The sequence below is a fragment of the Hypanus sabinus genome, chromosome 1 (assembly GCF_030144855.1).
Source record: "Hypanus sabinus isolate sHypSab1 chromosome 1, sHypSab1.hap1, whole genome shotgun sequence".
In the NCBI taxonomy this organism is placed as follows: domain Eukaryota; kingdom Metazoa; phylum Chordata; class Chondrichthyes; order Myliobatiformes; family Dasyatidae; genus Hypanus; species Hypanus sabinus.
Window position 1 is genome coordinate 39104094 of NC_082706.1, and position 144179 is coordinate 39248272.

Genomic DNA, 144179 nt, shown 5'->3' on the forward strand with positions numbered 1-144179 from the left:
CCCTCAGTGTGTATCCCCTGATTAAAACACACCTTCAGTGTGAAACTCCTCTCAGCAAAACACACGTTCAATGTGAATCCACTCCTTAAAACTCACCTTCAGTGTGAACCCCCTCTCCGTAAAACACACCATCCGTGTCAATTCCCTCACCGCAAAACGCACCTTCAGTATTAATCCCCTCTCGGTAAAACTAACCTTCAGTGTGAATCCCCTCTCGGTAAAACACACCTTCAGTGTGAATCCTGTCTCTGCAAAACGCAACTTCAGTGCGAATCCCTTCTCGGTAAAACGCATGTTCAGTGTAAATCCCCTCTCGGCAAAAGGCAACTTCTGTGAGAATTCCCGTTCCGCAAAACGCAGCTTCAGTGTGAATCCCCTCTCAGTAAAAAATTCCATCTGTGTGAGTCCCCTCAGTGTGTATCCCCTGATTAAAACACACCTTCAGTGTGAAACTCCTCTCAGTAAAACAAACCTTCAATGTGAATTCCCTCTCCGAAAAACATACCTTCAGTGTGAACCACCTCTCCGTAAAAAACACCTTCCGTGTCAATTCCTTCACCGCAAAACGCACCTTCAGTGTTAATCCCCTCTCGGTAAAACTAAGCTTCAGTGTGAAACCTCTCTCAGCAAAACAGACCTTCAGTGTGAATCCCCTCTCGGTAAAACGAACCTTCAGTGTGAAACCTCTCTCAGTAAAACACACCTTCAGTGTGAATCCCCCTCGGTAAACAAACCATCAGTGTGAATCCGCTTTCAATAAGACACACCTAGAGTGTGAATCCGCTCACGTGAAAACACACAATCTGTGTGAATCCCCTCTCGGTAAAACACACCTTCAGTGTGAATCCCCTCTCGGTAAAACGAACCTTCAGTGTGAAACCTCTCTCAGCAAAACACACCTTCAATTTGAATCTCCTCATTGAAACACACCTTCAGTGTGAACCCCCTCTCCGTAAAACACACCTTCCGTGTCAATTCCTTCTCCGCAAAACGCACCTTCAGTGTTAATCCCCTCTCTGTAAAACTAACCTTCAGTGTGAAACATCTCTTAGTAAAACACACCTTCAGCGTGAATCCCCTCTCGGTAAAACAAACATTCAGTGTGAATCTCCTCATTAAAACACCCTTCGGGGTGAATCCTCTCTTTAAAGCAAACCTTCAATGTGAATCCCCTCTGGGCAAAATTTACCTTCAGTTTGAATCCACTCTCGGTAAAACAAACCTTCAGCGTGAAACCTCTCTCAGTAAAACACACCTTCAGTGTGAATCCCCCTCGGTAAACAAACCATCAGTGTGAATCCGCTTTCAATAAGACACACCTTCAGTGTGAATCCGCTCACGTGAAAACACACCATCAGTGTGAATCCCCACTCGGTAAAACACACCTTCAGTGTGAATCCCTCTCTCAGTAAAACACGCCTTCAATTTGAATCTCCTCATTGAAACTCACCTTCAGTGTGAATCCTCTGTCGGGAAAAAACACCTTCAGTGTGAATCCCTTCTCGGTAAAACACACCTTCAGTGTGAATCCCCTCTCGGTAAAACGAACCTTCAGTGTGTAACCTCTCTCAGTAAAACACGCCTTCAATTTGAATCTCCTCATTGAAACTCACCTTCAGTGTGAATCCTCTGTCGGGAAAAAACACCTTCAGTGTGAATCCCTTCTCGGTAAAACACACCTTCAGTGTGAATCCCCTCTCGGTAAAACACACATTCAGCGTGAATCCCCCTCGATAAACAAAGCTTCAGTGTGAATCCTCTTTCAGTAAAACAAACCTTCAGCGAGAATCTCCTCATTAATACGCACCTTCACAGTGAATTCCCTCCCTGTAAAACCCACATTCTGTGTGAATCCCGTAATTAAAACACACCTTCAGCGTGAATCCCCTCATTAAAACAAACCTTCAGTGAAAATCCCCTCTCGGTAAAACACACCTTCAGTGTGAATTACCTCTCCGCAAAATGCAACTTCAGTGTGAATACCCTCATTAAAACACACCTTCAGTGTGAATCCAGTCTCGGTAAAACTCACCTTCAGTGTGAATTCCCTCTCGGTAAAACACACCTTCAGTGTGAATCCCCTCATTAAAACACACCTTCAGTGTGAATTCCCTCTCGGTAAAACACACCTTCAGTGCGAATGCCCTCGTTAAAGCACCCTTCGGGGTGAATCCTCTCTTTAAAGCAAACCTTCACTGTGAATTCCCTCTGGGCAAAATTTACCTTCAGTTTGAATGCACTCTCGGTAAAACACACCTTAAGTTTGAATCCAATCATTAAAACACACCTTCAGTGTGAACCCCCTCATTAAAACAAAACTTCAGTGTGAATCCCCTCTACGCAAAACGCACGTTCAGTGTGATTCCCATCTCAGTAAAACACAGCTTCAGTATTAATCTCCTCACTAAAGAGCACCTTCACAATGAATTACCTTTCAGTAATACACACCTTTAGTGTGCATTCTCTGATTAAAACACAGCTTCAGTGTGAATCCCGTCTCAGTAAAACTCACCTTCAGTGTGAATCCCCTCTGACGTCAACACACCTTCAGTGTGAATCCCCTCTCGCGAAAACACACCTTCAGTGTGAATCCCCTCTCGGTAAAACTCACTTTCCGTGTGAATCCCCTCATTAAAATGTACCTTCGGTGTGAATCTGCCCACGGTATAACGCACGTTCAGTGTGTATCCCCTCATTGAAACCCACGTTACGTGTGAATCCCCTTATTAAAACACACCTTCAGTCTGAAACCCCTCATTAAAACACACCTTCTGTGTGAACCCCTCTCGGTAAAACACACCTTCAGTGTGAATCCCCTCTCGGTAAAACGACACTTCAGTGTGAAACCACTCTCAGCAAAACACACCTTCAATTTGAATCTTCTCATTAAAACACACCATCAGTGTGAATCCCCTCATTAAAACACACCCTCAGTGTGAATCCCCTCATTAAAACACACCTTCAGTGTGAATCCCCTCTCGGCAAAACGAACCTTCAGTGTGAAACCTCTCTCAGTAAAACACACCTTCAGTTTGAATCCCCTCTCGGTAAACACACCATCAGTGTGAATTCCCTCTCGGTAAAACACACCATCAGTGTGAATCCCCTCTCGGTAAAACAAACATTCAGTGTGAATCTCCACATTAAAACACCCTTCGGGGTGAATCCTCTCTTTAAAGCAAACCTTCAGTGTGTATCCCCTCTGGGCAAAACGCACGTTCAGTGTGATTCCCATCTCAGTAAAACACAGCTTCAGTATGAATCTCCTCACTAAAGAGCACCTTCACAATGAATTCCCTTTCAGTAATACACACCTTTAGTGTGCATTCTCTGTTTAAAACACAGCTTCAGTGTGAATCCCCTCTTAGTAAAACACACCTTCAGTGTGAATCCCCTCTGACGAAAACACACCTTCAGTGTGAATCCCCTCTCCGTAAAACACACCTTCAGTGTGAATCCCCTCTCGCGAAAATACACCTTCAGTGTTAATCCCCTCTCCGTAAAACACACCTTCAGTGTGAATCCCCTCTCGCGAAAACATTCCTTCAGTGTGAATCCCCTCTCGGTAAAACTCACTTTTCTTGTGAATCCCCTCATTAAAATATACCTTCCGTATGAATCTGCTCACGGTATAACGCACCTTCAGTGTGAATCCCCTCATTGAAACCAACGTTCCGTGTGAATCCTCTCATTAAAACACACCATTAGTGTGAATCCTCTCATTAAAACGCACCTTCAGTGTGAATCCCCTCTCGGTAAAACACACATTCAGTGTGAATTCCCTCAGTAAAACACACCTTCAGTGTGGATCCACTCTCCGCAATACGCACGTTCAGTGTGAATCCCCTCTCGGTAAAACTAACCTTCAGTGTGAAATCTCTCTCTGTAAAACACACCTTCAGTGTGAATCCGCTCTCGGTAAATCTAACCTTCAGTGTGAAACCTCTCTCAGTAAAACACACCTTCACTGTGAAACCCCCTCGGTAAACAAGCCTTCAGTGTGAATCCCCTTTCAATAAGACACACCTAGAGTGTGAATCCGCTCACGTGAAAACACACCATCAGTGTGAATCCCCACTCGGTAAAACACACCTTCAGTGTAAATAAGCTCTCGGTAAAACGAACCTTCAGTGCGAAACCTCTCTCAGTAAAACACAGCTTCAATTTGAATCTCCTCATTGAAACACACCTTCAGTGTGAATCCCCTCATTAAAACACTCCTTCAGTGTCAATCCCCTCTCGGTAAAACACACCTACAGCGTGAATCCCCTCGCGGTAAAACACAACTGCAGCGTGAATCCCCTCTCGGTAAAACACACCTTCAGCGTGAATCCCCCTCGATAAACAAACCTTCAGTGTGAATCCCCTTTCAGTAAAACACACCTACAGTGTGAATATGCTCACGTGAAATCACACCATTACTGTGAATTCCCTCATTAAAACAGACCTTCAGTGTGGATCCACTCTCAGTAAAACACACCTTCATTGTGAATCCCCTGACAGTAAAATACACCTTCAGTGTGAATCGCCTTATTAATACGCCACTTCACAGTGAATTCCCTCACTGTAAAACACACATTCCGTGAGAATCCCGTAATTAAAACACACCTTCAGTGTGAGTCGCCTCTCCGCAAAACGCACGTTCAGTGTCAATCCCATCTCAGTAAAACACAGTTTCAGAGTGAAACTCCTCATTTAATGAGCAGCTTCACAATGTATTCCCTTCTAGTAATACACACCTTTAGTGTGCATACTCTGCTTAAAACACAGCCTCAGTGTGAATCCCCTCTCAGTAAAACACACCTTCAGTGTGAATCCCCTCTCGCGAAAACACACCTTCTGTGTGAATCCCCTCTCGGTAAAACTCACTTTCAGTGTGAATCCCCTCATTAAAACACACTTTCCGTGTGAATCCCACTGAGTAAAACACACCTACAGTGTGAATCCCCTCATTGAAACCCACGTTCCGTGTGAATCCCCTTATTAAAACACACCTTCAGTCCGAATCCCCTCATTAAAACCAACGTTCCGAGTGAATCCCCTTATTAAAACAGGCCTTCTGTGTGAATCCCGTCTTTTAAACACACCTTCAGTGTGAATTCCCTCTCCGCAAAACAGACCTTCAGTGTTAATCCTTTCTCGGTAAAACTAACCTTCAGTGTGAATCCCCTCTCGGTAAAAGGCACCTTCTGTGTGAATTCCCTCTCCACAAAACGCAGCTTCAATGTGAATCCCCTCTCAGTAAAAAATTCCATCTGTGTGAGTCCCCTCAGTGTGTATGCCCTGATTAAAACACACCTTCAGTGTGATACTCCACTCAGCAAAACACACGTTCAATGTGAATTCCCTCTCCGAAAAACGCACCTTCAGTGTGAACCTTCTCTCCGTAAAACACACCTTCCGTGTCAATTCCCTCACCGCAAAACACACCTTCAGTGTGAATCCCCTCTCGGTAAAACACACCTTCACTGTGAATCCTTTCTCCGCAAAACGCAACTTCAGTGTGAATCCCCTCTCGGTAAAACACACCTTCAGTATGAATCCCCTCTCGGTAAAAAGCACCTTCAGTGTGAATTCCCTCCCCACAAAACACACCTTCAGTGTGAATCCCCTCTCAGTAAAACACACCTTCCGTGTCAATTCCTTCTCCCTAAAACGCACCTTCAGTGTTACTCCCCTCTCGGCAAAACTAACCTTCAGTGTGAAACCTCTCTCAGTAAAACTCACCTTCAGTGTGAATCCCCCTCGGTAAACAAACCTTCAGTGTGAATCGGCTTTCAATAAGACACACCTAGAGTGTGAATCCGCTCACGTGAAAACACACAATCTGTGTGAATCCCCTCTCGGTAAAACGAAACTTCAGTGTGAAACCTCTCTCAGTAAAACACACCGTCAATTTGAATCTCCTCATTGAAACACAGCTTCAGTGTGAATCCTCTGTCGGGAAAAAACAACTTCAGTGTGAATCCCTTCTCGGTAAATCACACCTTCAGTGTGAATCCCTTCTCGGTAAAACACACCTTCAGTGTGAATCACCTCTCGGTAAAACACACATTCAGCGTGAATCCCCCTCGATAAACAAAGCTTCAGTGTGAATCCTCTTTCAGTAAAACAAACCTTCAGCGAGAATCTCCTCATTAATACGCACCTTCACAGTGAATTCACTCTCTGTAAAACCCAGATTCTGTGTGAATCCCGTAATTAAAACACAACTTCAGCATGAATCCCCTCATTAAAACACACCTTCAGTGTGAATCCCCTCTCGGTAAAACACACCTTCAGTGTGAATTACCTCTCCGCAAAATGCACCTTCAGTGTGAATACCCTCTCCGCAATGTACTCCTTCAGTATGAATCTCCTCTCCACAAAACGCACCTTCAGTATTAATCCCCTCATTAAAACACACCTTCAGTGTGAATTCCCACTCGGTAAAACACACTTTCAGCGTGAATCCCCTCTCGGTAAAACAAACATTCAGTGTGAATCCCCTCATTAAAAAACCCATCGGGGTGAATCCTCTCTTTGAAGCAAACCTTCACTGTGAATTCCCTCTGGGGAAAATTTACCTTCAGTTTGAATCCACTCTCGGTAAAACATACCTTAAGTTTGAATCCAATCATTAAAACACACCTTCAGTGTGAATCGCCTCTCCGCAAAACGCACGTTCAGTATGATTCCCATCTCAGTAAAACACAGTTTCAGTGTGAATCTCCTCACTAAAGAGCACCTTCGCAATGAATTCCCCTTCAGTAATACACACCTTTAGTGTGCATCCTCTGATTAAAACACAGCTTCAGTGTGAATCCCCTCTCCGTAAAACACACCTTCAGTGTGAATCCCCTCTCGCGAAAACACACCTTCAGTGTGAATCCCCTCTCGGTAAAACACAGCTTCAGTGTGAATCCCCTCATTAAAACACACCTTCAGTGTGAATCCCCACTCGGTAAAAAAAACCTTCAGCGTGAATCCCCTCTCGGTAAAACAAACCTTCAGTGTGAATCTCCTCATTAAAACACCCTTCGGGGTGAATCCTCTCTGTAAAGCAAACCTTCAGTGTGAATCCCCTCTGGGTAAAATTTACCTTCGGTTTGAATCCACTCTCGGTAAAACACACCTTCAGTGTGAATCCCCTCTCGGTAAAACACACCTTCAGCGTGAATCCCCTCTCGGTAAAAGAAACCTTCAGTGTGAATCTCCTCATTAAAACACCCTTCGGGGTGAATCCTCTCTTTAAAGCAAACCTTCAGTGTGAATCCCCTCTGGGTAAAATTTACCTTCAGTTTGAATCCACTCTCGGTAAAACACACCTTCAGTGTGAATCCCCTCTCGGTAAAATTCACCTTCAGTTTGAATTCCCTCTCCTTAAAACACATCTTCAGTGTCAAACCTCTCTCAGTGAAACACACCTTCAGTGTGAACCCCCTCTCGGTAAAACTCACATTCAGTGTTAATCGCCTCTCGGTAAAACGAACCTTCAGTGTGAAACCTCTCTCAGCAAAACACACCTTCAGTGTTAATCCCCTCATTAATACATACCTTCAGTGTGAATCCCGTCTCTGTAAAACTCACCTTCAGTGTGAATTCCCTCTCGGTAAAACACACCTTCAGTGTGAATCCCCTCATTAAAACACACCTTCAGTGTGAATCCCCTCTCGGTAAAACACACCTTCAGTGTGAATTACCTCTCCGCAAAATGCACCTTCAGTGTGAATACCCTCTCCGCAATGTACTCCTTCAGTATGAATCTCCTCTCCACAAAACGCACCTTCAGTATTAATCCCCTCATTAAAACACACCTTCAGTGTGAATTCCCACTCGGTAAAACACACTTTCAGCGTGAATCCCCTCTCGGTAAAACAAACATTCAGTGTGAATCCCCTCATTAAAAAACCCATCGGGGTGAATCCTCTCTTTGAAGCAAACCTTCACTGTGAATTCCCTCTGGGGAAAATTTACCTTCAGTTTGAATCCACTCTCGGTAAAACATACCTTAAGTTTGAATCCAATCATTAAAACACACCTTCAGTGTGAATCGCCTCTCCGCAAAACGCACGTTCAGTATGATTCCCATCTCAGTAAAACACAGTTTCAGTGTGAATCTCCTCACTAAAGAGCACCTTCGCAATGAATTCCCCTTCAGTAATACACACCTTTAGTGTGCATCCTCTGATTAAAACACAGCTTCAGTGTGAATCCCCTCTCCGTAAAACACACCTTCAGTGTGAATCCCCTCTCGCGAAAACACACCTTCAGTGTGAATCCCCTCTCGGTAAAACACAGCTTCAGTGTGAATCCCCTCATTAAAACACACCTTCAGTGTGAATCCCCACTCGGTAAAAAAAACCTTCAGCGTGAATCCCCTCTCGGTAAAACAAACCTTCAGTGTGAATCTCCTCATTAAAACACCCTTCGGGGTGAATCCTCTCTGTAAAGCAAACCTTCAGTGTGAATCCCCTCTGGGTAAAATTTACCTTCAGTTTGAATCCCCTCTCGGTAAAACACACCTTCAGTGTGAATCCCCTCTCGGTAAAACACACCTTCAGTTTGAATCCACTCTCGGTAAAACACACCTTCAGTGTGAATCCCCTCTCGGTAAAATTCACCTTCAGTTTGAATCCCCTCTCCTTAAAACACATCTTCAGTGTCAAACCTCTCTCAGTGAAACACACCTTCAGTGTGAACCCCCTCTCGGTAAAACTCACATTCAGTGTTAATCGCCTCTCGGTAAAACGAACCTTCAGTGTGAAACCTCTCTCAGCAAAACACACCTTCAGTGTTAATCCCCTCATTAATACATACCTTCAGTGTGAATCCCGTCTCTGTAAAACTCACCTTCAGTGTGAATTCCCTCTCGGTAAAACACACCTTCAGTGTGAATCCCCTCATTAAAACACACCTTCAGTGTGAATCCCCTCTCGGTAAAACACACCTTCAGTGTGAATCCCCTCTCCGTAAAACAGACCTTCAGCGTGAATCCCCTCTCGGTAAAACACACCTTCAGCGTGAATCCCCTCTCGGTAAAACAAACCTTCAGTGTGAATCTCCTCTTTAAAACACCCTTCGGGGTGAATCCTCTCTTTAAAGCAAACCTTCAGTGTGAATCCCCTCTGGGTAAAATTTACCTTCAGTTTGAATCCTCTCTCGGTAAAACACACCATCAGTGTTAATCCCCTCATTAATAGATACCTTCAGTGTGAATCCCGTCTCTGTAAAACTCACCTTCAGTGTGAATTCCCTCTCGGTAAAACACACCTTCAGTGTGAATCCCCTCATTAAAACACACCTTCAGTGTGAATTCCCTCTCGGTAAAACACACCTTCAGTGTGAACCCCTCATTAAAACACACCTTCAGTGTGAATCCCCTCTCGGTAAAACCCACCTTCAGTGTGAATCCACTCTCGGTAAAACACACCTTCAGTGTTAATCCCCTCATTAAAACACACCTTCAGCGTGAATCCCCTCTCGGTAAAACAAACCTTCAGTGTGAATCTCCTCATTAAAACACCCTTCGGCGTGAATCCTCTCTTTAAAGCAAACCTTCAGTGTGAATCCCCTCTGGGTAAAATTTACCTTCAATTTGAATCCCCTCTCTTTAAAACACATCTTCAGTGTCAAACCTCTCTCAGTGAAACGCACCTTCAGTGTGAATCCCCACTCGGTAAAACACACTTTCAGTGGGAATTCCTTTTCAGTAAAACACACCTTCAATGTGAAACCTCTCTCAGTACAACACACCTTAAGTGTAAATCTCCTCATTAAAATGCACCTTCACAGTGAATCCCCTCTCGGTAAAACACACCTTCAGTGTGAATCCCCTCATTAAAGCACACCTTCAGTGTGAATCCCCTCCCGGTAAAATTCACCTTCAGTGTGAATCCCCTCTCCGTTATACACACCTTCAGCGTGAATCCCCTCTCGGTAAAACACACCTTCAGCGTGAATCTCCTCATTAAAACACCCTTCGGGGTGAATCCTCTCGGTAAAACACACCTTCAGTGTGAATCCCCTCTCGGTAAAACACACCTTCAGCGTGAATCCCCTCTCGGTAAAACAAACCTTCAGTGTGAATCCCCTCTGGGTAAAATTTACCTTCGGTTTGAATCCACTCTCGGTAAAACACACCTTCAGTGTGAATCCCCTCTTGGTAAAATTCACCTTCAGTTTGAATCCCCTCTCTTTAAAACACATCTTCAGTGTCAAACCTCTCTCAGTGAAACACACCTTCAGTGTGAACCCCCTCTCGGTAAAACTCACATTCAGTGTGAATCCCCACTCGGTAAAACACACTTTCAGTGGGAATTCCTTTTCAGTAAAACACACCTTCAATGTGAAACCTCTCTCAGTACAACACATCTTAAGTGTAAATCTACTCATTAAAATGCACCTTCACAGTGAATCCCCTCTCGGTAAAACACACCTTCAGTGTGAATCCCCTCATTAAAGCACACCTTCAGTGTGAATCCCCTCTCGGTAAAATTCACCTTCAGTGTGAATCCCCTCTCCGTTAAACACACCTTCAGCGTGAATCCCCTCTCGGTAAAACACACCTTCAGCGTGAATCCCCTCTCGGTAAAATTCACCTTCAGTGTGAATCCCCTCTCTTTAAAACACATCTTCAGTGTCAAACCTCTCTCAGTGAAACACACCTTCAGTGTGAACCCCCTCTCGGTAAAACTCACATTCAGTGTGAATCCCCACTCGGTAAAACACACTTTCAGTGGGAATTCCTTTTCAGTACAACACACCTTAAGTGTAAATCTCCTCATTAAAATGCACCTTCACAGTGAATCCCCTCTCGGTAAAACACACCTTCAGAGTGAACCCCCTCATTAAAACACACCTTCAGTGTGAATCTCCTCGTTAAAACTCACCTAAAGTGTGAATCCCCTCATTAAAACACAACTTGAGTGTGAAACGCCTCTCCGCAAAACCCACGTTCAGTGTGAATCCCATCTCAGTAAAACCCATTTTCAGTGTGAATCTCCTCATTAAAGAACACCTTCACAATGAATTCCCTTTCAGTAATACACACCTTTAGTGTGCATCCTCTGATTAAAACACAGCTTCAGTGTGAATCCCCTCTCAGTAAAATACACCTTCAGTGTGAATCCCCTCTCAGTAAAACACACCTTCAGTCTGAATCCCCTCTCGCGAAAACACACCTTCAGTGTGAATCCCCTCTCGGTAAAACACACCTTCAGTGTGAATCCCCTCTCGGTAAAAGGCACCTTTTGTGTGAATTCCCTCTCCACAAAACGCAGCTTCAGTGTGAATACCCTCTCAGTAAAAAATTCCATCTGTGTGAGTCCCCTCAGTGTGTATCCCCTGATTAAAACACACCTTCCGTGTGAAACTCCTCTCAGTAAAATACATCTTCAATGTGAATTCCCTCTCCGAAAAACACACCTTCAGTGTGAATCTGCTCTCGGTAAAACACACCTTCAGTGTGAATCACCTCTCGGTAAAACACACCTTCAGCGTGAATCCCCTCTCGGTAAAACACACATTCAGCGTGAATCCCCCTCGATAAACAAAGCTTCAGTGTGAATCCTCTTTCAGTAAAACAAACCTTCAGCGAGAATCTCCTCATTAATACGCACCTTCACAGTGAATTCCCTCTCTGTAAAACCCACATTCTGTGTGAATCCCGTAATTAAAACACAACTTCAGCATGAATCCCCTCATTAAAACACACCTTCAGTGTGAATCCCCTCTCGGTAAAACACACCTTCAGTGTGAATTACCTCTCCGCAATGTACTCCTTCAGTATGAATCTCCTCTCCACAAAACGCACCTTCAGTATTAATCCCCTCATTAAAACACACCTTCAGTGTGAATTCCCACTCGGTAAAACACACTTTCAGCGTGAATCCCCTCTCGGTAAAACAAACATTCAGTGTGAATCCCCTCATTAAAAAACCCATCGGGGTGAATCCTCTCTTTAAAGCAAACCTTCACTGTGAATTCCCTCTGGGCAAAATTTACCTTCAGTTTGAATCCACTCTCGGTAAAACATACCTTAAGTTTGAATCCAATCATTAAAACACACCTTCAGTGTGAATCGCCTCTCCGCAAAACGCACGTTCAGTCTGATTCCCATCTCAGTAAAACACAGTTTCAGTGTGAATCTCCTCACTAAAGAGCACCTTCACAATGAATTCCCCTTCAGTAATACACACCTTTAGTGTGCATCCTCTGATTAAAACACAGCTTCAGTGTGAATCCCCTCTCCGTAAAACACACCTTCAGTGTGAATCCCCTCTCGCGAAAACACACCTTCAGTGTGAATCCCCTCTCGGTAAAACACACCTTCAGTGTAAATCAGCTCTCGGTAAAACGAACCTTCAGTGCGAAACCTCTCTCAGTAAAACACAGCTTCAGTGTGAATCCACTCATTAAAACACACCTCCAGTGTGATTCCCGTCTCGGTAAAACTCACCTTCAGTGCGAATCCTCTCTCAGTAAAACACAGCTTCAATTTGAATCTCCTCATTGAAACATACCTTCAGTGTGAATCCCCTCTCGGTAAAACACACCTGCAGCGTGAATCCCCTCTCGGTAAAACACACCTACAGTGTGAATCTGCTCACGTGAAATCACACCATTACTGTGAATTCCCTCATTAAAACAGACCTTCAGTGTGAATCCACTCTCAGTAAAACACACCTTCAGTGTGAAACCCCTGACAGTAAAACACACCTTCAGTGTGATTCTCCTCATTAATATGGCACTTCACAGTGAATTCCCTCTCTTTAAAACCCACATTCCGTGTGAATCCCGTAATTAAAACACACCTTCAGTGTGAATCCCCTATCGGTAAATCACACCTTCAGTGTGAATTACCTCTCCACAAAATGCACCTTCAGTTTGAATACCCTCTCCGCAATGCGCTCCTTCAGTGTGAATCCCCTCTCGGTAAAACTCACCTTCAGTGTGAATCCCCTCATTAAAACACACCTTCAGTGTGAATCCCCTCTCGGTAAAACACACCTTCAGTGTGAATCCCCTCATTAAAACACACCTTCAGTGTGAATCCCCTCTCGGTAAAACTCACCTTCAGTGTGAATCCCCTCTCCGTAAAACAGACCTTCAGCGTGAATCCCCTCTCGGTAAAACAAACCTTCAGTGTGAATCTCCTCATTAAAACACCCTTCGGCGTGAATCCTCTCTTTAAAGCAAACCTTCAGTGTGAATCCCCTCTGGGTAAAATTTACCTTCAATTTGAATCCCCTCTCGGTAAAACACACCTTCAGTGTGAATCCCCTCTTGGTAAAATTCACCTTCAGTTTGAATCCCCTCTCTTTAAAACACATCTTCAGTGTCAAACCTCTCTCAGTGAAACGCACCTTCAGTGTGAATCCCCACTCGGTAAAACACACTTTCAGTGGGAATTCCTTTTCAGTAAAACACACCTTCAATGTGAAACCTCTCTCAGTACAACACACCTTAAGTGTAAATCTCCTCATTAAAATGCACCTTCACAGTGAATCCCCTCTCGGTAAAACACACTTTCAGTGTGAATCCCCTCATTAAAGCACACCTTCAGTGTGAATCCCCACTCGGTAAAACACACCTTCAGCGTGAATCCCCTCTGGGTAAAACAAACCTTCAGTGTGAATCTCCTCATTAAAACACCCTTCGGGGTGAATCCTCTCTGTAAAGCAAACCTTCAGTGTGAATCCCCTCTGGGTAAAATTTACCTTCAGTTTGAATCCCCTCTCGGTAAAACACACCTTCAGTGTGAATCCCCTCTCGGTAAAACACACCTTCAGCGTGAATCCCCTCTCGGTAAAAGAAACCTTCAGTGTGAATCTCCTCATTAAAACACCCTTCGGGGTGAATCCTCTCTTTAAAGCAAACCTTCAGTGTGAATCCTCTCTTTAAAGCAAACCTTCAGTGTGAATCCCCTCTGGGTAAAATTTACCTTCAGTTTGAATCCACTCTCGGTAAAACACACCTTCAGTGTGAATCCCCTCTGGGTAAAATTTACCTTCAGTTTGAATCCCCTCTCGGTAAAACACACCTTCAGTGTGAATCCCCTCTCGGTAAAACACACCTTCAGCGTGAATCCCCTCTCGGTAAAAGAAACCTTCAGTGTGAATCTCCTCATTAAAACACCCTTCGGGGTGAATCCTCTCTTTAAAGCAAACCTTCAGTGTGAATCCCCTCTGGGTAAAATTTACCTTCAGTTTGAATCCACTCTCGGTAAAACACACCTTCAGTGTGAATCCCCTCACGGTAAAATTCACCTTCAGTTTGAATCCCCTCTCTTTAAAACACATCTTCAGTGTCAAACCTCTCTCAGTGAAACACACCTTCAGTGTGAACCCCCTCTCGGTAAAACTCACATTCAGTGTGAATCCCCACTCGGTAAAACACACTTTCAGTGGGAATTCCTTTTCAGTAAAACACACCTTCAATGTGAAACCTCTCTCAGTACAACACACCTTAAGTGTAAATCTCCTCATTAAAATGCACCTTCACAGTGAATCCCCTCTCGGTAAAACACAGCTTCAGAGTGAATCTCCTCATTAAAACTCACCTAAAGTGTGAATCCCCTCATTAAAACACAACTTCAGTGTGAATCGCCTCTCCGCAAAACCCACGTTCGGTGTTAATCCCATCTCAGTAAAACCCATTTTCAGTGTGAATCTCCTCATTAAAGAGCACCTTCACAATGAATTCCCTTTCAGTAATACACACCTTTAGTGTGCATCCTCTGATTAAAACACAGCTTCAGTGTGAATCCCCTCTCGCGAAAACACACCTTCAGTGTAAATCCCCTCTCGGTAAAACACACCTTCAGTGTGAATCCCCTCTCGGTAAAACACACCTTCAGTGTGAATCCCCACTCGGTAAAACACACTTTCAGTGGGAATTACTTTTCAGTAAAACACACCTTCAGTGTGAATCCCCTCTCGCGAAAACACACCTTCAGTGTGAATCCCCTCTCGGTAAAACACACCTTCAGTGTGAATCCCCTCTCGGTAAAAGGCACCTTTTGTGTGAATTCCCTCTCCACAAAACGCAGCTTCAGTGTGAATCCCCTCTCAGTATTCCATCTGTGTGTGTCCCCTCAGTGTGTATCCCCTGATTAAAACACACCTTCCGTGTGAAACTCCTCTCTGTAAAACACACCTTCAATGTGAATTCCCTCTCCGAAAAACACACCTTCAGTGTGAATCTGCTCTCGGTAAAACACAACTTCTGTGTGAATTCCCTTTCCGCAAAACGCAGTTTCAGTGTGAATCCCCTCGTTAAAACAGACCTTCAGTGTGAATCCACTGTCAGTAAAACACACCTTCAGTGTGAATCCCCTGATAGTAAAACACACCTTCAGTGTGAATCTCCTCATTAATACGCCACTTCACAGTGAATTCCCTCTCTTTAAAACCCACATTCCGTGTGAATCCCGTAATTAAAACACACCTTCAGTGTGAATCCCCTCTCGGTAAAACACACCTTCAGCGTGAATCCCCCTCGATAAACAAACCTTCAGTGTGAATCCCCTTTCAGTAAAACACACCTACAGTGTGAATCTGCTCACGTGAAATCACACCATTACTGTGAATTCCCTCATTAAAACAGACCTTCAGTGTGAATCCACTCTCAGTAAAACACACCTTCAGTGTGAAACCCCTGACAGTAAAACACACCTTCAGTGTGATTCTCCTCATTAATATGGCACTTCACAGTGAATTCCCTCTCTTTAAAACCCACATTCCGTGTGAATCCCGTAATTAAAACACACCTTCAGTGTGAATCCCCTATCGGTAAATCACACCTTCAGTGTGAATTACCTCTCCACAAAATGCACCTTCAGTTTGAATACCCTCTCCGCAATGCGCTCCTTCAGTGTGAATCCCCTCTCGGTAAAACTCACCTTCAGTGTGAATCCCCTCATTAAAACACACCTTCAGTGTGAATCCCCTCTCGGTAAAACACACCTTCAGTGTGAATCCCCTCATTAAAACACACCTTCAGTGTGAATCCCCTCTCGGTAAAACTCACCTTCAGTGTGAATCCCCTCTCCGTAAAACAGACCTTCAGCGTGAATCCCCTCTCGGTAAAACAAACCTTCAGTGTGAATCTCCTCATTAAAACACCCTTCGGCGTGAATCCTCTCTTTAAAGCAAACCTTCAGTGTGAATCCCCTCTGGGTAAAATTTACCTTCAATTTGAATCCCCTCTCGGTAAAACACACCTTCAGTGTGAATCCCCTCTCGGTAAAATTCACCTTCAGTTTGAATCCCCTCTCTTTAAAACACATCTTCAGTGTCAAACCTCTCTCAGTGAAACGCACCTTCAGTGTGAATCCCCACTCGGTAAAACACACTTTCAGTGGGAATTCCTTTTCAGTAAAACACACCTTCAATGTGAAACCTCTCTCAGTACAACACACCTTAAGTGTAAATCTCCTCATTAAAATGCACCTTCACAGTGAATCCCCTCTCGGTAAAACACACCTTCAGAGTGAACCCCCTCATTAAAACACACCTTCAGTGTGAATCTCCTCGTTAAAACTCACCTAAAGTGTGAATCCCCTCATTAAAACACAACTTGAGTGTGAAACGCCTCTCCGCAAAACCCACGTTCAGTGTGAATCCCATCTCAGTAAAACCCATTTTCAGTGTGAATCTCCTCATTAAAGAACACCTTCACAATGAATTCCCTTTCAGTAATACACACCTTTAGTGTGCATCCTCTGATTAAAACACAGCTTCAGTGTGAATCCCCTCTCAGTAAAATACACCTTCAGTGTGAATCCCCTCTCAGTAAAACACACCTTCAGTCTGAATCCCCTCTCGCGAAAACACACCTTCAGTGTGAATCCCCTCTCGGTAAAACACACCTTCAGTGTGAATCCCCTCTCGGTAAAAGGCACCTTTTGTGTGAATTCCCTCTCCACAAAACGCAGCTTCAGTGTGAATCCCCTCTCAGTAAAAAATTCCATCTGTGTGAGTCCCCTCAGTGTGTATCCCCTGATTAAAACACACCTTCCGTGTGAAACTCCTCTCAGTAAAATACATCTTCAATGTGAATTCCCTCTCCGAAAAACACACCTTCAGTGTGAATCTGCTCTCGGTAAAACACACCTTCAGTGTGAATCACCTCTCGGTAAAACACACCTTCAGCGTGAATCCCCTCTCGGTAAAACACACATTCAGCGTGAATCCCCCTCGATAAACAAAGCTTCAGTGTGAATCCTCTTTCAGTAAAACAAACCTTCAGCGAGAATCTCCTCATTAATACGCACCTTCACAGTGAATTCCCTCTCTGTAAAACCCACATTCTGTGTGAATCCCGTAATTAAAACACAACTTCAGCATGAATCCCCTCATTAAAACACACCTTCAGTGTGAATCCCCTCTCGGTAAAACACACCTTCAGTGTGAATTACCTCTCCGCAATGTACTCCTTCAGTATGAATCTCCTCTCAACAAAACGCACCTTCAGTATTAATCCCCTCATTAAAACACACCTTCAGTGTGAATTCCCACTCGGTAAAACACACTTTCAGCGTGAATCCCCTCTCGGTAAAACAAACATTCAGTGTGAATCCCCTCATTAAAAAACCCATCGGGGTGAATCCTCTCTTTAAAGCAAACCTTCACTGTGAATTCCCTCTGGGCAAAATTTACCTTCAGTTTGAATCCACTCTCGGTAAAACATACCTTAAGTTTGAATCCAATCATTAAAACACACCTTCAGTGTGAATCGCCTCTCCGCAAAACGCACGTTCAGTCTGATTCCCATCTCAGTAAAACACAGTTTCAGTGTGAATCTCCTCACTAAAGAGCACCTTCACAATGAATTCCCCTTCAGTAATACACACCTTTAGTGTGCATCCTCTGATTAAAACACAGCTTCAGTGTGAATCCCCTCTCCGTAAAACACACCTTCAGTGTGAATCCCCTCTCGCGAAAACACACCTTCAGTGTGAATCCCCTCTCGGTAAAACACACCTTCAGTGTAAATCAGCTCTCGGTAAAACGAACCTTCAGTGCGAAACCTCTCTCAGTAAAACACAGCTTCAGTGTGAATCCACTCATTAAAACACACCTCCAGTGTGATTCCCGTCTCGGTAAAACTCACCTTCAGTGCGAATCCTCTCTCAGTAAAACACAGCTTCAATTTGAATCTCCTCATTGAAACATACCTTCAGTGTGAATCCCCTCTCGGTAAAACACACCTGCAGCGTGAATCCCCTCTCGGTAAAACACACCTACAGTGTGAATCTGCTCACGTGAAATCACACCATTACTGTGAATTCCCTCATTAAAACAGACCTTCAGTGTGAATCCACTCTCAGTAAAACACACCTTCAGTGTGAAACCCCTGACAGTAAAACACACCTTCAGTGTGATTCTCCTCATTAATATGGCACTTCACAGTGAATTCCCTCTCTTTAAAACCCACATTCCGTGTGAATCCCGTAATTAAAACACACCTTCAGTGTGAATCCCCTATCGGTAAATCACACCTTCAGTGTGAATTACCTCTCCACAAAATGCACCTTCAGTTTGAATACCCTCTCCGCAATGCGCTCCTTCAGTGTGAATCCCCTCTCGGTAAAACTCACCTTCAGTGTGAATCCCCTCATTAAAACACACCTTCAGTGTGAATCCCCTCTCGGTAAAACACACCTTCAGTGTGAATCCCCTCATTAAAACACACCTTCAGTGTGAATCCCCTCTCGGTAAAACTCACCTTCAGTGTGAATCCCCTCTCCGTAAAACAGACCTTCAGCGTGAATCCCCTCTCGGTAAAACAAACCTTCAGTGTGAATCTCCTCATTAAAACACCCTTCGGCGTGAATCCTCTCTTTAAAGCAAACCTTCAGTGTGAATCCCCTCTGGGTAAAATTTACCTTCAATTTGAATCCCCTCTCGGTAAAACACACCTTCAGTGTGAATCCCCTCTCGGTAAAATTCACCTTCAGTTTGAATCCCCTCTCTTTAAAACACATCTTCAGTGTCAAACCTCTCTCAGTGAAACGCACCTTCAGTGTGAATCCCCACTCGGTAAAACACACTTTCAGTGGGAATTCCTTTTCAGTAAAACACACCTTCAATGTGAAACCTCTCTCAGTACAACACACCTTAAGTGTAAATCTCCTCATTAAAATGCACCTTCACAGTGAATCCCCTCTCGGTAAAACACACTTTCAGTGTGAATCCCCTCATTAAAGCACACCTTCAGTGTGAATCCCCACTCGGTAAAACACACCTTCAGCGTGAATCCCCTCTCGGTAAAACAAACCTTCAGTGTGAATCTCCTCATTAAAACACCCTTCGGGGTGAATCCTCTCTGTAAAGCAAACCTTCAGTGTGAATCCCCTCTGGGTAAAATTTACCTTCAGTTTGAATCCCCTCTCGGTAAAACACACCTTCAGTGTGAATCCCCTCTCGGTAAAACACACCTTCAGCGTGAATCCCCTCTCGGTAAAAGAAACCTTCAGTGTGAATCTCCTCATTAAAACACCCTTCGGGGTGAATCCTCTCTTTAAAGCAAACCTTCAGTGTGAATCCTCTCTTTAAAGCAAACCTTCAGTGTGAATCCCCTCTGGGTAAAATTTACCTTCAGTTTGAATCCACTCTCGGTAAAACACACCTTCAGTGTGAATCCCCTCTGGGTAAAATTTACCTTCAGTTTGAATCCCCTCTCGGTAAAACACACCTTCAGTGTGAATCCCCTCTCGGTAAAACACACCTTCAGCGTGAATCCCCTCTCGGTAAAAGAAACCTTCAGTGTGAATCTCCTCATTAAAACACCCTTCGGGGTGAATCCTCTCTTTAAAGCAAACCTTCAGTGTGAATCCCCTCTGGGTAAAATTTACCTTCAGTTTGAATCCACTCTCGGTAAAACACACCTTCAGTGTGAATCCCCTCTCGGTAAAATTCACCTTCAGTTTGAATCCCCTCTCTTTAAAACACATCTTCAGTGTCAAACCTCTCTCAGTGAAACACACCTTCAGTGTGAACCCCCTCTCGGTAAAACTCACATTCAGTGTGAATCCCCACTCGGTAAAACACACTTTCAGTGGGAATTCCTTTTCAGTAAAACACACCTTCAATGTGAAACCTCTCTCAGTACAACACACCTTAAGTGTAAATCTCCTCATTAAAATGCACCTTCACAGTGAATCCCCTCTCGGTAAAACACAGCTTCAGAGTGAATCTCCTCATTAAAACTCACCTAAAGTGTGAATCCCCTCATTAAAACACAACTTCAGTGTGAATCGCCTCTCCGCAAAACCCACGTTCGGTGTTAATCCCATCTCAGTAAAACCCATTTTCAGTGTGAATCTCCTCATTAAAGAGCACCTTCACAATGAATTCCCTTTCAGTAATACACACCTTTAGTGTGCATCCTCTGATTAAAACACAGCTTCAGTGTGAATCCCCTCTCGCGAAAACACACCTTCAGTGTAAATCCCCTCTCGGTAAAACACACCTTCAGTGTGAATCCCCTCTCGGTAAAACACACCTTCAGTGTGAATCCCCACTCGGTAAAACACACTTTCAGTGGGAATTACTTTTCAGTAAAACACACCTTCAGTGTGAATCCCCTCTCGCGAAAACACACCTTCAGTGTGAATCCCCTCTCGGTAAAACACACCTTCAGTGTGAATCCCCTCTCGGTAAAAGGCACCTTTTGTGTGAATTCCCTCTCCACAAAACGCAGCTTCAGTGTGAATCCCCTCTCAGTATTCCATCTGTGTGTGTCCCCTCAGTGTGTATCCCCTGATTAAAACACACCTTCCGTGTGAAACTCCTCTCTGTAAAACACACCTTCAATGTGAATTCCCTCTCCGAAAAACACACCTTCAGTGTGAATCTGCTCTCGGTAAAACACAACTTCTGTGTGAATTCCCTTTCCGCAAAACGCAGTTTCAGTGTGAATCCCCTCGTTAAAACAGACCTTCAGTGTGAATCCACTGTCAGTAAAACACACCTTCAGTGTGAATCCCCTGATAGTAAAACACACCTTCAGTGTGAATCTCCTCATTAATACGCCACTTCACAGTGAATTCCCTCTCTTTAAAACCCACATTCCGTGTGAATCCCGTAATTAAAACACACCTTCAGTGTGAATCCCCTCTCGGTAAAACACACCTTCAGCGTGAATCCCCCTCGATAAACAAACCTTCAGTGTGAATCCCCTTTCAGTAAAACACACCTACAGTGTGAATCTGCTCACGTGAAATCACACCATTACTGTGAATTCCCTCATTAAAACAGACCTTCAGTGTGAATCCACTCTCAGTAAAACACACCTTCAGTGTGAAACCCCTGACAGTAAAACACACCTTCAGTGTGATTCTCCTCATTAATATGGCACTTCACAGTGAATTCCCTCTCTTTAAAACCCACATTCCGTGTGAATCCCGTAATTAAAACACACCTTCAGTGTGAATCCCCTATCGGTAAATCACACCTTCAGTGTGAATTACCTCTCCACAAAATGCACCTTCAGTTTGAATACCCTCTCCGCAATGCGCTCCTTCAGTGTGAATCCCCTCTCGGTAAAACTCACCTTCAGTGTGAATCCCCTCATTAAAACACACCTTCAGTGTGAATCCCCTCTCGGTAAAACACACCTTCAGTGTGAATCCCCTCATTAAAACACACCTTCAGTGTGAATCCCCTCTCGGTAAAACTCACCTTCAGTGTGAATCCCCTCTCCGTAAAACAGACCTTCAGCGTGAATCCCCTCTCGGTAAAACAAACCTTCAGTGTGAATCTCCTCATTAAAACACCCTTCGGCGTGAATCCTCTCTTTAAAGCAAACCTTCAGTGTGAATCCCCTCTGGGTAAAATTCACCTTCAATTTGAATCCCCTCTCGGTAAAACACACCTTCAGTGTGAATCCCCTCTCGGTAAAATTCACCTTCAGTTTGAATCCCCTCTCTTTAAAACACATCTTCAGTGTCAAACCTCTCTCAGTGAAACGCACCTTCAGTGTGAATCCCCACTCGGTAAAACACACTTTCAGTGGGAATTCCTTTTCAGTAAAACACACCTTCAATGTGAAACCTCTCTCAGTACAACACACCTTAAGTGTAAATCTCCTCATTAAAATGCACCTTCACAGTGAATCCCCTCTCGGTAAAACACACTTTCAGTGTGAATCCCCTCATTAAAGCACACCTTCAGTGTGAATCCCCACTCGGTAAAACACACCTTCAGCGTGAATCCCCTCTGGGTAAAACAAACCTTCAGTGTGAATCTCCTCATTAAAACACCCTTCGGGGTGAATCCTCTCTGTAAAGCAAACCTTCAGTGTGAATCCCCTCTGGGTAAAATTTACCTTCAGTTTGAATCCCCTCTCGGTAAAACACACCTTCAGTGTGAATCCCCTCTCGGTAAAACACACCTTCAGCGTGAATCCCCTCTCGGTAAAAGAAACCTTCAGTGTGAATCTCCTCATTAAAACACCCTTCGGGGTGAATCCTCTCTTTAAAGCAAACCTTCAGTGTGAATCCTCTCTTTAAAGCAAACCTTCAGTGTGAATCCCCTCTGGGTAAAATTTACCTTCAGTTTGAATCCACTCTCGGTAAAACACACCTTCAGTGTGAATCCCCTCTGGGTAAAATTTACCTTCAGTTTGAATCCCCTCTCGGTAAAACATACCTTCAGTGTGAATCCCCTCTCGGTAAAACACACCTTCAGCGTGAATCCCCTCTCGGTAAAACACACCTTCAGTGTGAATCCCCTCTCGGTAAAATTCACCTTCAGTTTGAATCCCCTCTCTTTAAAACACATCTTCAGTGTCAAACCTCTCTCAGTGAAACGCACCTTCAGTGTGAATCCCCACTCGGTAAAACACACTTTCAGTGGGAATTCCTTTTCAGTAAAACACACCTTCAATGTGAAACCTCTCTCAGTACAACACACCTTAAGTGTAAATCTCCTCATTAAAATGCACCTTCACAGTGAATCCCCTCTCGGTAAAACACACTTTCAGTGTGAATCCCCTCATTAAAGCACACCTTCAGTGTGAATCCCCACTCGGTAAAACACACCTTCAGCGTGAATCCCCTCTGGGTAAAACAAACCTTCAGTGTGAATCTCCTCATTAAAACACCCTTCGGGGTGAATCCTCTCTGTAAAGCAAACCTTCAGTGTGAATCCCCTCTGGGTAAAATTTACCTTCAGTTTGAATCCCCTCTCGGTAAAACACACCTTCAGTGTGAATCCCCTCTCGGTAAAACACACCTTCAGCGTGAATCCCCTCTCGGTAAAAGAAACCTTCAGTGTGAATCTCCTCATTAAAACACCCTTCGGGGTGAATCCTCTCTTTAAAGCAAACCTTCAGTGTGAATCCTCTCTTTAAAGCAAACCTTCAGTGTGAATCCCCTCTGGGTAAAATTTACCTTCAGTTTGAATCCACTCTCGGTAAAACACACCTTCAGTGTGAATCCCCTCTGGGTAAAATTTACCTTCAGTTTGAATCCCCTCTCGGTAAAACACACCTTCAGTGTGAATCCCCTCTCGGTAAAACACACCTTCAGCGTGAATCCCCTCTCGGTAAAAGAAACCTTCAGTGTGAATCTCCTCATTAAAACACCCTTCGGGGTGAATCCTCTCTTTAAAGCAAACCTTCAGTGTGAATCCCCTCTGGGTAAAATTTACCTTCAGTTTGAATCCACTCTCGGTAAAACACACCTTCAGTGTGAATCCCCTCTCGGTAAAATTCACCTTCAGTTTGAATCCCCTCTCTTTAAAACACATCTTCAGTGTCAAACCTCTCTCAGTGAAACACACCTTCAGTGTGAACCCCCTCTCGGTAAAACTCACATTCAGTGTGAATCCCCACTCGGTAAAACACACTTTCAGTGGGAATTCCTTTTCAGTAAAACACACCTTCAATGTGAAACCTCTCTCAGTACAACACACCTTAAGTGTAAATCTCCTCATTAAAATGCACCTTCACAGTGAATCCCCTCTCGGTAAAACACAGCTTCAGAGTGAATCTCCTCATTAAAACTCACCTAAAGTGTGAATCCCCTCATTAAAACACAACTTCAGTGTGAATCGCCTCTCCGCAAAACCCACGTTCGGTGTTAATCCCATCTCAGTAAAACCCATTTTCAGTGTGAATCTCCTCATTAAAGAGCACCTTCACAATGAATTCCCTTTCAGTAATACACACCTTTAGTGTGCATCCTCTGATTAAAACACAGCTTCAGTGTGAATCCCCTCTCGCGAAAACACACCTTCAGTGTAAATCCCCTCTCGGTAAAACACACCTTCAGTGTGAATCCCCTCTCGGTAAAACACACCTTCAGTGTGAATCCCCACTCGGTAAAACACACTTTCAGTGGGAATTACTTTTCAGTAAAACACACCTTCAGTGTGAATCCCCTCTCGCGAAAACACACCTTCAGTGTGAATCCCCTCTCGGTAAAACACACCTTCAGTGTGAATCCCCTCTCGGTAAAAGGCACCTTTTGTGTGAATTCCCTCTCCACAAAACGCAGCTTCAGTGTGAATCCCCTCTCAGTATTCCATCTGTGTGTGTCCCCTCAGTGTGTATCCCCTGATTAAAACACACCTTCCGTGTGAAACTCCTCTCTGTAAAACACACCTTCAATGTGAATTCCCTCTCCGAAAAACACACCTTCAGTGTGAATCTGCTCTCGGTAAAACACAACTTCTGTGTGAATTCCCTTTCCGCAAAACGCAGTTTCAGTGTGAATCCCCTCGTTAAAACAGACCTTCAGTGTGAATCCACTGTCAGTAAAACACACCTTCAGTGTGAATCTCCTGATAGTAAAACACACCTTCAGTGTGAATCTCCTCATTAATACGCCACTTCACAGTGAATTCCCTCTCTTTAAAACCCACATTCCGTGTGAATCCCGTAATTAAAACACACCTTCAGTGTGAATCCCCTCTCGGTAAAACACACCTTCAGCGTGAATCCCCCTCGATAAACAAACCTTCAGTGTGAATCCCCTTTCAGTAAAACACACCTACAGTGTGAATCTGCTCACGTGAAATCACACCATTACTGTGAATTCCCTCATTAAAACAGACCTTCAGTGTGAATCCACTCTCAGTAAAACACACCTTCAGTGTGAAACCCCTGACAGTAAAACACACCTTCAGTGTGATTCTCCTCATTAATATGGCACTTCACAGTGAATTCCCTCTCTTTAAAACCCACATTCCGTGTGAATCCCGTAATTAAAACACACCTTCAGTGTGAATCCCCTATCGGTAAATCACACCTTCAGTGTGAATTACCTCTCCACAAAATGCACCTTCAGTTTGAATACCCTCTCCGCAATGCGCTCCTTCAGTGTGAATCCCCTCTCGGTAAAACTCACCTTCAGTGTGAATCCCCTCATTAAAACACACCTTCAGTGTGAATCCCCTCTCGGTAAAACACACCTTCAGTGTGAATCCCCTCATTAAAACACACCTTCAGTGTGAATCCCCTCTCGGTAAAACTCACCTTCAGTGTGAATCCCCTCTCCGTAAAACAGACCTTCAGCGTGAATCCCCTCTCGGTAAAGCAAACCTTCAGTGTGAATCCCCTCTGGGTAAAATTTACCTTCAATTTGAATCCCCTCTCGGTAAAACACACCTTCAGTGTGAATCCCCTCTCGGTAAAATTCACCTTCAGTTTGAATCCCCTCTCTTTAAAACACATCTTCAGTGTCAAACATCTCTCAGTGAAACGCACCTTCAGTGTGAATCCCCACTCGGTAAAACACACTTTCAGTGGGAATTCCTTTTCAGTAAAACACACCTTCAATGTGAAACCTCTCTCAGTACAACACACCTTAAGTGTAAATCTCCTCATTAAAATGCACCTTCACAGTGAATCCCCTCTCGGTAAAACACACTTTCAGTGTGAATCCCCTCATTAAAGCACACCTTCAGTGTGAATCCCCACTCGGTAAAACACACCTTCAGCGTGAATCCCCTCTGGGTAAAACAAACCTTCAGTGTGAATCTCCTCATTAAAACACCCTTCGGGGTGAATCCTCTCTGTAAAGCAAACCTTCAGTGTGAATCCCCTCTGGGTAAAATTTACCTTCAGTTTGAATCCCCTCTCGGTAAAACACACCTTCAGTGTGAATCCCCTCTCGGTAAAACACACCTTCAGCGTGAATCCCCTCTCGGTAAAAGAAACCTTCAGTGTGAATCTCCTCATTAAAACACCCTTCGGGGTGAATCCTCTCTTTAAAACAAACCTTCAGTGTGAATCCCCTCTGGGTAAAATTTACCTTCAGTTTGAATCCACTCTCGGTAAAACACACCTTCAGTGTGAATCCCCTCTCGGTAAAATTCACCTTCAGTTTGAATCCCCTCTCTTTAAAACACATCTTCAGTGTCAAACCTCTCTCAGTGAAACACACCTTCAGTGTGAACCCCCTCTCGGTAAAACTCACATTCAGTGTGAATCCCCACTCGGTAAAACACACTTTCAGTGGGAATTCCTTTTCAGTAAAACACACCTTCAATGTGAAACCTCTCTCAGTACAACACACCTTAAGTGTAAATCTCCTCATTAAAATGCACCTTCACAGTGAATCCCCTCTCGGTAAAACACAGCTTCAGAGTGAATCTCCTCATTAAAACTCACCTAAAGTGTGAATCCCCTCATTAAAACACAACTTCAGTGTGAATCGCCTCTCCGCAAAACCCACGTTCGGTGTTAATCCCATCTCAGTAAAACCCATTTTCAGTGTGAATCTCCTCATTAAAGAGCACCTTCACAATGAATTCCCTTTCAGTAATACACACCTTTAGTGTGCATCCTCTGATTAAAACACAGCTTCAGTGTGAATCCCCTCTCGCGAAAACACACCTTCAGTGTAAATCCCCTCTCGGTAAAACACACCTTCAGTGTGAATCCCCTCTCGGTAAAACACACCTTCAGTGTGAATCCCCACTCGGTAAAACACACTTTCAGTGGGAATTACTTTTCAGTAAAACACACCTTCAGTGTGAATCCCCTCTCGCGAAAACACACCTTCAGTGTGAATCCCCTCTCGGTAAAACACACCTTCAGTGTGAATCCCCTCTCGGTAAAAGGCACCTTTTGTGTGAATTCCCTCTCCACAAAACGCAGCTTCAGTGTGAATCCCCTCTCAGTATTCCATCTGTGTGTGTCCCCTCAGTGTGTATCCCCTGATTAAAACACACCTTCCGTGTGAAACTCCTCTCTGTAAAACACACCTTCAATGTGAATTCCCTCTCCGAAAAACACACCTTCAGTGTGAATCTGCTCTCGGTAAAACACAACTTCTGTGTGAATTCCCTTTCCGCAAAACGCAGTTTCAGTGTGAATCCCCTCGTTAAAACACACCTTCAGTGTGAATCCCCTCTCAGTAAAACACGCTTTCAGAGTGAATCCCCTCTTAGTAAAACTCACCTTCAGTGTGAATCCCCTCTCAGTAAAACACGCTTTCAGAGTGAATCCACTCATTAAAACACACCTTCAGTGTGAATCCCCTCATTAAAACACACCTTCAGTGTGAATCCCCTCATTAAAACACACCTTCAGTGTGAATCCCCTCATTAAAACACACCTTCAGTGTGAATCCCCTCATTAAAACACACCTTCAGTGCATATTCCCTTTCCGCAGAACGCACCTTCAGTGTAAATCCCCTCTCGGGAAAAGGCACCTTCTGTGTGAAAGACTCCTCTCTCGGTAAAAAATTCCATCTGTGTGAATCCCCTGATTAAAACACACCTTCAGTGTGAATCGCCTCTCAGTAAAACACACCATCATGAGAATCACATCTCGTTAAAACACACATACACTGTGAATCCTCTCGTTAAAACACACCTTCAGTGTGAAGCCCCTCGTTAAAACACATCTTCAATGTGAATCCCCTCTCAGTAAAACACACCTTCAGAGTGAATCACCTCTCGGTAAAACACACCTTCAGTGTGAATCCCCTCATTAAATCACAGCTTCTATGTGAATCCCGTGTCGGTAAAACACACCTTCAGTGTGAATCCCCTCTCAGTGAAACACACCTTCAGTGTGAATCTCCTCTCAGTAAAACGCACCTTCAGAGTGAATTCCCTCTCCGAAAAACGGATCTTCAGTGTGAATCATCTCCTTAAGACACACCTTCAGTGTGAATCCCCTCTAAAACACACCTTCAGCGTGAATCCCCTCTCGGTAAAACAAACCTTCAGTGTGAATCCCCTCTGGGTAAAATTTACCTTCAGTTTGAATCCACTCTCGGTAAAACACACCTTCAGTGTGAATCCCCTCTCGGTAAAATTCACCTTCAGTTTGAATCCCCTCTCTTTAAAACACGTCTTCAGTGTCAAACCTCTCTCAGTGAAACACACCTTCAGTGTGAACCCCCTCTCGGTAAAACTCACATTCAGTGTGAATCCCCACTCGGTAAAACACACTTTCAGTGGGAATTCCTTTTCAGTAAAACACACCTTCAATGTGAAACCTCTCTCAGTACAACACACCTTAAGTGTAAATCTACTCATTAAAATGCACCTTCACAGTGAATCCCCTCTCGGTAAAACACACCTTCAGTGTGAATCCCCTCATTAAAGCACACCTTCAGTGTGAATCCCCTCTCGGTAAAATTCACCTTCAGTGTGAATCCCCTCTCCGTTAAACACACCTTCAGCGTGAATCCCCTCTCGGTAAAACACACCTTCAGCGTGAATCCCCTCTCGGTAAAACAAACCTTCAGTGTGAATCTCCTCATTAAAACACCCTTCGGGGTGAATCCTCTCTGTAAAGCAAACCTTCAGTGAGAATCCCCTCTGGGTAAAATTTACCTTCAGTTTGAATCCACTCTCGGTAAAACACACCTTCAGTGTGAATCTCCTCTCGGTAAAATTCACCTTCAGTTTGAATCCCCACTCTTTAAAACACATCTTCAGTGTCAAACCTCTCTCAGTGAAACACACCTTCAGTGTGAACCCCCTCTCGGTAAAACTCACATTCAGTGTGAATCCCCACTCGGTAAAACAAACTTTCAGTGGGAATTCCTTTTCAGTAAAACACACCTTCAATGTGAAACCTCTCTCAGTACAACACACCTTAAGTGTAAATCTCCTCATTAAAATGCACCTTCACAGTGAATCCCCTCTCGGTAAAACACACCTTCAGTGTGAACCCCCTCATTAAAACACACCTTCAGTGTGAATCTCCTCGTTAAAACTCACCTAAAGTGTGAATCCCCTCATTAAAACACAACTTGAGTGTGAATCGCCTCTCCGCAAAACCCACGTTCAGTGTGAATCCCATCTCAGTAAAACCCATTTTCAGTGTGAATCTCCTCATTAAAGAGCACCTTCACAATGAATTCCCTTTCAGTAATACATACCTTTAGTGTGCATCCTCTGATTAAAACACAGCTTCAGTGTGAATCCCCTCTCGCGAAAACACACCTTCAGTGTGAAATCTCTCTCGGTAAAACACACCTTCAGTGTGAATCTCCTCATTAAAAAACACCTTCAGTGTGAATCCGCTCTTGGTAAATCTAACCTTCAGTGTGAACCCTCTCTCAGTAAAACACACCTTCACTGTGAATCCCCCTCGGTAAACAAAACTTCAGTGTGAATCCCCTTTCAATAAGACACACCTAGAGTGTGAATCCGCTCACGTGAAAACACACCATCAGTGTGAATCCACTCTCGGTAAAACACACCTTCAGTGTAAATCAGCTCTCGGTAAAACGAAACTTCAGTGCGAAACCTCTCTCAGTAAAACACACCTTCAATTTGAATCTTCTCATTGAAACACACCTTCAGTGTGAATCCCCTCATTAAAACACTCCTTCAGTGTGAATACCCTCTCGGTAAAACACACCTTCAGCGTGAATCCCCTCTCGGTAAAACACACCTGCAGCGTGAATCCCCTCTCGGTAAAACACACCTTCAGCGTGAATCCCCCTCGATAAACAAACCTTCAGTGTGAATCCCCTTTCAGTAAAACACACCTACAGTGTGAATCTGCTCACGTGAAATCACACCATTACTGTGAATTCCCTCATTAAAACAGACCTTCAGTGTGAATCCACTCTCAGTAAAACACACCTTCAGTGTGAATCCCCTGACAGTAAAACACACCTTCAGTGTGAATCTCCTCATTAATACGCCACTTCACAGTGAATTCCCTCTCTTTCAAACCCACATTCCGTTTGAATCCCGTAATTAAAACTCACCTTCAGTGTGAATCCCCTATCGGTAAATCACACCTTCAGTGTGAATTACCTCTCCACAAAATGCACCTTCAGTGTGAATACCCTCTCCGCAATGCACTCCTTCAGTATGAATCCCCTCGCCACAAAACGCACCTTCAGTGTTAATCGCCTCTCAGTAAAACGAACCTTCAGTGTGAAACCTCTCTCAGCAAAACACACCTTCAGTGTTAATCCCCTCATTAATACATACCTTCAGTGTGAATCCCGTCTCTGTAAAACTCACCTTCAGTGTGAATTCCCTCTCGGTAAAACACACCTTCAGTGTGAATCCCCTCATTAAAACACACCTTCAGTGTGAATCCCCTCTCGGTAAAACACACCTTCAGTGTGAATCCCCTCTCCGTAAAACAGACCTTCAGCGTGAATCCCCTCTCGGTAAAACACACCTTCAGCGTGAATCCCCTCTCGGTAAAACAAACCTTCAGTGTGAATCTCCTCATTAAAACACCCTTCAGGGTGAATCCTCTCTTTAAAGCAAACCTTCAGTGTGAATCCCCTCTGGGTAAAATTTACCTTCAGTTTGAATCCCCTCTCGGTAAAACACACCTTCAGTGTTAATCCCCTCAATAATACATACCTTCAGTGTGAATCCCGTCTCTGTAAAACTCACCTTCAGTGTGAATTCCCTCTCGGTAAAACACACCTTCAGTGTGAATCCCCTCATTAAAACACACCTTCAGTGTGAATCCCCTCTCGGTAAAACTCACCTTCAGTGTGAATCCCCTCTCGGTAAAACAAACCTTCAGTGTGAATCTCCTCATTAAAACACCCTTCGGGGTGAATCCTCTCTTTAAAGCAAACCTTCAGTGTGAATCCCCTCTGGGTAAAATTTACCTTCAGTTTGAATCCCCTCTCTTTAAAACACATCTTCAGTGTCAAACCTCTCTCAGTGAAACACACCTTCAGTGTGAATCCCCTCTCGGTAAAATTAACCTTCAGTTTGAATCCCCTCTCTTTAAAACACATCTTCAGTGTCAAACCTCTCTCAGTGAAACACACCTTCAGTGTGAACCCCCTCTCGGTAAAACTCACATTCAGTGTGAATCCTCACTCGGTAAAACACACTTTCAGTGGGAATTCCTTTTCAGTAAAACACACCTTCAATATGAAACCTCTCTCAGTACAACACACCTTAAGTGTAAATCTCCTCATTAAGATGCACCTTCACAGTGAATCCCCTCTCGGTAAAACACACCTTCAGTGTGAATCCCCTCATTAAAGCACACCTTCAGTGTGAATCCCCTCCCGGTAAACACACCTTCAGCGTGAATCCCCTCTCGGTAAAACACACCTTCAGCGTGAATCTCCTCATTAAAACACCCTTCGGGGTGAATCCTCTCGGTAAAACACACCTTCAGTGTGAATCCCCTCTCGGTAAAACACACCTTCAGCGTGAATCCCCTCTCGGTAAAACAAACCTTCAGTGTGAATCCCCTCTGGGTAAAATTTACCTTCAGTTTGAATCCACTCTCGGTAAAACACACCTTCAGTGTGAATCCCCTCTCGGTAAAATTCACCTTCAGTTTGAATCCCCTCTCTTTAAAACACATCTTCAGTGTCAAACCTCTCTCAGTGAAACACACCTTCAGTGTGAACCCCCTCTCGGTAAAACTCACATTCAGTGTGAATCCCCACTCGGTAAAACACACTTTCAGTGGGAATTCCTTTTCAGTAGAACACACCTTCAGTGTGAATCCCCTCTCGCGAAAACACACCTTCAGTGTGAATCCCCTCTCGGTAAAACACACCTTCAGTGTGAATCCCCTCTCGGTAAAAGGCACCTTTTGTGTGAATTCCCTCTCCACAAAACGCAGCTTCAGTGTGAATCCCCTCTCAGTAAAAAATTCCATCTGTGTGAGTCCCCTCAGTGTGTACCCCTGATTAAAACACACCTTCCGTGTGAAACTCCACTCAGTAAAACACACCTTCAATGTGAATTCCCTCTCCGAAAAACACACCTTCAGTGTGAATCTGCTCTCGGTAAAACACAACTTCAGTGTGAATTCCCTTTCCGCAAAACGCAGTTTCAGTGTGAATCCCCTCGTTAAAACAGACCTTCACTGTGAATCCCGTTTCGGTAAAACACACCTTCAGTGTGAATCCCCTCATTGGAACACACCTTCAGTGTGAATCCCCTCTCAGTAAAACACGCTTTCAGAGTGAATCCCCTCTTAGTCAAACACACCTTCAGTGTGAATCCCCTCTCAGTAAAACACGCTTTCAGAGTGAATCCCCTCATTAAAACACACCTTCAGTGTGAATCCCCTCATTAAAACACACCTTCAGTGCATATTCCCTTTCCGCAGAACGCACCTTCAGTGTAAATCCCCTCTCGGGAAAAGGCACCTTCTGTGTGACTCCTCTCTCGGTAAAAAATTCCATCTGTGTGAATCCCCTGATTAAAACACACCTTCAGTGTGAATCACATCTCGTTAAAACACACATTCACTGTGAATCCTCTCGTTAAAACACACCTTCAGTGTGAAGCCCCTCGTTAAAACACATCTTCAATGTGAATACCCTCTCAGTAAAACACATCTTCAATGTGAATCCCCTCTCAGTAAAACACACCTTCAGTGTGAATCACCTTTCGGTAAAACACACCTTCAGTGTGAATCCCCTCATTATATCACAGCTTCTATGTGAATCCCGTGTCGGTAAAACACACCTTCAGTGTGAATCCCCTCTCAGTGAAACACACCTTCAGTGTGAATCTCCTCTCAGTAAAACGCACCTTCAGAGTGAATTCCCTCTCCGAAAAACGGATCTTCAGTGTGAATCATCTCCTTAAGACACACCTTCAGTGTGAATCCCCTCTAAAACACACCTTCAGTGTGAAATCTATCTCAGTAAAACACACCTTCTGCATGAATCCCCCCTCGGTAAAACACACCTTCAGTGTGAATCCCCACTCGGTAAAACACACCTTCAGTGTGAATCACCTCTTGGTAAAACACACCTTCAGTGTGAAGCCCCTCAGTAAAACACACCTTCAGTGTGAATCCCCTCTCGTTAAAACACACCTTCAGTGTGAATCCCCACTCGGTAAAACACACCTTCAGTGTGAATCACCTCTTGGTAAAACACACCTTCAGTGTGAATCACCTCTTGGTAAAACACACCTTCAGTGTGAAGCCCCTCAGTAAAACACACCTTCAGTGTGAATCCCCTCTCGTTAAAACACACCTTCCGTGTGAATCACCTCTTGGTAAAACACACCTTCAGTGTGAAGCCCCTCAGTAAAACACACCTTCAGTGTGAATCCCCTCTGTAAAACACACCTTCAGTGTGAATCCCCTCTCGGTAGAACACACCTTAAATTTAGATCCCCTCTCATTAAAACCTTTATTTATTTTGTGCTACAGTGCAGTGTCGGCCCTGCCATCCATTTAAGCTATGCCACCCCAGCAGCTCTTGACAACCCCAATTTATTCCTAACTTAATCAGAGGACAATTTTGTGGGTAAACCATGTATATCTGTCTGGACACGCACCTCTGCCGACTGCTCCTGTGGCTCCTCCCACAGACCCCTGGATAAAGGTGATTGTGTCAGTGCGTCTCCCACAGTCCAGGGCAGTCAGCCGGCATGGACGTGCTCCATTTTTCTGCTAATAAAAGCGTTCAGTATTTACTCTACTTCCAGTCTTTGGAGTTATTGATAGTGCTTCAAATCTGCAATGACCAATGAACCTACCCGACAGGTCTTTGAATCGTGTGAGGAAATCGCGGAGCATCCGGGGTACACCCACACAATCCACAGGGAGGGTGTATAGAAATTCTTTACAGACGGCACTGGAATTGAACTTTGAACTCCAATGCCTCAGGCTATATTTTCATTGCGCTAATCACTAAGTTATTGTGGTGCCCCGTTAATGTAAATGCCCTTTAACAATAACATGAGATCCCGCTTGCAAAATAATTCAGGTGTCAGTGTCACTGAACTCCTTAATTGTGTTGTTTTGCTCCACACCTAGAAAGTCCTCTGGCTGTATAAATCGACACTGTAAACTCCCCTATATAACTGCTCTCTACATCCTCCTCTTGTGCAAACTGTAAAAGAACTCTACAAACCTCTCTTCATCAAAAACTCCCCTCTCTGTAACCAACCACCAGTATAACACCCTTCACTTTAAACCCCTCGATAAAATTCACTATTACTGTAAAACCTCGCTCTTCAAGAGATCACTAAAGCGTACAAACATAGAAAGCCCTCTCCTCACGTATGAAACCCTCCTCACCGTAAGATCTGCCTCTGTAAACTCTCTGTAAAATCCCCCATTGCAAAACCTCTCCCTCTAATGCCCCCCAGTCTAAAACTTTCCACGTAAAATCTAACTGTAAACCTTCCCTGCCGGAGGGTTTCGGCCCAAAACGTCAACTGTACTTTTTTTCCACAGATGCTGCCTGTCCTGCTGAGTTCCATCAGCATTTTGTGTGTGTATTGCTCAGATTTCCAGCATCTGGGGATTTGCACTTGTTTGTAAATCTTCTCTGTAAACTCTGCACTAAGAACTTTATGCAAAATCTCCCCCACTGTAGAACACACCACAGGTAAACCACTCAATGTAAAATGCCCCTCATTGTCAACCCCCATTGTAAGACTTCTTTATACATATATAAAGCCCCCTCACAGTATGGCCTCACTCTAAAATATATTCAGTGTAAAATCAATGTGTAAGATTGTCTACACCCCGCCAGTTAGACCTCTACGTAAATGTCCATTCACTGCAGAACTCCTCGGTTTAGTCACCTCACAGTGAAGCCACACTCCACAGAACCAACATGTACTATCTCCTCACTGTCAGGCTACCACATACAAATCTCCCACTGTAAGACTGCTATGTGCAAATTTCTCACTATAAGACCCCCATGAACAATTCCCTCAAGTAAGACCAACATGGACAATGAGTACAGAGTACCCTTATGGTCAACCCCCCTCAACAATAAGTATACCGTTTCAAATACTATTGTGAGGGATAACTTACCGGGGGGAGTGCAGCAACTGGCTCTCTGGCACAGAGTCTAGTTCTGCAGCTTAGAAAAGGTGAAAAGAACTTCAGTAGGGATAGGGGATTCCACAGTTAGAGGAATAGAGCAGAGATTCTGTGGATGTGATAGAGGCACCCAGATGGCACGTCAGGTGCCAGGGTCAGGAATATCTCAGCTCGGGTCCATGGCATTCTAAAGGGGGAGGGGGTCTTGGTGTATATTAATACCAATAACATAGGTAGGAAAAGTGGGGAGGTCCTGAAGAGAGATTTTAAGGAGCTAGGTAGAAAAAGTTGAAAAGCAGGACATCCAGGGTAGTAATTTCTGGATTGTTGCATGTGCCACGCACCAGTGAGGGTAAGAATAGTAGCATTTGGTAGATAAATGTGTGGCTGAGGGATCAGGGATCAAGGGTTCAGATTTCTGGATCATTGGGAACCCAAGGTATGACCTGTACAAAAGGGATGGTTTATGCCTCAACCTGAGGGCAACCAATATTCTTTCAGGCAGGTTTAAACTAATTTGACAGTGACTGGAGTGATGGGCACAACCAGAGGCACTGTGTACTGAGACTACTAGCAAGGAGAGGCTGATGATAGGGCAAAACTGCAGTCAATGGGATGAGTTGCAATGTAAAAGAGGGACAAAATCAAAGAAAGGTTATGAATACAGGACTGAAGGTGTTATACCTGAATATGGAAAAGGTAGATGAGCTTGTAGCAGTTACAGATTGGCACGTATGACATGAGCATCACTGAATCGTGGCTGAAAGAAGATTATAGCTGGGAGCTTAACGTCAAAGGATTCACATTGTATTGAAAGGACAGGCAGTGAGGGTGGCATGACCTTGTTGGTAAAAAATTAAATCAAATCCTTAGAAAGAGGTAACATGGGATCAAAAGGTGTAGAGTCATTGCAGGTAGAGCTAAGAAACTGCATGGGCAAAAAGAGCCTGATAGGAGTTATAGACAGACTTCTGAACAGCAGCAAAGATGTGGGCTACCATTACAATGGGAAATAGAAAATGCATGCCAAAAGAGCAACGTCATGGGGGATTTCAGTATGCGGGAATGTTGGGAAAATCAGGCTGGTCTGGATGCCAAATGGGGAATTCATAGAATGCCTACAAGATGGCTTTTTGGAACAGCTCATGGTTGATCTGACAAGGAGATCAGCTATTCCGGATTAGGTGTTGTGCAATGAACTGGAAATTGATTAGAGAGCTTAAAGTAAAGAAACCCTTAGAGGCCAGTGATCATAATATGATAGAATTTACCCTGTAATTTGAGAAGGAGAAGCTAAAGTCTAAGGCGTCACTTTTAAAGTGGAGGGAGGGGGATTTCAGAGGCATGAGAGAGGAGCTGACCAAAATCGGACACTAGCAGGGATGACAGCAGAACAGCAATGACTGGAGTTTCTGGGAGCAATTGGGATAGCACAGAATAGATAAATCCCACGGAAGTAGTATTCTAAAGGCAGGATGACACATCCATGGCTGACAAGGGATGCCATCATAAAAGCCAAAGAGAGGGCACAAAACAGAGCAAAAATTAGTGGGAAGTTAGAGGATTGGGAAGCTTTTAAAAACCAACAGAATGCAACTAAGAAGTCATAAAATAGGAAAAGATGGAATATGATGGTAAGCTAGACAATAACGTTAAAGAGGATACCAAAAGTTTCTTCAGATATACAGAGTAAAAGAGAGCTGAGGGTAGATATCATACGACCGGAAAATGATGCTAGTAAAGGGTGATAAGGAAATAGCAGATGAATTGAACATGTAGGTAGGTTGGTGCTGGATCACAAGTGAGGGAATTTGCAGAATGCCTAAAAGATGGCTGTTTGAAGCAGCTCATGGTTTTGCAACGGTCACCACAGTGGAAGACACTAGCAGTGTGCCAGAAGTTTTAGAATTTCAGTGGGCAGAGGTGAGTGAGGTTGCCCTTATTAGGGTAAACAAAGTACACTGCAGATGCTGTGGTCAAAGATGTGTGATTGTACGTGTTGCCTTTACTGGGGAGAAGGTGTTTTGGAAACTGAAAGGTCTGAAGGTAGATCAATCACCTGGGACAGATGGTTGATGCCTCAGGGCTTTGAACGAGGTGGCTGAAGAGTTTGTGGAGGCAATGGTAAAGATCCTTCAAGAATCATTAGATTCTGGTATGGTTCTGAAGGACTGAAAATTGCAAATGTCAGTCCACTCTTCAAGAAGGGAGAGAGGCAGAAGAAAGGAAATTAATAGGGCAGTTAGCCCAACTTCAGTGGTTGGGAAGATGTTGATTGTTAAGGAACACAGACAAAATGCTGGAGGAACTCGACAGGCCAGGCAGCATCTGAAGGAAGAAGCGCTGTCGACATTTTGGGCCGAGACCCTTCGTCAGGACTAACTGAAAGAAAAGATAGTAAGAGATTTGAAAGTGGGAGTGGGAGGGGAAGATCCGAAATGATAGGACAAGACAGGAGGGGAAGGGATGAAGCCAAGAGCTGGAAAGGTGATTGGCAAAAGGGATACAGAGCTGGAGAAGGGGAAGGATGATGGGATGGGAGGCCTAGGGAGAAAGAAAGGGGGAGGGGAGCACCAGAGGGAGATGGAGAGCAGGTAAAGAGTGATTGTGAGAGGGACAGAGAGAGAAAAAAAAGGGGGGGGGATAAATAAATAAATAAAGGATGGGATAAGAAGGGGAGGAGGGGCATTAATGGAAGTTTGAGAAATCAACGTTCATGCCATCAGGTTGAAGGCTACCCAGACGGAATATAAGGTGTTGTTCCTCCAACCTGAGTGTGGCTTCATCTTGACAGTAGAGGAGGCCATGGATAGACATATCAGAATGGGAATGGGACGTGGAATTAAAATGTGTGGCCACTGGAAGATTCTGCTTTCTTTGGCGGACAGAGGTTAGGTGTTCAGCGAAACAGATGTGGTTTTGAGGTACTCGGAAGCAGATGATAAAATGGGCCAAAGTCAGCAATGTTTACTTAAGGGTAAAGCTTGCCTTATAAATCTGTTGGAATTTCTTGAAGAAATAATAAGCAGGATAGACAAAGAAGAATCGGTGGATATTCTATACTTGGATTTTTCAGAAGGCCTTTAACAAGGCGCGCACACATGATGCTGCTCAATAAATTAAGAGTGCATGGTATTACAGGAAAAATACCAGCATGAATAGAGAATTGGCTGATGAGCAGGGAGATAAAGGGTGGGAATAAAGAGAGCCTTTTCTGGTTGGCTCCCTGAGAAGGCTTTGTGGCCAAGTGTGTGGACAATAGGAAGTGGAGGGGCAGGTGTGTTATGGAAGAGAGGCTACAGAAGGACTAAGACAGATGAAGAGAATGGGCAAAGAAGTGGTAGATGGTATACAGTGTTGGGAACTGTATGGTCATGCATTTGATATAAGAAATACAAACGTATACTATTTTCTCAATGCAGACAAAATTCCAAATATTAAGGTGCAAGGGGACTTGGGACTCCTTGTGTAGAATTCTGTAAAGCTTAATTTTCAAGTTGAATCAGTGGTAAGGAAGAAAAGTTAGCAATGATTTTGAGGACTAGAATATAAAAGCAAGGATGTAATATGTAATGTTGAAGCTTAATTCGGCACTGGTGAAACCACAGTTGGAGTATTGTAAGAAGTTTCTGGTCCCTTATCAAAGAAAGGATGTGCTGACATTGGAGAGGATTCAAAGGAGGTTCACAAATATGATTCTGGGATTGAAAGGCTTATTGTATGAGGAGTATTTGATGGCTCTGGGCCTGTACTCAGTGGAAATCAGAAAGATGGGGGGGGGGGAAATCTATTTGAAACCTAACAAATGTTGAAAAGCTTTGAAAGAGTGAATGGGGAGAGGATGTTTCCTGTGCTGAGGAGTCTCAGACCAGAGGACACAACATTTGATCAGAGGGATGTCCATTTAGAATGGAGAGGAGGAGTCACTGTACAAGACTCCACTATGAACAACTCATTACACACTCTTCACTGTGCACAATCCCCTCACTACAAACCTTTCTCCATACACAAACCCCTCACTGCAAACACTTCACCATCCACAAACCCTTTACATACACACTATAAACCCTTCATGCGACACAAATCCTTCACTACAAAGCCTTCACCTTACACAAACCCCTCAACAAATCTTTCACCAAACACTAACCCCTCACCACCACCACCACAAACCTCTCACTACAGACACTTCACCTTACACAAACACCTCGCTACAAACCTTTCACTGTACACAAACCCTTCAGCAAACAAAAACCTCTCACTACAAATACTATACCGTACATAAACACATCACTACAAATCTTCACCGTACACAAACTGTGCCTACAAACACTGCCCTCGACACAAACCCCTCGCTACATACCCTTCACCACACACAAACCCCACACCAGAAACCCTTCACACTACACAAACCCCCACTACAAACCCTTCTACAAATATAAACCCCTCACTAAAAGCCCACACTTGTCACAAACCCCTCAGGACAAACACTTCATCATGCAAAAACCCTTCGCTACAAGCTCTTCACCATACACAAATCTCTGACTACAAGCACTTTACTCTACACAAACCCCTCACTATAAACACTTCCCCATACACAAATTTCTCACTAGGCCCCTGTACACTGATCCTACTATAACCCCTCACTGTACACAAGTCCCAGACTGACTGTATATAGACCCCACTACAACTCCTCGCTAGTCAGTCCCCACCACATCCCTCACTGTACATAGCCCCTCACGATGCACAGAGCCCTCTTTCACCCCTCACTATACACATACAACTCAGTCCCCACTACATCCATTGCTGTACACAGCTTTCAATATGACTCGTCACTGTACACAGACCCCACTATAACCCCTCAATGTATGTAACCCCCCTCACTCTACACAGATGCCATTGTATCACTTGACTGTACAATACCCCCTCACTATACATAGACCCCACTATCACTCTGCACTATACACAGACACAGAAAATAGGTGGAGGTGCAGGTAGTTTTGAGACAGTAGAGAGGCTGCAGAAGGACTGAGAGAGATTAGGAGAATAGACAAAGAAGTGCAGATGCAATACGGTGTCGGCAAGTGTACGTCCATCTGCTTGGAAGGCTATTTTCTAAATACAAAATAAAAACGAGGTGCAAAGGGACTTGAGATTCCCTAAAGATTAATGTGAAGGTTGAGTCGGTGGGGTGGAAGGCAATGTTCGCATTCATTTCCAGAGAACTAGAATATAAAAGCAAGGGTGTAATGTTGAGACCTTATAAAGCACTGGTGAAGCCTCACCTGGAGAATTGTCAACAGTTTTGTACCCCCTAGCTTAGAAAGGATGCACTGAAACTCTAGAAGGTGCACAAAAATGTTTCCAGGATTGAAAGGCTTGTCATATGAAGAGCGTTTAATGGCTCTGGGCCTGTATGCACTAGAATTCAGAAGAATGAGGAGTGACCTAATTGAGCACTGAAAGGTCTTAATAGAGTGGATGCTTCCTATGGTGGGAGAGCCTAAAACCAGAGGACACAGCCTTGGAATAGAGGGGCGTCATTTTAGAACGGAGATGAGGAGGGATTTCTTTATCCAGAGAGTAGTGGATCTGCAGAATTCCTTGCCATGGCAGCTGTGGAGGCAGTGTTTTTGTATGCTTAAGACAGAGGTTGATAGATTCTTAGTTGGTCAAGGGATGAAGGGATACGGAGAAGGCAGGAGACTGGGTCTGAGAGGAAAACTGGATCAGCCATGATGGAATGGCGGAGCAGACTCGATGGGCCAAATCTAATTAATTCTGCTCCTATATCATATGGTCTTCAGTGCACACCCCTTCAGTAGAACCCATTGCTATATATAGACCCCCACTGTAAACCTTCATTGTACACAGTCCACACTGTAACCTCTCATTGTACACGTCACTCACTATAACCCCTCAATTACACAGCCTTCTCAAAAACACTGCTCTGTACACAGACCCCACTGTAATCCCTCCCTGTACACAGACCCCACTGTAATCCCTGCCTGTATACAGACTTCACTGTAATCCCTCCCTCTACACAGACCCCACTGTAATCCCTCCCTGTATAGACTTCACTGTAATCCCTCCCTCTACACAGACCCCACTGTAATCCCTCTCTCTACACAGACCCCACTGTAATCCCTCCCTGTATAGAGACTTCACTGTAATCCTTCCCTCTACACAGACCCCACTGTAATCCCTCCCTCTGCACAGACCCCACTATAATCCCTCTCTCTACACAGACCCCACTGTAATCCCTCCCTCTACACAGACCCCACTGTAATCCCTCCCTCTACACAGACCCCATTGTAATCCCTCCCTGTACGCAGACCCCACTGTAATCCCTCTCTCTACACAGACCCCACTGTAATCCCTCTCTCTACACAGACCCCATTGTAGCCCCTGACTGTCACGGATGCCATTATAACTCCTCACTGTACACCGACCCCTGGCTGTACACAGTTCTGACGATAACCCCTCACAATACACAGACCCCACTATAACTCATTGCTGTACACATCCCTCAATATAAACTCTCACTGTACACATTCCTCAATATAACCCCTCACTCTACACATAAGACCATAAGACATAGGAGCAGAATTCGGCCATTTGGCCCATCAAATCTGCTCCACCATTCAATCAGGGCTGATCCTTTTTTCTCTCCTCCTCAACCCCAGTTCCTGGTCTTCTGCCCGTAGCCTTTGATGCCATGTCCAATCAAGAACCTATCAATCTCTGCCTTAAATACACCCAACAACCTGGCCTCCGCAGCTGCATGTGGTAACAAATTCCACAAATTCGCCACCCTTTGGCTAAAGAAATTTCTCCGTGTATCTTTTTTGAAAGGGTGTCCCTCTATTCCAAAGCTGTTCCCTCTTATCCTAGACTCCCCCACCATGGGAAACATCCTTTCCATATCTACTCTGTCTAGGCCTTTTAATATGCAAAAGGTTTCAATGAGATCCTCCCTCATCCTTCTGAATTCTAGTGAGAACAGAATCCATCAAATGTTCCTCGTATGATAACCTTTTAATTCCTGGAATCATCCTTGTGAACCTCCACTGGACCCTCTCTGATGTCAGCACATCATTTCTAAGATGAGGGGCCCAAAACTGTTCACAATACTCAAGGTGAGACCTCACGTGCCTTTTAAAACCTCAGCATTACATCCTTGCTCTTGTATTCTAGACCTCTTGAAATGAATGCTAACATGGCATTTGCCTTCCTCAACCTGCAAGTTAACCTTCAGGGTGTTTTGCTCAAGGACACCCAAGTCCCTCTGCATCTCAGATTCCTGGATTTTCTCCCTGTTTTGAAAATAGTCTGGACATTTATTTCTTCTACCAAAGTGCATGACCATGCATTTTCCAACATTGTATTTCATTTGCCACTTTCTTGCCCATTCTCATAATCTGTCTAAGTCCTTCTGCATCCTACCTGCCCCTCCACCAATCTTCGTATCTGCAAACTTGGCAACAAAGCCATCTATTTCATCATCTAAATCATTGATATACAGCATAAAAAGAAGCGGTCCCAACACTGACCCCTGTAGAACACCATTAGTCATGGGCACCAACCAGAAAAGGATCCTTTTACTCGCTGCCTCCTGCCTCATACCAGACTATGCTCTAACCATGTTAGTAATTTTCCTGTAATACTATGGGCTCTTTACTTGGTAAGTAGCCCCATGTGTGGCACCTTGTCAAAGGGCTTCTGAAAATCCAAATATACAACATCCACTGCATCCCCTTTATCTATCCTGCTCGTAATCTCCTCAAAGAATTCCAACAGGTTCATCAGGCAAGGTTTTCCCTCAAGGAAACCATGCTGACTTTGTACTATCTTGTCCTGTGTCACCAAGTACTCTATCACCTCATCCTTAACAATTGACTCAAACATCTTCCCAACCACTGAGGTCAGGCTAACTGGTCTATCATTTCCTTTTTGCTACCTTCCTCCTTTTTTTAAAGAGAGGAGTGACATTTGCAATCTCCCAGTCCTCTGGCACCATGCCAGAGTCCAATGATTTTTTGAAAGATCATTTCTTATGATACAATCTCTAACCCTAGGGTGTAGTACCTCTGGTCTGGGTGACTTATATAGCTTTAGGTCTTTCAGCTTTTTGAGCATCTTCACTCGTCACCCTTCACACACTACAACATCAGGCATACTTCTAGTGTCTTCCACAGTGAAGACTGATGCTAAATACTCATTTATTTCTTCAGCCGTCTCCTTGTCCCGTTATTATTTCTCCTGCCTTATTTTCTAGCCGTCCTATATCCACTCTCATTTCTCTTTTATTTTTAACAAACTTGAAAAAGCTTTTACTATCCACTTTGATATTATTTGCTAGCTTGCTTTCTTATTTCATCTTTTCTCTTCTAATGATTTTTTTAGTTGCTCTCTGTAGGTTTGTAAAATCTTCCCAATACTCTATCTTCCCACTAATTTTAGCATTGTTGTATCCCTCTCTTTTGCTTTCACAATAGCTTTGACTTCCCTTGTCTCCATGGTTGTACTATTTTACCATTTGAGTATTTCTTCATTTTTGGAATACATATATCCTGCACCTTCCTCATTTTTCCCAGAAACTCACACCATTGCTGCTCTGCTGACATCCCTGCCAGCAGCTCCTTCCAACTTACTTTGGCCAACTCCTCTCTCATACCTCTGTAATTTCCCTTACTCCACTGAAATTCCGCTACATCGGACCTTACTTTCTCCCTATCAAATTTCGAGTTGAACACAATCATACAGTGATCACTGGTTCCTAAAGGTTCTTTTGTCTTAAGCTCTCTAATCGCCTCCGGTTCTTTACCTAACACCCAATCCAGTATAGCTGATCCCCTTTTAGGCTCAACGACAAACTTCTCTAAGAAGCCATCTCTTAGGCATTCAACAAACTCACTTTCTTGAGATCCATTACCAATCTGAATTTCCCAATCGATCTGTATGTTAAAATCTGCCTTGTCTACCACATCCCTCACTATAACCTCTCACTGTACCCATCCCACACTGTACCCATTCCTCAATATAACCCCTCACTCTACATACCCTTCACCATAAGTTCAGGGGCTGCCATCTTTGAGCAGGGGTGTGTGGGGGGTGGGGAAGAAGGGGGTCAGAAAATCTGTGATCATCTGTTCCCACACAGGTGCAAAAAGTGTAGCATCCACCAGCCTCATCTTGCCTCCAGGGTGGACAGCGTAAAGAAAGGATGCACAGGAGTGGGTTATACTGAAGGCTAAAGGGTCAGCACAACATTGTGGGCTGAAGGGCATGTTCTGTGCTGCACTGTTCTCTGTTCTGTTCTACGTAACCCTGACTGCACACTTCGATCGCTACAACCCCTCATTTGTATGCAGTTCCATCACTATATCCCCTCACAAAACCTCACTTTTCAGAAACCCCTCACGGTAACACTCACTATGCAGATCCCTCATTGTACGCAACACTCACAAAATGCTGGAGGAACTCAGCAGGCCAGGCAGTGTCTGTGGAAAAGAATACAGTCGACTTTTCGGGCCAAGATCCCCATGAGGACTGGAAGGGAAGGGGAGAATTCAGAATAAGAAGCTTGGAGGAGGGGAGGAAGAAGTACAAGGTGGGAGGTGGTAAGTGAATCTGGGAGACGGGGAGGGAGAAAGAGCTGGGAAGTTCATCCGTGAAAGAGATGAAGGGCTGGAGAAAGGGGAATCTGATAAGAGAGGACAGAAGACCGTGGAAGAAAGGGAAGGGGGAGGTGCACCAGAGGGAGGTGATTGCCAGGTAAAGAGATAAGACCATAAGATAGAGGAGCAAAATTAGGCTATTTGAACTATCGCATCTGCTCCGCATCTCTCGGTGAGAGAGTTAAGAGAGGGATGCAGGAACAGGGAATGGTGAAGGCGGTGGGGGAGGTAACCATTGGAAGTTCAAGAAATCAGTGCTCATGCCATCAGCTTGGAGGTTACCCAGACAGAATACAAAGTGTTGCCCTTCCAACCATGGCTTCCAGAGGACTGACACGTTGGAATGGAAATGGGAAGTAGAATTGAAATGACTGGCCACTGGGAGATCCTGCTTTTTGTGGTGGACAGAGCTTGGTGAATCGGTCTACCATTCTATGTTGGCTCTCACCGATGCACAGGAGGCCATACGGGGAGCACCGGCTACAGTTGGTGATCCCAACAGACTTGCAGGTAAAGTGCTGCCTCAGCTGGAAGGACTGTTTGTGGCCCTGAATGGTCGCGAGGGAGGAGGCATAGGAGCAGGTGCAGCACTTGCTCCACTTGCAAGGCCAAGTACAAAAGGACAAGACGATCCCTATCCCAGGTGTGGCGGCAGGAGGATGGGGTGTGGGCAGATGTGTGTGAAATGGAAGAGGTGTGGGTGAGGGCAGCGTTGATGGTGGAGGAAAGGAAGGTCCTTTCTTTGAAGAAGGAGGACATTTCATTATTCCAGAATGAAAAGCCTCATCCTGACAGCAGATGCAGTGGAGATAGAGGGAAGGGGATGGCATTTTTACAGGCGACAGCATGGGAAGAGGTATAGTCCCGATAGCTGCAAGAGTCAGGGGGTTATAAAAGATGTCAGCAGATAGACTATCTGCTGGAGATGGAGACATTTTGGGGGAGAGAGAGGTCAGAAATGGACCAGGTAAATTTAGAGGGCAGTGTGGAAGTTAGAGGCAAAGTTGATGAAGTCGATGAGCTCAGTGTAGATGCAGGAAGCAGCACCAATGCAGTTGTCAATGTAGTGCAGGAAGATTTGGGGAGCGATGCTGGTGTAGGCTTGGAACATGGACTTCCATGTTGCCAACAAAAAGGCAGGCAGAGTTGGGCCCATGTGAGTGCCCATGGCAACACCTTTGGTTCGAAGGAAGTGGGAGGAGCTGAAGGAGAAATTATTGAGAGTGAGAACCAGTTTTGCCAGACAGAGGAGAGTGGTGGTGGAGAGGAACTGGCTGGGCCTGTTGTCCAGAAAGAACTGGGGAGCTTTAACGCTCTCCTGATGGGGAATGGAGATGCATAGGGACTGGACATCCATGGTGGAACTGAGAGGATTGGGGGCCAGGGAACCTAAGGTTACTGAAAAGATCTAGAGTGTGTGAAGTGTCAAGGATGTAGGTAGGAAGGGACTGAACCGGGGGGATGAAACAGAGTTGAGGTAACCAGACACAAGTTCAGTGGGGCAGGAGCCCACAGAAACAATGGGTCTACCTGATAGTCAGGCTTATGGATCTTGGGTACGAGGTAGAAGTGGGAGGTGCAGGGTAAGAGAATTATGAGGTCGGTGGCAATGGATGGGAGATCCCCAGGTGATAGTGTGGGAGACGATGTCTTGGTGCTCCTTAGTGGGATCCTGTTCAAGGCAGAAGTAAGAGGATGTGTCTGAGAGTTGCCACGGGGTCAGTCTGCCAGACTTCTACAGCACCCCCCTTATCTGCGGGTTTGATGGTGAGGTTGGGTTTAGTATGGAGAGAGTGTTCACAGAGTGAGGTTAGAATTAGAGAGAGGAGTGTTAAATTCGAGATGGTTGATGTCTCATCAGCAGTTAATGTCAATTATCAGCAGATAATACTGATATTGTTTATAAACCCACCGGCTCTCACGGCTATCTGGAATATGTGGCAGCTCTGACTAGCGAGCAATCTGGACATCAGAAGTTTCAGAGGAGGGGATTTCACTCGGGTCCCCTGACTGAGTAGAGAAAGGCAGCGGCAGCTCGCAGTAGTTTATTTGGAGCTCTGAATAACACCCGACCAGCATTTGGGATTGATTAGCAAGAGCAAATTCAAGGAAGGCAGGGGCAACCACACTGGCCATCGTTGGAGTGGACAGAGTTAGAATGGTGAGACTTCAGCTCTTCGAGGCTTCAGTCAGAGAAGGCAAAAACTAAAACCCCAGGTGAAGGTTTTTCTCTTCCCTTCTTTACTTCTGCTCAGTTCCAACAGTAGAGATGCCAGGCAGGATCGTAGAATGCTCCTCTTGTGGTATTTGGGAAGGCAGGGGTCCCTCCAGTGTGGGTAACCTTGGTTTTCATGAGATATTGAGGCCCTGGTGAAGAGAGAAATGGAAGTGCTTAGCAAGTATAGACAAGTAGGATCAAATGAGGTGTGTATGGAGAATAAGAAATGCAAAAGAACACTTACGAAAGACATCAGGAGGGTGAAAAGAAGGCTTAAAGTTGCTCTAGCAGACAAGGTGAAGAAGAATCCCAAGGGATTCTACAGATATGATATGAGCAAAGTGATTGCAAAGGACAAAATTGGTCCTCTGCAAGACCAGAATGGTGATCCATGTGTGGATCCAGAAGAGATAAATCCTTTGCATCTGTGTTTTCTCAGGAGATGGACACAGAGTCTATAGAAGTGAGGCAAAGCAGCATCAACTTCATGGACCCTGTACAGATTTACTGAGGAGGAGATGTTTGCTACCCTGAGGCAAATCAGGGTGGATAAATCCCCAAGGCCCTACAAGGTGTTTCCTCGGACCATACGGGAGGCAAGTGCAGAAATTGCTGGTGTCTTAGCAGAGATATTTAAATCATCTTTAGTGACAGGTTTTCAGGATAGCCAATGTTGCTGTGTTGTATAAAAAAGGCCCTAAACATAAACTAGGAAATCATAGGCTGTGGCTGTGACATCAGTTGTGGGAAAGTAGTTGGAAGGTATTCTAAAGGACTGGGTATATAAGAATTTGGATGGACGTGGACTGATTTCGGACAGTCAGCATGGCTTTGTGCATGTTTGGTCATGTCTGACCAATCTTACGGAGCTTTTCAAGGAAGTTACCAGGAGAGTGGATGTAGATGTTGTCTACATGATATGACAAAATCCCATGACAGGCTGGTCAGGGAGGTTCAGTCACTCGGCATTCTGGATGAGGTACTAAATTGGATGAGACATTTGAGGGAGAAGCCAGACATTGGTAGTAAAGGGTTGTCTCTCTGACTGGAGACCTGTGAATGATGGTGTGCCGCAGGGATCGGTGCTGTGTCCTTTGTTGTTTGTCATTTACATCAATGATCTGGATGATAATGTGGTTAACTGAATCAGCAAATTATATGTGGTGACATGTATGTAAATAAATTTTACTTTGACCTTTGAAGGTGTTGGTGAGCCTGCCTTGGTCCACTGACGGTGCTCTTGGGGAGAGATAGAGTCAGAGTCCCATAGTAGAGAACTAGGCCTTTAGGCCCATCCAGTCCATGCTACCCTGGTCTTCTGCCCAGTTGCATGTACAATAGCCTTCCAAACCCCTCTCAGCCATGTAGCTTTCCAAACTTCTCTTAGATGTTACAACTGAACCTACATCCACCACTAACTATGGTAAGAGATCTGTGTACACCAAAGGTGTGAGGTGTTGTGCTGAGGGGGTAGTGTACAGTCAAGTGATAGTGAAGGACTATGTACAATGGGTGGTTACAGTGGAGTCTGTATACAGTGAGAGGTTATAATTGTGTCTGTGTCCAGTGAGGGTTTAAGCTGAGGGCTGCGTACAGTGAGGGGTGAAAGAGGATTACAGTTAGGGCTGTGTACAGTGATCAGTGATAGTGAGGGGGTTGTGTACAGTGAGGGGATAAAGTGGGGTCTGTGTACTCTGAAGGGTTATAGTGGGGTCTGTGCACAGTGAAGGGGTTATAGTGGGGGCTTGTGTATAGTGTGGGGTTATAGTGGGGTCTGTATACAATGAGGGGTTACAGTAGGGTCTGTGTATAGAGAGGGGTTATAGTGGGGTCTGATGATTGAGTGAGGGGTTGTGTACGGTGAGGATTAATGTGGGATCTGTACAATGAGAGGTTATAGTAAGAGCTGCATACACTGAGCATTTTTATTTACAGTGATTGAGGAGTACAGTGAGGAGTTATAGTATGGACTGTAGGTTTATGAAGGTTTATAGTGGGGTCTGGTACAGTCAGTTGTTATATTGAAGGGGTTGTGAACAATGAAGGGCCTATTACAGTGAGGTTTTCTAATGACAATGAGGATTTATAGTGGGGTCTGTGTACCATGGAGTTATAGTCAGGTCTGCAGTAAGTGACTGTAAATTAGGGGCAGTGTATTAGGGGCCATGTACAATGAAGTGATACAGCAGGGCTGTATACAGTAAGGGGTCATAGTGAACAAAGGCTGTGTAAAATGAGGAGTGCATGTATAGTGTAAAGTCAACTGTTTATTCTTTCCCGAGTCTAAGTTTCTCCAGTATTTTGTGTGTGTTGTTCCAGGTTTCCAGCATCTGTAGATTTTCTCCTGTTAAGTTCAAGTTCATTATCATCTGTACATACCTACAACCAAATGACACGATGCTCCTCTGGTGCACCCACTAAACACAGATCACACACAGCACATAAAAAATAAAGCATTACCACGAGTAAGTTACCAAATTAATTCAAAACGCATTTACTGCTCAACAGAAGTAAATACCGTAGTAAAATGCAAAGACTCAACAGTAAACAGTCGGTTGTGGCAGGGTACTCATTAGTCTTACAGCCTGAGGGAAGAAGCTGTTGTCCATTCTGGCAGTCCTAGTCCCGATTCTCCTGTACTGGGTGGCAGGGATCCTCACAGTACAGAACTTTTACCATACCCCTAAATGTATACATCCTTCATGGTAGACATGCCTGACAAAACTCTCCAATACCCCACTATCACCTCTCATTGTTCAGATCCCTAACTAATCCCTCTTCTAGTTAACCCCTCACTCTCTCTACTCCCTCCCTTCACTATATCCTCACTCACCGAAACCACCCCGCCCCCCATTGCAAACACAGACACAACCTCCCTCCTCAGTGTGGCATTCATTTCCCGAGATGCTTCACAACGTCCCCCGTGCATGCGCACGAGGCTCTCCAGCGGACGCGGCGCCCGTCGGAAGTTGTAGTCCGATTCCCTGTTCCCGGTAGGCTTCGCGCGGGTGGGGCGGGGCTGAGGGAGGCCTGCGGCCTGCGGCGGGATGCGGAGCCTGGAGGTAGACGGCCGGCGCTGAGACCCACCGTGCCCGGCAGAGCCACAGCGCGGAGGGGGAGGCCGCGGCCCCCGCAACATGAGCGGCAGCCGGCCCCGAACGAGCGCCTGGGCCGAGGCGGCCTCGGGGTCCGGCGGCAAAATTCGTGAGTCTGGGGGGGGGGTGGTGGTGGTGGTGGTGGGTGGGAAGAGGGAGGGTGAGGCGGTGGGAGGGACGTAGGTGCAATAGGAGGCAGTGAGCGATGAGGGTTGGTGGGAGGGAGGTCCCGGGGAAGTGGTGGGGGAGGGAGGTAGAGGGAAGGGAAGTGAAGGGAGGGAGTTTGAGGGGCGGCTGAGAGGGGTTGAGAGTTATACAGAGGGGTGGGAGTGGCGAAGGAGGTCGAGGGGCAGTGTGAGAGGGAGGGAGAAAGATGGAGGGAACGAAGGGAGGGGCGAAGGAAGTTAAGGGGTGTTGGGAGAGGGTGGGGGATGTAGGCGATGGGAGGGGGATAGAGAGAGTTGGAGTTGTGCCTTTAGATGAATCTTTGACTAGGTCAGTGGCTGATCCAGCTGAGTTTCTGGTGATGGAGGAACTCAGTGATGGAAAAGCCTTGGAGTTCAAGGGTAGTTGGTAGGACTTCCTTTTGTTGGGGATGACCCTCTGACACTCAGTGTCACTTGTCAGCCTGTGTCTGGATGCTGTCTGGGTCTTGCTGAGTACAGACATAGGCTGCTACTTCTATGAATGGAACTGAACATTGATATCCTGGGTCTGGGATGACTGTGTGAGATGTGACCCCTGCCACTGGAGTACTCTCTTTTTGATCGGAATTGGTTTCTGTCATGTACCAAGATGCAACGAAACATGTCTCTTGCATACAGATCAGATTATTACACGGTACATTCAGATAGAATAAGTTAAATAACAGAATAAAGTGTAACAGCTACAGAGAAAGTGCAGTGAAGGTAAACGATAAGTTGCAAGATCATAAGGTTCAAGATTGTTTAATGGCATTTCCAGTAGACATGTGTAAAGGAAACAGAATAATTCTTACTCTGGATCCAGAAAGTAGAGGGGAAACGAGGTAGATTGTGAGGCCAAGAGTTCATCTTAGTGTACCTGGGAACCAGTCAAAGCTTTTATAACAACATGCTACAAGCTGTCAGTGAGCCTGGTGGTACGTACTTCAGGCTTTTGTGTTTTTTTTTGCCCAATAGAATATTGAAAGTAGTTATAGTACATTTTAAGGGGAGAGTGGTAAAAGGTTTTTGGGGCAAAGGTAGGAGAATGGAGTTGAGAGGACAAATAAACCAGTCATAATTGAATGGCACAGCAGATTCAATGGGCTGAATGGCCTGATTTTGTTCACGTCATAGTATTGCTGTGATATTGTGGTCATTTGAATATATTATACAAGCAAAAATCTATCCAACCTTGTCTTAATAATATTTATTGAGGTAGCCTCCACTGTTTCACTGGGCAAAGAATTCCACAGATTCACCACTCTTTGGGAAAAGCAGTTCCTTCTCATCTCCATCCTAAATTTTTGAGGCTATGTCCCGCAGTTCTAGTCTCAGTCTAGAAGGTTTTGTACCGGTGTGTTATGAATACGTTTGCGTGTATGTGTGAGAAGCAGGGGTGATAGAGAATGCAGTCATGGGGAGAGTAGCCATTAGCAGCCCGTAATGAATGGATCTGCCCAGCGCACCTAGCTGGGCACCCACCCAGTCCCTGACTGTTGCAGTTTGGGAGGGAGAGGGGCAGTGAAGAAACATTGAAATGCACAGCACGTGGCAAAACCATCCGACCCAAGTCCTAAAAGCGCTATACGTCGAACAGGACAGCATTGTACAGGCCCTCGGCCCACAGTGTTGAATAACCTTTTAAACCTACTCCAAGATGCATCAAGCCCTTCCCTCCCACATAGACTTCCATTTTTCTTTCATCCTTTCCACCTTTCTAAGAGTCACTTAAATGTTCTTAATGTTTCTGCCTCTACTACCACCCTATCAACTTGCATGGTAGGTATGAGGGATCTGTGGGTGTGCACCCCCAAGATCTCTCTGTTCCTCCACACTGCTAAGAATCCTGCCATTAACATTTAAATTTGACTTTCCAAAATGTATCACTTCACACTTTTCCAGGTTGAACTCAATCTGCAACTACTCAGCCCAGCTGTGCGTCCTGTCAATGTTCTAATGTAGCCTGCAAATGTCTACACTACTCACAGCACCTCCAACTTTTGTGTCATTTGCAAATTTACTAACACCCCCCCCCCCCCACCCCACCCACCCCCGGTAGATCGGCTGTTTGTAAACCGGGGAGGATGTGTTTCTGATTTCTTCCTCTTCCACCTATATGTGTGGCACCTTGGCAACACTTATCACCTTCCTGATTGGCCTCGGATTGAGCTGATCATATGCTTGATTGGTTTATCTCTTCCCTGGCTGTCCCAATGGCCTTTCACACCCAACTGCTAGTGTAAAGTTCAAGGGGGTATGGTTCAGTGATATATCAGCAACAGGTTAATATCTTAATTGCCTTATCTTGGACTGGGAAGGAGTGGTGTTTTTAGATGTGTGTGTGGGGGTTAAATGTCTGAGATCCCTGCATCTTCAATCGGTGGAGTTAAGTTGTTGGCATTTGTTGGAAATGAAGGGTGACTGGCATATATTACAGGAGAGGATCCTGTTCCAGCTTCGAGTGTGGAAGATGTGGGTACTCTCAGGTAAGATGAGCTAGGCTGACCCAAGGGAAGTCGGGTTGGGGGAGGGGGAGAGAGAGAGTGTTTGATCAATCTCGTGGTCTTGAAGAGGAAAGGTAGAGTGTCTGAAGCTTGCTTTCAGGTCAATCCAGTAATCAGATGTAATAGTAAAATAACAAGAAGGCAAGTCTCAGCCTGATGTATGAACAGATGTCGATGGCATAATAGTGAGAGATTAAAAGCTATTTCTGTGCGTGGGCATGGGAATCACTGAGGGTTAATGGAGGTAGTTCAGAAGGGAAACACTAAGTTAGATGCCTTCATTCACATTTGGTATTATTGGTATTGCTGACAAGCCCTGCCTTTATTACCGTCTTTCGCTGTCCATGGGAAAACAGATGCTAACTTGTTGCTTCTTCGCAAAATACTGGACCATCTGGACAGCAAAGATGCACACATCAGGATTCTCTTTATCAATTACATCTCGGTACTTTACAACATCATCCCCTCAAAACTAATCAGTAAACTCCAAGATCTGGGCATCAGTACCCCCTTGTGCAATTGAATCCTGGATTTCTTCCCTTAGAGACAGTTCAGATTGGCAAAACGTCTCCTTCATGATGTCCATCAGCACAGGAGCACCACGGAGATGAGTACTCAGCCCCCTGCTCTACTCGCGTTATGCCTATGACTGTGTGGCTAAGTGCAGCACCAGAACCAGGTTTGCTGACAACACCACTGTTGTGGGCGGAATCAGCATACAGGAGGGAGATGGAAAACTTTGCTGAGTGGTATAATAACAACAAACTCTCACTCAATGTCAGCCAGACCAAGGGACTGATTGTAGACTTCAGGAGAGGGAAACCAGTGGTCCATAATCAATGGAGGATCAGAGGTAAACAGGGTCAATGACTTTAAATTCTTAGGTGTCACTATCTCTTTCACTTTCCTGGACACATCATAGAAATATTTTTGCGAAGAAAGCCCCTCTACTTACTCGAGACTGCGGTGGTTTGATACATCATCAAAAACTGTGGCAAACTTCTATAGGTGTGTGGTGGGAAGTGTACTGACTGGCTGCATTATGGCCTGGTATGGGAACAGCACTGCCTTCAAGCAGAAAACCTACAAAAGATAGTGGATTCAACCCAGTACCTCATGGGTAAAACCTTCCAGCCATTGAGCACATCTACATGAAATGTTGCTGTAGAGAAGCAGCATCCATCACCAAAGATCTTCACCACCCAGACCACGCTCTTTTCTCGCTGTTGCCATCAGGCAGAAGTTACAAAAACCTCAGGGCTCGCACCACCAAGTTCAAGAACAGTTACTACCCCTTAACTATCAGACTCTAGAACAAAAGGGGATAACTATACTCATTTAAGGACTCTGTTATATTACGATTTCATGCTCATTATATATTTATATCTACATGTGCACAGTTTGTTGACAGTTTACAGTTCCTGATGTTTACGGATCCTGTTTGCAGTTACTGTTCTATAGATTTGCTGAGTTTTCCCACAGGAAGGGGAATCTCAGGGTTGTATGTGGTGATACAGATGTGCTCTGATAATAAATTTTACTTTGAACCGTGAAGGTGTTGGTGAGCCATGCCTTGGTCCACTGACAGTGCTCTTGGGGAGAGATAGAGTCAGAGTCCCGTAGTAGAGAACTAGGCCTTTAGGCCCATCCAGTCTGTGCTAGCCTGGTCTTCTACAGTTCCATGTACCTGGACCCGGACCATAGTCTTCCAAACCCCTCTCAGTGATGTACCTATCCAAACTTTTCTTCGATGTTACAACTGAACCCACGTCCACCACTGCCACTGGCAGCTTGTTCCACATTCACACTACCCTCCGAATGACGAGGTGCCCTTTCAGATTCTTAAATATTTCACCTTTCACCCTGCAGCTATGAAACCAAAAAGAACCTAATTAAGGGAAAAAAAGAGTAAGAATAAAAATTAAAAACCGACACTCGATGCGCAAGAGAAAGAAAAAAAATACAAATTGTAAATAATTGAAACAAACTACAGCATTCTGAACCAAAATTGAATTCTCAGGTCCAAACCCTGGAGCAGCCCAGAGTAGGCCCAAAGCCTCACTTATCAGTTCATCGTATTAGCAGACATGGAGCACAGCAGCTGGGGCAGGCTTCATACCCTCAGTGCCATGGAGATGTCCATTGCGGAGAATGAGCAAAATGGCTCTCTCCCCAGATTACAACACGCTGTTTTCGGTCTATCTGAGCCAGTGTTTAAATTGACCAAATGATGGAACAGAGAAAGGCTCGGCACCGTGGAGAGAGAGGAGAAAACATTGCAGAGAGAGAGCGTAATCAGCTCTTGCCTCTGAACTGGGCCGCGTTTAAGATGTCTAAGCAGCATATGGTAGCCGGGCACTGTTGCTGCAAAAAGCTCCAGGCCTAGACCATGCCGCCCAGTGACTGTATTCCCAGATACATCTGTTCTACCACACTTCTTAGTAGTGTAAGTCCTTCCTTAGTTTGTACTCCCAATGCCCAACCCAACCACCTCACAGTTGTCTGCATTAAATTCAGACCCGGCAGTGATCTAAGAATGACAACACATTTCCAAAGATAATTCAGGGGAAGGGTTGTCTACAGACCCCCTGTTTTCCTTTGTTCTTGGTGATGGGGTTTCTGAGCTGCCTGCTCAGCCTGGGCCATTCTCTCCATTTAGAAAATGGTCTACGTCTTTATTCCTTCTATCAAAGTGCATGACAACACACTATATTCCACCTGCCACTTCTCCTATTGTGTCTTGAGTTCTTCTGCAGATTCTCTGCTTCCTTAACTCATCCCTCCAAATGCAATTTGCCTTATCATCTGCCTGTTCAGTCTCACTGCCCACTACCTCTGCTTGTAAACCATCCTCAGCCCTATCTCTCCAGTTCCCATCACCTTGGCCAAATCAGTTTAAACCCTCCCCTACTGCTCTAGCGATCCTGCCGGTGAGGATATTGGTCCCCCTCAGGTTCATGTGTACAGGTCATACATTCCCCAGAAGAGATTCCAGTGATCCACAAATCTGAAACCCTGCCCTCTGCACCAATTCTTCAGACACACATATATCTGGCAAATCATCCTATTTTTACCCTCACTGTTTTGTGGCACAGGCAGCAATCCCAGAGACTACTACCCTGGAGGTCCTGCTTTTCAGCTTTCTGCCTCCTATAATAATCTCTTCCTTCTATCTTGATCTCTCGTTATGCTCTCTTGCTCCTGTGCATTGGAGCCTCCATACCAGGAGGTGATGCAACCAGTCCGAATGCTTTCCACCATACATCTGCAGAAAGTTGCTGGAATCTCAGGTGACATAACAAATGTTCTCAAATTCTAACTGAAGTATAGCTGCTGGCATGCCAATTATCGTGGTTGTATGAAAGTGTGATGTCCAGGATAGATCCTCTGACAACTCCAGAGAAAACACAACAACTGCTCACAATACTTCACATGTGGCCTGACCAGAGTTTTACACAGCTACAAAATTACTTCCTTATTTTTATCTGCAGTGCCCTGACTAATGAAAGTAAGAATGCTGTCGCATTCTTCACCTTCCTGTCTGTTTCTGTTACTTACACCCTGAGATCCCTGTATACACCAATGATCCTAACATTTTACTGTGTATATTTCTCTTACATTTGACCTCCCAAAGTGCAACATCTCACACTGATTAAACTCCCATTTGCCATTTCTCTACTCTTATTTCCATCTGATCTATATCCTGCTGTATTCTTATTCACCATCCATAGCTCCATCAAGTTGTGTGTTGTCTGCAAAGTTAACTGATCATTGCACCTGCACATACCCAAAGTCATCACAACTAGAGGTCCCATCACTGATCCCCGAGGAACATCGCTGGTCACAGACCTCCAGACGGGATAACACCCTCCACCACTGCTCTCTGTTTTCTATGGCTGAACTAATTTTGAAAGCCTGCCTACCAAGTTACTGTGGGATTAGCCTCTCACGAGAGACTTTATTGCGTGCTTAATGAAATCTTTTTAGCCATCATCCTTTGCCCTACTCTCTTCTATCGTCTTTATATCACCCTTCACAGACCACAATCAAATTCTTAAGACGTGAGCTCCACTACACAAATCAATGCTGACTACTCCTGTGAAGTCCTAGTGTGTAAATCCTTTACCGTAGAGTCTTTTGCAATAATTTCCCTGCTTACCCCTGTGAATTTGTGACGGTGTTGAGAGAGCTTCATCCTTTGTTTGACCCTGAGAGAGTTTGATGGAATGGTGTTGAATGCGCTTCACTCTAGGTCTAACCCTGCAAGCGCGTGTGTGTGTGAGAGAGAGAGAGAGAGAGCGGGAGGGAGGGAGGAAGCTTCCCCCATCCCAACATCCCAACCTTTCCTTTCTAATGTGAATGCCTTGTATATTTAAACTTTGTACATTGAAAGTGAACCCAAAGATTTGACCAAGTTGTCACTGTTAGCTCGGCAGATTTTCAGTATAAGATTTAGTGGAAATATAAGAATGGTTAATGAACCCCCGGAGCCTGCTCTAACACTCAATAAGATCACAGTGCGGTCTCACCAAGTGCATACCATCCTATGCTGATCCCAATTTATTTTGCCCTCATTTCTGTTAACTCCCCACTCAGCACTAGATTCTGCCCCTAGCAATTTCGGTGGGGGGGTGGGGGGTTCTGGGCAATTTACAGCAGCCCATTAATGCACTGACCTGAACACCTTTGGGGCACGGCAGGATGCTGCATCACCCTGGGTAACCTCACCCACAGACTTACAACGAGAATGCACTAACTTCACACAAGTGGTGCCAGAGGTCGGAATCAAATCCAAAACTCTGGAGCTGAGAGGCAGCAGTTTTACCCGCGTGTGCCATCTCTCCAGATGCCCTGTTTGGTACATCACAAAGTCTCGATGTTCATATCCCAGGATCTTTGCAAGTAAGCCCAATGTTGCAGTTTAGAGTCAGGTTTATTCTTACATTCAGTGAAAAGACCTTGCATTAAAATCTTGCATTAAGTGAAATTTGTTGTTTTATGGCAGCAGTACAAAAAAAGAAATAAAATTATTATAATGGAACAAAAAGAAGAATAGTGAAGTCGTATCCATGGATTCATTCAGAAATCTGGTGGCAGAGGGGGAAGAAGCTGTTCCTTTAAACGTTGAGTGTTTTGTCTTCAGTCTCCTGTACCTCCTGCCCGAACAGTGAGTGTGGTTGTAAGGCTCCTGTACCACTTCCTCGATGGTAGTAATGAGAAGAGGGCATTACGTCAGCGGTTAGGGTCCTTAATGATGGATGCCATCTCTTTGAGGTACCCATAATTATTTTTGAAGGTTTTGTCAATGGTGGGGATGCTTTGCCTGTAATGGAGATGTTTGAGTCTACACTACTCTACAGTCTTTTTGAATCCTTTGCGGTGAGGTCTCTGTACCAGGCCATGATGCAACCAATCAGAATGTTCTTCACTGTACATCTGTAGAAATTTACCAGACTATGGTGATACACCAAAGCTCCGCATTCTCCTAATGAAGTGGAGCCACTGTGTGCCGCCGTTGTGATTGCTTCAATAAGTTGGTCCCAGGATAGATCCTCTGAGATGTTGATGCCCAGGACTTTGAAGCTGCTACACTCTTTCCACCGCTGACCCCTCAGTGAGAACTGATGTACATTCTCTCGGCTTCCTCTTTCTGAAGTCTGCAATCTGTTCCTCGGTCTTGCTGACATTAAGTGAGAGGCTGCTTCTGCCACACCAGTCAACTCTTGTATGCCTCCCCATCACCACCTGAGGTTCTGCCAACAACAGAATCTCGGGTGGCGGTGAGGAGGCATACAGAGACCTTGATGGTGAGGAGGGTTGTGCCTGTGATGAAGCTGGTTTGGTCTCCATTGTTTTGTGAAGTTGGAAGCCACCTCTCCCATCTTGGACTGTAACATTGTTCAGGGTCTGTTTCATAGCCCAAAGGAATCATGAATAGCAGTCTGGCTTACAAGAGGGGCCATTTGCCCCATGACCTTACCCCCTGCAGCCCTGCAAATTGTTCCTCCTTCCCTCTCCATGCAGAGATGCCCTTCCTCCTGAAGTTTTATGCCTTCGTGACTCCTCCACCAGTTTGCCCAGTTGTACATCACCAAACCTCAGTCTGCCCCTCTGTGCCAGAGCTTCCCCCACGGAAGCTGAAATCTTCTCGTTCCTGGGGCCTTTCTGTTGAATCTCACTATTCCCTCCTTGGGACCTTCGTGTCTTTCAGGAGGTGAGGTTGTTAAGAATTGTTCGGTACTGTCCAAACTGGCATTGGACGCCTTTTGTACACTGTGCCTGTTTACCAAGTCCTTTGCCTGTCACGACAGTCCCTGCCACTTGGAATGATTTATGTGCCCTTCTTGCAGCATGGTGAAAAGTGTATGAGCAATGCCTTTGCTGTTCCCCCCCACCCCTTCAAAAATACAAAGTTCACATGCGGCTGCAGTGACTCATTTGGAGAGCCAGTGAAACAGCAGCCTTTATTGAAGAGGAGTGGCGTACAAACGTAAAGCAGTCTTGTTCGGACTCTAGGGCGTTGGTGAGTTCGCACTACTTTTGCTCCCTCCTTGGGACCTTCGCATTTTTCGTGAGGTGAGGTTGATAGGAACTGTCAGGTAGTGTCCAACCGTGTCTGTTTCCTTACAAATAAGCCATTTGGCCCACGAAGCCTCTGCTGACTCAGAACGTGGAGGCCCTGGAAGGAGGATGCAGAAGAAGGTGTCGCATGGGATTTAGTGTTTCAGTTACAAGGAGAGAATCTGAATCTGGTTTATTATCATTACCGTATTTGGAAATTCATTGTTTTGCTGCAGTAATATACTGCAAAGCATTAAAAATGGCTATAAGTTATAACAAAACAATAAATAGTGCAAAAGAGGAATAGCGAGGTCGGATTCATAGGTTTAGAAACTGTTCAGAAACCCGATGGCGAGAGGGATGAAGCTGTTCCTAAAACATTAAGTGCATCTCTTCAGGCTCCTGGACCTCCTCCCTGAAGATTGCAGTGAGAAGTTACAATAAAAATAAATTAATTGTGCCAAAGAGAAATAGTGAAGAATGTTCATTAGTTCATGGACCGTACAGAAGTCTAATACCAGAGGAAAAGAAAGTGTTCTGAAAACGCTGAGTGTAGGTCTTCGAGCTCCATTACCACCCCTCTGATGTCCTTAATGAAGGATGCTGCCTTCTTGACGCATGGCGTTTTGAAGATATCATCGATGCTGGGGAGACTTATGCCTGTGATGGATCTGGCTGAGACTGCAACCCAATGCAGCTGGTTGTAACCCTGAGCCTCCATGTTGGAAGGTATTGCAATCAGTCAGAATGATCTCCATGTTACATCGATGGAAATTTGCTGGAGTCTTTGGTTGACATGCCAAATCTCATCAAACTCATAATGAGATAGAGCCACTGACGTGCCTTCTTGATTACATCAACATGTTGGAGGTTACGTAGGGACGTAATCGAAGGAATTGGTCGCCCTCTTTATCGTAGAGTGGGAGGTAGTCTAAAACTTGAGAACCTAGAGGAGGAAGATGAGGGGAGGAGCCCGATGGAAAACCTTCTCAGAGAGTGTGGTGAGTACATCCATTAATTGCCAATGGCAGTGGTACAGCTGAGTACAGTTACACTGATTGAGAGGTACTTGGACAGGACCAGTAGGTCAAGTGGTGTCACAAAACAACCTGGCACTCTGTCAGCAAGACCAAGGTACTGATTGTGAACTTCAGGAAGTGGGTAATTGTTAGAACACACTCCTCATTGAGTGGCCAACAGTGGAAAGAGTGTGCAGTTTCAATTTCCTGGGCGTGAACATCTCAGAGAAACCTGTTGTAGGCCCAGTGCATTTGTGCAGTCATATCAGTGGCTCTACTTCAGGAGTTTGAGGAGATTCAGTGTGACTCCAAAGACAAATTGCTACAGATACACCATGGAGAGCATTCCTGCTGGTCGCATCGCCAGTTGGTAAGGAGGCTCCAATACACAGGATCACAGGAGGCTGCAAACTCATCCGGCTCCATCATAGGTACATACTTCCCCATGACTGAGGAACCTTCAAAAGGTGCTACATCAAGAAAGCGGTACTTATCACTAAAGACCCTTACCATCTGGGACTTGCCCTCTTCTCATTACCACCGTTAGGGATGAGATATAGGAGCCTGAGGGCCCACATTCAATATTTTAGGAGCAATTTCTTCCCTTATGAAGATAGATTTCTGAACGACATGATGACCTTGAATACTCCTCATTTGCCCTCTTTGTGTCTTTATTTTTAAAGTACTGTAATTTGTTATGCCTGCACTGTACTGCTGCCATAAAACAAGATTTCACAACTAATATCAATAACAATAAACCTGATTCTGAGCTATATGATGGATATGCTGTCAGTGACTCTGCTTCCAACACAGGCAAATGGGATAAGTTCAGGTAGACGTCTGGGTTGGCATGAACGAGTTAGTCTGTCCATGTTGTACAGCTGTTTGAGATTGTGATGGGGTAGGCATGGAGTAAGCTCCAGGAAACTTCTCTCCATTGTCAAAAAACTAGAAGACATACAATATTGTGCAAATGTCTTGGGCACATATATATAGCTAGAGTGCCCAAGACTTTTGCCCAGTACTGTAATTGTCAACGTGGAGTGGAGAGCGAGTTTGTAAATTTGGCGGGAACAAAGGATGTTGGGAATGGCCTGGGTGGAGCACCATGGGAGGGGTGTGGGACAGGTGCCTGAGGAGTGCCAGGGGCAGGGTGTGGTGTAGGTGCAGACACACCCAACCCTGAGACACCAGGCAAGATCATTTGATTCGATCGTGACAGAACGTTTCTCTGGTGCTTCCCGCTCCCTCCCCTCTCCCTGTCCCCTTTCCACTCTCTCTCCACAATAAGAGACCCATATCAGAATCGGGTTTATCATCACTCACGTGTGCCATGAAATGTATTATTTTTTACAGCAGTAACAGTACAATGCAATACATAAAATTACAACAGTACTGTGCAAAGGTCTTAGGCACCTTAGCTATATATGTATATGTGCCTAAGACTTTTGCACAGTACTGTGTAGATTTAGGGTAGGAGGGATCTGAGGGAGTTCTTTCTCACTTGGTGAGTGGTGAATAACTGGAACATATTGCCAGAGAGTTTTTTGATTCAAGATTGTTTAATGCCATTTCCAGTACGCAAGTGTAAAGGAGACAAGATAATTGTTGCTCCGGGTCCGATACAGCGCAAAAAAAAACGAAATAAGATTCAGAATGGAATAATAAAAAATAGCACAATAAATTACTCTACATAAAATAGCTAATATATTTAGATCCATAAAGTGATGCAAGGCACAAGGGTGACATAAGGTCACTGACAGGAATGGTGGGGAATGTGGAGGGGGTAGGTCATAGTGGGTGGAAGTGTTGTTCGGCCCCACTGCTTGGGGAGAGTAACAGATTTGAGTGGTAGAAACAGTCACTAACAGTCTGGACAGAATCCAGTTTGGATTAATATTCACTGACATATGATGGGAAATTTGTCATAAAAGTTGCTATAAATGGCACACAGAAAGATGAATAGTGAGGTAGTGTTCATGATTTCTTGGCCCATTTGAATCTGATGATGGAGGGGAAGAAGCTGTTCCTAAAACGTTGAGTGTGGCTCTTCAGGCTCCCGCGCTGGAAGATGGGATGTTTTCCCGCTTGGATGTAGTGGACACAAATGTCTCTGTGGCTGAATAATTCCATTCCCCCACTATTATAGCCCACAACCTGTTCCACCAAATCCCCTTCAATCCTGCTAGCTTACTACACAAGGAGCCACTAACCCTGAACGTTGGTGGAAACCAGAGCCCTGGAGCAAATCCGCCCATCACAGAGAGACTGTGTGTTGTACATACTGGTCCATGTTTCGCTGTGCCTAGTGGGCTGCAGCCTGCATTGTTCCCTGGGCAGTGGGTAATAGAGGGAGGTGATGTCACAGAGAGGTGCTGATTTTTCTCAGAACTTCACACCCCAGCATGGCTCGTCTGTTCGAATAGGATGCCTCTCTTGGAAGGAAAATCCACTCCAGGTGTCACATGGACCATCTGACTTTGGCTTCTCAGTGCTGGGACCTGCTGTGAGGAAGCTCCCTCCCCTCAGTGTCTCTGAATTACAGAGACCCAGCTGGGAGGCTAGCTCCTCAGACAGGACTTCAGCTCTGCTGCCAACCTCACAGCCCCTCCAGCAATGTGGCACATTTTCACAGCTCCCTCCTGCAGATCCGTTCTTTCTTCTCGCTGCCCCTCCTGAAGATCTGTTCTCCCCCTCATCGCCCCTCCTGCAGCACTGTGCTCCCTCCTTGCCCCCCTCCTGCAGCGCTTTGTCTCCCTCCTTGCCCCCTCCTGCAGATCCATGCTCCCTCCTTGCCACCCCTCCTGCAGATCCATGCTCCCTCCTTGCCGCCCCTCCTGCAGATCCGTTCTACCTCCTCGCCGCCCCTCCTGCAGCACTGTGCTCCCTCCTTGCCCCCTCCTGCAGATCCATGCTCCCTCCTTGCCACCCCTCCTGCAGCGCAGTTCTACCTCCTCGCCACCCCTGCTGCAGATCCGTGCCCCCTCCTGCAGCGCAGTTCTACCTCCTCGCCGTCCCTCCTGCAGCGCTGTGTTCCCTCCTTGCCCCCTCCTGCAGCGCAGTTCTCCTCGCCGCCCCTCTTGCAGATCCGTTCTACCTCCTCGCCACCCCTGCTGCAGCACTGTGCTCCCTCCTTGCCCCCTGCTGCAGATCCGTGCTCCCTCCTTGCCCCCTCCTGCAGCGCAGTTCTACCTCCTCGCCGCCCCTCCTGCAGCACTGTGCTCCCTCCTTGCCCCCTCCTGCAGATCCATGCTCCCTCCTTGCCCCCTCCTGCAGATCCATGCTCCCTCCTTGCCACCCCTCCTGCAGATCCGTGTTCCCTCCTTGCCCCCTCCTGCAGCGCAGTTCTCCCTCCTCGCCGCCCCTCTTGCAGATCCGTTCTACCTCCTCGCCACCCCTGCTGCAGCACTGTGCTCCCTCCTTGCCCCCTGCTGCAGATCCGTGCTCCCTCCTTGCCCCCTCCTGCAGCGCAGTTCTACCTCCTCGCCGTCCCTCCTGCAGATCCATTCTACCTCCTCGCTGCCCCTCCTGCAGATCCGTTCTACCTCGTCGCTGCCCCTCCTGCAGCACTGTGCTCCCTCCTTGCCCCCTCCTGCAGCGCAGTTCTACCTCCTCGCCACCCCTCCTGCAGCGCTGTGTTCCCTCCTTGCCCCCTCCTGCAGCGCAGTTCTCCCTCCTCGCCGCCCCTCTTGCAGATCCGTTCTACCTCCTCGCCACCCCTGCTGCAGCACTGTGCTCCCTCCTTGCCCCCTGCTGCAGATCCGTGCTCCCTCCTTGCCCCCTCCTGCAGCGCAGTTCTACCTCCTCGCCGTCCCTCCTGCAGATCCATTCTACCTCCTTGCTGCCCCTCCTGCAGATCCGTTCTACCTCCTCGCTGCCCCTCCTGCAGCACTGTGCTCCCTCCTTGCCCCCTCCTGCAGCGCAGTTCTACCTCCTCGCCGTCCCTCCTGCAGATCCGTTCTACCTCTTCGCTGCCCCTCCTGCAGATCCGTTCTACCTCCTCGCTGTCCCTCCTGCAGATCCGTTCTCCCTCCTCGCTGCCCCTCCTGCAGATCCGTGCTCCCTCCTTGCTGCCCCTCCTGCAGATCCGTTCTACCTCTTCGCCGCCCCTCCTACAGCACTGTGCTCCCTCCTTGCCCCCTCCTGCGGATCTGTGCTGCCCCCTTGCCGTCCTTCCTGTGGCACGGCATTCTCTGTCCCAAAGCGGTGGAATGGATGAGTCCTGAAAGTCGCCTCCAGTCCTGAAAGTGGGCAGCATTGCCCTAGCATACTTTGCCACAAGGGTGGACTGGGTGGGGGTGGATTGACCATATGCAACTGCCAGAGGTAGGGAATCGTGATGGAGGGATGACCCAGAGACTGGGAGTGTGGTGACAGTGCATCTGGGGGAGTGGTGATAGGATGTACTAGCGGCTGGGGAAGCGAAGGTGATACGTCCCCCGCAGCCGGGAGAGTGTGACAGTGGGTCTGGAGTCAGTGCTGGAACTTCACAGGGTTGGCCGAGCACGTCTAGGGGCAACGATGTGATATCGCGGAGTGTTTTGGAGTAGTAATGATGGGACTGGGGACTGTGGTGGGGTAGTAGTGAGGGAATATTCCAGACTCAGGTGGATAGTTGGTAATGGGATATCCCAGGACGCAGGGCGCCATGATGGTGGTACTGCTGGGACCGGATTCCGGCAGGGCTATGCAACCCTGTCCATGTACAGGAAGCCTGGGGCATCATAGGTCATGTCACTGGCTGTTTTCAAGTCCTGCAGCGAGATGACTTTGAACCGAAACATCAATGCATCCACCAGCCTCCCGTCGGTGCTGCTGGAGTCACTGAGCCCCCCCAGCAGACTGTTGGCCGTGGCTGCAGATGGAAGGGTGGGGAAAGTACTGATGGAGGATGGGGGCTGGATGAAGCTTTTGGCAGTCGGGCTGTTGCTGTAAGGGGAATGGGCTGGGACGAGTGGGACTGCATGTGTTGATGGTGCTAACTGTCTCTGGTGTGGTTTGAGATCACTGTGGCGATAAATTGTGGTGAGGAAGCAAATGGTTGCTGTGCACCTGATCTGGGAGGAAGAGCATGTTTCTGTTGGTAGGACGAGTGTGGAACCGGGAGGGTGTGGGGGTGGGGGCTGTATTGTTTGTCAACTTCAATGGAGTACTGGGATGCGAGGCGCTGAGCGTTGCATCGAGGTAACCGGCAACTTTGTTCTGATTTGCAGGAGATGGGAATAAGATGGTAACAGTGGTGGCCACACCAGGTCATGGGCCCGACATTCCCAAGGACGTATCCTACACAGATATTAAGATCATCGGTAACGGGTCCTTCGGCGTGGTGTACCAGGCCAAGCTGGTAGAGTCTGGAGAGCTTGTCGCCATCAAAAAGGTTCTGCAGGACAGGAGGTTCAAGGTGAGCAGAAGGAGCAGGGGTAAGGTGCAGAGGGGAGAGTTGGTGGCTCTCCCTGACCTGTCCGGCATATGGTCTGCCTAGTGCATGACCTGCTTGTGTTGCTGTCCATGCAGTACATGTCCTGCTTCGTATACCTTGTATCTTGCTGTCTGTGCAGCGTGGGACCTGCACAGTACAACTGGACTGCGCCATGTAGCTGGTGGAAAGTTTCTGAGGTGTCAAGAAGTGGCTCTTTCACTATGGGAAAGCCAGACCTCTGAGCCATAGTTTTTATGTAGCTGGGGTTCTTGTTGCTCCAGGTCATTGATGTAGGCTGAGTTAATTGAATGGCGAGGGGAGTTAGTGTGACCCGAAGAACGGATATAATCAATTGCCAGGCTCGGGTATTATTTGTCACTTCTCTAGCCCATGCCTGAACGGTTTTATCAGCTACAGGTGTGAGCTAGTTCATTGAGGGGTTGCGTGGTCAGAGAACTCCCCAACTTTTGACAGACAGGTCAACAGTACATACAGTGCCAAACTAATTACTACTAAATCCTTCTGCCTACTAAATGTCCATATCACTCCTTTCACTACCCATTCATATCCTATCAAAGAGCCTCCTTAAGAACTTCTACCATATCAGCTGCCACCATTACCCCAGGCAACGCATTCCAGTCTGTGTTGTTAAAAAAAACTTGTCTCACACATCTCCTTTGAACTTATCCTATCACCTTTAGTGCATATCCTTGCTCACCCTGGGGATAAAGTTACCAGCTATCTTACACTACTTAAGACTTTCATGATCTTGTAAGCTTCTCATCAGTCTCCTTTGCTCCTGGGAAGGCCACGGATGAAGCAGCTGAAGTTGTTTGGGCCCAGGTCACTGTGCTGAGGAACTGCGGTGGCGTGCTAGGGTTGGTGACCACAGTCACTTCCCTCGGTGCAAGCTATCGCGCCGGCCACCTGTGCTTTCCCTTTGATGCCCATTGACCAGTTTTACCAGGGCACCTCGATGCCCCGCTCAGTCAAAACCTGCCACTTTCTCCTCACCCCTACAGCTCACTCTCTCTCCTTACCCCAACAGCTCACTCTCTCCTCACCCCAACAGCTCAGCTCTGGGACTAGTGAAACCCATACACATTACAGGTGAGGACATGCCACTGTCACTGTGCTGCTGAGACTGGGCTGGCTGGGTACAAATTAACCAGACTGGGGCACCATGGCAGCGACGCAGTTAGCACAATGCTGTTACCGCTTTGGCGATGGAGTTCGGCCCTCTGCAAGAAAGTTTATACGTTCTTTCCATGAGCCCATGGATTTCCTTTGGGTGCTCCTGTTTCCTCCCACAACGCAAAGACATAAGAACATAAGCAATAGGAGCAGAGGAGGCCATTCAATAAGATCATGGCTGAACTGGTCATGTACTAGGCTCCACCTACCTTTCCCCATAACCCTTAGTTCCCCTACGTACCCGTTAGTAGGTTAATTGGTCACTATAAGTTGTCCTGTAATGGTTTAAACAGGTGGTTTTCTGGGCAGTGCAAGTCATTAGGCTGGAAGGGCCTGCTCTGCCTTGTATCTCTTAAAATTTTTTTTTTGTGAACATCATCTACCTGGGCAGTTTTCCATGTTGCTGTGAGGGCACCAGGATTATGACTGTACTGGGGCAGGTTGATTGCTATTACAGGCATTCTGGGAGTGGAAATCTTCTGGACTACGAAGTGCTGCAACAATTCTGCAAGTCAGGCAGCGTCTATGGAGAGAAATGAACAGTTGACGTTTTGGGCCAAGACCGCTCCCGGGGTCTTTTTATCTCCCACCACGGATACTGTGTCACTTAGTGAATTCTTCCAGCATTTTGTGAATGTTGGTCCAGAGTTGCAGAATCTCTTTGTGTAGCTGACCCATGTCGTGTTCTCAGAACGGCACCCTCGCCACCCTCTAGCTGATTTGGCTTTCTCCCTGCAGAACCGAGAACTACAGATTATGCGGAAGCTGGACCACGTGAACATTGTCAAGTTGCTTTACTTCTTCTACTCCTCGGGAGACAAGGTAAAGGTGGCGCAGCGCGGGTGCGGAAAGAGGCTGGAGGAGGGGGCGGTACAGGGTGGGGCGCGTGGGTACAGAAGCATTAAAACATAGTACATTTCAAGAGCTATATAACATACAAACAGACCCTTTTGTCCACATAGTCTGTGCCAACCAAGATTCACATCTAAGCTACGCACACACAAAATGATGGAGGAACTCGGCAACCAGGCAGCAAACATGTCTTTATCTGTCCTCGTAAAAGATCTCGGCCCAAAGCAGTGATTTTTTATTCCCCCACCCGCTCCAGTAGACGCTGGCTGATCTACTGCATATTGTTCCTCCAGCATTTTGTATGTGTCGTTCCAGATTTCCATTATTTGTGGTATCTCTTGTGTCCCATCCAACCTAGTCCTATTTGTCTGTGATGGGCCCGTATCCCTCTAAATATCTGCTGTTTGCATACCTGCCCAAGCATCTTTCAGAAGGCAGAGACTTGCAAAGTTCCACCGCCCTCTGCAAGAATCACTCCTCACCTCAGTCTTAAATGGCCAGCTCCTTATGTTGAGAGTCCACAGGTGGCGAACTATGGCAGTTGTCCTCCACCTTTTAAGGAGGTAAAATACCAAAAATTATAGGCCAGTTAGCCTGACTTTAGTGCTTAGGAAGATTTTAGAGTCAATTATTGAGGGTGAGGTTTCATGGTACTTGGAGGAACATGATAAAATAGGCCATAGGTCAGCTTGGTTTTCTTGAGTGGAAGTCTGTTGGAACGCTGAGGAAATAACAGTCAGGATAAACAAAGAGTCAGTGAATTTTCAGGCCTTTAACAAGGTGCTGCACATGAGACTACTAAACAGTATAAGAGCCCGCAGTACTGCAGAAAAGATACTGGTACCGATAGACTGACTGGCAGGAGGCAAAGAGTGGGAATACAGGGGGCCTTATCTGCTAGTTGCCAGGGACTAGTGGTGTTCTGCATGGGTCTGTTAGGACTGCTTTTTATGTTAAACTAAGCATTGGGTCGTTGGGCAAGGAGTTCAGATGGTTGAAACGCCAGGCCAGATGGAGTGAAAAGGCAGGGGGACAGGACCTAAGGCAAGAATCGAACTGGTTCTGCTCAGTGCTCCATGATGTTTACTCTGCTCTGTGCTGCACCGAGGCTGAGGCTGTGGGGTTGCTCCGGCTTTCATGTCTGAGGACTCACTTTCGTTCTCAATGCTATTTGCTTATTACCTTTATTGTCTGCGCAATTCATTTTTTTCCCCTTTCTGCACATTGGGCGTTTGTTGGTCTTTTTTTAATGGGTCCTTTTGAGTTTGTTTGTGTTGTGGCTGCCTGTAAGGAGACAAATTTCAAGGTTCTATAAAGTCTAAATGCTTTGATAATAAATTTATTTTGAACTTGATTTGGATGACAGAATTAATGGCTTTGTGGACAATACAAAGATAGGTGGAGGGGCAGATAGTGTTGACGGAGCAGGGGTACTGCAGAAGGACTTGGACAGATTAGGAGAATGGACAAAGAAGTGGCAGATGGAATACAGTGCAGGGAAGTATATAGTCGTGCACTTTGCTAGAAGGAATAAAGGCATAGACTATTTCCGAAACGGGGAGAAAATTCAAAAATCAGATAGGAAAGGGCTAGGAAGTGCTTGTGCAGGATTCTGTAATGGTTAACTTGTATGATGAGTCAGTAGTAAAGAAGGCAAATTAAACGTTAGTGTTCATTTCTAGAGGACTAGAATTTAAAAGCAAGTATGTAATGTTGAGGCTTTACAAAGCTTTACAATACTTGGAGTATTTTTGAGCATTATCTAAGAGAGGATGTACTGACATTGGAGAATGTCCAGACTGATCCTGGGAATGAAAGGGTTAATGTAGGCTTTTGATGGCTCTGGGCCTGCAGTTGCTGGTTTAGAGGAATGAGGGGGATCATATTGAAACCGATCGATTATTGTGAGGTCTAGATAGAGTGGACAAGGAGAGGATGTTTCCTATTGTGGGGATATCCAGGACCAGAGGCCACAATCTCAGAACATCCCTTTAGAATAGTGATGAGGAATTTCTTTAGCCAGAAGGTGATGAATCTGTGGAACTCATTGCCATAGGCAACCATAGAGGCCAAATCATTGGGTACCTTTAAAGCAGGTTGATGGGTTGTTGATTAGTAAGGGCATCAAAGGTTACAAGAAGAAGACAGGATAATAAGGAATGACAAATAAATGACGAAATGGCAGAGAAGACTCAGGGGGCCGATTGGCCTAATTCTGCTCTTATGGCATGCATGCTCAAGATGGCACAAGCAAAAATTTTATTGGTAAGCAGCATATTGTGCCACTCTTCAATTCTTTAAACCCCAACCATAATACAAAGATATGTAATGATTATCATTACTGCCAAATGAAGCATTGAATAAATTTTTTACAATCAACAGCAGTGAGATGTTTTCTCAGGAAACATCTCATGCTGGATTGGTGCCAGCTAGACGTTTGCGAGAACATGACGTTGGATGACATGTTTCGAAATCCTCACAGACTTGGTGTATTTGGAGAGTAAACAGTTATAATCATCTCTGCTCAAAAGTACAATGACTCACCAAGGTAATTTTTTTAGAAGATTATTGCCAGTTTGGCCACACACTCTCAGAAAGGTTTGGTTGAGATAGTGGGCCCTGATTCTGAACATCCCAGCCACGGAAGATGTTATCTCCACAGCTCCCTTATCAAGTTATTTACCACTTACTCTCTCCACCCTCTGAGGGCATAAACCAAGACCACTCATTCAGTTTGTAGGAGACGTTGATGAAAGTGCACCTGGAGCAATGTGCATGGTTTTGCTGCCCTGTTGTACGGAAGACTTCATTGGGCTGGAAACCGTGCAAAGTATATTCATAAGGATGCTGCCAGGCCTGAGTTGTAGGGAGAGGTTGGGCAGGCTAGGACTTTATTCCTTTGAGTGTAGAAAACTGAGAGTTGTCCTTACAGAGACCCAGAAATGATAATGTCCATAAGGTTCTTCAGAAGTCAAGCATGAGGTGCAAATCTTGTGTTCCAGCAGCTTTATTGGATATTCTTAATAAAGATATATCAGTAAAGTACAGCAGGAGGGAACTAACTCCAACTTAACCAGCTCACTCTACTGTAAGTAAGGAAGAAAGAGAGAATGAAGAACAGAACAAAGAACCCCGTCTCATTGTCAATATTTATGTTGAAAGCTAGTTCAAGCTGGATAGATAAAGGAATTCTTGTGATTGGGACGGTTGAAGAGATAATAAGGACAGCTTTGTTTTATGTTGCCATGACAGCCTTTCAGAAAAAAACCTACAAAAAATATAGACCAGCTATAATACAAATGACTGAAAATCCACTCGACATTTATAGACAGGTGATTATACAAACTTAAGCAAGCATGAGCAAAGTTAAACGAGGAAAATTACATTTTAGACCTTAATCCAGCAGGTGTTTATAGTCTTTAGCGGCATAGATAAAATGAATGAACGGGGTATTTTTCACAGGGAAGAAGAACAAAAAAGTAGAGGGTACGGGTTTAAGGTGAGAGGGAAACATTTAAAGAGACTGAGTGCAGAGGATTGGGAGTGTGTGAAGCGCACTGCCAAAAGAAACAAGCTGTTAAAAGACATTCAAATGAGCACATAGATAAAGGGGGGAGGCAGATAAAGGCCAAATGCAGGCAATTGGATCTCATTGATCAGCACCATGGCTGGAATGGACGAGATGGACCGAAGGGCCTGTTTTCTTGCTACACTGTTCTGTGACTCACAGGGACAGACCTGCCACCAAACCATCAGTTTGGTGACGCTTTATTCCACCATCTCTGCCAAGTGTGTCAACCTGACCTTTGCTCAGTGTACCACATATGGCTTCACTGGGGCCCCAAAAAACAAGCTGTGTCTGCTCTGGTTTGCAAGCACCTTTCCTCAGCTTAAAACCAGATTATAGGGTTGATTGTCCCATGTCAGGGTGGTTGTCAGGTTGACCACTGGGTTGTTGTGGCCCCTGCTGTGGGGAGGGGTAAGGGGGCGGGCTCTCCTGCTGTAGTGTGTTGGGTGTCTGTGGTAAATACTGCAGATGTTTTTTGTGTCCAACAGAAAGATGAGGTTTACTTAAATCTGGTTCTAGACTACGTTCCAGAGACGGTTTATCGAGTCGCCCGGCACTTCAACAAGGCCAAGCAACCCATTCCCATGATCTACATCAAGGTGAGTGGTGACCAGCACTGGCTTTGTGTGCTGACATGCCTTTAGTGAGGAGCAGTGGGTGAGCGGGTACAGTGGCAATCTTGGGGGCCGGTCAAAGACCATCACTGGGGCTGTGGGGTATTCACTGTCTGGTGACACACTGTCAGTGGTTGTCACACAGTGTGGGGAGTATGCTAGCCAGTGTCTCACTGGTTGGGGGTGACACTCAGTGATGTGTACACTGGCCGGTGTTACATTGGTTATAGTTACACTGGGCACTGCAGGATGTCTGTCAACTGCCTGCCTGAACTCCACAGCTCTCTGTTTGAGTGTCTGCTGTGTGGGAGCACAGCTAATTCCCAGGAACCCTTAGCTCTCGGGATGGAGGGGATGTCATTAGGCTGCTGAGGTCTGGGAGGGGTTGCCCAATTGCTGATGGTGTTGGACAGGATGTGGATGGGAGATTGGGCACCGGGTTAGGACTGTGGTCAGAATGGGCCGTGAGTAGCACCTTACAGCCACTGACCACAGAGAGCAGTGGTGGGATGGAACCCCTCACTCGTGGGCTGTGGAAGCAACTGAGGGTAGGGGGTCATTTACTGCTCAGTGTCCATCCACCCTGAGGTAGAACTGCAGTCACAAGGCTCCGGTGACCTCAGGTTTTCCTGATATGTGTGCAGAGTGAGAGAGACAGACAGACCCACACACACACCTACAAAACCATACACCCACAGCCTTTCACTGCCTTAGTACAGCATTCAGCATAATCAAAGACCCTGTCTGCCCCAGGCATTCTTCTCCTCTTTCCCATCAGAAGTAAGATACAAAAGCCTGAAAGTATGTTCCACTTGGCCCCTGCTATTCTGCTGTTATCAAACCCAGCAGACCTTAAACAGACCTCTCATACGATAAGCTGGCCTCTTGGTGACACAGTTAGGCTCGTTATAATATTGTACTTTATTGTACCTGTATGACATTTTCTCTGTAACGGTCACACTTTATTCTGGGTTATTATTGTTTTACCTTGATCTACCTCAATGCACTGTGTAATGATCTGTATGAACGATATGTAAATCAAGCTTTTCACTATATGTCAGTGCATGTGACAACAATAAACCAGTGCCAATGCAGTGAAATGCTTTTGTTGCATATCATCCAGACAGATCGTTCTGTTCATCGGTACACTGAGGTGGCACAAAAGGGAAACAATGCGGAGGATAGTGCTATTGCTGCAGAGATAGTACAGTGCAGGTAGGCAAAGTGCAAGAGTAAAAGAGATTGTACTCATTGTCTGAGAGATCCCTACCTGCAGCAGGATAGAAGGTGGGACGTGCTTTCGGGCTTTTGTATCTTCTGCCTGATGGGAGACGGATGAAGAGAGAATGTCCAGGGTGGGTGGTGTCTTTGATTACACTAGTTATTTTACCGAGAAGTTTGACAGCCCTTGTGCTGAGCTGTGCCCACAACTCTCTGTAGTTGTTTGTGGTCATGGGCGGAGCAGCTGCCAGACCAGCCATGATGCATCTGACAGGATGCTTTCTATGGTGCCTCAATAAAAATTGGTGAGGGTCAGTGTCGACATGTCGAGTTTCTTGTATCTTCTGAGTGGGAGGGAAGGGAGTGCCATGCTACGGGAGAGACGGTAAGGGAACATCAGGCAGTGAGGAATAACTCTGAGTCGATGACTGGGGCATAAATTTCCAGTGAGAATTGGTGCCATGCAGGGACATAACCTGAAGCTGGACCCTTTGGCCCACACAGTCATGAGCCCCCCTCCCACCAAGGGCAGTTTTCAATGGCCGTTGATGATCACCCAGTACCTGTGCAGTTGCAATTGTAAGGACACACACTGTTAGTTCGTGGGTGGCAGTGGGAAAGGGGGACACCTTGAATGGAGCTGGATGTTCTGCACTCACTAATTCCATCTCCCTCTGCCCCACCAGGTGTACATATACCAGTTATTTCAGAGCCTTGCATACATTCACTCCCAGGGCGTGTGCCACCGCGACATCAAACCACAGAACATGCTGGTGGATCCTGATACTGCCATCCTCAAGCTCTGCGACTTCGGCAGGTGGGTCAAAACGGGACCATTTCCTTCCTCGGTCTAGTCCCCCCTCATCACCACACCCTCTTCCTCAGTCTGTTCCCAACACCACCACCACCCTCCCCAGTCTGTTACCCCTCCCACCATTCCAGTCAGTTACCCCTCCCACCATTCCAGTCTGTTACCCCTCCCACCATTCCAGTCTGTTACCCCTCCCACCATTCCACTGTTACACCTCCCACCATTCCAGTCTGTTACCCCTCCCACCATTCCAGTCTGTTACCCCTCCCACCATTCCAGTCTGTTACCCCTCCCACCATTCCACTGTTACCCCTCCCACCATTCCAGTCTGTTACCCCTCCCACCATTCCACTGTTACACCTCCCACCATTCCAGTCTGTTACCCCTCCCACCATCCCAGTCTGTTAACCCCCACCATCCCAGTCTGTTAACCCCCACCATCCCAGTCTGTTAACCCCCACCATCCCAGTCTGTTAACCCCCACTATCCCAGTATGTTATCCCCCACCATCCCAGTATGTTATCCCCCACCATCCCAGTCTCTTCCCCCCACCATCCCAGTTTGTTAACCCCCCCACCATCCCAGTTTGTTACCCTCCCACCATCCCAGTCTGTTAACCCCCCACCATCCCAGTCTGTTAACCCCCCACCATCCCCGTCTGTTAACCCCCCCACCATCCCCGTCTGTTCCCCCCACCACCATTCCAGTCCGTTCCCCCCCCACACCATTCCAGTCCGTTCCACCCAGCTTCCCCGTCTGTTCCCCCCTCCACCACCATTCCAGTCCATTCCCCCTCCCCACCACCTTCCCCAGTCTGTTTCCCCCATCACCATTCCAGTCTGTTCCTCCCCCACACCACTTCCCGGTCTGTTCCTGTCCCACCTTCTCGCCCTGGTCCCATCCTCCCCACCATGTCCTCTGCGATCCCTGTACCTTACTACCAATATGTATTTGCTCTCCTGCCAGCATCCCGCCTCCCCCCACACCTCCCTTTCCCACAGTCCGTCCAGCAGCCCTAGGCACTGTACTCGCCCATCTACCTGTGGCACCACCTGCCTCTATTTCTGAGTGGCTTCAGAAGCCAGTGTCTGGGGAAGGGAATCGCCCCTCCGGCCCCATGTCCAGTGTTGGCAGTAATTTGTGATGGCATCCACAGAGCAGGTCTCGACCTCGGCAAGTTTGGAGTGGTTGTGAGGAGGGCGATAGGCAAAGCGAGGAAACCCCTGTGACCTGGAGCTGGTTAATCAGTCGTCATGAGACAGGGTCAGCTTGAAACAACAAGTAAAACGTAACGAGAAGTAAGACAAGTAACAATGACTAGACCTTGTGCTCCCCAACCCCTCCCCACTTACATTGCAAGCTAGTTCTGGTTAGGTAAGGGAATTTTATCTGAGGGCAGTCACTGCCACAACATCTTAGGTTCAGAGAAGAACAGGATGCAGCAGGTAATTGTACAGAAATCGTTCAACTGAACAGAGCAGTAATCACAAATTGCAATAAATTAAAAGTGGAAAAGAGGAATGGTGAGGTAGTGGTCATGGTAGTAAAGAGAAGAAGGCACGTCCCAGCTGGTGGAGGACCTTAATGATGGATGCCGCCCTTTTGAGGCACCACCATTGCAAGGTGTCCTTGATAGTGAGGTGGCTTGCGCAAACATAAAGGAGGTTAAACTATAAGGAAAATAACAATTTAAATAGTAATTTAGACCCAAAACCTGCAGAGTGGCAGCCTTCCACCTTCTGCAGATCCTGCTCTGTGCTGGCCAGGTTGACTGCAGCTCATGACAACACCATCCAAGACTTTGACGGCAAGTCTTAAACTTGAACCTCCATCGTACCTCTGCCTGCAGGTTCCCCTCTTGACTTGGATGTGTATACCTGGATAAGCTCTCCCCCCTAGCACTGTCACCACAGGAATTTGGCCAATGCCAATTCCCCCTCCCCCACACCTCAGGGGGCAGTTAGGGATGGGTGATAACTTGTGGAGTAATTCTCAGGGGAATGTCTTCATTCGGGGTAATGTAACTTTAGAATGAGCTGCCAGCAGGAGTGGGTTCAATTGTAATGTTCAAGTTAAGTTTGGATAGGTGGATGGATGGATGGGGCAATGAAGGCTATGGTCCACATGCATGTATATGAGTCTAGGCAGAAAATACAGGTCAGTATGGAGTAGATGGACTGAGGGGCTTGTTACTGTGCTGTAGTACTCTGACTTTATAACTCCTGCCCGCAACCTGGCACACACGGGGTGGAACTTAATGTGATGAGTTAACAAGGCAGTGGAGCAGGTGGCAGAGGCTGGGTTGGGAGTGAAGGGGGGGCAGGGTAATAATGAGATGTCCAACAAAGAAGACACTACAGAAATCACCAGACAGAAAAGCAGGCGACGATAGTACACGAGTCCCTTGTGGACACTCCATAAAGGTAAGGTATCACATTTAGGGAGACCGGACCAGGGTAGGACTTGTACAGTGAATGGTAGAGTTCTGGGAAGTGTTACGGAGTGGAGTGTTCTTGAAGTGCCATTATCTAGTTTTCTGTTTGTGGCTTTGCAGGTAGACAGGTTGGTGAAGTAGGCATTTGGCACACTGCCCTTCATCAGTCAGAGTACTGAGTACAGGGGTTGAGAAGTTGCATTGCAGTTATGTAAGACAGTGAGGCCACCATCTGCAGGTGCTGCTGTGTGCTGGCCAGGCTGACTGTAGCTTATGACAATGCCATTCAAGACATTAACAGCAAGTCTCAAACTTGGGAGTTCTGTGAATAGTTCTGGACACCCTGTTATATTAAAGATGTTAATAAACTAGAAAGTTTGCGCAGTAGAATGTTTCCTGGACTCGGGATCCTGATTTGCAAGGAGGTTAGTGTAGATTAGGATTTTATTCCTTGGAACACAAGAGATTGAGGAGTGAGTCGTGCTAGTGGTGTATAGGATCATGAAGAGCACAGACAGGGTGAATGCACATTGTCTTCTTCCCGGGAAGGTGGGTGTTAAAATCAAGAGGGCATAGGTTTAAGATCAGAGTTTAGAGATTTAAAAGGGATATCAGGAGCAACTTCTTCACACAAGGGAATGAGCTGCCAGAAACAATGGTTGAGGAGGGCATGTTAGCTACAGTTAAAAGCCATCTAGATAAGAAGAGTTTTAAAGGGTTGTGGGCCAAACATGGGAAGATGGGACCAACTAACTCAGCATGACCCATGTTGTACATCTTTCTGACTCTCTCAACTGGATGTATTTTGTTGGATATTGTTGTGGGTGTGGTTACTCAAGAAAACAACAACAACCAGGATGGCTGTGTTCAACACGAAGGCAGGATGAAGCCCTGAACAGGGCTTTAGTAACAAGGACTTGATTGTTAAGGGGTACAGGTAGACAGTTCTTTGGCCACAATCAGGAATCCATGTACATTGCCTCCTTGGTGCCAGGGTCAGGGATGTATCAGAGTGGCTGCAGGACATTCTGAAGGGACAGGGTGAACAACCAGCTAGTACCAATGAGGTGAGAAGGACAAGTTGAAAAGAATTGTCGCAGGAATTTCAACAGGAGCAAAATGAAAAAGTGGATCTCAAAGGTCATGCTGCTATGCTGCTATGTGTTAGTGAATGCAGGAACATGGGACCAAAAATGGTGATAGATAGAGAGATTTTCAACTGTCAGGGGAATGGACAGTCCTTGTTTTGTATGGTTTGAGCCTCATAAAGTTCTGATGAAGGGTCTTGGCCCAAAACACCGACTGTTTATTCCCCTGCATAGATGCTGCCTGACTGCTGAGATCTTCCAGCATTTTGTGCGTGTTGCTCAAGATTTCCAGAATCTGCAGAATTTCTTGTGTCACAGGTGGGGGGGGGGGGGAGAAATTCTGATTTCTGGGACACTAGGGATGGTGAGTAATGGGTTACGTGCAGTGTTTTTGACAACAGAATCTATGGTCCGTACCAAACTGATGTACTGATACTTTTGGGAGAGTTTAAACGAATCGCAGGGAATAGAGACTGGAGGAGGTGAGAGTAAAAGCTAAAGACGGGAAAATGAAAAGGAGACACACAAGACTACAGCTGAATCAGAATCGGGTGTATTTTCACTGACTTTTAACATAGCATTTATTTTGTGGCAGAAGTACAGTGCGAGACATTTATAATTACCATAAGTTAACATGAAAAGTGCAGAGAAGGAATAGTGTAGTGTAGGCCTCCGTTAGTCTCGATAGGCCATGGATTTCTGCCGTGGAAAGTTTCCAGGGCTCAAGCCTGGGCGGGGTTTTTTTTTAATGGAAGACCAGCAGTTGCCCAAGCTGCAAGTCTCCCCTCTCCATGCCACCGATGTTGTCCAAGGGAAGGGCATTAGGACCCATATAGCTTGGCACCGGTGTCATCGCAGAGCAATGTGTGGTTAAGTGCCTTGCTCAAGGACACACACGCAGCCTCAGCCAAGGCTCAAACTAGTGACCTTCAGATCACTAGACGCACGCCTTAACCACTTGGCCACACACCAGCACAATAGTGGAATAGAGAAATAGTGAGATGGTGTTCATGGACATTTCAGAAATCTGATAGCACAGGGGAAGATGCTGTTCCTGAATCATTGAGTGTGGATCTTCAAGCATCTGTACCTTCTCCCTGGTGGTAGTAATGAGAAAAGCTCTTGTCCCAAATGGTGAGAATTTTATATCAAAGTGCATTGAGCAAGGATTAAGTAAATCAATAACATTGTAGATGCTCCTGAAAAAGTGCAAGATCATAATGAGGTAGATTGTGAGGCCAAAAGTCCATTTTGTTATAAAAGGGAGCCTTTCAAGAATCTGATAACAGCAGGGTAGAGGCTGTTCTTGAGCATGGTGGTATGTGCCTTTAGGGTTTTGTTTGTTCTGCCCTGTGAGACAGGAGAAGAGAGAATAAACACAAGATTCTGCAAGTGTTGTAAATCTTGAGCAAATGCACAAAATACTGGTGGAACTCAGCAAGTCAGGCAGCATTTATGGTCAATGGTTCTCGGCCTAGACCCTTCATCAGGACTGGAAAGGAGAGGGCAGAAGTCTTAATAAGTAGATTGGAGGAGAATACAAGCTGGCAGGTGATTGGTGAGACTAGTTGAGGGAGAAGATGGGTAGGTGGGGGAAAATGGGGTTGATGTGCAGTTGGGAAGTTGGGAAAAAGTTGGGAGCTGATAGGTACAAAAGGTAGAGGGCTAAAGACAGAGGAATCTGATAGGAACGGACAATGGACCATGGAAGAAGGGAATGAGGAGGGGAACCAGGGGAAGGTGATAGGGAAGGCAGGATAGGAGAAGAGAAGGGGTGAGAGGGGATCCAGAATGTGGAATGGGAAAAAGAGAGGAAGGAGGGAGAAGTAACCAGAATTTAGAGAAATCAGTGTTGATACAACCCAGGTGTTGCTCCTCCAACCTGAGTATAGTCTCATTGTAGCAGGAGAGGAGGTCATGGATAGGCTATCCCATATGTGACATTGAACTCTCTAACTCCCAACCTCATTGTGGCAGTAGTAGTTTGTCACCCCTCCCCTTTCTCGCTTTCTCAGTCCTGATGCAGGGTCTCATCCTGAAATGTTGACTGTTTATCCCCTCTATAAATGCTGCCTGACAAGAGTGAGGATGTCCGGGTGGGTGCAGTCTTTGATTGTGCTAGGTGCTTTACTGAGGTGGCAAGAAGTAGCAACAGAGTCCGTTGAGGGGAGGCTCGTTCCCGTGATATGTTAAGCTGTGCACTCGTGATGGCTTTGTGGACTAGTTAGTTGAACTCATGAGAGAAAGTAGACCCCTCTGGTATAAGTACATACGAGACTGCAGATGCAGGAATCTGGAACAACAGCCTGCTGGAGGAACTCAGTGGCAGTCCTTCCACGAGTGTTGGTCAGCCCATTGAATTCCTCTAGCAGAGTGTCTGTTGCTCCTGTGTAATGAGGAAGGGTTGGTGTTGATTGGGGAAGAGTGATACTGTTTTTTTATTAAAAGAGAGCAAGAGGATTGCTTCTCAAAGTAGGGCCTTGTGAATGAAAATAAAGGAATTTTAATTTTAGGAGGTGGGAATTGTTTATGATAGATTGGGCACTGTTAGTTAAACAATTGATGATGGGATCCAAGGCGTAAAATTCAAAAGTTACATGGATGGCATATCTCTGGTGCAAACAGAAAAGGTGTCTCAATCATGATTTGCCGAAAAATTATGGAAAGAATTAATTCAAGGAAGGCCAAAAGAAAGCAAGCCTGAGATCAGTTCAGAAAAAAGGGTAAACTGATTGAGAAGGAGGATGCAGTGCAAGAGTAAGTTTGCAGAGAGCGTAGGCTGTATCACAACATGTTTATAATATGTGGAGAGACAAAAAAAAATAGTGAAGACAAACATCACTCCCTTATCATTAGATCCTTGGGGATTAATCGTGGGGAAGAAGGGAATGGTAGAATTCATTGGTTGTGTCCACGGAAATGTGCGTGGTTCCAACTTGTGTCAAACCTAATTTCCCAAAAGAAAAATTGGGTTCAGAGGGTCCAGTGAGGTGGGGGGGGGGGGAAGCTGAAGCAAATCTGTGTTTGTAGGTGAAATTAGAGAAGTGAAGGACTAACAAATCCCCAGGATATGGCCCTAGAAATAGTCGATGCATTGGTTATTTTCCAATGTTCTTAAAACTAGGGCAGAGGTCGGCAACCTGCGGCTCCAGAGCCACATGCGGCTCTTTGATCTCTGTGATGCGGCACCCCGTGGTTTGTTAGCTTTTGAAATGTAATTCGAAATTTGAAGATTATGGTGATCTTGTACAATATGAAAACTTTGCTGAGACACCGTTTCCTGGCACATCCGAACCGGCTTACAATTAGCCACCGTTCCGACTAAGGGAGATAGCCTACGGGGGTTTGTGAGTACGTGTCTTTTGGAGCATCCGCGCCCACGGGGACGGGTTGAGGGAGGCTTTAAAGCAAGGCTGTTTAGTTCGAATAAAGTTACCTTTGGCTGCAGTCTTTATTTTAGCGCTGCGTGTAGCGCTACACCGCTACAACGTGTTTTTTATCGCTATTAATATACATCACAACTGCCAATGCCTGACACCCGCCAGTGCGCGCTTTCTTTTAATTCTTCGATCCAAGGTAGGCTACCTATGTAGTAACCTTCAACCCAACGTCTTTTTTTCGGAGTTCAAAATGTTTTTGTTGCATGCAGAAATGTAATTTCGTTTTCTCTGCAGGAGTTCATCAATTTCAAAAATGCAACACATTATAGTTTGTTTATTCATAGCATAAAGGCAAAAAAAACCCGTTGTATGCAGTGTTATTTCATTTTGTGGCTCCCAGTGTTTTCTTTTCTGTGGGAAATGGGTCCATATTGGCTCTTTTAGTGGTAAACGTTGCCGACCCCTGAACTAGGGAATAGTGCCAATGGATTGAAAAGCAGCTAATGTAACCGTGGTAAGAAAAGAGAGAATTATTGGCCTGATTACCCTGACAAAAAGGTAGTGAAATTGCTGGAGTTCACAGTAAACGAGGCAGTTGAAGAGCAAAGTGCAGAGAAGATTTACAAGGATGCTGTCAGGACTTGGCCTGAGTTATAGGGAGGGATTTGGTACACTATAACTTTAAAGATTTAAGACTGTTGAATGTCCAGTACAAGGTATAAAGGAGAACTACATAATTGTTACTCTGGATCAAATGCAGCACAAAAAAAAACACAATAAGATAAAGGATGCAATTATTTAAAAAAATAATAAATATAAATACTTAGCTTGTTGTACATCCATGAAGTGACGCTAGTCACACCAGTGTCTGTATACAAGGTGGCTAATGGGAAATTATAAAGTAGCAGCAGTGAGGAGTTTATTCCTCAGAAAGCAAGAAATTGGGGCTGAGCTTAAAGAGATCATGAGGGGTGTACATAGATATAATGCACATGGTCTTTTCACAGGCAAGAGGGCTTAAGTTTAACATAAGAGGGGGAAGATTTGAATGAGAACTGAGGGGCAATTTTTTCCACCCAGAGGGTTGTCAATACGTGGAATGAGCTGCCAGAAAAAGTGCTTGAGGCAGGTAAATTAATAAGACATTTGGGCAGGTAAATGGATGGGAACTGTGTGGAGGGATATGGGTCAAGGCTTCTATAAGGTTGAGTTAGGCCATAGGGCCTCTTTCCCTGCTTTATGACTCTGACAGGAGTCAATGTGAAAGGGAAGTTCTCGACAAAGCTTCTGGAATGTTTTGAGGTTGCAACTGACAGGGTAGATGAAAGAGAACCAATATATTCAGTGGTGTATTTAGGCATTCGGAGTGCAAAGTCCCATGTAAGGATGAGTGTGCAGAACTAGAATGGGGAACTGCAGTAACTGACGGAACCTGGTGACTGGCTGTCAGCGGCACAGCTTGGACTCAGCAGGCCATCGGGAGAATGACAGTGTCTCAGCACCATCCTGGTGCTGTAATGACCTGGGTTGCTGGAGCGAGCTAACAGGACAAGATATCTTAATGTGAGTGTATGTTGATTGCAGTGCGAAGCAGCTGGTGAAGGGTGAACCCAATGTATCATACATCTGCTCCCGATATTACCGAGCACCAGAGCTCATCTTTGGAGCTACAGACTACACATCCAATATCGGTGAGTGACCGCTGGGCAGACCCGGTGAGGAGAAACTGCGCCAGAGACACAGAGACTATGCCGTCCCACAGAGATGGAGGAAGCAGAGAGAGTTGCCCCAGAGAAAGTGGGGGGTTGGGGGGGGGGTGGTTGGGAGAGATGTCCAAAGAGAGGGGAAGAAGAGAGAGCTATCCCAGGCAGAGAGAGGGAGAATTGTCCTGAGGAGGGGTAGGAAAAGAGAGCCATAGAGTGGAGGAAATGAGCTATCTGAGGGAGGGGGGTCCCAGAGAGAAGAGAGCTGTCCCGGTGAAGAGAGGCAGTGGGAGGGAGGAGATAAATAATCCTGAGAGAGAGGGAGGGGTGGAGAGAGACAACCTGGAAAGAGAGGGAGCAAGGGATAGAAATGACCCAGAGCAAGAGGGGGAGAAGGGGAAGAGCTATCAGAGAGAAACAGAGATGCATATATACTTGCATCCCGGAGAAAAGAGTCAGTGGGAAGGGGGAGAGGGGAGAGACATTTCGGTGAGGAAGGGTGGGCTGGGTGGGGGAGGGGGGGACGTTCCAGTAAGGAAGGGTGGGGGGTGGGAGAGACGTCCCAGAGAGGAAGTGGGTCTGGATGGGGGAAGATGTGCCGGAGAGGGGAAGAAGGAAAGAGAACCGGAGAGAATTGTGAATGTCCTGGAGAGACGGGGAGAACGGTCCCAGTGAGTGTGAAAGATGGGGGAGAGAGAGAGAGACATGGGGGAATTGGCCCAGAGAAAGAGGGGGTGGAATTGACCTCGAGAGAGAGAGAGGTGGGTGGGAATAACTTCAGGGTGAGAGAGATGGGAGAGAATGGTTCTGTTAATGCTCAAATGACAAAGACAAGGTTTTCTTTCCCTGATTGTGTTTAGTACATAAAGGCTGCCATCTTCTTACCCAAAAAATCCTCTCTCACCCCCACCCCCCACCCCATTGCGCATACCCATAACGGGAAGTGCAAATCCCAACTAAATGCTTATATAGCCCAACTATCTCCCATCCTTTTTATGTATATTAAAAATAGTTTAAGAAGTGTCAGTTTAAGTGTCCGTTACGACATGGAAATTAGTTCTAACCCTTGATACAGTTCTTAACGTAATAATTGACTTCACTAAGTGTCTTCAGCACAAGAGACAGTCAGATGTTCATTTGTAGTTGACCACAGAACATGAATTTTCTGTGCTTGGACAAGTTCCTTGATGCTACTTATCTCTAGGTGAAGCCTCTTTTCTGTAACTGACTGGGTGGATTTGATGGCATAAATCAGAGTATTTGTTTGTGATGCAAGTTATTTGTAGACTGTTCTTCTTTGTGTTACCATGGACAAGCTCAGAGCAGAGTGTGGCCGGTTAAATAGCATTGTCAGTACCTTGAAACACTGCAAGAGTTTCTTCTCAGCATATTACATACAACTCTTCAGATCCTTTTTGATTGCCAACAGAGAGGTGAAAGTCTTCCCTCTTCTCCCATCGGTACAATAAAATATCCCCTTTGAGTACCTCCATCAGGAAGATTTCCAAATGAGGCTTCATTAAAGACAACGAGCCTTAGTGAACCATCTTTTCCAATCATCAAGACTACTTTTTTCAAATTGAATTTCATGCACTATCATGTTTGCCTTGTGTAAAGTTTCTACGATGGCATTTTTTGTGCTGGATGTCAAGTTGCAGGCAGCAAACATGATGTCATGTCTACTCAGCTTCAGCTTCACTGAGCGGTGCATCCCACTGTGTGGCACGTGAGGATTCTATGCTGGTTGTCTGAAGACCCCTTATGTAGTTTTCTTGGTGCAGTTGTACTGTTCCATCAACAGCAAAGATGTATATCCTGATATAGAATCTGTTATGTTCCTCCTGTCCAACCTGAAAAGCTGACTTTAGCTGAGGGATAATTGTTGTGGCAAAGTTTTGTGAGCCTCCCCATATGAAGTCATCTATGGCAGGCAAGTAGGTCCAATCACATGGTGTCCTGGATCTTGACAGTAAAAATCAGTTGGATCCACTTGTGACATCTTTCCACCGGTTTTCAATGTTATTTCCTTGACCTTTTTATTCCAGTAGACTGGTGCATCTGCTAGACCATACACAGACTTCCTCAGATTCCACAGTGTTCCTTTAGGCAGGGGTCAAATGTAAATGTCACGTGACATCTCTATAACCTGTAGGAATGCAGATTTTATGTTCATGCAATGGGGTTGCCAATGCCTTTGACACATAACTGAGAGAAATAGTCGGAGAGACTCTGATGCAAATGTCGGTGAGTCTTTTATGTTCCGTTCCTCAAAACCTCTAGCCACCAGGCCTGCTTTTGGTGTCATTCCTGTCGGGGTTTCTTTCAGGGTGACACACACCTACCTTGCACACTGTCTCTGACTTCCTCAAACTCTCCACTATTTCTCCAGCTACTGATTTCGTCCTGTTCTGCAGATTCAAACCATACCTCTTTAGTTACTAGGATATCTTCACCTTGACATTTCTCAGATGGTCCAGCCCGATCGATACTTGGTTCAGTATGAAGTCTGTCTACACGTGACATATCAACTGACCCTGCAGTGCCAGTGACCATGGCTGGTTCTCTAGGTAATTCAAGTAGTATCCAATTTTGTTTCTCCCAGTGGCTTTGCCTGCTGGCCCTAAGACTTCAGCCTTGTATCAGATACCAGAGTCTAGGTCTACAAATCTCACACTTTGGTCTGTTTTAAGAATGAAACACATGTTGTCTTTGCTCTTGTGATGACTTCTGTTCAGGCAAGTCTGTTGAGTCCCCAACTGCACTCTCTGCAGCACAGTCTGTGCCACTGTGAGCAACTCCGCTGGGTCCTCAGCTGCACTCTCCTCGTCACTGTCTGTGCTATGTGACACTGTACCAGGTAAGAGCATTTCATCGATTGTATCATTCTCCACGGAGTTCTGATGGTCCTCAGTTTGTGCTTTACAGAGTCTGGAATGATGCTCTTCCACGTATGTACCTCCATGTCTCCACAACTCCGCCCTGACCAATGACAGCTCCAGGATCTTTCCATTCTGTACGGTCTGCTTTTTTGGTCCCGCCCCATAGTTTCCATCTGTAGGATGGAGCTGTGCCCTTGGTGCTCGTCGAATTCCCTCTGAACACTCAGCTTCAGTGAGAGCCATCCTTGATGCACGCAGTGCCGCAACATTTCCCAACCCATTCGCTCCTTGTAGTGCCCTCTAGAGCAGGAAGCCTGTCAAAGGGAGGGTTTGGATTGCAGCCAAATGCAAGCTGATGTATACTGTGTGTGGTATTCTTTGCCATAAGGGCCCAGTCCAGGGCTGTATTCCAATCACAGCCATTGCTTTTCTTCAGCATTATTTCAGTGAGCATTTCATTGTGTCACTCCAGAAGTCCATTACTGCAATGTATGTGCCGCTGTTGTCTTTGTTTCAGTGTTAAAGTTCTCTGTCATATCTCTGCATTCATCAATATTAAATTCACCACAATTATTACTGAATACATTCTGAGGTGAGCTATTAATGCTTATCCAGGAATGAATAATGTTCTTTTTTAACTTTGTATTTATGTGTGGACACATCAATGATGAGATACCACACTCCTTGCTCCAGTTCGTGTTGGTCTACGGCTACTCTTTTATTGTATTCAGATGCTAGTGGTAGATCAACCACACGCTTGGGCTTTTCAAACTTCTGGCATGTCTCACAGCTGTCAATTATCTGCTCTAGAATGGAAAAGTAATCTGCATCTTTGTTTCCTGAACTCATGAGCAGTTTCTGAAGTCTATCAATTAAAACGTGTCCGAGCTGCTTGTGAAGCTTGAGCACACTTTACGTTTCTTGTTCTCTGTGACAGCTGATTCTCAGTAATATCTTTATCCAGAATGTTCACACTTTAGTGTCCAGAGTTGGTGAACTCGAGACACTGGCTTGGTCTCCATATCCAGTACTGCCCACACTTTCTTTAGGGAAGTTTTACTCAAGTGATGGAATGCTCACTTGCTCCAACTCCATTTCAATGTAAAGTTTTGTCCGCCCTATGTTTGTGGGAATTTTCAGTCTTTTGATAGAATGCACAGTCTTTCTATCACCAATTTGAATGCTGTGTAAATTGTTGTATCTGTGTTCACCAGTTTATGCACTTCATTCTAGTTTAGTTTCTCACTTAGTTTTCAAGCCATTTTCTCCACACGCTGCATGTGCTTGCTGTATCAATAGCAGATCCTAGAGATTTGATCATAAAAATCTCTGCATTAGTAAGTGATTCCTCTGCAAGCAGTGTGATACGGCACTCTTCTATGTCTTCAGATTTGTTATCTTCTTCAGTTAGCCTAACTTGTTCGGTTCTGTATGGACATTTTCTTGCCCAGTGGTAAGTACTTTGACAAGCTGCACATTTCAATCCCCTGCTGTACTTGTTTAATGGATTTGTGCCGGGTAATGGTACCCTCGTCTGGTCACTCCATGACCTACACTTGCTGTACTCTCATTTCTGCTCAGTGAAGTACACCGTTTCCTGACACAAACTAATTCTGACTGTTGGTGCCTTTTCTCCAAAAATCCTCTTCAGTGCCACTTTCATAGATGTAAGTGCAGGTTCTGTACATGCAGTTAATGCTAGCTGTCTGTTCTTTATGTCTAGACACGAAGGAAGTTCCATTATATATTTATGCATACAACTGTACTTTTGTAAAAATTCAATAATATAATCAACCATATTTCTAGAACTGTATCTGGAAATTTTGTCAAAATCTGTATACGCCTCATAAATCTGATCCGTTTCTTCCTTCAAAAAAAGTTGAGTCAAGTGCATTTATTAGCGCATTCATACCGTCATCTTAGTTCAAATCTTCGACCAAAATTCTCAAGCTGGTCTCTCACTCTTCCCGAAAGCAACAGTACAGCTGTGAGGCCCTGCAGCTTCTAGAGCTCCAGAACACAAGTCCATTTTCCAGCTTTCATAGGCTTGCTCTCGTCAAATGCCGGTGGGATCTGATCATTGAGAACCAGCCTGTGCTAACGCTCAGACAGCAAAGACAAGATTTTCTTTTGTTTAAACAACTTTGCAGTATCCGATTGCATTTAGTACATAAAAGGCTGCCATCTCCCTACCAACAATTCCCCTCTCGACCTCGTGCACATGCACATGGAAAATTCACATCCCAACCAACCAGTGAGAGAGATGGGAGAGAATTGTCACGGGGGGGGGGGGGGGGGCAGGAGGGATTTGTCCCTGAGAGAGAGGGGGACGGTGGGTGGAGGAGAATTGTCCCCCTCTCTCTCAGGGGTAAATCCCTCCTGCCACATTCTCTCCTTTTCTCTCACTGTGACAATTTGCTCCCACCTCCCTTTTTCTCTCCCCAGAGGGAGGGGAAGAGAATTGTAATTACCCCGGGGGGGGGGGGGGGAGGAGAGATTTGTTCCAGACAGAGATGAGGAGGTAATGAATTGTCCCAGAGAGAGAGTGTGAGAAGAATTGCCCCAGAGAGAGAGTGTGAGAAGAATTGCCCCAGGGGCGGGGTAGAAATTTTTCTAGAGAAAGAGAAGTAAGGGAGAGGGTTGTCTCAGAGAGAGAGAGAGAGAGAGAGAGGGCACTAGGTGCTGGGAGTAGGGTGAGAGAGAAGTGGGTGGGGGCAGAATTGACCCAGAGAGGCAGAGAGGGTGATTGGGCAAATGAGGAGGTGATCTATCCCAGAGAGAAGGAGATGGACAGAGACCATGGGGACTCACTGATTCTCCTGGGAGGCATTTCTGCAGTTCTGGTGGTAGATCAACTCTGGGGATGTTGGTACTGATAAGCCACCGGCAACTGCCTACCATGGAAAGTGTTTTCCCTTCAATTGTCCCTGCCTTTCTCACAGTCTTTGCTGCCATTTTCCTGCCCTCTTTTACTTAGTTTTCTGTATCTTTGTTGCCCTCAGAGGATGGGCTGGTTACTAATATCCATTACGAGTCTCCCAACTCCCACGGCTACCCTGACTATTCTTTGCCCTTCCTCCCTCTTGTGAGATTTCTGTTCCATTTTCCCAGTTCTTCTGCCTTTGTTTATTTGCTGTGGTGGTGAGCCTTTCTGCATTGAGTAGCTCTGTGGCTTCCCCTTTGCTCTCAGTTTCTGTCCCCAATACTTGCCTTCCACTCCACCAGATTCTGCATTCAACAGATCATTCTCTGCCAGATTCAGCAAGGTTCCACCATCGGACACATCATTTCCCCTTTCAGCATTTCCTGGGGACCATGCCCTGGTCTTCTTTAGGACACTTATCCCTGTAACTGCAGGCAATGCAACAGCACTTCCCTCCTCAGTACATAGAGCTCAGAAAAATAGAGGGCCATGGGTAACCCTAGGTAATTTCTAAGGTAAGGACATGTTTGGTACAGCTTAGTGGACTGAAGGGCCTGTATTGTGCTGTAGGATTTCTACGTTTCTATGTATCCTCCACCCAAGCAATTGTTCCAGTTGAAACAGTAATTCACTGAGTCCTGATGAAGGGTCTCGACCTGGAACATCAACTGTTTATTCCCCTCCATAGATGCTGCCTGATATGCTGAGTTCCTCCAGCATATTGTATTTGTTTCTCACTGACTCGCCCTGTTGACAGTGTGGTCTCCTCGCTGCTCTACGAACCACACACGGATCGGGTTGCCACTTTGAGGAATTCGGTTCACAGGGCTAACCCTGAGCTTCCCATTCCCCAAACTGCTCCCACTCAGACCTAACAGCCTGGGATTTCCTGCACTCTTACAGTGAGAACCAATGCCGGCTTGGGGAACAGCACCTCAACTTGAGTCTGGACTTACTATCGGAATTGGTTTATTATTGTCACATATACCAAAATGTAATGAAAAGCTTGTCTTGCATATTGTTCGTACAGATCAGATCATTACACAGTGTATTGTGGTAGAACAAGGTAAAACAGTAACAGTGCAGAATAAAGTGTAACAGCTACAAAGAAAGTGTACATCTTCAGATAACATGCTGTCTGTAATAGTTGTATACCTATAGGCTCAGCTGTTTTTTCCCCCTTATTTTCTTTTCATCCCTTGGGGAATGAAGGACATTCCCATCTTGACCTTCTGCACGTCTTCCAGCTCTTATCTTCTCCCTCTCTGACTGTTCCCATTCACTCTCTGACCAGATCACAGACCCTCCAACTGGTCTCCCCTGTGTTAACCTCTCAGATGCACCCACACCCACACCCGCCTCTACCCCCTATCCTCCCTGCAGCTTCACCACTCTCTTCCTCACCACCTGCCCATCCCTCCACGCCTTCCTCCCTCTGGTTCCACACATCCTTCCCTTTATTCCATGGTCTGCTCTCCTCTCCCATCAGATTCTTCCTCCTTCAGCCCTTTGTCTCTTCCAGCCATTACCTGCCAGCCTCTCATATTATTCTGTTCCCCCCCCCCCCCTCCTTCCTGCCTTCCTTTCCCCGCCAACCTAGATTCAGCTGTCACCTCCCGGCTTCTCCTCCCCCTCATGTGGTCTCACCTATTGTCTGCCAGCTCATGCTCCTGCCCCTCCCCTATACTTTTATTCTGGCTTCTGTTCTCTTCCTTTTGCGTCTCGGATCAAGCGCCTCAGCCTGAAACATCGACTTCATTTCCCTCTTTATCTGCTGCCTGACAACTGAATTCCTCCAGCTTTTTGTCCAGATTTCTAGCAACTTGCGGTCTCTCTTACGTCTCAGCTTTAACTAGCTTGACTCCTTCCTGGACTTGAGGATCTCTGACATGAAATGTTGTCTCTTTTGCCCAATCTGCTGCATAATTCCAGCATTGCCTTTTTTTTTTATGAGGTTTTCAGTAATTCAGACTTACACAATATGAAAACAGGCCTTTCAGCCTGCCTGGTGAGTTAGTCCCAGCTCTCTAAACCTCTCCTATCTGAAGACTTACCCAGATGGCTTTTAAATGAAGCTCATGTGCCCATCTCAACCACAGTTTCCGGCAGTTTGTTCCAAATACCACTCTGGTCTCTGATCTTAAACTTATGCCCTTTTGTCTTTCGTACCTCCCTGGGAAAAAGACTGCTTTTACCCTGTTGATAACATACCTCTATTAGACCACCCCTCAATTTCCAAAATTCCAGGGCATAAAGTCCTAGTCTGTGCAACCTTGCCTTGTAACTCAGGCCCCCAAGTCCAGGCAACATCCTGGTGCTTCTTGTACTGTTTCTAATTTAATAACATCTTTCCTATAATAGGAACTGTATGTAATATTCCAAGTGCAGCCCCACCAATGTCTTGTACAACTCTCAAGTAGTTCTTCCAGGTGAGGGAACACTTCACCTGCGAATCTGTTGTATCCAATGCAGCCGATGGCAGCCTCCATTAAGTTGGTGAGGCCCGATGTTGATTGAGAGCCCACTTTGTTGAGCACCTCTGCTCCATCTGCCAAAAGTAGAATTTCCCGTGGTCCATCATTTTAATTTCTATCCCCATTCTTATTCTAGCGTGTTGGTCCATGGCCTTTTTTTTTTAACCTCGATGGGACCACGTAGGGTGGAGGAGCAACATCTCATATTTAGGTAACCTCCAACCTGATAATATGAACATCAGTTTATCATTCCGGTAATTTTTTTCACTCCTCCCTTCCTCTTCTTTTCCCCACACAGACCTTTCCTCACTTCTCCATCACCTCCCTTGGTGCCTCTCCTTCTTCCCTTTCTGCCAAAGTCTACTGTCCTCTCCTATCAGATTCCTTCTTCTCCAGCCCCTTACTTTCCAACCCACCTAGTTTCACCTATTACCTTCAGGTAGTTCTTCTTCCACTCTCTCTCCCTTTTTATCCTGTTGTCTTCCCCCGCCCATTCCAATGCTGAAGAAGAGTCTCGGCCCGCAATGGGGACTATTTATTTCCATAGTTGCTGCCTGACCTGCTGAGTTCCTCCAACATTTTGTGTGTGTTGCTCTGGATTTCCAGCATCTACAGAATCTCTTGTGTCATATACAACTGCAGCATAACTATCTCCCATCTCCTACACTCCTCTCTCAACTCTATACTTTGTTTCAGTCTTCAGTGTAAGCCCAGTGTTTTCATACTCCAAGCCTCTCTGTGAACACAAGGATCCCATCTGCCTCATATCCCTGCCATTTGGAGAGATTGCTGTTCACATCACCTGCTCCCTACACACCCTTCACCACTGTGCCTCCTTTGTATGTGCCCATCTCTATCAATTTTATGTGTGTTATTTCATGGCCACGCTTATCTCAGGTGGTCTATCCTCCTGCCTGTATTGACCCCTGACCTCTTGCTCCCTCTTCCCCACATCCCTCTCCTGTTCATATTGAGAGGGAACCTCAAGTTTGCACACCCACAGTCAAATCATTACTCCATCTCTTCGGTTGCCCAGTTATCAGCAGACACCTCCTCAATGACATGCAAGTCCTGACCATTTTTCCGTTCCCATTGACAAGTCACTGATCCCTGCTCGTGTACACAAGAGATTCTGTACATGCTGGAAATCTTGAGCAACACACACAAAATGCTGGAGTAGCTTATTGCTGAAGGTAATTACCCCCCACCACCCATTGCCCACTCCTTTGCTCTTTTCTATTCCCATTCTTGTTTACCCTCTTATTTCTTCTCCCCTACCCTCATGAACTAACTGCCCATCACCTCCCTGTGGATCCCAGCTCCTTCCCTTTATTCCATGGCTGACTCGTATCTCATGGCTCATATCAGACTCTTCTTCGGCTCTTTACCTCTTCCACCAATCACCTTCTAGCTTCTCACATCAGCCACCCTCCCCCTTCCCTCACCTGGTTTCACCCTGTCATCTGCCAGCTGCTATTCCTTCCTCTCTTCTCTCCCCCCCCCCCCCCCACCTTAACACTAGAAACATAGAAAACCTACAGCACAGTACAAGCCCTTTGGCCCACAATGCAGTGCCGAACATGTACTTACTTTAGAAATTACCTTGGTTACCCATAGCCCTCTATTTTTCTAAGCTCCATGTATCTATCCAGGAGTCTCTTAAAAGACCCTATTCGTCCAGATTTCTACCAACCTGCAGTCTCTCTTATGTCTCAGCTTTAACTAGCTTGACTCCTTCCTGGACTTGAGAGTGTCTGACATGAAATGTTGTCTATTTTGCCTGATCTGCTGCTTAATTCCAGTGTTGCCTATTTTTTTTATGTGATTCATAATTCAGACTTGAATTACTCAAGTAATTCAGACGAGCAATGTGCCATTGACAGCAGTCCATTACACGCACTCGCCACTCTGCATAAAAAAAACTTGCTCCTGACATCTCCTCTGTACCTTCTCCAAACACCTTAAAACTGTGCCCTCTCGTGTTAGCCATTTGAGCCCTGGGAAAAAGCCTTTGACTATCCATGCGATCAATGCCTCATCATCTTATACACCTCTATCAGGTCACTTCTCATCCTCTGTCGCTCCAAGGAGAAAAGGCCAAGTTCACTCAACCTACTCTCATAAGGTATGCTTCCCAAACCAAGCAACATTTTCCACCCTTTCTGTAGTTATCACATCCTTCCTGTAGTAAGGTGCCTAGAATTAAGCACAGTACTCCAAGTGGGGTCTAACCAGGGTCCTATATAGCTGTAACATCACCTCTTGACTATTGAACTCAATCCCATGATTGATGAAGGTCAATACACCATATGCCTTCTTAACCACAGAGTCAACCTGCGCAGCAGCTTTGAGTGTCCTATGGACTCGGACCCCAAGATCCCTTTGATCCTCCACACTGCCAAGAGTCTTACCATTAATACTATATTCTGCCATCATATTTGACCATACCTACCTCACACTTATCTGAGGTGAACTCCATCTGATACTTCTCAGCCCAGTTTTGCATCCTATCACTGTCCCATTGTAACCTCTGACAGTCTTCCACACTATCCACAACACACCCAATCTTTGTGTCATCAGCAAATTTACTCACCCCTCCCTCTACTTTCTCATCTAGGTCATTTATAAAAATCACAAAAAGAGGTGTTCCAGAACAGATCCCTGAGGCACACCACTGGTCACTGACCTCCATGCAGAATATGACCCGTCTACAACCACTCTTTGCCTTCTGTGGACAAGCCAATTCAGGATCCACAAAGCAATGTCCCCTTGGATCCCATGCCTCCTTACTTTCTGAATAAGCCTTGTGTGGGGTACCTTATCAAATGCCTTGCTGAAATCCATATACACTACATATATGAAATCCATATATACTACTCTACCTTCATCAATGTGTTTAGTTACATCCTGAAAAATTTCAATCAGACTTGTAAGGCAAAGTTTGACAAACTTTGACAAAGCTATACTGACTATTCCTAATCATGTTATGCCTTTCCAAATGTTCATCAATCCTGCCTCTCAGGATCTTCTCCATCAACTTACCAACCACTGAGGTAAGACTCAGTGGTCTGTAATTTCCTGAGCTATTTCTACTCCCTTTCTTGAATAAGGGAATAACACCTGCAACCCTCCAATCCTATGGAACCTCTCCTGTCTGCATTGATGATGCAAAGATCATTGCCAGAGGCTCAGCAATCTTCTCCTTCACCTCCCACAGTTGCCTGGGGTATATCTTGCCTGGTCCTGGTGACTTATCCAACTTGATGCTTTCCAAAAGTTCCAGCACATCCTCTTTCTTAATGTCTATATGCTTAAGCTTTTCAGTCCACTGCAAGTCATCCCTACAATCGGCAAGGTGCTTTTCTGTAATGAATACTGAAGCAAAGTATTAATTAAGTACCTCTGCTGTCTCCTCCGGTTCCATACACACTTTTCCACTGTCACACTTGATTGGTCCTATTTTCTCATATCTTATCCTTTTGCTCTTCACATACTTGTAGGATGCCTTGGGGTTTTCCTTAATCCTGCTTACCAAGGCCTTCTCATGGCCCCTTCTGGCTCTCCTAATTTTATTCTTAAGCTCCTTCCTGCTAGTCTTAAAATTTTCTAGATCTCTATCATTACCTAGTTTTTTGAAACTTTTGTAAGCTTTTCTTTTCCTCTTGACTAGATTTTCAACAGCCTTTGTACAGCATGGTTCTTGTACCCCACCATCCTTTCCCTGTCTCATTGGAACGTAACTATGCAGAATGTCACGCAAATATACCCTGAACATTTGCCACATTTCCCTGAGAACATCTGCTCCCAATTTATACTTCCAAGTTCTTGTTTGATAGCTTCATATTTCCCCTTACGCCAATTAAACGTTTTCCTAACTTGTCTGCTCCTACCCTCTGCTATGGTAAAGGAGATAGAATTGTGATCACTATCTCCAAAATGCTGTTCCACTGAGAGACCTGACACCTGACCAGGTTCATTTGCCAATACCAGATCAAGTACAGCCTCTCCTCTTGTAGGCTTATCTACATATTCTGTCATGAAACCTTCCTGAACACAGCTCACAAACTCCACACCTCTAGGGAGAGGCCAATCAATATTGGGGAAATTAAAATCCCCCATCACATCAACCCTGTTATTATTGCACCATTCCAGAATCTGTCACTATCTGCTCCTTGATGTCCCTGTTGCTATTGGGTGGCTAATAAAATACACCCAGTAGAGTTATTGACCCCTTCCTGTTTCTACCTTCCACCCACAGAGACTCAGTAGACAATCCCTCCATGACTTCCTCCTTTTCTTCAGCCGTGACACTATCTCTGATCAGCAGTGTCACAGCCTCACCTCTTTTGCCTCCCTCCCTGTCCTTTCTGAAACATCTAAAGCCTGGCACTCTTAAGTAGCCATTCCTGCCCCTGAGCCATCCAAGTCTCTGTAATGGCCAGAACATCATAGCTCCAAGTACTGATCCACGCTCTAAGCAACTCCACTTTGTTCATGATATCCTTGCATTAAAATAGACACATCTCAAACTGTCAGTCTGAACGCATCCCTTCTCTATCTCCTTCCTATCCTCCCTCTCACACTGCCTATTTATGAGCCAACCATCCCTTCCTCCGTCTCTTCCATTTGGTTTCCACCCCCCGAACCCCATTGAATCTCCCTGTCCCTACCTCAAGTTCCTTGTTGAACCTTCCTGTCCCTACCCCATTTCTTGTTGAACTTCCCTGTCCCTACCCCAAGTTCCCCATTGAACCTCCCTGCCTCTATCCCATTTCCTTTTGAACCTTCCTGCCCACACCGTAAGATCCCCATTGAACCTCCCTGCCCTTACCCCAAGTTCCCCATTGGATCTCTTTGCCCCTACCCCCACTCGCTTTGCTACCTTGCTCGTCTTCAACATTGCCAAGTTGTTAACCCCTGTTTTACCCCTCAGAATTGCTTAGGAATTGACAGGCACTCCTTCATAGAGCTGTTCAGCACAGAAATCATCCCCTCCAGCCCACCTTGTCCGTGCCGACCATGATGTCTGTCTACGCTCATCCCATTTACCTGCTGTAGACCAATATCTTCAATGCCTTTTAAATGGTGTAATTGTATCACCATCCACCATTGCCTCTGGTAGCTCGCTCCAGGCAGCCACTACTGTCTGTGTGGAAGGTCTCGCCCCTCATTTTTGAGACTGATCTCGGGTTCTAAGCAGCACAGCCAGAGAAATCACTATTGATATCGGTTTATTATTGTCACATGTACCAAGGTGGAGTGAAAAACTGGTATTGCACACTGTTCCTGCGAAACAGTTCCTTACCAGTACGTCGAGGGAGAACAAGGGAAAACAATAGCAATGCAGTAACAGATCGTAATGAGGTAGACTGTGAGGTAAAGAGTCTGACTTATTGCACTAAGGAACCATTTAATAATCACAGTAGAAGCTGTCCAAAAGCCTGGTGGTATATACTGTACTTTCAGGCTTTTGTATCTTCTGCCCTCATATTCTCTCTTGAAAAACCCCATAACAAGTCTAAAGACATGGGAGACTGCAGATGCTGGAATCCAGGACAATAAAAACAGAACAACGCTGGTCAGTCAGTTCTGTGGAGGCAGAATGTGTAAGTCAATGTCTCATCTTGACCCTGCATCAGGGGCCCTGAGGGAACAGGACAGATAGCAGTACAGGGTGTGGGATAGAGGCTTTGTGCTTTTCCATCTGCCAATCATCCCCCTCCCCATCTGGTCACACCCACCAGGCTCTATCCTAATCATTCCCCACCTGGCTCCATCTGCCAATCATCTGTTAATTCCATTTGGCAATCATCTCCTCCCCATCTGGCTCTGCTTACCGGACACTGTCCTACCCACCCCCCCACCCCCACTTGGCTCTATCTGGCATTCATTCCCCCATCTTTTGTGATCTGCTGAACACTGGCCATCTGCCCTGCTCCCTCCCCCTTAGCCTTGATGTGGAATGGGGACTGACATATTCTGCCTCTGATGTGCTGACTGAGCTACTAGTAAATCATGTGCCAACATTGTGTTCCTGGTTGCTGTCTGAAGTCTGTGCTTTCAGTGGTCACCTCTCATTCTTCCAAGCTTAGGCATACACAGGCTTTGCTTATCCTGCCATTCAACTCAGTTCGTCAAACCATTGCTCCACCCAGTCGCTTGCAAACAAATTCTTCTTTAATAAGGGAGACCGAACTTGTGCAGTGTGCTCCAGGTTCATAATCATCAGGGCTCCTTAATATAGGGATAAGCTGGTTCTGCTCTTGTGCTCGTTCACTTTCTCCAAAAGCCCATAGATTGTTGCTTGGTGTTTTTGTAGTGGATTGTGTGTTAGGACACCCACTCGTGAGTACCGACAACGTCACAGTTGAGCTTATTTACTCTTGACCTCACAATCTACCTCATGATCTTGCACATTGTTCACCTGCACTGCACTTTATCAGTAGCTGCTACACTTTATTCTGCATTGTTGTTATTCTCCCTTGCTGTACCTCAATGCACTGTGTAACGAATTGATCTTTATGAACAGTGTGCAAGATAAGCTTTCCAAACCAATTCATTTGGGTGCAACTGAAAACTTATTTGCAGCAGCATCACAGGCATGTATTGTTAGATTTTAAAAAAGCATTCACAGAAGTGCAAATTAAATATAAATCATACACAATTTTTAGAGAAAGCACCATTAGAGCAAGAAAAATAAATTGTAATACAGTGATCTAAGTTGTGGTGTTCCTCTCCTGAGATAGTTAAAATATTCTGTCAGTTAAGATATACTCCACTTTCCTAAGGTTTAGATTCACATTTCTCAGTAGTACGGACACTCGTTGAGCCATGTTCTTGCCCATTCATTTAATCTGTCCATATCCCGCTGATGCCCCTGTACATCCTCCCCCAGTGTCCCAACCACCTCAGCAGCTTGCCATATTATTCTTGGTCTACATTCACATTTCATCCATGTTATTCACTCGGGCGGTGAACAGTGATGAGTTGGGCTCTCAACCTCACAACCAATCTCATTATGATCTTGTACCTCATTGCATTTTCTCTGTAACTTTATTTGTTATTATTGTTCTATCTTGTACTTCAATGCATTGTGTGATCTGTATGATGAGAAAGGCAAGCTTTTCACTGTATCTCAGTACGTGTAACAATAATATTCCAATTCCAACACTAGTCTCCATGGCACCCACAGGTCACACCCTCCCAACCTAAAAATGACCACTCAGTCCTCTGTCCGTGCCAGTATATTAACTCCAATGCCATGTGCTCTGACTTGATCATTCATAATTGGTTTATTACTATCCCAAAGACAGCATGAAAGCTTTTACTTGCCAGTTATGCAGATAATTTCTAATCACAAGTACATTGAGGTACTGGAAGGGGCAAAGAAGTAACAAAATAATACTGCACCTCATCAGGGGACTTTCATACAACACATCCTTTAACCATTTTGTTAGTTGCTGCCTGACGGTGCTCTAATAACACTTAAGTGAATGTTCAAGAGAACCAAACAGCGGTCCAGATGAAAGGTCTCAACCCAAGACATTGACCAGCTGACTATTTCCCTCCATGGATGCTGACTGACCCACAGAGTTCCTTCAGCATTTTGTGTGTTGCTCCAGGTACCAGCTTCTGCAGTCTCCTGTGTTTTCACCAGGACGTTGCTTGGACTGTAGGATTTTAGTTATGGGGAGCAACTGGAAAAACTGGGGTTCTCTAACCTGGAGTTTCGGAGGCTGAAGGGTGACCGAATAGAGGTATATAAAATTATGTGAAGCATCGATAGGATAGATTGACAAAATCATTTTCCAGTGGTAGAAAACGTTGGTGGGGGGGGGGGGGGGGGGGGTCGGGTAAGTAGGTTTAAAGTGATGGAGTTTTGCAGGGATCTGAGGGGGACACAGAAAGTAGTTGATGTCTAGAACTTGCTTCTACAGAGGCTAGTGGAATCAGATACCATAACTACATCAAGAGGCATTTTAACAGACACTTAAATAGGCAAGGCATATGGTGCTAATTTAGACAAACAGGATCAGTGTAGATATGCAAAATGGTCGACATGAATATAATGGGCTGAAGGGCCTGATGTGGTACTATATACTTATGCAAATTCCCTTTCATAAACTCATCTTTACTCTGTCCAATTATAATACCTGCCAATTGCTGTCATGCCAGTTTAGTAACAGGTTCCAGTAATTCCCCCACTGTTGTCAAACCAACTACAGTTTCCAAAGTTTCACTCCGTCCTTTCTAAAGCATTGTTAATGTTTTTGCTACCTCTCAGTGTGTGGGAACCTCTCCAGAGTTGAATCGCTGCCATCTCCTTCAAAGCCCTTGGAAAGCAGGATGTCAGGTCCTGGGGGAGGGGGGTGTGTGGTGTGGAGTTATCAGTTTCCTTCCTATTAAATTCTCCAATTGATCCTAATTTCTTCGAGCTACTGACACAATCCTGACCTGCTGGTCTTCACTGTTCCCAGGAAACTCTCAGCATCTCTGGTGAAGACAGCACAAAATGTTGGCGTGGGTTCTCAGCCAGTTCCCTATTCTTGTAATTACTGTTGCCACCTTCTCTCATTAACACAGAATGACATTTGGTAACCTTTTCCTTTTTACAGGAACAGGCCCTTTAGCTCATAATGTCTACAAATTAAATGCCTCACTAAACTAATCCTTTCAGTCTACATAATGTCAGTATGCCTCCATGCTCTGTACATTCATGCGCCTATCTTAGAACCTCTTGACTACCTCTATTAATCCACCACCATCCCTGGCATCACATTCCTGGCAAGTTATTCTCTGTGCAAAACAAAACTTGTGTTTGCACTTGTTCCCCTCCTACCTTAAATGCACACACTCTAGTATTATGTATTTTGACCCTTGGAAAAAGATACAAGCTGTCAAATCTATAATCTTACAAATTTCTGCTGCTTATAAACCTCAGCCAGTGCTGATTCATAGAAAACAATCCAGAAATGCACAAAATACTCCTAATGTGGTCCAACCAATTAAAAACAGCTGCAGCATTACCTCCTGACTTTTATCACCAATGCCCTGACTAATGAAATTAAGAATGCCCTATGCCTTCTTTACCATCCTATCTATCTGTGTTGTCTCTTTTAGGGAGTTGTGGACATACACCTCAAGACCCCTCTGTACATCGATGCTCCTACCATTTTACAGTGTACGGTTCTCATACATTCAACCTCCCAAAGTGCAACATCTCACACGGATTAAACTCCATTTGCCTTTTTCTCCTCTCGATATTTCCAGCTGATCTATGTTCTGCTATGTTTGACAACTTGCTTCATGATGCATAGTTGAATTGAATTGACTTTATTTCTTACATCCTTCACATACATGAGGAGTAAAAATCTTCACGTTACAGCTCTGTCTAAATGTGCAATGTGCAATCATAGTAATTTATAATAAATAAAACTGTCAATGCACTCAAATTGGCGTGAGTTAATCAGTCTGATGGCCTGGTGGAAGAAGCTGTCCCGGAGCCTGTTGGCCCTGGCTTTTATGCTACAGCACCATTTCCTGGATGGTAGCAGCTGAACTAGTTTGTGGTTGGGGTGACTTGGGTCCCTAATGATCCTTCGGGCCCTTTTTACACACCTGCCTTTGTAAATGTCCTGAATAGTGGGAAGTTCACATCTACAGATGCGCTGGGCTGTCAGCACCACTCTCTGCAGGGTCCTGTGATTGAGGGAGGTACAGTTCCCATACCAGACAGTGATGCAGCCAGTCAGGATGCCTTCAATTGGGACCCTATAGAGAGTTCTTAGGATCTGGGGGTCCTTATCAAACTTCCTCAACCGTCTGAGGTGAAAAAGGTGCTGTTATGCCTTTTTTACCATACAGCTGATTCCACCAAGTTGTGTGTTATCTGGAAACTTAACCAACCAGCACACTTGTATTTATGCCCAAGTCATTTCTGTCATCGCAAGTAGAAGTCAGAGGACTGATCTCTGTGGAACACCACGGGTCACAGACCTCCAGTCAGAATAACACCCTTCGCCACTGCTCTCTGTTTTCTACGGTGGAGCTAATTTTTAATCCTGTCTACCAAGTTACCATGGGTCTCATCTTTGGGATTCACCTCCCTTGAGGAACCTTGTTCCATGCTTTACCGAAGTTCATGTTGACAACACCTACAGACCTTTAAAAAGGTCAGTCATCTTTATCATTCCTCAAAAAGACTGAATCAAGTGTGTAAGACATATCAAAGTAGTGCTATGAAGTCTCTGCTTTTCTAAATGTGTGTAAATTCTTAACCAAAGAAGCTTCTGCTATGATTTCTGTACTACTGTGAGTTTGTGACAGGGCAGCGTAAAGAGAGCTTCACTCTGTGTATAACCTCAGGAGTGTCTGATGGGACAGTGTGGAGGGTGCTTCACTCTATGTCTGACCCTGTGAGTGTCTGATAGGGCGCTTCACTCTGAATGACCCACTGATGGCCGACATTCTCTTCCTTGTAGATATCTGGTCGGCTGGCTGTGTGCTGGCAGAGCTGCTGCTGGGACAGCCCATATTCCCCGGGGACAGTGGTGTGGACCAGCTGGTGGAAATCATTAAGGTGAGTGCAGAGGTGACTGCAGTGGCTGGCTGTGTTGGGGAGGTCACGGCGGTGGGGTGTGGGTTGGGCATGGAGTGGAGTGGCTGTAGGTGGAGAGTTGGGTTCACATCTCGACCTGGACTAGCCTCCTGTGTTCCCGCTGTGGAGATCACACCAGCTCCAGTGAGGTTACAGTGGCACTGTACCCGTTACATCCCTCACACCGAAGGCTGTTCTCCCTCAGCACATATCGGCACCTCCTCTGTTGGCTTTCCTTGTACAAGTGAACCCTAGGTCCCACTTTCTACCACAGTGCAGCAGGTAGAACCAGTGCCTCCCAGTGATGTGGGTTCCATCCCAACTCCTGGCACTGTGGGTGTGTGTATGTGCATGGAGTTTACTTGTTATCCACCCCCCCCTTGATCCTGTATGTTACCCCCCATCCTGTGTTTTCCTTCCTTTTAAATAGTATTTAACTTATTTAATACAAAAGTCACAATTCCCTTTTCTTTCTTAAAAAAATAATAACACCATGTGTCCCAATAAGTCATAATTATATAAACAGTTAATATTTAAACCATATTCAAAGCACAAGAAATATAATGGGTTCAGAAAATAAAACTGTGTGTCTCTGGAAAGGGCCAGCAACATGAAGGATCACACCCACCTTGCTCATGGTCTCCCATCAGATGGGGAAGCTAGGTACCATCTACACTAGGATCACCAGGCTCCACAAGCAGTAAGGCTGATCAACACCTCCACCCACTAACCGAGCCTTTCTCATCCCCAACCACCACTACTTCATCTAATTTCCTGTTAGTCTCCTTATGTGCAGACACTCATGTGCCTAGCGTCACTTTATGGACATACAATCAATCTGTATATATAAACTATTATATATTTGTTGTGTTTTTTATTATTATTGTTATTTATTTTATTGTGTTCATTCGTGCTGCATTGGATCCAAAAAAATAATAATTTCTTTCTTTTTTACGTGTGTACTGGAAATGACATTACACAATATTAAATCTTAAATCTAACTCCATTGGGTCCATTAAGAAATATTTGGAGATTTTGGTTTTCTGTGTTTTTCTCACACTCAGAGTTACACAAGCCATTGACCCCAAAATGAGGGCAATGTGTCTGCATACAAAATCTGTCAAAATATGATCCAGCACAGAAGAATTTCAAATGAATTTCAGGACAAAGAAAAATGAAGCACCATTTCTTCTCAAACTGAAACAGGAACTTCCGAGAAGTGGCTTAAACCAGGATTTATCAAATGAAACGTAACACTTTATGTAGCATGCAATTTCACATTCTTGTCACAGGTAGCATCAAATAGCTCAACTGATTTATAACAGACACACTGACGTCCAATTAATTCCCAATCCCCCCTCACCCCATGACAGTTTAAATTGGTTATAAAAATCCAATGGACGCTTGTCTTGTTAAAGCAACAAACATATGGGCTGTAATCATAAAAATGAATACAAATCCTCCCACTTCCCAACAAAGTGTGGATGGGTGAGTTGAATGTCTGCTGTAAATTACCCCCATAGTATGGGGGTAAAGAGTAGAATCTGGGGGGGGGTGGAGTATTTCAATGGGAATGTGCAGGAAATGGTCAGCAGAAATTCAGGACCTGGTCCTGTTTTGTAATTTAAATAATCCTCGTGTCCAAAACGTATAAAACCACATGTGGCACACTCCTGTTACCTGCCATGAGCCTGCTCCTCCCCATTCTCTTCTTGGCTGGGACTCTCGGCAAACTTCCTTCCCACCTGCCAATTTACTGGTGTGTCAGTTCCCTTTTCTCTGAGCTGGTGACGGTTGAATTTTCTCTACCCACAGGTACTGGGCACTCCTACCCGGGAACAGATCCGCGAAATGAATCCCAACTACACAGAGTTCAAATTCCCACAGATCAAAGCACATCCGTGGCAGAAAGTGAGTACCAGCTGTGAATCTGGGGCTCCGAGCGTTGGGAAGACTCACCGTTGAATTCACTCCACCCTGTGCCGAGCCTCCGTCAGTCCCACTACCTCTCTTCCCCACTCCTGACCCTACCACTTCATCCCCACCCCTCACTGGCTCCTGACACCATTATACAGTGATTCATTTTGTTTTGGAGATAGGAGCCAGGCTGAGTAAGGCAGCAGGGGTATTAAGATACAAGATGCTGGAATCCGGAGCAACAACCAATCAGCTGGAGGATCTCAGCAGGTTGGGAAGCATGCGAGGGGGAAGGAATTACAGATATTTCAGTTCCAAACCCTGCATTGGGACTGGGGAATTGCACCAAACTCGGGCAATACATCAGGACTCCAAGTATCTCCAGAAGTGACTTCGAGTGTGGACTATCCCTCCCTCTCCACAACTCGGCTCCTGTAGATACCGTATCTGCCGTCTCTTGTGTCTGTGGTGGTCGGGTGACTGATGGTGAAGATTCTTGGTTAGATCCAGGGAGGGACCTACCAAGCAGCCCTTCACTACAGTGAGAGGCCGTTCCTTGTTCTGGGAGACTGACAGGCAACATCCACAGCACCATAAGACATAAGAGCAGAAGCAGGCTATTTGGTCAATCAAGTCTGCCCCGCCATTTGATGATGGCTGACATATTACCCCTCTCAACCCTATTCTCCTGCTCGATCACTGTTGATACCTTTTCTCCTTACAAATCAACAACCTATCAACCTCCGCTTTAAATATACGTAATGGCAACTCCCCACCCCACCACAGGTCTTCAAGTCGCGGACCCCCGCGGATGCCGTGGCGCTCTGCAGCCGCCTGCTGGAGTACACACCTGCCCTTCGCCTCTCCCCACAGGAGTCCTGCGCCCACCCCTTTTTCAACGAGCTGCGAGACCCCAGCACCCGGCTGCCCAACGGCCGGGAGTTGCCGCCCCTCTACAACTTGAGCCCAGCCGGTAAGTTCGGGTGTGGTGGGGAGGAATTGAGGTGGGTCATCGGATTAAACGTCATCTGGCTGCAGAGAGAGGTTGTACAGGGAGGGTTTACGGGTCAGTTTAGTCCATAGCACATAGAAGCAGAATTAGGCCATTCAGCCCATCAAGCGTGCTCCAGCATTCCATAATAACTGATGCTCCCCCTTTTCCACGCCCCCCCCCCCCCCTTCCTCCAGAGACATAGGATGCTGGTGTGCTGAGATGGACAGAGACAGGCAGTCTGACACTGGGACTGGATGACATAGGCAGGGCCGCAGACACATGGGTACTGGGATAAGGTGAGAAGGGCACAGGGGTGGAGACACAGGTTACTGGGACTGGGAGAGTTATACATGGGGGCAGAGATATGGGTCACTGGGACTAGGTGAGATAGGCACAAGGTGTTCTCTGGGACTGGGTGAGGTAGGTATAGGGCAGAGGCATTGGTCCCTGGGAGGGCTACTGGCTGTTTTAAGCCCAAGGCCATAATCCCTCACCTTCCTCCCCTGCCCCCACCAACTGATGCACAACTGGAAGAAGAATGCGCCTTCTCTCTCTGCTCTCAAACATACAGTGCTTCAAAGAATCACATTATCCAGAAATGGGTTCTTCACACCCACGCTATCCCGCAGTTACTCTATACTTCAGCCCTAATCCCCAGTATTCCCCTTCTCGGAGTCGGCCGTTCAAGTGCATGTTCATATGCTACTGCAGTTCGGTAGTGTCCGGATGCTCCTTCAGTGCTGAGGCACTCCCTGCTTCCTTTAGTCGACTGCAACTGTCAGGCGTCCAGTACCCATCTGCCGGCACATGGTGCCTAGCCCCTTGCACTGTCCTGTTCTCAGTGTTCCATACCAGACACACTGTGAATTTCTGCCTCCACAACCCCCTCCAGCAGCACGTTGCAGATTCCAACCCCTCCAGGGGAAAAGATTGCTCCTCTCCTCTTACCAGTTTCCCTGAACTGTGTAATGGGGACAGGATTTGTACTTCTATTTTCTAAGCCTTTCATAACTTGCACATGTTTATTGTCTTGTGCGCCAGTACAGTGAGGTACAGGTACAGTGACAGACTTGCTTGCAGCTGCATTGCAGGCACGTAACTACAAACAGCTCACAGGATATAAATTGCATATAAGTTATATACAACATTGAATCAGAGTCAATTTTATTATCCCTGTCGTACGTGAGATGAAATTTGTTGATTTGTGGCAGCAGTACAGTGCAAAGACATAAAATTGGTATAAGTCACAAGATTTAAAAAGTGCGGAATAATGAGGCAGTATCAATGAAATTATACTGACGTTTAGGAATCTGATTGTGGAGGAAAAGAAGTTGTTCCTGAATCATTGAGTCTGGCTCCTCAGCTCCTGTGCCTTCTCTTTGACGGTAGTAATGAGAAGACAGCAAGTCCCAGATGTGAGGGGGTCCTATGAGAGACTGCAAAACAAGACCTTTGTACGTAAAAAAAAAGACACAATCTGAGACAAGCCCACAGCAGTGCAGAGGGTGATCCACCATGTACTGGGGCTGAGGTGTTGGTTAAGTTTGTGCAGGTCAGTTCAAGAACTGAATGACTGAAAGGAAGTTCCTGAACCTGGTGGTGTGGGACTTCAGGCCTCTGTACCTTAGTAGCTACCCAATAGTAGCTGTGAGAGGAGGATATGAATCGAATGGTGTCGTCCTCGATGATAGATAGTGCCTCCTGCAGATTTTGTCGGTGATAGAGTGGATGGTCCCATGACCAACTGGACTTTGCCTACTACTCTCTGCAGCTTCTTGTAATCCTGTGCACTGGAATTTTCATGTCAAGCCATGATGCAACCAGTCAGGATATTTTCAGCAGGTCATCTGTGAAAGTTTGGTCATTTATTTACGTGAAACAAACCCTTCCAGCCCACTGAGCCATCGTGCGTTGAAACCCACCTACTACACACTATCTTATAGAGACGCTGGAATTGAACTTCAAGCTCCAATACGAGCTGTAATCGTGTCATGCTAACCGCAATACTACTGTGGCATGTTTGATGCCTTGCCAAGTTTCCTTGAGCTTCTTAGAAAGTGGAGACACTTCTTGCATTGGCGTGCTGTTCCTAGGACTCATGTCAATTCCTGGCAATTTGAAGCTGCTGACCTTCTCCATCCCTGACCCACCAAGAAGAACTGGCATGTGGTCTCCCGAATTACCCTTTGTGAAGTCATTGATTAGTTCTTGGGTTTCATTGAGCGAGATGTGGTTGTGCCTCTGCGCACTGACTCATTACAGGCTGTGATTCAGCCAGTGGCCTAAGATGCCGTCAGTGAGTTTGTAAATGTGGAGAAAAAAGTAGAGAAGGGGGCTAGTTATGCAACCTTCAAGTGTGACTGTTAATGGTCAACAAGAAGAAGATAGTATTATTGATCCACGCTGAGATCTGACGATGAGGAAGTCGAGGATCCTTTTGCAGAGGGAGTTACAGATGACCAGGTCTGCAACCAATTCATCTCACTCAGCAGTGCTATCCAATGGCATACATCAATAACCCGTCGTTGATACCTGTCTAATTTTATCAGGACCACTCAACACAGCCTCAGGCTCCCCCGGATGTCAAGGCAGCATTTGACCCATGTGTGGCATGAAGGAGCACTGTAAAACCAGAAGTCCAGGGGCATCAAACGGACCCAGACTCCAGCAGCAGAGACACACAGGATGGCAAAGAAAACAAATGGTGATGTGTTTGCTCACCTACAACTACTGATGGGACCAGAAGCCAGACAATAACAGAACAAACTGGAATTCAAGTTAACTTTTTTTCAGAAAAACCACACCAGTCAACTCAAGCTCAAACTTGTGTTCTTCAGAACAACTATTTAAATAGTTTACCCCAGAACAATTGAGTCCTTGATTAAGACAATGACCAATCAGTGAAAGTCAGCCTGGGTTTGGTTTCAGTTGACCACTAGGTGTTGATTATTTTGGCTTGCCCTAACACCTCCCTCTTGAAGATGATTACCTGTAGGATTTGAGTTGAGGGTTAATTTGGTTTACGCTGATCATTAGTCCTCCTTAGTGGTTGCAGGCTATCACTTTCTTCTGATGTTTCTTTGTGCTGGTGTTAGGTTTGGTTGGGGTAATTTGAACCTTCCAGGAGGAATTGGTTCAACTCTGTTTAAAGATTTACCCAACAAACTTGTTGAACCTTTGGGGACATGTGGCCGCAACTGGTTGGTGTGGCAATGTCAGTGATGTCTGTCTGTGATAACTTCATAGTACACTTTCCCTATTTGATTGACAACCTGATCTGGTACCAAGGAGGCTTGCCCATTATGATACTGTCTGGTCCACACTGCAGCTCTGGGCTTGAATGATTTCACCCATCGACCAAGGTCAACATGCTGTCTTGGTACACCTGACCATCTGCTATCTTAGATGTTGGATGCTGTGGCAGCATCGCATCCAAAACTGTGTAGATTTCTTCTCAAAAGCACTTCAGTTGGAGATTTCCCCTCGAGGCCTGGATGAGGTGTAGTGTAATTCATGTATCAGCAGAAATGTGTTGAGTGCTTCAGACGAAGCTCTTTCCCCTCTTTTGATTGTGGATGATATGGGTGTGGATAATTCCACTTCCACTGGCAGAATGCTGCAAACTGCTGTGAACTTAATTGAGTACCATTGTCAAAGCGAACTTTTCTGGAATTCCAAAGTGACTGAAGATCTGTGGCTGCTATTGAATGGTTGTCTCGATCATTGCTGACGTCATAGTTAATACTTCTGGCCATTTGAAATGGGTGTTAACCAGGACAAGGCAGGACTCTCATTGATTGGGTCAGCGAAGTCAATATGTACTCAACTCCAAGGTCTGGTAGCCTGAGGCCATGGTTGTTGATGGACTGTACTTGGATTCTTTGCTGCCATTGAACACTGAGTACACTCCCTGCATATAGATGTGATATCTTCATCTTTACAGAGATTCTTGCCAAGGTTTTCATTTGATTGATGCCTGGGTGACCACGGTGGAACTGTTTCAGTACTTTTGGTTGAAGTATTCTTAAAATTATTATTCTTTCTCCAAACATTAGGCAGGAGTCCACAGTTGAGAGTGATGCCTGATGTTGATAGAAGGATTACAACATCTTTCTCAACCTTGACTGGCCATCAGCTAATGAGGTATCTAGAGGTATGCTGAACAAGGGGATCTGCAGATGTTTCTGCTCTGATTTTGTGGACTGTGATTGGAAGATCTTCAGCAGTATCCAAAACAACCCAGTGGACTTCACAATCAATTGAAGTCGCAACCACGACTGCATCTTCATTTTCATTAACCTGCTGGTTCGTAAGTCTGGAGAGGGCATCTGCCTAACCTAGTTTCAGGATTGCTGTGTATTTGATTTCAAAGTCATGGGCTAATGATTTTGCCTGCCTTTGGTGTCCATGCAGCATGGGTTGGCTATATACACCGGGATGCCTTTCTTAGACTCAAAGATGGACAAGTGATTTGTAAGGAGAGTGAAGTGTCTGCAATAAAGCACCTTGTGGAATTAATTCACTGAATCCAAGACTTCCTTCTCAATTTTCCCATAGTTCCTTACTGCTGCAGTCAGTGGTCTGGCTGCTTGCATGAAAACTTTTTCAGAACCATCAGGGAATATAAAGGATATGACAGCTCTCATCCCATAGTTGGACACATGCATTGCAATGCCGATTGGCAGCACTGGCTTGAAATGAGTCAAGAGAAGGTTGGACGACAGCATATTCTTCACCTGATCAAAAGCTTCGTAGCATTGTGTGGACCATTTCCATATAGCACCTTTGTTGAGCCGGACATTCAGTGGTTCCCTCAGCCTGTGCATTGCTGGGGGAAATGCTGAATAATCACTGGCCATGCCCAAAAATGATCATAAACTGCTGACATCTGATAGTGGAGGAATCTTCAAAATAGTAGAGATGTTTTCAGGATCTGGGTGATGACCGTGCTCATCTACACTGAATCCCAGACTGAAGGCATCATGGGGCTGTATTTTTCAACCTGAAATTGTAATACAATGTCTTACAAGTTCAAAACTTGTTCCAGGCAGTGGCAAATCTGTATCCATCATGAAGATGTCATTGAGATAAGCAGCAACCCCATCAGTACCACTTAACATGGTGTCCATTAGCTGCTGGAAAATTGAAGAAGCTGCCTTCACCCTGAAGGGCGACTAACAGAAAGAAGGAAAGCAACCCCTTCTGTGTTATAATGCCCCTTTTACTTGGAGGTAGGCTTCAGCCAAGTCCAACTTTCCACAGTAGCAACCGCCGTTCAATTTTACAAAATCGCTGGTAATGGGTACCAGTGTTTCTGTGCCACGTTGAGACCAGTTCAGAAATCTGTTCAGAACCTCACTGTACTGTTGACTTTCCTGATGAATACAGGAGCTGCCCAATGAGAGTAGTTGACACCTTTGATCACACCAGCTTGTTGCAGGCAATCTAGCTCTTGCTCCATGATTTGTAAGGCTGCGTATGGAACTGGTCTTTTGGGACAGAAGACTGGCTTTGTGTCTGGGAGATGGAGTTCTGCTTGCAGTTTGGTGCAGCAGCCTAAACCTTCATGAAGCACTGTTGCATAATATTGTGGCAGCTGTTGAATGTCTCACATACTGATGGTGCCATGGTGTCGACTGACATGACTTGAGTGGCCACTCCCTTCGTCCAGAGGGATGCTGCAGAGATCAAGCTTGTCATCCAGTCCATTCCAAGGAGATTCAGATCTGGCTGGTCTGTTAGGTAACACATTATTGGCTTGATTACTGTTCAGGTTCTCCATGCACTGCAGTTCACTAATTAGTGGAGGGGTCCAGCAGGTGGAATTGGTTTGACCGGTGGTAATCGAAGTTCCCGTCACTTGCATCTGAAATTAAAGGTGATGTCTGACGCCGTGTCAAGTTATAGATTGACCAACATACCATCTCCTGGGAGCAAGGTCCACTTTGAATGTGAACATTAAATTCCTTGTGGATTTTGATGGCTTTTGAAACTTCTTATCCTGGTGTTCCACTGGCCTTGAACAGTGAGAATGGCAAAAGGCTTCTTTGTGACTATGGCAATGGCATTTGCTGCAAATGTGTTTCTTTTATTGGAATTTTTCTGCATAGTGCCTTGTACCACAGTTCCAACAAGCTGTGTGATAATGTCTGGGCCATTGGGCACTGCATTGACTTTGTTCTGTTCGTCCAGGTTTGGACTTGGGTATCAGGTTGATCAAATGCTGACGTTCTTGAGTGACAGCTTGTAGAGTCATATTAAGGTCTTGCTCCTGTCTGGCCAGGAGCCATTTGTGAATACCTGCATTGCCAGGCACTTGAAATCCACAAATAACAATCAGATATTTGAACTGTGACTCAGTCACACTATGTAGCTTGTACGACTTATATTCATGATTGACGATACCAGCATATGATAAAGTCATTGGCATCTTGTTTAATGAGTTTTAGGCAACAGTAGTGAACACTGAAGAGAGATGACTGCTCTCCAAAAATGCTAGTTAGCTGTTGGACGGTTTCATTAAATGCTAGGTCCCTCAAGTTTTTAGGAAGAATGAAGTTAAAATAGCACGCATTTTCAGCAGTCCCTAACTTCTGGAGCAAATTGCGTAGTGTCCAGGAGACGTATTTACTGGTGACCTCAACCCAGAATATATCTTCACAGCACTTGAACCATGATTCAAATGTAACTTCTGAAGTGATATTGAACTGTAAGTTTGAAATGAACACAACAACTGACTTTCAGTCTGTGTTCCAAGCCTACACTGGTGACTGTCCCACACTTTTCCTACGCTACATTGCCAACTACATTGGTGCTGCTTCCTGCACCCGTGCTGAACTCAACTTCATCCTTTTTGCCTCCAACCTCTAGCCTGCCCTCAAATTTACCTGGTCCACTTTTGACACCTCCCTCCCCTTTCTCGATCTCACTCTCTCTGTCTCCGGAGACAGCTTATCCACTGATATCTATTATAAACCCATGGATTCTCACAGCTACCTGAACTATACCTCTTCCCACCCGGTTACTTGTAAAACTTCCATCCCCTTCTCTCAATTCCTCCATCTCTGCAGCATCTGCTCCCAGGATGAGGTTTTTTGTTTTAGAACAAAGGAGATGTCCTCCTTTTCAAAGAAAGGGGCTTCCCTTTCTCCACCATCAATGCTGCTCTCAACTGCATCTCTTCCATTTCACACATGTCTGCTCTTACCCCAGCATCCCGCTAACCTACCTGGGATAGGGTCCTCTTGTCCTCGTCACCCACCAGCCTCTGAATTCTGCACATAATTCTCCAAAACTTACATCATTTCCAACAGGATTCCACCACCAAACACATCTTTCCCTCCCCACCCACCGCCCCTCCAAGTGCTATATTTGCCCCTACACCTTGTCCCTCATTACCATTCAGGGCCCTAAACAGTCCTTCCAAGTGAGGCAACACTTCACCTGTGAGTCTGTTGGGTGCTCCCGGTGTGGCCTCCTGTATATTGGTGAGACCTGACAGAGATTGGAAGACTGCTTCACCAAGCACCTACGCTCTGTCCACTAATAAAAGCTGGATCTCCCAGTGGCCACCCATTTTAATTCCATTTTCCATTCCCATTCCGATATGTCTATCCATGGCCTCCTCTACCATTGTGATGAGGTGACACTTAGGTTGGAGGAACAACACCTAATATTCTGTCTGGGTAGCCTCCAACCTGAAGGCATGAACATCAATTTCTAGAACTTCCAGTAATGCCCCCCACCCCCTTCACTGTTTCCCATCCCTTTATCTCCTTGCCATTGCCTCCCTCCTCCACCCTTTTCTTTCTTCCATGGCCTTCTGTCTCTTTTACCAATCAACTTCCTAGCTCTTTACTTCACCCCTCCCCCTTTAGGTTTCACTGTTCACCTTGTGCTTATCTCTCCCTTACCCCGGTTTTTAAATCTACTCCTCAACTATTTTTCTCCAGTCCTGCCAAAGGGGTTCAGCCCGAAACATCGACTGTACTCTTTTCCTAGATGCTGCCTGGCCTGCTGAGTTCCTCCAGCATTTTGTGTATGTGACTCGGTAATATCCAGCATCTGAGATTTTCTCTTGACTGGGACTCACATGAGTCTATTCAGTGTTTGACACCAACATCATTGGACTCACTGGCAACCTGCTGGTTAATGTTTCAATTAACTTCAGCAGTGCCGCATCAAATTGAGTTTGTTGCTCTTGTAGAATTGTGCTCAAGTCTTCTGATAAAATTGCCATATTGTGGCGGCCCACTTTCTGCGCAGGCGAACCGGCTCACAAATAGCCAGCGTGCAAGGAGAGACTTTGGTAATGCACCTCTGATGTCATTGCCGACCGGAGAGGGCAGACGCTAAGGATTAAATGCCAGCGCCGTGAAGTTTGAATAAACTAGTCTCGAAATGACTTACCGACTGCGTGTCGTTATTTCAGCACTGTATGTAGCACATTGCTACATTGGTGACCCTGACGGTCCAAACAGGATTTGGACCAAAGATGACCGACTCTTCATCTGTTCACGCAGTTTTGCTAAAACTGACGACTTTCTGGACGCTGCGACCAAGCATGTGGTTTAGCCAAGCAGAAGCCAAGTTCCAGATTCGGCAGATATCCTCTGATTCCACGTGTTACTACCATGTGGTGAGTGCCCTTGACCAGGAGACAGCCGCCCAGGTTGCGTATTTCATACAGTCGCCCCGGAAGAAGGCAAATATGAAGCATTCAAAGTGCTGCTCATTGAGACCTTTGGCCTCTCACGGCGTGAGCGAGGTACCCGCCTGCTTCACCTGGACAGTTTGGGAGACAGACTGCTGTCAGCATTGATGAACAAGATGCTGTCCCTGGCTGACGAATGTAAGCCCTGCCTCATGTTCGAGCAAGCATTCCTAGAGCAACTGCCTGAGGACATACATCTGCTGCTGGCCGACTCAGATTTCAGCGACCCCCAGAAGGTGGCGGCCTGGGCAGATGTGCTGTGAAAAGCCAATTGGGAGAGCGTGGCGTCCGTCGGTCAGATGACCAGGCCACATGCCCAACAGTGGACCAGCAGTGGGGCACAAATGCCCGCTAATGACTATGGCAGCTGGCCACCAGGACAGCCTCTTGTACGTCTGAGACAAACAGTCGACACCGGAGCGGATATCAGTGTCTTGCCCCCGACGGGGTACGACACCCACAACAGAAAGCCAGGACCCACCCGGAGGGCCGCAAACAGCAGCACGATACTGACCTATGGCACCTGCACAGTGCAGCTGCAGTTCAGTGCCAGCCGGTTCACATGGGACTTCACACTGGCCGCTCCTGGGGGCGGACTTCTTGCGAGCTCACAGCCCGCTGGTTGACTTGCAAGGGAAAGTGCTGAGACTTTCCAGACATTCTCCCTGGGTGAAACCAAGTTGCCGGCCCAACACCTGAACTCCATCACGCTGTCGGACAACAAATTCACCAGAATCCTGGCGGACTTTCCATCCGATTCTGGCACCGCAGTTCATGGCAGCCGTGCCCAGACACGGGGTACAGCACCACATCCCGACCCAGGGACCACCTCTCCACGCCCGCGCACGAAGGCTCCCCCTGGAAAAGCTCCGCCTGGCAAAAGAGGAGTTCAAGAGGATGGAGGAATTGGAGATCGTACGGAGGTCCGACAGCCCATGGGCCTCCCCCCTGCACATGGTGCCCAAAGCAGCCAAGGGTTTGAGACCATGCGGCGACTACCGCAGACGGAACGAGGCTACAACTCCAGACCACTACCCCGTGCCGCACATACAGGACTTTGCAGCAAACCTGCACGGGGCAAGAATCTTTTCCAAAGTAGACCTTGTCTGGGGATACCATCAAATCCCGGTGCACCCTGAAGACATCCCCAAAACAGCACTCATCACCCCATTCGGCCGCACAGTGCAGAGCGCCGCACAGACGTTCCAGCGGCTAATGGATGCAGTGGGACGTGACCTGGACTTTGCGTTCATCTATTTGGATGACATCCTTATAGCCAGCAGTAGTCGCCAGGAGCATCTGTCCCACCTCCGCCAGCTCTACTCCCGCCTGAGTGATTTCAGCCTCACAATCAACCCCGCCAAGTGCCAGTTCGGCCTCGATACCATCGATTTCCTGGGCCACAGGATTACCAAAGACGGGGCAACACCTCTGCCCGCCAAGGTAGACGCGATCCACCACTTTGCCTGGCCCAACACGGTCAAAGGCCTGCAGGAATTTGTTAGTATGGTGAACTTCTACCACCGTTTTCTCCCCTCAGCAGCCTGTATCATGCGCCTTTTGTACACCCTGATGTCGGGTAAAGGCAAGGACATTACTTGGGACGAGGAGGCCGTGGCTGCTTTCGTTAAAGCCATGGAAGCCTTGGCAGATGCCACGATGCAGGTGCACCCCAGAACGGATGTTCCGACCGCACTCACGGTGGACACATCCGACACAGCAGTCGGTGGGGTGCTAGAGCAGCTCATCGAGGGGCACTGGCAACCCCTGGCGTTCTTCAGCAAGCACCTACGGCCGCCCGAACTCAAGTACAGTGCTTTCGACCGGGAGCTGTTGGCACTGTATCTGGCAATCTGGCATTTCAGGTACTACTTAAAAGGCAGGCCATTCACCGCGTTCACGGACCACAAACCGTTGACCTTCACGTTCACGAAGGTGTCCAATCCCTGGTCAATGCTGGCTCGGCAGCTGCAACATCTGTCCTACATCTCCGAATACACGACGGACATCCAGCATGTCTTGGGGAAGGACAACGTCGTGGCGGATGCACTCTCCAGACCAGCTAGTCTCGAAACGACTTACCGACTGCGTGTCGTTATTTCAGCGCTGTGTGTAGCACATCGCTACAATAGCAATATAATACATTACCTCATCGCCAATTTGTTGTGTTCTCTCGCCTATAACTACTGATGAGACCTGAAGCCAGACAGTAAGCTGAAATTCTAAATAACCCTTTATTCAGAAAATCTACACCAGTCTCAAAACTCAACTCAGACTTCCCAGTACGAGTACTTAAGTGGTTTACCTCAGAACATCTGAGTCCTTGATTGGTTCAGTTGCTGGTCAGTGAAAGTCAGCCTTGGATTGGTTTCAGCTGACCACTAAGTGCTGATTGTTTTGGCCCATAACAAATGGGATTCTTGCCTTCATCAGCCAGGCATTCAGCATAAGGACAGGAATGTCCTAGTAAAACATTGGTGAGGCCATAGCTAAAATATTGTGTAGTTCTGGAAGATTGTGATGGCACTTGAGAGGATTCCCCAGAACATTGACACAGGTATGTGAATGCTGGTGTCTGGAGTGACAAGCTGCTGAAGGAACTCGGCAGTTGTTGGGGAAGGAACCTTCAGTCCTTTGGGTTAAAACCCTGCATTGGCACTCATAGCATCAACAATTCCTGAGACAAACACAAGAAAATTTGCAGGAAATCTAAAGCAACACACAGAAAATGCTGGAGAAACTCTGCAGGCCAGGCAGCATGGAAAACAGGCCACGTTTTGGGCTGAGCCCTGATGAAGAGTCACAACCCGAAATGTCGACTGTACCCTTTTCCACAGATGCTGCCTGGCCTGCTGAGTTCCTCTAGCATTTTGTGTGTGTTGCAACAATTTCTAAGATGTTGCTTGACGTGCTGAGATCAGAACCAGGTTTATTATCACTGACATTTTTGGTGAAGTGTATTGTTCTGTGGCAGCTGAATTACAAAAATTAAATAAATAGCGCTAAAAAGGAATAATGGGTTAGTGTTCAGAGGTTCATGGACTGTCCAGAAATTTGATGGTGGAGGGGAAGAAGCAGTTCCTAAATCCTACATCATTGAATGTGTGTTTTCGCTCCTGTACCTCCTCCCTGAGAGGAGGGCATGTAGCAGTTGGTGAGGACCCTTAATGGTGGATGTTGCTTTCTTGAGCATCATCTTTTAACAATGCCTTCGGTACTCAGTACCACAATAGAGCTGGCTGAGTCCACAGTCCTCTTTTGATCCTGTGCATATCAGACATCGGTCAGAATGCTCTCTCGGTGCACCTGTGGAAACTTGCTGGACATTCCATATCTCAAATTCCCAATCGGGTGTCGCTTCTTTTGTTGATGCATCCATATGTTGGGCCCTTGGAGATGTTAATGCACAGGAACTTGAGGCTTCTCACGCTTTTCACTGCTGAGCCCTTAAAGTTCCTCCAGCAGTTACAAGAAGAGGTTGGAGAGGCTGGGTCCGTCCTCCCTAGAGCAGGAGAGACTGGAGTTGGGATGGGAACCTAAAAGGATCATTGGGAGTATAAGTAGGAAGAATGCTTTCCCAATATCAGTGGCATCATGGCCCAGAGGGTGGAGATGTAGGAGAAGGGGGTCTAGAGTGGATTTGAGTTGCCTCTTTTTGCCTAAAGGAGGTTTGGAATGTTTTGCTGGAGGGAGAGGTAGAAGCAGAAATGGCCATGTCTGATTCAGAGCACTGGAATCTGGGCAAGGGACCAGGTGCTGGCTGATGTCTGACTGAGCTGCAGTGGACTGAAGGAAGCAGGGACTCCTTCAGCACTGAAGGAGTACCTGTATCAGCACACGAATCATCAAGACACAGGAGGTTACAGAGCAACTGAGGATAGGATTTGATAGACAAGTTAGTGAGAATCAGATTGAGATGTATATGATATATGTCATGAAATTTGAAGATAAAAGATTAGCTTTGTCACATGACAATCGAAAAATACAGTGAAATGCGTCATTTGCATCAATGACCCACTCAGTACAGGATATGCTAGGGACAACCTGCAAATATCACCAACATAGCATGCCCACATTTTACTAACCATAACCTGTTCATCCTTGGAATGTGTGAGGAAAGCAGAGCACCCAGAGGAAACTCACAAGGTCATGGGAAGAACATACAGACTCCTTAAAGACATGTAATTAATCCTGGATTGCTGGCAGTGAAAAGTATTATGCTAACAGCTAAACTACAGTACAGTGTAATACATTAAAAAATAACTATGTTACAATAAGAAAGAAAGAAATGAATGAAAAAGTGGATAAGTAGTGCAAACAAGAGCAAGATAGTCAGGCAGTATTTGTCAGTGCATGGACCGTTCAAAAATGTGATGCTGGAGAGGAAAATGTTTTGCCTGAAAAGTTGAGTGTGGGTCTACAGGCTTCTGTTCTGTTCCCCCTCCCAGTGTTAGTAAAGAGAAGAGAGCATGTCCTGGATTGTGAGGGTCCCTAGTGATGGATTCTGCCTTCTTGAAGTGCCACCTTTTGTAGATGTCCTCGATGGTGGGGAAGTTGGTTTCTGTGCTGTGTGATGCGGGGAGAATTCTCACCTCACACAGAGGTCATCGCATTTGGAAGGCAATCACCCTTGCCCCAGGACATGTCTGTGGAAGGTTTTGGAGGCAGTGTCCTGGGACTAAACACTTTCATGCTGTATCGATGACACTCCTTCTGTCAAAAGGTTAGGCTTGGGTGTGTGCCCTTGTCCGTTTTTGATTGCCACTGCTCAGACTGTGCCTTTAGATGTCTGCAGTCTGGATCTTCAACCTGCACTTACTCCCTGGGCGAAGCATCAGTAGGGTAAGGGCACTGTAGGAGGGTAACAGGGAAAGGTGACTGGTGGTGGGTCATGAGCTTGAGGGATGGAGGAGGAGAAGGTTCCCTCAAGCAGATGAACTAGTTCATTATCACCGATTCGTTTCCCTCCTCAGGAGAATCAACTTCGTCGGACTCGAACCAAGCGTCCACCAGCACATCGTTTGCCATCTAAACCGAGGACTAGCAGCGCAGTGCACACCCTTCCCCACCCCTCTTAGCCCTATCCCTGACCCACCTTATCGTCCCTAACCCTATCTCCATCTTCGTTCTCATCTCCTGTCCCCATCCCCATTCCTCCTTCTCCTATCCCTATCCCACAGTCCCACAGTTCAGCTCAGGTACCCCTCCCTTCCCAAACTCCACACACCCTGCCTCCAGGTACTCTGACCCACTCTACATCAAACCCCTTCTCTCCTCTCAATCCCACTCAACTCTCACCCTTCCCCCCCCTCCTCTCCCCTCCTACCTGCCTGTTCTCTTCCCTGCCTCTTCTCATCCCTATCACCCTCCCTCTCCCCACCCCATCACTCTCTCCCCTCGCCTTCCCCTCTCTCTCTCCTCCCCTTCCCTTCTCTCTCCCCTCCCCTTCCCCTCTCTCTCTCCTCCCCACCCCTCTCTCCCCTCTCCTTCCCCTCTCTCTCTCCTCCCCTTCCCCTCTCTCCTCCCCTTCCCCTCTCTCCTCCCCTTCCCCTCTCTCCCCTCCCCTTCCCCTCTCTCTCTCCTCCCCTTCCCCTCTCTCCCTCCCCTTCCCCTCTCTCCCTCCCCTCCTCTCTCCCTCCCCTTCCCTCCCTTCTCTCTCCCTCCCCTTCCACTTTCTCATTCCACTTCCCCTCTCTCTCCCTCCCCTTCCCCCTCTCTCCCTCCCCTTCCCTCTCTCTCCCTACCCCTCCCCTCTCTCTTCCCTTCCCCCTTCTCCCTCCCCCCTCTTTCTCCCTCCCCTCCCCCCTCTTTCTCCCTCCCCTTCCCCCTCTTTCTCCCTCCCCTTACTCCCTCTCTCTCCCTCCCCTTACCCCTCCCTCTCCCCTCCCCCTCCCTCTCCCCTCTCCCCTTCCCCTCTCCCCTTCCCCTTCCCCTTCCCCTCTCCCCTTCCCCTTCCCCTTCCCCTCTCCCCTTCCCCTTCCCCTCCCTCTCCCCTTCCCCCTCCCTCTCCCCCCTCCCCTCCCTTATTCATTTGCTCTCTCCACACTACCCTCCCTGTACTTTCCTCTCCTTGTTCCCCAAAACCCCATCTTTTGCTGTTCCCAGTTTCCCTCCCTCACTCTGACACCTTCCCTCTGATTTACATTGCCTTTTCTCAGCCTCCCCTCCCCCTTGCTTCCCTTTTCTGCCTAACCCCTCCCCTTTGGTTCCTCTGTTCCCAACCCCACCCCTTGCTCCGTCTGCTGGCTGCTGAACCATCGTAACCACCGCGTCTGGACGGAGGGCAAGGCTTAGTCTCATTGGTGCCATCTGCTCTGGCTGGCGTCTCCTGCGTGCATCTGCTCCCTGGGGCATTGTACAGTGTAGGCGGGTACATTGTTGGTCTGCCATCCCCTTCGTCTCTTGTTTTATTTGTCTAACATTTTAATTAAATCCAAAATGGAGTTTTTTTTTTTAAAGCTTGTTGTCATCAAGTTATAAGGCATGGTAAAAGACCCTTCAGCCCACTTGTCCATACTGTCCAAGGTGCATTCCTGAGCTTGTTCCATTTGCCCATGTTTGGTCTATATCCCTCTAACCCTTTTCTGACAAACCCCCATTCTATATCCCACCCCGTACTGGGTGGCACATCTTGCCCCCTCAGATCCACTTTAAATCTTTCCCCTCTCCCCTACCTGACAATCCACCTTATCTATGGCCCTCATGATCTTATAATCTTCTACAAGGTCATTTCTTAGCCTCCTCAGGGAAAACAGTACCAGCAACACTTCCCAAGGCCCTCCAATTTACTGTGCCAGTCCTGCCCTTGTTTAATTTCACAAAATCCATTGTTTTGTATGCGCCTCAGTTCAATTCCATCTGCTCACTTTCCTAATTGCCATTATCTCCCATTGTAACTCTTTTCACTGTCAACTTTTGGTGTCGTTCGCAGACTTGCCAATCATGTCACCTGTGTTCTTATCCAAATGGTTAATTTAGATGACAAGTAACAATGGGTCTGGCACCAGTGCCTTGCCTTTCAAAACTGCTGGTAAATCCTGTCCCTCATGAATCCCTCCAGATACATTCCCATCACTGATGTTAGGTTCACCGCTCTGTAGTTCCTGGTTTGTCCTTGTAGCCCCTCTTAAATAAAGGCACAGTGTCAGCCATCCTCCATGCAGCCAGTACTTCACCCATGGATAACGAAGAGACACAAATCTCTGAAGATGCAAGAGATTGTGATCCTGGAATCTGGACCAACAATAAAAATTGCAAGTCAGGCGGCATCTGTGGAGGAAATGGATGGTTGACGTTACAGATTGAGACGCTGAGGGTATAAACGGGAGATGGTTAGTGTAAAGAGGGGAGGGGTGAAGCAAGTGACATGTGATTCTAGATGAGGCATTGGAGAACGAATGGAGCCAGGTGGGCAGAGGGTGGTGGGGAAAGTGACAGAGACTGGGAGGTCATCCTCTGCCTGACTCCTAGCAATTTCTTCCCTTGCTTCCCGTTACATCCTTGCATATCCTTCATCAGGCCCCAGCAACTGATCCATTTTTCTGTACATCTCTTTTGAGATGTGTTCTGGGACATCCACTTTCTTCCCCAGAATTCCCCGGCTTCTGTGATCTTCAGATGAGAAATATTTATTTCAGATCTCATCCATCTACTGTAGCTCCGCACATGAATGACCACACTGATCCTTTCGGGGTGCCAATTCTCTCCCTAGTTATTCTTTTGCTTTAATATACTTAAATAATCTCTTGGTATAGGATACCAAAGAGATTTCATGTCCTTCTTGATTTCTTCTTTACGCATATTGCTACATCCCTTATACTCTTCAAGGATTCACTCAATCCCAGCTGCCTACACCTGATATTTGCTTCCTTTTCCCCAGTCAGAGCCTCTATCTCTCCTCAGCCAGGATTTCCTTTTTCCACCACTCTGTTGGCCCAAAACACACTCTTGATTTTAAAGCACCTCTCCCACTTGACAGATGTCTCATTACTTAACAACAGGCTCTCCCAGCCAACATATGCAACTTTCTGTCTAATGCTGATATAATAAGCCTTGTCCCAATTTATGACTTAAATTTCTACAGAAGTCCTGCCCTTTTCCATAACTATTTTAAATCGGACTTTTTGAAGCAGCAGAGGATGAAAGGTGACTTGACAGAGGTGTGTAAGATAATGAAGGGCATAGATAGAGGTGACATTCAGCACCTTTTCCCCCAGGATGGCCATAGTTGATACCAGAGGACATCCATTTAAAGTGAGTGGAGGAAATTTCAGGGGTGATGTCAGAGATATATTTTACACAGAGAATCTTGGCCAGGACTGGTGGTTGAGGCTGATATATTAGAGATCTTTAAGAGGCTTAGGCACATAGATGTAAGAAAAATGGAGGGCTTAGTGTATGTAGAAGGGAAGAGTTAGATTAATTGTGGAGTAGTTTTATGTAAGTCGGCACAGAATTGTGGCCAAAGGGCCTATTCTGTGCTGTATTGTCGTATGTTCTAAATCGAATAAAATGATGGTCACAGTCCCAATGTGCTCCCCCACTGACACCTCAGTCACTTGCCTAGACTCATTTTCCATTAGAGGTCTAGTGTCGTCTTCTCTCTAGCAGGGTCATCTACGTATTCCTTGGGATGAGCCCGTTCTTCCATTGAAAGCCACCTTAGTTGATCCAGCCAACACAAGGAAATCTGCAGATGCTGGAAATTCAAACAACACACACAAAATGCTGGTGGAACACAGCAGGCCAGGCAGCTCTAACGAAGGATCTCAGCCCGAAACGTCGACAGTGCTTCTTCCTATAGATGCTGCCTGGCCTGCTGTGTTCCACCAGCATTTTGTGTGTGTTAGTTGATCCAGTCTTGGCCGCCTTGCCACTCACTCCCTGAACCCCATAATTTCTAAATGTCAGTCTTCATCTCCACCACTCTCTGTGGGAGGCAGCTCCAGAGAGTCACCCCTCCTCCCTGAGAGAAGTTGTTTCTCCTCCTCTGTGTTATTCTGAAACTATGTCCCATTAGGAGAAATCCCATCCCAGTGACCACGCTGTAGAACCCTCCTCAAAAACTTATATGTTTTAATAAAATCGCTTACTATTATTCTCAATCCAGTATCTGCCCAACCTGCTCAACCTCCCTTCATATATGAACCCCTTCATTCTGGGAATCAACCTTGTGAACTTCCTCTACACAGTTTCTGATGTCAGCACACTCTCCCTTAAATATGGAGACCAAGACTTTACAGTATTCTGGGTGTGAACTCACCTGCTCCTTGTAAAGTTGGATCAGGGATTCCCCACTGTGATACACTGCACCACTCACAATAAAGACCAGTGTTCTACAGAAACACAATAAGGACCAATGTTCTACAGCAACACAAAAGCACTGGAAGAATTTAGCTGGTTGGACTGCATCAATGAAGTGGGCGGTCAAAGTTTCAGGTTGAGTCCTTTCACCTGGACTAACATGCTTTGAAGAGCAGGAGAACAGCGGAGATCACAGAGGGGAAGCAGTGAAAGAGGCTTCACAATGGAGTAGCAATTCGGAGACACAACACACTGCAGATGCTGTAAGTCTGGAATAGCATACAAGAATACTGTAAGACCTCTAGGTCAAGCAGCATTTGGAGAGGGAAATGGACAGTTGACATTTTGGGTTTTTACCCTTGATGCTAGTCTAAATGTGCCTCCATCTCAACCAACAATGCAACATGTTCAAGTCCCAACACGTATACCTCTAATCAAGTTGAATTAATAGGTGTGTGCACAAGTGCAATGAGGGTCTTACTTAGCACACCATCAGAGGTACAGGGCATTCACAAGATAAATTATTCAAGAAAGAATAAAATTAGAACAAAAAAAAGCATCAAAGTCTGTTATGGAGCAAATTTGCTATGATGAATTGGTTAAAGAACCAAATGTTTGAAGGGAATAGCTGTTCTTAAACTAGTGGGACTTCAGGGTTCTATACCTCCTGTCCAATGGTAACTGTGAGAAGGTGGCATAGCCCAAATGGTGGGGATCTTCGATGATGTATGTTGCCTTCTTGGGGCAGCGCCATCTGCAGATACCACTGATGGTGGGGAGGGTTGTGTCCATGATGTATTGAGCTGAGCTCACTATTCTCTTCAACACTTTGCACTGCTGCACATTCAAATTGCTGTCTGATTAAACTAGTCAGGACACTTTCAGTAGTACATCTGCAGAAGTTTGGTGACGAGACAGTCGTTCTTAACCTCACAATAAAGCAGAGCTGCCGGCACACCTTCCGTGTCATTCAACATTGGTTACTGATTGCCAATGCAAAAGAGACTGTATTGTCTTAGCTCTTTATTTTGTTAGTGAGCCACTACCCTATCCATGCCATTGATCCTCAACACCAGATGTTCTTGTGCAGGAATCTTTTATGTGGCACTATATCAAATACCTTCAGGGAATCTAAAACCACATTTACTGGTTCCCCTGTATCCACTCTGTTCCATTCTCAAAGACTCCTAACAAAATAGTCCCTTTACTAAAACATTTTGACAGGAAAATAAACAGAGAATGGGGTTGTTCTGAGAGCTAGCACAGGGTCAATGAGCAGAATGACTCTTGTGCTGTAATGTAAAATAAAATAAAAAAAACTCAGGAAGCAGGCCTTTGGGTCCAGGAGAATTGTCATTGTTTCCCTTGTAGCTCTCCTTAATTGTCTGTTGTTATTGGGATGTTTTTATCATCTTCTACCAGGAAAACTAATTCCAAATGATCATTTACAATTTCTTCCATTTCCTGTTAGTCCCCAACTTTGATCATCTTAAGTTAAAAGTTCCATTTTTACATTATTTGCTCATTTACTCCCTCTTTGCTGTTTTAAAATTTTCCCAATCCTTTTACATCCTTCCAATTTTCGCACTTGGTGCCTTATCTTTCAAATGGAATCTCATCCTCTGTTAGTCAAGAATTGTGTATCTTCTCACAGTCATAGAGTCACTTCAGCCCAACTGGTCCATGCGGACCAAAATGTCCATCTAAGCTGGTGTTATTTAGCATATATTCTTCTAACCTTTTCATGTCAATATACCTGTCCAAGTACCTTTTAAATGCCGTTAATGTACTCGACCACTTTATCTTGCAGTCCATTCTATTTACTGACCCCCTTCTGAGTGAAATTGCTCCTCAGGTTCCTATTCTATCTGTAACCTAAGCCTTACAGTTTTTGATTCTCCGAACCAGGAGAATCACCCTTGTGATTTTAGACATCTTTTATGTTCTCAAGAGTTTCTTCATTGATGCAATGTACTTTGCTGAGATGTTTGAAGTGCCTGCTTCAACACTGGTCTGTTGTCTGCCATCATACCATGGAAAGTAATTTCATATAAATTTTGATCATCAGTTTCAGACTCAAGTTTCCTTCCACCAAACTTTAACGCTACACTGATGCTCTTCTCTCTGGGATCCTTTGCACCAAGATTGTTAAATAACCCAGATTCATTGCACAGAAATAAGTCCTTCTGCCCATCTGGTCCATGCTAACCACAATATCCTTGCTAGGTCCGTTAGCCTACGTTCTTCCCATTACCCTCTAAGCCCCTCCCTATTTACCTATCCAAATACCTCTTAAATGTTGCAATTCTAACTGCCTCAACCACTTCCTCTGGAAGCTCGTTCTAGATATTCCCTGCCTTCTTGTGTAAAGAAGGTTCTCCCCAGCTTCCTTGTATCTCTGTCAGATCTAACATGGCTTGGTTTTCCTCAGCAATCAGTTGGACCTGAAGATGTTATTGTCTAGAATGTTCTTCAGGAATCAAGGACGAGGTGCAAATTGTGATTACAACTCTTGTATTAGATATTCATAAAGGAATTAACAGTAAGCATAGTGAGTAACAAAACACCAGGTATCTAATCTAACTGTAATCAACTTACTCTAACAAAGAACTTGGCTCCTGGTCTTTCCTTTTTTTCTGGAAACTGGTTCAAGCTGAAAAAGATTTTTCTCTGATAGGAACGGCCTGTAAGATAGGAAGAGCCATCTTGACCATGACACAGGCTTACAGACAACAAAATTACAAAAAATACTGAACCAACTGTTGTCCAATGACTGAAAATCCACTCAACATTTATAAACAGGAGATTATACAAACAGATAAGCAGGTGTAGGAGTTTACAGCACAATATAGTGAAGACGCTTATCTAAAGTTACAATGGGATATTGATCAACTGGGAAAGCAAGCAAAGGAATGGCAAATGGAAATTAACTCGGAACAACTGTGAGATTAAGTATTTTTGGAAGTTAAGCCAGGCCAAGGACCTACATAGTGAATGACAGAGCCCTGGGGGGTTGTGTTGAACTGAGAGACCTAGGGGTACAAGTGTAGAGTCATCTGAAAGTGGCGTCATGGGTAGGGAGGCTGGTGATGAAGGCAAATGGTATTGATTCTAGGACATGGAATACCATGTTACACTTGTAGAATACACCTAATGGTGCTACTTAGTCACGTCTTCAGTGATGAACCCGGAGTTGTAGGATGTTTCGGGTCTTTAATTATCAGACACCCTCGCCTGGGCGACCCAGCCAGGGGTGTCCAAGTGGAGCACTAATCCACGGATTCCCCCCCCCCCCCCCAGATCCACAGCCACTGCGAGGTCTTTTCAGCAGCCTCCAGAATGTTCTTGGTGGCTGTTCTGCACTGCAGTCCTTTTACTCCAAGGAGTTTAAGAGTTGGCTGTAATGAATGGCCAGCAAAGCCCCAGTACCCAACTTCGACTGGCTCACAGCGAGCTCAGCAGCCAGTGCCCTAGCATTCTGCAACAAGATCTGAGTAGCCCTCTTGCACTCGTTGGCCTCTTCAATCTGGTCTTCCCAGGGGACAGAAAGTTCCAGCAGGACCACTTGATTTGTAAAATCTGTTGTTAACACCATGTCTGGGCAGAGTGGAGTAGCTGCGATGTTCTCTGGGAACTTGAGTTGCCAGTCTCATGCAGTGGCAAGAAGCCCTCCTGAGGAGCTAGGTCGATGTTGAGCTTTCTCTCCCGCTCTGATGAAGGTGACTTTTTGCTGTCTTGAATTGCTATGCTGATTGCATCCACCATAGACCTTAGGACTTAGTCATGGTGCCAGCAGTATCGCCCTTCCCCCAAATCCTTCTGGCAGCAACTGAGGATATGCTCCAAAGTGCCCCTCTTCTGGCACAGTTGGCATGCTGGAGTGTTTGCCACACCCAGCTGTGCAGGTTGGCCAGGCTTGGGAGAATGTCACAGACTGATTGGATGAGAAACTTGATGTGCAATGGTTCGGCTCTCCAGAGCTCTGTCCAGGTAAACTTGTGGGGTTCCGCATGCTCCCATCTAGTCAAGGCGCCTTGTTTGTACATGCCGACCATCTTGCTGTATCGTGCTTCCCTCACTTCTGTTTGTATCTTGTCCTGAACCAGTTGACACTTCTCCTTTCCGTGGATTTTTTCGGAGCGTGGTTTGGGAAAGCAGCCCAGTCCTGCCCACCCCCATCACCACAGCACCTACCAAAATATTGTGCCGCAGCCGTGCCTCCACTCTGTCGACAGCTTCTTGTGCCTGCAACTTCCTTCTGGTCTTTACGCAGATTCCTGCCGAAGTGACTTTAACATCAGAGGAGTCTTGGTGCATCATTACCTCCCTGGCTTGAGTGACTTTGAATTCCTCTAATAGGCTGCTGATGGGGAGCTGCAGCTTGGTGGAATGCCCAGACAGGGCAATGCTGCTTAAGGTCTAAGGGAGCCCCAACCACCTCTGGAGAAACCGACTGATGGTCTCTCTAGAGCCTCCACTGTTGACATTGGCACCTTGTAGACCAGAAGGGGCCAGTTTAGCCTTGGCAGGACTCCGTGTTGGTACATCCAGGTTTTAAGTTTTCCTGGAAGCCCTGATTTGTCAGTTGCAGTGAGCCAGGTTATCAAGTCGCTGTGGCTGTGTCCTTCAGGAAACTGTGGAAGATCTTGCCCAGGCTCTTCACTAGTTTTTCTGTCACCGTTGGAATCTGGATCCCTCCCAGGGTAAAGCAGAACCGGTTGGCCACTCTTCCCTTCTTCAGGACCAGAGACCTGGACTTGGATGGTTTAAAGCTCATCCTTGCCCATGTGTTGAGTTGTACCAACCCTCGAAGGAGCCATCTGCACCCAGGGACAGATGTTGCCATCACAGTCAGGTCGTCCATGAATGCTCTTATGGGGGGCTGCTGAGTACCAGATCTAGACATGGGGCCTCTACATTCCACCTCCGCTGACTTGACAATCATGTTCATGGCCAGTGAGAAGAATGACACTGAGATTGTGCAGTCAGTGATTATGCCCCTCTCCAGCAGATGCCAGGCAGATGTTAGTGATCTTGAGGTGACTCTCAACCTGAAGTTGCTGTAATAGTCCAGAATGAGGTTTCGGATCACATCTGGAACATGGTGTACAACATGTTGGTTACAAAGTGGAGTATTAAGTGCAGTTCTGGTCACCATGCCATATGAGGGATGTGAATAAGCTCGAAAGGGTGCATAAGGGTGCCATCTGGCCCATTGAGTCTGCTCCTTCATTCAATCAATCATGGCTGACCCTTTTTTCCTCTCCTCAACCCCAGTTCCTGGCCTTCTCCCTCTAACCTTTGATGCCATATCCAATCAAGAACCTATCAAACTCTGTCTTACACCCAACGACTTGCCTTCACAGCTGCATGTGGCAACAAATTCCACAAATTCACCACCCTTTGGCTAAAGAAATTTCTTCGCATCTCTTTTGAAAGGACACTCCTCTATCCTGAGGTTGTGCCCTCTTGTCCTAGACTCTCCCACCAGGGGAAGCATCCTTTTCACATCTATTCTGTCTAGGCCTATCAACATTCAAAAGGTTTCAATGAGACCCCCCCCCCCCCATCCTTCTATTCCAGTGAGTACAGACCCAAAGCCATCAAACATTCTTCATATCATAACTCGAAATCATCCTTGTGAACCTCCCCGGACCCTTTCCAATGCCAGTACATCTTTTCCAAGATGAGGGGCCCAAAACTGTTCACAATACTCAAGGTGAGGCCTCACCAGTGCCTTATAAAGCCTCAGCATCACACCATTGCTCTTGTATTGTAGACCTCTTGAAATGGATACTAATGTGGCATTTGCCTTCATCACCACCGACTCAACATGCAAATTAACCTTTAGGTTGTTCTGCACAAGGACTCCCAAGTCACTTTGTATCTCAGAGTTTTGGATTTTCTCCCCATTTAGAAAATAATCCGCACATTTATTTCTACTACCAAAGTGCATGACCATTCATTTTCCAACATTGTATTTCATTTGCCACTTTCTTACCCATTCTCCTAATCTAAGCCTTTCTGCGTCCTACCTGTTTCCTCAACACCTCCTGCACCTCCACAAAGCCAACTATTCCATAATCTAAATCATTTATATACGCATAAAAAGAAGTGGTCCCAACACCGACTACTGCAGACCACCACTAGTCACGGGAAGAAAACCAGAAAAGGATCCTTGTATTTCTTTTTGCTGCCTCCTACCAATCAGCCAACCATGTTAGTAACTTTCCTAAAATACCATGGGCTGTTTACTTGGTAAGCAGCCCAATGTATGGCACCTTATCAAATGCCTTCTGAAACTAAATATACAACATCTATTACATCCCCTTTATCTGTCCTACTTGTAATCTCCTCAAAGAATTCCAACCGGTTCATCAGGTAGGATATTCCCTGAAGGAAACCATGCTGACTTGTATTATCTTGTCCTGCGTCACCAAGTACTCTATCACCTCATCTATAACAATTGATTCTAACATCTACCCAACCACTGAGGTCAGGCTAACTGGTCTTTGATTTCCTTTCTGTTGCCTTCCTTCTTTTTTAAGAATGGAGTGACATTTGCAATCTCTCAGTCCTCTGGCACCATGCCGGAGTCCAATGATTTTTGAAAAATTGTTTCTAATGTCACTACAATCCCTAATGCTATCTCTTTCAGAACCCTAGGGTGCAGTTCATCTGGTCCAGGTGACTTACGTACCTTTAGGTCTTACAGTTTTTTGAGTACCTTCTCTCTTATAACAGTAACTGTGCCCACTTCTCTTCCTTCACACACTACAACATCAGGCATACTACTAGTGTCTTCCACAGTGAAAACTGATGCAAAATACTCATTTAGTTCATCAGCCATATCTTTGTCCCCTATTATTATTCCTCTTGCCTCATTTTCTAGAGGTTCCATATCCACTCCCATTTCTCTTATATTTTTAACATACTTGATAAAGCTTTTGGTTTCCACTTTGATATTATTTGATAGCTTGCTTTCATATTTCACCTTTTCCCTTCTAATGATTTTTTTTTAGTCGCTCTCTGTAGGTTTTTGAAAACTTTCCAATACTCTATCTTCCCACTAATTTTTGTTTTGTTGTATGCCCTTTCATTTGCTTTTACAATAGCCTTGACTTCCTTTGTCAGCCATGGTTGTACTATTTTACCATTTGAGTATTTATTCATTTTTGGAAATGTATGTCCTGCATCTTCCTCTTCCCCCCCTCCCCCCCCCCCCCAGAAACACATGCCATTGCTGCTCTGCTGACATCCCTGACAGCAGCTCCTTCAAATTTACTTTGGCCAACTCCTCTCTCATACCATTATAATTTCCCTTACTCCACTGAAATACTGCTACATCAGACTTCCCTGTCAAATTTCAAGTTAAACTCAATCATATTGTGACCACTGGTTCCTAAGAGTCCTTTTATCTTAAGCTCCCTAATCCCTTCCAGTTCATTACATAACACCCAATCCAGTATAGCTGATCCCCAGTAGACTCAACAACAACAAACTGTTCTAAAAACCCATCTCTTAGGCATTCAGCAAACTCACTCTCTTGAGGTCCATTACCAACCTGATTTTCCCATGTTAAAATCTCCCATGCCTACCATAACATTGCTGAAAAGATTCAGAGCAGAAAAGATTCATGTGGTCTCGAGGGCTTGAGTTACAAGGAGAAAAGGGAGGATCTTAGCGAAGGTACCTTATAGAAGTTTTTAAAAAATGAGGTGCATAAACAATCTTTATCACAGGACAGGAAAGCCTAAAACTGGGAGGAGGGGGTGGAGGAGGAGTAGGTGTCTGAAAACAGCTGCAAGGGGAGGAGTTGGATGTGAATGGTTTAGAGAGCACAGGTTTAAAGTGAGGGGAAGGTTTTCCACACAGGGTGGAGTGTGTGTGTGTGTGTATGTGGAAAGAGCTGCTAAAGGAAGTGGATACCGTTACAATAGCTACATGGTTGGTAATGGTTTAGACTCTAAACCAAGGAACATGAGCCAACTGCAGACAAATGGGATTGGTTTAGATAGACATCCTGGTCAACACTTTATGAGGTACTTTATTATTCTGAGAATATAAACAGTTGGATCCTGACCCAACAAATCCTCAGCTACAGCAGCTTGAGGGTGCTTGGCAGATTTGAGGGTGGGGGAAGGGAGCAGACCCTGACCCGGCTGAGATAGGGATTCGCTTAATGGGACCAATTCTCAAACAGCTACTGAGGGTGGCCTCTATGAATCATGGGGCGTGGACATTTGAACCTTCCCACGCGGTGGGAGTGGCGGTGCCAAGATATGGTCTTGGAGGACGACTGCGCCCCTTGTAAATGGCCCTCAGTAAACCCCCCAGCAGGAGGTGAGCACTCAGGCCAAGGAGCTACTGCGGTAACCAGTTTGCCAACCGAGAACAGCCTCAGAATAAAGAGACGTCCCATTAGAACTGCAATGAAGAGGAATTCTGAGTAACGCACACAAAATGCTGGAGGCCATGCAGCGTCTACAGAGGGGAATAGAGAGTCAATTATTCTGGTTGATACCTTCATTAAGATATCCAGCTTCTGCAGAATCACTTGTGTCGGAGGATGAATTTCTTTAGCCAGAGGGTGGTGAATCTGTGAAATTCATTGCCACAGAAGGTTGCGCAGGCCAAGCCACTGAGTGTATTTAAAGCAGAGGCTGGTAGGCTCTTCATTGGTAAGGGAGTTAGGGGTTACTGGGAGAAAAGGGTTAGAAAAAAAAATGTTTGAATGCTGCAATAGCCATAGAACATAGAAAAGTACAGCACAGAAACAGGCCATTCAACCTGTCTTGTCCATGCCGAACCATTTAAACTGCCTGCTCTCATCGACCTGCACCAAGACCATAGCTCTCTGTACCCTTACCATCAATGTACCTATCCAAATGTCTCTTAAATGTTGAAGTCGAGCTCACATGGATCACTTGTGCTGCCAGCTCGTTCCACACTCTCACAACCTTCTGAGTGAGGAAGTTTCCCCTCATGTTTCCCTTAAGCTTTTCACCTTTCACCCTTAACCCACGGCCCCTAGTTGTAGTCCCACCCAACCTCAGTGGAAGAAGCCTTGCCTGCATTTACCCCTCATAATTTTGTATACCTCTATCACATCTCCCCTCAATCTTATATGTTCAATCTTATATATATCTTATAAAGTCCTAACCTATTCAATCCTACCTTATATCTCAGGTCCTCAAGATCCGGCAATATCCTTGTAAATTTTCTCTGAACACTTTCAACCTTACTTCCATCTTTCCTGTATGTAGGTGACCAAAACTGCACATGATACTCCAATTTAGGCATCACTGATGTCATAACATCCCATCACCTGTACTCACTAGGTAGATTTATGAACCAATGTGCCAAAAGCTTTCTTTACAACCCTTGCTACCTGGGACACCACTTTCAATGAACTATGGACCTGTATTCTCAGATTTCTTTGTTCCACCGCACTCGTCAGTGTCCTACCGTTCACAGTGTAAGACCTACCCTGGTTGATCCTACTAATGTGCAAGACCTCGCACTTGTCTGCGTTAAATTCCATCTGCCATTTTTCAGCCTATTTGTCCAACTGGTCCAGATCCCATTGCAAGCCATGATAGTCTTCCTCACTGTCCTCTATACCCCCAATCTTGGAGACGTCCTCAAATTTGCTGATAACAACATTGTTATCCAATTTATTGATATAGATGACAAACAACAATGGACCCAGCACCAATCCGCGCAGCACTCCACTAGTCACAGCCTCCAGTCAGAAAGGCAACATAGAACCATAGAACATTACAGCACAGAAACAGGCCTTTTAGCCCTTCTTGGCTGTGCCGAACCATTTTTCTGCCTTGTCCCACTGACCTGCACCTGGCCCATATCCCTCCATACACCTCTCATCCATGTACCTGTCCAAGTTTTTCTTAAATGTTAAAAGTGAGCCCGCATTTATCACTTCATCTGGCAGCTCATTCCACACTCCCACCACTCTCAGTGTGAAGAAGCCTCCCCAATGCTCCTTTTAAACTTTTCCCCCTACACCCTTAACCCATGTCCTCTGGTTTTTTTTCTCCCCTAGCCTCAGTGGAAAAAGCCTGCTTGCATTCACTCTATCTATACCAGTGGTTCCCAACGTGGGGCGTACGCCCCACAGGGGGGTAATTTGATTTTTAAGGGGGGCAATTTGAGAATGAGTTATTAACAGTGAATTTTTTCTAGTAAGTCTGTGTGAGTATGAGTGTGTGTGCGAGTTAAAACATATGTGTATATACAGTATGCATACATAAAAATACTTGTGTGTATGCACATGTGTAATTGCGTATGTATCACCATCATTACAACCATCAAATGGCTTTCATAATTAAATTAATGAATTGACTGATGTAGGAAGGAACGAATGAACAAGTCCAAACGCGTAAGAAACTCGTATGAGGTCGCGCCAATGCTGCTTTTTGCAGTAGCTTTCGGTTCTTGGTGGTGTGAAGGTGTGTACATTGCGTCATCTCTTTTAAACGTTGTATCTGTCTTGTTATGCTGTAGAAACGAATCGGCATTGTTTTATTTATTTATTACTATTATTATTATTTTAATATCACTTGATGTTCTTTTTTTTTTACAATTTCTTAGTAATTTCTTCCTCAGAACTTTAACAGTCCTTTGGTTCTTTTATTTTTCTCTTTCATGAATGCCATGTTCTTTGGAAGCTTGTTTAAACCAAGTTAATGGTCTTTTAGGCTTCCTCCAGGTGAATAGGAGTTCACTTTTTGAATAATAAGAATTATATATCACCACAGGGGGCATCAGGATTTTAGAGGTGATTAGTGGGGCATGGCCAAAAAAGGTTGGGAACCACTGATCTATACCCATCATAATTTTATATACCTCTATCAAGTCTCCCCTCATTCTTTTACTCTCCAGGGAATAAAGTCCTAACCTATTCAACCTTTCCCTGTAACTCATTTTCTCAAGTCCCAGCAACATCCTTGTAAACCTTCTCTGCACTCTTTCAATCTTATTAGTATCCTTCCTGTAATTCAGTGACCAAAACTGCACACAATACTCCAAATTTGGCCTCACCAATGCCTCATACAACTTCACCATAATCTACTACCACTCTCTGGCTTCTCTCACAAAGCCAATATCTAATCCAATTTCCTAGCACATCTTGAATGCCAAGCAACTGAACCTTTTTTAACCAACCTCTTATGCGGGACCTTGTCAGATGCCTTGCTAAGGTCCATGTAGACAACATCCACTGCCTTGTCTTCAACAACTTTCTTGGTAACTTCCTTGAAAAACTCTATAAGATAGGTTGGACATGACCTACCAAGCACAAACCCAAGACGACTTTCTGTCCATGTCTATCCAAATACTCATATATCTGGGCCCTTAGAATACCTTTCAATAATGTTCCCACTACTGATGTCAGGCTCACCAGCCTATAACTTCCTGGTTTATTTTTAGAGCCTTTCTTAAACAGTGGAACAACTTTGGTGATTCTCCAATCCTCCAGCACCTCACCTGTTGCTAAGGATGATTTAAATTTCTCTGCTAGGTCCAGCAATTTCTTCACTTGCCTCCTGCAGGGCCCAAGGGAACACCTTGTCAGGCCCTGGGGATTAACCCATCCTAATTTGTCTCAAGATAACAAAAACCTCCTCCTCTCTGATCTGCATTGGGCCCAAGAAGTTGATGCCATTTTGCCTCACTTCTATAGACTGTGTCTGTCTCCTGAGTAAATACCAATGCAAAAAATGTTTAAGACCTCCCCCATCTCTTATGGCTCCATGCATGGATTACCATTCCGATCTTTCAGAGGAGCAATTTTGTTCCTTGCAATCCCTTATGATTCTCCTTCACCTTATTGCCAAGGCAACCTCATGACTTTTAGCCCTCTTGATTTCTTTCTTAAGTGTTCTCTTGCATTTCTTTTATTCCATTGGCACCTCATTTGTTTCTAACTGCCTATACCTGCAATGCATCTCCTTTTTTTCTTAACCAGGGCCTCAATATCTCTTGAAAGCCAAGGTTCCCTACACCTATTATCTTTACCTTTTATTCTGACAGGCACATACAAGCTTTGTATTCTCAAAATTTCACTTTTGGAAGCCTTCCACTTACCAAGTACAACTTTGCCAGAAAACTGCCTGTCCCAATCCACTCTTGCCAGATCCTTTCTGATACCGTCAAAATTGGCCTTTCTTCAATTGAGAATCTCAACACGCAAATCAGACCTATCTTTTTGCATGATTTGCTTTGAAACTAATGGCACTGCGATTACTAGATGCAAAGTGCTCCCCTGCAAAAATGTCTGTCAGCTGCCCTTCTCATTCCCTAATAGCAGATCAAGTATCACATGCACTCTGGTTGGGACTTCTACATACTGATGAAAGAAACTTTCCTGAATGTCTTTAACAAACTCTGTCCCATCTCATCCTTTTACAGTATGGGAGTCCCAATCAATAAGTATGTGGAAAGTTAATATCACCTACTATAGCAGCCTTTTGTTTCTTGCAACAGTCTGCGATCTCTCTACAGATTTGTTCCTTTAAATCCCTCAGCCTATTTGGTGTTCTGTAGTATAGACCTATTAATGTGGCCATACCTTTCTTATTTCTCAGTTCCATCTATAATGCCTCACTAGACGAGCTGTCCAGTCTGTCCTGATAGAGTACCGTGGTGACATTTTCCCTGGCTAGTAACTCTATCCCATCCTCCTTTAACTCCTCCCACTCGGTCATGTCTAGAACAATGGAACCTAGAACATTGAGCTGCTAGTCCTGCCCCTCCTGCAACCAATAATGGTTACAATATCATAATTCCATGCCCTGATCTCAACTGCCTTTCCTACTTCTTGCATTGAAATATTCACAGCTCAGGATATTAGTCACACCTTTTGATGTTTGACTTTATCTGAGGTCTTAACATCCATCTCCACAACCTCTCCACTATCTGTCCTGGCACTTATGCCCTCCCTCCTACACCAACTCCTTAGCCACATGTTAAACTATATAATCTTCCTAGTTCTGGTCTCACTAGCACTTGGTGTTATGGTCCGATCTGGAGCCCACATTCCGGGTCTTGATCCAGTCCGCGGACTCCAGATCTTGTAGCCATCCCTCCTCTTGCCCTTTGTGGATCATTGTGGCTTGTTGGGGCTCAAGGAGGCACACCTGATGCCAATTGGCTGGCAGCGTATATAGGGGGCTGTGGGACTGAGTGTTGGGGGGTCTCCCTGCCTATCCTGTTCCTCCGGTTGCCCTGGCTGGAGTTACCCTCATTAAAGACGAGTTCTTCGAGTAAGTCTGGCAGTCACCCTGGACCTAGTTCCCTTCCTATCCCTTGCCTCCGTCGGGCAAGCCTGGCCAGACTGCTGTTGCCCAGTGGGGGACTCTGCCCCTTTCCATCCCTCGCTATCGAAGGGTTGTGCCCCGCAACCTACCCAGGTGCCCTGCGACTTGCTCAGGCCCCCGTGTTCCTACCTGGGAGGTCCGGGCCCTGCCCAGGAGTTATGCCACCCGCCCAGTGAACTCCTAGACCCTGCCTGAACTCTGGGATCCTCCTTGCCTGAACTCTGGGATCCTCCTTGCCTGAACTCTGGGATCCTCCTTGCCTAAACTCTGGGATCCTCCTTGCCTGAACTCTGGGATCCTCCTTGCCTGAACTCTGGGATCCTCCTTGCCTGAACTCTAAGACTCTCCCGGAATCACCTTGAACGTCACATTCGTCATGCACACCACGGTCACCACATCTTGTCTATCGTTTAGTTGTTCCCGTCCTGACCCTAGTACTTCAGTGCCTGCGTTGCACTTGGGTCCAGCCTCCTGTCCGCTTATGACACTTGGCACGGGTAGCAATCTTGAGGTCCTGCCCTTTAACTTAGCACTGAACTCCCTGAACTTGCTTTGCAGAACCTTGTCACTCTTTCTACCTGTGTCTTTTCTTTCTACATGGACCACGACCTCCGGCTGCTCACCCTCCCACTGAAGAATGCTGAGGACTCGATCTGAGATGTCCCAGACCCTGGCACCGGTGAGGCAACACACCTTCTGGGAATCTATTTCACACATAAAGCCTCCCTTGTGTTCCCATAGTAACGAATCCCCTATCATCACAACTCACCTCTTGTCCCACCTTGCCTTCTGAGTCACAGAGCCAGGCTCAGTGCCAGGGAGCTGACCACTGTGACTTTCCTCTGCTAGGTCTACCCCGTCCCCCACAACAGTATCCAAAGTGTTGTTGAGGAGGATTGCCACAGGGTTGTTTAATGCCTTTTCCCTTCCTGACTGCCACCCGGTTTCCTGTGTCCTGCACCTCGAGTGTAACTACCTCTCTATATGTCCTATCTATCACCCCTCAGCCTCTTGAATGATCCAGTTCATCCAGTTACTGAAGCCTGCCCTCGGTGAAGCCTCAAAAACCCCACTCTAACTCTGTCCACTGCAAGAATGGCTGCCCCTGACTTAATTTTAATTTTTTCTTGCCAATCAATCCCGAATGCTACTCAAAGCAGCGAACTGCGGCAAGTCGCTGCCTTTTCTACTCAATCGGCGAACCCACAAATGAGCGACCATCTTCTCAGGAGTTTGATCTCTGATTTGCTGCTCCTCAAAGCTGAATGGCCCAATCTGCTCCCATATCTTATGTTCAATTCACTAATTTCATCTGCCTGCATTCCCTGTTTGTTCATGTGGCTGTCTAATTGTCCCTTAAACGTCAACGTTTCTGTTTCTACTGCACTGGCAGCAGCGCAGTCCAGGTACCAGTCACTCTCTGCATGAAATATTGTGCCCCATGATCTCCTTTAAACTTTTGCCCCTCACATTAAACCTATGCCCTCTAGGAAAATCACTCTGACTGCCTACTGTACTTATGTCTCTCATAATTTCATACAAACTTTGTTCAACCTCTCCTTATAGCACATAACCTAATCTAGATGGCACCCCAGCTAGCTTCTCCTGTACCCTCTCCAAAGCTTTCACCTCCTTTCTGTAATGGGGTGACCGGAACTGCACAAAACACTGTGAGTATGGTCTAACCAAAGTTTTATAAAGCTGCAACGTGAATTGCCAACTATTATGCACGATACCTGTCTAATAAAGGGAAGTGTGGCCTACGTCTTTCCTCAGGGGCGTAATGGAATCTCTATTTTTTTTGTGGTGTATATATAAATAAATTGGATGAAGATGTAGGTGATTATTAAGTTTACAGACAGCACAATTGACGGGAGCACAGAGCTCAGTCTCCCGATCTGTAGATAACGCAAACTGTGGAGGCGTAATGAATAGTGAGGAGGGCAGGGATCGACATGAAAGAAGGCAGGCAGCGTGCTGGTGTGGGCGGGGAGGTGGCAGATGAAGCTTAACACTGAGAAATGTGAACTGTTGCCCATCATAAGACATAGGAGCAGAATCAGGCCATTCAGCCCATCGAATCTGCTCTGCTATTTGATCATGACTAATTTATTATATCCTCATGCCTCCCCTCCCCCCACCTCCGTAACCTTTAGCACTCTGACTAATCAAGACGTTGGTGGGAAGGCTGTGGCATTATAAGGTTGGAGCAGTTTTTCGAAGTGTTATGAGGTGGAGAGATTAAGTGACTGGGCGCCTAGTTTGTGTGGAGAGGCAAGGCAGATCTGGAAAGTGCTTTTACGGAAAATAGCCGAGTTCTTGATCTTAATAAATAGGGGCAAGGAGTTCAAGAACAGGTAGGTTTTATACCTGTTAGAAGTTTATAAGATTCTGAGACGCATAAATAGATAGCTGGTATCTATCTACTAGTGGGCAAGCATTGAAGTGAGAGGAAAGTTTAAAGGAGATTAGAGAAACGCACACAAAATGCTGGAGGAATTCAGCCGGTCAGGTATCAACTATGGAGGGGAACGTCGACTGTTCCTGTTGCTTCATCCCATAACTCGACTGCTGCTGGGAGAACTCAGTGGGTCGAGCAGTGCTCACAGAGGCACAGCGTGCAAATCGGTGTTCCGGGTCAAAACTCCGCATCGGAGACTGAGGGAGCACAGGAAAATTCACCGCCATGTAACAAGTGGGAGGGGTGGGAGTGGTGTGGAAGGTGGAAGGGAGGCCGGGAGGCAAGGGCTGGAACCGGATGGGACGGGAGGGAGGGATGGGGAAAGTGAGGAGGAACAAACTGGATGGGTGATTGCGTGAGGGAGGGGAACACGGTGAGGGTTACTGAAACTAGCTCATTCAGTGGTCACTCCACTGGGATGTGGACTACCCAGACAGAAATCAATTTCCCTTTACCCTAGTATGGGTTTGGCCTCATGCAAACGATGGAGAAGGCTGAGGACAGACAAGTTGGTTTGAAAGTGGGAAGGGTAGCTGGAATAACACATAGCCAAGAACTCAGGATGGTTGTTGTGGCCAGCACTCTGTGAAATAGACTTCTGGAGAACTTCATTCACTCCAAATCTAAAGTGATTCTATGATCTACAGGCTCACTTTCAAGGATCCTTTGCAACTCATGTACCGAGTGTTATTTCTGTATTTCCACAGTTTGTCTTCTTTTGACGCAGTTGTTGCCAGTCCATGATGAAATGGTGGAGCAACTCAATGGGCCAAATGGCCTAATTCTGCTGCTATATCTTATGGTCTTATGTAAAGTTTTTTGTAAATTCTACTGTATTCCTTTTTTCACCTGTAAATGCCTGCAAGAAAATGAATCTCAAGTTAGTACATGGTAACTTCGATAAGAGATTTGAGATGAACTTGGTCTCTGCTTGGTTTCATCAATTTAGGGTTAGAACAGAGAACAACAGAGCAGAAGAAAAGGCCCTGTAGCCCACAATACCAGTGCTGACCACAATCCCAATTTAAGCAAATCACATTGGTTTGCACATGGTCCCCGCTCTACTCCCTGCCTGTTCATATGTCTGTCTGAATGCCTCTTAAACATCGCTGAAGTATCTGCCTCCACCAACACCCTGGTGCCATATTCCAGGCACCCATAGCTATCTATGTGTGAAAGACATTTGCCACGCATATAGAACATAGAACCTAGAACATAGAAATCTACAGCACATTGTAGGCCCTTCAGCCCACAACATTGTAACCTACTCTAGAAACTGCTGAGAATTACCCTACCGCATAGCCCTCTATTTTTCTAAGCTCCATGTAGCTATCTAAGAGTCTCTTAAAAGACCCCATTGTATCAACTCCACCACCGTCGCCAGCAGTGCATTCCATGCACCCACCACTCACTGTATGAAAAACTTACCCCTGACATCCCCTCGATACCTACTTCCAAACACCTTAAAACTGTGCCCCCTCGTGTTAGCCATTTCAGCCCTGGGAAAAAGCCTCTGGCTATCCACACGATCAATGCCTGTCATCAGCTTATACACCTTTAAACTTCTTTAAGCTTCTCTCCCCTTACAAACTTATGACTTCTAGTATTAAACATCCTTAGGTCCCACTCCAGCAAGTTCATGAACAGATATTACACTTCGATGGTGGGAGCACTGATAGAGGTTAAGGAAAAAAGAAGAGTTATTGATAGGGTAGACAGTCAGGGCCTTTTCCAATAGAAATGTTAACTATTAGAGGTCATGCATTCAATATGAGAGGGGGAAAGTTAAAAGCTATGTGGAGCAGGTTTTCTTTTAAAACAGAGAGTACTGCGTACCTGATATGCATTGCCTGGGGTGGTGGTGGAAGCAGATTGAAGAGGTTGTTAGATAGATATGAGAACAGGCACAGAATGAGGAATATGGATTGTGTACAGGAAGAAGAGATTTATCTAAATTTGATTTTGTGTTCAGCACTGACATTATGGGCCAAAGGGTGTCTTCCTGTGCTGTACAGTTCTATGTCTAACAGCTCAATAGGAGCACCTGCAGCAGATGTAGTCCTCCATAGTCTGCCCAGTATTCTTTTTTTTTCATTAAACTTTTTTATTGAGTTTTCAAATAATTACAGAAATAAAAGAAAATATATGAAAAAAAATATATATACACCCTATCCCCCTCCCCTTAACCCCTGCCCCCTAACATCCCTATATAAAAAAGAAAGAAAGAAAGGGAAAAAAAAGAAAGAAAGAAAGAAAGAATGCCTGGATATCGGAAGATCCCCACATGCTCCATGGATTTCATAATAACTTTAGTATATATATTTAGTTCTTTCCCCAAATAACCAATTATTTCATCTTTGGAGCACCTATATACTTAATCCTGTCTTTTGTAAATAAGGGCGCCAAATTTTCAAAAATGTTTCAAATTTATCTCTTAAATTGTAAGTAATTTTTTCAAGTGGAATACAGCCATAAATTTCCTTCTTCCAACAATCTATACTTAAAGTATGTATCCGATTTCCAAGTAACTGCAATAGCCTTTTTGGCTACTGCCAATGCAATTTTTATAAATTCTTTCTGATACTTATTCAATTTGGGTTTTGGTTTTATCCCTTCAATATCGCCTAGTAAAAATAATATTGGATTATGTGGAAGTTGTGTTCCAATAATTTGTTCCAATAAAACTCTTAAATTTGTCCAAAAAGGTTGAATTTAAAAAGTACCGATGTCTTGTTTACATCAGAAACACTGATCGGATAAATTTGGGTTTAATTTATTTATTTTTTGTGGTGTAATATATAATTGATGTAAAAAATTATATTGCACTAATCTTAACCGAAAATTTATTGTATTTGTCATACTATCAAGACATAGTCTTGACCAATTTGTTTCTTCAATTTTAATATTCAAGTCACTTTCCCACTTTTGTCTTGACTTATGGACTCCTTGTTTAATTGCCTGTTTTTGAATCAAGTTATACATACAAGAGATAAATTTTTTAATCTTTCCTTTTTGAATTAAAGTTTCTATTTCATTAGATTTCGGCAATAACATTGTTTGACCTAATTTTTCTCTTAAATAAGCTCTTAGTTGGAAGTAACAAAAAAGAGTATTGTTTGATACTTTATATTTATTCTTAAATTGATCAAATGACATTAATATACCTCCTTCAAAACAATCACCTATATATCTAATCCCTTTTTGAAACCAATTATATAAAAGTTGATTATCCATTGTAAAAGGAATAAGTCTATTTTGAATTAAAGATCTCTTTGCTAATAAAGATTTCTTTGTCTCATCATCAGCATTTATCTTATTCCATGTCAATCAAATGTTTTAATATAGGAGAGCCCGCCCAGTATTCTGAGTTGAGACTTGCAAGATAGCACCAATGAATCACAGCAACGTTCTGCGGGTTACGTACAATACTTATAAATATACCTCTTTTGAATTATTCTTGCTGCAGTCTACAGTATTTAATTTTCCATTAAGCAACGTCCTTTTGAATTGATTTGATGAACTACAGATTTCACAATCTTCTGGGGAACTCGGGGGACTTAACTCTCAAGCAAGCAGGTATGGCACCTTTAAGTGAATGAAGGTTCATCACTGTGGCCAGAAGCAATGCAGGAGTGGGGAGACTCCAACCCAGGCTGGAACGCAGAACAATAAGACCCTCTTGACCCAGCATCATGTGCAATCGCCGGAGAACAAAATTGAGGACCTGAGGGCAAGATTGCTGTATCAGTGGTGAAATGAGAGATTGTAGTGTTCTATGTTTGACTGAAACATCCTCTCATTGTAGAATCAGAGGTGCAGAGGGTCAGCAACTTTAAATTCCTCAATGTTATCATTATGTTGGACCTGTCCTGGGCCCAACATGTAAATGCAATTATGAAGAAAGCATGGCAGTGCCTCTACTTTCTTAGGAGTTTGTGACAATTTGGCATGACAACTTTGACAAACTTTTATAGATGTGTGGTGGAGAGTATATTGACTGGCTGCATCACAGCCTGGTATGGGAACACCAAAGCTCTTGAATGGAAATTTTTGAAAATCCTACAAAAAGTAGTACATACCCCCCAGTCCATCATGGTTAAGCCCTCCCTGCCATTGAGCACATCTACACAAAGCATTGTGCCAGGAAGGCACCATACATCATTCACCCAGGACATGCTCTCTTCTTGCTGCTGCCATCAGGAAAAAGGTACAGGAGCCTCAGGATTCACACCACCAGGTTCAGGAACAGTTCTTACCCCTCAACAATCGGGCTCCTGAACCAAAGGGGATAACTTCACTCAACTTCACCTGCCCCATCATTGAAATGTTCCCACAACTTATGGACTCACTTTCAAGGACTCTTAATCTCATGTTCTTGATATTTATTGTTTATTTGCTATTATAATTGCTTTCTTTTTGTATTTGCACAACTTGTTGTCTTTTGCACACTGCTTGAGCACCCATGTCGGTGTGGTTTTTCACTGATGTTATTATGGTTATTATTCCATTATGGATTTATTGAGCATGCTCACAAGAAAATCTCAGTTTACTATATGGTGACACGTATGTACCTTGATAATAAATTTACTTTGAACTTTGCATTTCCCCTCCATCCCCACCTGTTCCATATCCTTCAAGGAGGGAAATGCCCTCCTCCCACCCACCCTGTCAATTCCACTCGGAATTTTACTGGTTTCATTAAGGTTTCATTTAGCCAGCATAATCAAAGACCCCACCTACCCGGACATCCTCTCCTCTCCCCTCTCCCATCAGGCAGAAGATACAAAAGCCTGAAAGCATGTAGCACTGGGCTTCAGGACAGCTTCTGCCCCATTGTTAGACTGGTTCCCTAGTATGCTAAGATGAACTCATCCTCACAATCTACCTTGTTACGATCTTGCACTGTATTGCACTTTCTCTGTAAACGTTGCACTTTATTCTGGATTCTTATATTTTCTTACCTTGTACTGCCTCAATGCATCGTGCAATGAATTGATCTGTATGAACACTGTGCAAAGACGAGCCTTTCATTGCACCTCAGCACATGTGACAATATTAAACTAATTCCAAATCCAAGGTCACCCCTCCTAATCTTCTCACCACTGGAAGATGAAGATCTCAATCTTGCCTTCTGTGCCAAACCTACTTTCTCCAGGGTCAGTTTGGTAAACCTTCCTTGCACTTTCTTCATTCTTTCTGAGCTGAGGAGACCAGAACTCTGGGCAACACTCCAAGCAAGGTCCCGGATAACTGCGCGAGACAGCTTTGGGTCTGCACTCAAACCCTTTTGTAACAAATGCCAAAATACTGCTTGACTTCTTATCTTCTTGTACACCTGCATGTGAGTTTCCAATGAGTTGTACGCAGACAGCAGTTCAAAGAGTCATAAAGCAAACGTCATTTCACTCTTTAAGAAGTGAGGGGGACAAAAGACAGGAAATTATAGGCCAGTTAACCTGATTTCAGTGAATACAAGGTACACTGCAGATGCTGTGGTTAAATCAAGATGTACAAAAAAGCTGGATGAACTCAGCAGGTTGGGCAGCATCCGTTGAAATGAGCAGTCAACATTTCGGGCCGAGACCCTTCGTCAGGTTTCCCTAAGGAGAAAGCTTCCATTTCAAATCAGTTGGAATTCTTTGAGGAAATAACAAGCAAGATAAACAAAGGAGAGTCAGTGGGTGTTGCTTACCTGGGTTTTGCTGCACACGAGGCTGCTTAACAAGTTCAGAACCCACGATATTACAAAAAAGATACAAACTCAGAAGATTGGCTGACTGGAAGGAGGCAAAGAGTGGGAATAAAGGGAGCCTTTTCTGTTTGACT

The 144179-nt window shown here is 45.6% G+C and overlaps 1 protein-coding gene across 2 annotated transcripts; it reads left to right on the plus strand.

The window, feature by feature from the left end:
- Positions 1 to 50112: 50112 nt before the first annotated feature.
- Positions 50113 to 119707, plus strand: LOC132393136 (glycogen synthase kinase-3 beta-like). Of its 2 annotated transcripts, none has more exons than XM_059968016.1 (10): positions 50113 to 50308; positions 65682 to 65869; positions 67820 to 67903; positions 71990 to 72100; positions 74023 to 74153; positions 82634 to 82740; positions 101510 to 101607; positions 103441 to 103536; positions 104416 to 104515; positions 118223 to 119707. In XM_059968016.1, the coding sequence occupies exons 1-10, from the start codon at positions 50242 to 50244 to the stop codon at positions 118279 to 118281; spliced, it is 1041 nt and encodes a 346-aa protein (XP_059823999.1). In that variant the 5' UTR covers positions 50113 to 50241; the 3' UTR covers positions 118282 to 119707. The 2 variants fall into 2 exon arrangements, with proteins under 2 accessions (XP_059823999.1, XP_059823992.1); XM_059968009.1 differs by having other exon boundaries at positions 50115 to 50308; positions 104329 to 104515.
- The last annotated feature ends 24472 nt before the right edge of the window (positions 119708 to 144179 follow it).

Excerpts from the sequence above, each read along its gene's own strand:
- LOC132393136 (XM_059968009.1), top strand. The coding sequence starts at position 50,242 with ATGAGCGGCAGCCGGCCCCGAACGAGCGCCTGGGCCGAGGCGGCCTCG. Across the intron at positions 72,101-74,022 it reads TTCCCATGATCTACATCAAG|GTGTACATATACCAGTTATT; the intron begins GTGAGTGGTGAC and ends CTGCCCCACCAG. Across the intron at positions 103,537-104,328 it reads AAGCACATCCGTGGCAGAAA|GTCTTCAAGTCGCGGACCCC; the intron begins GTGAGTACCAGC and ends ACCCCACCACAG.